The 102295-nt window shown below is 39.0% G+C and overlaps 1 protein-coding gene and 1 long non-coding RNA gene across 2 annotated transcripts; one reads left to right on the forward strand and one right to left on the reverse strand.

The window, feature by feature from the left end:
- Window positions 1–17194: 17194 nt before the first annotated feature.
- Window positions 17195–24133, forward strand: LOC130606009 (uncharacterized). The gene is made up of 4 exons (XR_008973850.1): window positions 17195–17594; window positions 18611–18741; window positions 22485–22646; window positions 23164–24133. It is a non-coding gene; the product is annotated as an uncharacterized LOC130606009 (long non-coding RNA).
- Window positions 24134–29050: 4917 nt separating this feature from the next.
- Window positions 29051–98100, reverse strand: CALCRL (calcitonin receptor like receptor). The gene is made up of 13 exons (XM_057421921.1): window positions 97937–98100; window positions 58255–58354; window positions 56976–57120; window positions 55523–55633; window positions 51814–51937; window positions 50819–50917; window positions 46092–46218; window positions 44520–44673; window positions 43234–43294; window positions 43030–43096; window positions 37157–37375; window positions 36739–36780; window positions 29051–31294 (listed from the first exon to the last, which is right to left on the reverse strand). The coding sequence occupies exons 2-13, from the start codon at window positions 58303–58305 to the stop codon at window positions 31073–31075; spliced, it is 1422 nt and encodes a 473-aa protein (XP_057277904.1). The 5' UTR covers window positions 58306–58354; window positions 97937–98100; the 3' UTR covers window positions 29051–31072.
- Window positions 98101–102295: the final 4195 nt, after the last annotated feature.

The following is a 102295-nucleotide window of genomic DNA, read 5'->3' on the forward strand; positions in this document are numbered from 1 at the left end:
GGACTAATCCCTATAAAGCTGAGTTCATCTGGTCTGTGATGTTGGGCTCCATCTCTGGTAACTGTCTTTCAGAGCAGGAGAGACGGTGTGCAGTGTTTGCAGTGCTGGATTGTTCCCTGCTGATGACACTGCAGAACTTGTCTGGTTGCTGCTGAGCTCTTCTGGTTTCGTCGAAGCTCATTCTTCGTTGGAATGATGGTCGGAGGGAAGTCAGGGCCTGTCACTGGTGACCTGAAGACATCTACTTGGTGGGCTATAAAAGTGCTACATAGCAGGCAACAGCATATACTTGAGTTCATTGGCTGCTTTCCCCTAAAATAAAACCCCCTTGAGGTGCACATCAGACTTCCTCATCTTCCGCATTAACCACCAAGTATATCCAGGTCCCTGAGCAAAAGCAATCTCATGAGTGGGTTTCCCTTTACCTGAAGCAGGAATAACCCAGACTGTCTTCCCCAGCAAATTCCTTATGTACACGACAGGAACTTTATCCCCTTCTACAGTATGTAAAAGTTCTGACTGGGCTGGGCCAGCCCTGTTGGCAGATCCTCTGGTGTTAACCAACCAGGTGGTTTTTGGTAAATATGTATCCCAGTGCCTGAAAGCCCCACCACCCATTGCTCTCAGTGTAGTTTTTAACAGCCCACTGTACCATTTGATTTTCCCAGAGGCTGGTGCATGATAGGGGATATGATATACCCACTCAGTGCCATGCTCTTTGGCCCAAGTGTCTATAAGGTTGTTCCGGAAATGAGTCCCATTGTCTGACTCAGTTCTCTCTGGGGTGCTCCATCATGAGCCCATCTATATGTTGCATCTCTGCCCTGGTGGCCTGAAGGGTCATGGGCCCACCGGACCAAAAGTAATTCACCCTTATGTTGCCAATCTAAGTCCATCTGAGCCACTTCAATCTCAGCAGCTCTATCCATTTTTTGGTTGTTCTGGTGTTCCTCAGTGGCCCAACACTTGGGTACATGAGCATCCACATGCTGTACCTTCACCACCAGGTTCTGCACCTGGGCAGCGGTATCTTGCCACAGTGCAGCAGCCCAGATGGGTTTACCTCTGCATTGCCAGTTGCTCTGTTTCCATTGCTGCAACCAGCCCCACAGGGCATTTACCACCATACCAGTCAGTATAGAACTAAAGTACTGGCCAATTTTCTCATTCAGCAATGTTCAAGGCCAGCTGGATGGCTTTCACCTCGGCAAACTGAATCGTTCTGACTTAGCAAACTGACAAGTTCCGCAACTTCTCATCTGGGACTCCATACAGCTGCCTTCCATCTCTGATGCTTTCCCACAGTACAGCAGGACCCATCAGTAAACAAGGCATATTGCATTTCAGTTTCTGACAGTTTATTATATGGTGGGGCCTCTTCAGCATGCATCACCTCCTCCTCTGGTGACATTCCAAACTCTTTGCCCTCTGGCCAGTCCACGATGGCTTACAGAATGCCTGGACGACTGGGATTTCCTATTCAAGCTCGTTGTGTAATTAGTGCGGCCCACTTACTCCATGTAGCATCGGTTGCATGATGTGTAGAGGAGACCCTGCCTTTGAACATTCAGCCCAGCACAGGCAACCAGGGTGCCAGCAGGAGCTGTGCTTCAGTGCCAATCACTTCTGAAGTAGCTCGAACCCCTCATAGGCTGCCAGTATCACTTTCTCAGTTGGGGTATAGCTGGCCTCAGATCCTTTGTATCCCCGAATCCAAAAGCCGAGGTGTTGACCTTGAGTCTCCCCTGGAGATTTCTGCCAGAGGCTGCAGGTAGGAGCATCCTCCCCAGCTGCGAAGAGCACATTTTTTACATCTGGCCCAGTCTGAACTGATCCAAGGACTACTGCATGAACTATCTCTCATTTAATTTGCTCAAAGGCTTGTTGTCGCTCAGGGCCCCATTTAAAATCATTCTTCTTCTGGGTCACGTGATAGAGAGGGCTTACAATCAAACTGTAATTTGGGATGTGCATTCTCCAGAACCTCACAGCACCCAAGAAAGCTTGTGTTTCTTTCTTATTAGTTAGTGGAGACATTGCTGTTATCTTGTTGATCACATCTGTGAGGATCTGGCAATGTCCATCTTTTATTTCCAAAAATTGAATCTCCTGTGCAGGTCCCTTGACCCTACTCTGTTTTATGGCAAAACATAAAACAGGATTTGGATTATTTTCCTCCTTTTCTCAAAGACTTCTTCCGCTGTATCGCCCCACACGATAATGTCATCAATGCATTGCAGATGTTCTAGAGCTTGCCCCTGTTCCAGTGCAGTCTGGATCAGTCCATGGCAGATGGTAGGACTGTGTTTCCACCCCTGGGGCAGCCGGTTCCAAGTGCACTGGATGCCCCTCCAAGTAAAAGCGAAGTGTGGCCTGCACTCTGCTGCCAAAGGAATTGAGAAAAATGCATTGGCAATATCAGTCGTGGTATCCCACTTGGCTGCCTTTGAGTTCAGTTCATACTGAAGTTCTAGCATGTCAGGTACGGCAGCACTCAATGGTGGTGTGACTTCATTCAGGCCACGATAGTCTACCTTTAGTCTCCACTCTCCGTTAGAGTTTTGCACTGGCCATATGGGGCTATTAAAGGATGAGTGGGTCCTGCTGATCACCCCCTGACTCTCCAGTCTACGGATCAGCTGATGGATGGGAATCAGGGAGTTTTGGTTGGTGCGATATTGCCGGTGCAGGGTTGTGGTCAGGAATGGTACTTGTTCTTTGACCTTCAGCAACTCCACAACAGAAGGATCCTCTGAGAGGCCAGGCAAGGTGGACAGATGCTCAATTTCCTCAGTCTCCAAAGCAGCAATACCAAAAGCCCATTGGTACCCTTTTGGGTCTTTGAAGTGCCCTCTCCTGAGTTAGTCTATGCCAAGGATGCATGGAGCCTCCGGAGCAGTCCCAATGGGGTGTTTTTGCCACTTCCTCCCAGTCAACTGGGACTGTGATTTCAGCCTCCAGTTCAGTTCACTCTTGGGATCCTCCTGTCACTCCAGAAATAGAAATGGCTTCCACCCCTTGACAGCTTGATGGCATCAGGGTACACTGTACACCGGTATCTACTAGAGCCTTATACTTCTGTGGGACCGATGTGCCAGGCCATCTGATCCACACAGTCCAGTAAATCCAATTATCCCCTACCTCCACCTGGCTGGAGGCAGGGCCCATCTAATATTCATCACAACACTGGTCACTTATGTCTTGTATACAGAGATTAGTCTTCTTTATCACAGGAGCTGGAGTAAACTCAGCTCTTCCACTCCATCTGGGAACCTGCTCAACTGAAGCCACAGCTTTCATCCTTGACCTTTGTTCTCCAATTCACACACTCGTTCCTCCAGAGCTCAGGTAGGTTTTCCATCCCACTTTCTCATGTCTTGTCCATGATCCCGCAGGTAAAACCATAGGGTGGCCTGTACCTCCTATATCTTTTCTCTTGAGCAGTAGGATGCCTTTTGTTACTAGCTGATATGTGGGTTGCTACACACGGGGACCTCAATAGGTTGTCTTTCAATTGTTTGAACTCCTGGGACAGTTTTTTCACAGCTGAAATAATGGAGGGGTGGGATTGTCTTTGAACTCTCAGAGCTGGCGAATCATTTAATCCGCTGTTGGTGGTACTATGTCATTCCAGGTTATTGCTGCCAATGAGTGGGCATATGATGATGGTGCATTCCGTGTAAATTTACGCCACATGTGTTGTGTACATTCGACTTCATCTGCATCTACGGATGCATTCCCAGCATCCAGCCTGTGATAGGTCATCTCTACAATGGCTGATTTGCTCAGAGACTGGATGCCTTTCTCTAGCGTGGTCCAGTTGGCCGAACGACTCATAACATTATCCTCGTGTGGAAACCATTTTTTTCACAGCTGCCAATAGCCACCTCCGAAGGCTGAGGGACCATTTTTCTTTTGCAATTGCTTTGTCAATTCCCCCTTCTCTAGCAAGTGATCCCAGCTGCTTAGCTTCCCTACCTTCTAGTTTGTGACCATCGGCTGGCCCCATTGTCCCAGCATCGGAGCAACCAGGTGATGATGTGCTCGCCTGGTTGACAGGTAAAATCTCTTTGCATATTCCATACCTTGCTTGAGGTCTGGGGTCGAGAAGTCACCACTTCTTCTTCTTCCTCTGATTCATGTAATAGTAACACTTGATCAGATGCTGTCCCGTGTAGTAAATGCATTGGTTCCTCATCTTTCTTCACTGTACAGGTTGCTTACTGTGCTGCATTCTTGCTTTTTCCCTTGCATACAGGGGCAACCGATATTGGCACGAATTGGTCCTCTGTTTTAGCTGCAGTGATTATCGCTGTGGTTGGAGTGGCTGCAGTATTTGTTGTCGGGGTTGGTGCAGCTGCTGTGCTTGGGGTTTGAGTGGCACCAGCAGCTACGCTGTCTGTTGCTGTCGGGGTGTGGGTAGCTGCTGTACTTGTTGCTGGGGTTGGTGTGGTTGCTGTGCTTGGAATTGGATTAGCTGCGTTGTCTGTTGTAGTCAGAGTTTGCGTAGCTGCTGTACTTGTCACTGGGGCTGGTGTAGCTGCTGCGCTTGGAGCTGGAATAGCTGCGCTGTCTGTTGCTGTTGGAGTTTGAGTAGCTGCTGTATTTGTCGCTGGGGTTGGCGTAGTTGCTGTACTTGGAGTAGCTGTGTTGTCTGTTGCTTTGCCATCAGATCCAGAGATATTTTTTTTCCCTTTGAAGGTGCTGGACGGTATTGAACAGGGCTCTGTAAGCATAGGCCAAGCCCCAGCGCATTGCCATGATTTGTCCCTCTCTGGTATGACCAGGATGACAACATCATGGTGGAGTTCAGGATCTTGTGTGGTAGGACTAGTAGAACACCAAGTAGAATTGCAACCCTGGACTTTAGCAGGGCAAACTTTGGCCTTTTCAAGCAATTGCTAGGGGAAATCCCATGGGCAAGGCTGCTTGAAGGTAAAGGGGCCCAAGATAGTTGGTTGACATTCAAGGACTGCTTTTTCCGTGCTCAAGATCGGAGCATCCCGACACGTAGGAAGTCAAGGAAGAGGGCCAAGAGACCTGCGTGGCTAAATAGGGAATTGCTGGGTATGCTCAAGTGGAAGAGGAGAGTTTACAGGTCATGGAAGGAGGGGCTGGCCACTTGGGAGGAATATAAGGCTGCTGCTAGAGGATGTAGGAAGACAGTTAGGAGGACTAAGGCATCCTTAGAATTAAACCTGGCGAGAAGGGTCAAGGACAGCAAAAAGAGCTTTTTCAAATACATGGCAGACAAAACTAACACCAGAGGCAATGTAGGCCCACTGATGAACGGGATGGGTGCCCTGGTGACAGAAGATACAGAGATGGCAGAGTTACTGAATGCCTTCTTTGTCTCTGTCTACTCTGCTGCAGGCAGTCCTGAAGAGCCCTGTACCCCTGAGACCTTAGATGAAGTCAGGTCGACGGAGCGGTTTGCCTTAGTCGATGAGGAACGGGTTAGAGACCAGTTGAGCAATCTGGACATCCATAAATCCATGGGTCCAGATGGGATGCACCCGCGGGTGCTGAGGGAACTGGCGGAAGTCATTGCTAGACCGCTCTCCATCATCTTTACCAAGTCTTGGGAAACGGGAGAGGTGCCTGAGGACTGGAGGAAAGCAAATGTCACTCCAGTCTTCAAAAAGGGCAAGAAGGAGGACCCGGGTAACTACAGACCGGTCAGCCTCACCTCCATCCCTGGGAAAGTGATGGAACACCTTATCCTTGGTGCCATCTTAAGGCATATCAAGGATAAGAGGGTTATGAGGGGCAGTCAACATGGCTTCACCAGGGGGAAATCATGTTTGACCAATCTCTTAGCCTTTTATGAGGAAATAACACGGTGGATGGATGATGGCAGAGCGGTGGATGTGGTCTACCTTGACTTCAGCAAAGCATTTGACACAGTCTCCCACAGCATCCTCACAGCTAAATTGAGGAAGTGTGGACTGGATGATCAGGTAGTGAGGTGGACTGCGAACTGGCTGAAGGAGAGAAGCCAGAGAGTTGTAGTCTATGGGGCTGAGTCTAGTTGGAGGCCTGTAACTAGTGGAGTGCCTCAAGGGTCAGTACTGGGACCGGTATTATTTAATCTATTCATCAACGATTTAGATGAGGGAATTGAGTGTACTATCAGCAAGTTTGCTGATGACACTAAGCTGAGAGGAGTGGCTGACACGCCAGAAGGCTGTGCTGCCATCCAGTGAGACCTGGACAGGCTGGAGAGTTGGGCAGGGAATAACTTGATGAAATATAACCAGGGAAAGTGTAGAGTCCTGCATCTGGGCAGGAACAACCCCAGGTTCCAGTATAGGTTGGGAAACGACCTGTTAGAGAGCAGTGTAGGGGAGAGGGACCTGGGGGTCCTAGTGGACGACAGGATGACCATGAGCCAACACTGTGCCCTTGTGGCTAAGAAGGCCAATGGCATCCTGGGGTGTATTAGAAGGGGGTGATTAGTAGGTCGAGAGAGGTCCTCCTTCCCCTCTACTCTGCCCTGGTGAGACTGCATCTGGAATATTGTGTCCAGTTCTGGGCCGCTCAGTTCAAGAAGGACAGGGACCTGCTGGAGAGAGTCCAGCGAAGGGCAACAAAGATGATTAAGGGAGTGGAGCATCTCCCTTATGAGGAAAGACTGAGGGAGCTGGGTCTCTATAGTTTGGAGGTAACTGAGGGGTGACCTTATAAGTGTCTATAAATATATAAAGGGGGAGTGTCACGAGGATGGAGCCAGGCTCTACTCAGTGGCAAACAATGATAGGTCCAGGGGTAATGGGTACAAACTGGAACACAAGAGGTTCCACTTAAACTTGAGAAGAAACTTCTTCTCAGTGAGGGTGACGGAACCCTGGAACAGGCTGCCCAGGGAGGTTGTGGAGTCTCCTTCCCTGGAGACATTCAAAACCCGCCTGGACACATTCCTGTGTAACACTATGTAGGTGTTCCTGCTCCGGCAGGGGGATTGGACTAGATGATCTTTCGAGGTCCCTTCCAATCTCTAGCATACTGTGATACTGTGATACTGTGATACCTCATAAAAGTGTTTTACTTATTTTTCTGGATTTTGCACTTGTTCAGGGGTGAAGTTCCAAAGCACTGGAGGGGCCCACTGGCCTAGATATTTGCCCATACTTGACACACCTTGCCACTCATGACTGTCCAGCCTCGGGGATAATCTCTTGGTCCTCCTGCATCGTTGTCTAATCCCTGACTCTGCTTAACTTTCAAGATCAGACAAAATGGTTGTGGGTAAAACACACTCTATATGTGTGCCAACATGGTGATCCCCATCACAATCAGCAGGCAGGTCTCAAGAGTATCCAAAGGCCATTCAAAACCTTCAGAACTCTCAAATGATGCTGTAAATAGTCTGTTGGGGAGCTGGGAGCATAAGGGAATGTCTCCTTCATAGGCTGACCACCTGAGGAGGGAAAAAAGATGTGTAATTGCTAAACACTTCCATTATATACCTCCCAAAGTAAGAAGGTGATGACCACACTGGGAACGCAAGCCGGATCAGTTTCATTATCAATGAGTCTATTATGTTACAAGCCATTACCATAAAGTACAGCGAAAGAAGAACCTTAGCCCAAGCCTGTCAGCCAATGAACACTAAAACAGCAAGTACCGGCTGTAAATAAGGTATGACATGCCAAAACTCTGAGATCAAGAGCAACAACTTTGAGAGCCAATAAAATCACATTGTGACAAGTGACTTTTAATCTGAAACAATGAATGCCTATCACAAATATGATTAGGCACACCCTGGTCAGACCTGTCGTTATCTCAACCCTTTGTGCCCCAAAGAAGTGTCATGGTTTAAGCCCAGTTGGTAACTCAGAATCATGCATCCACTTGGTCACTCCCCCCAGCCTTCATCCCTCTGCTCCCGGAGGGATGGGGTGGAGAATCGGAAGAATGTAACTCCCACGGGTTGAGATAAGGACAGTTCAGTAACTAAGGTATAACATAAAACCACTACTGCTAGCACCAATAATAGTAATGATAAGGGAAATAACAAGGGAAGAGAATACAACCACTCACCACCCACCAACCCAAGCAGTGATCTAGCTCTTCCGGGTAACTGCAGGATACCCTGCCCGACGAAGCTGTGATCTCCCCCTTCCAGGTAACTGCCCCCAGTTCTACATTCTGGGCATGATGTGCTGTAGTATGGAATACCTCTTTGGCAGATTTGGATCAGGTGTCCTGTCTTTGCTTCCTCCTGACTTCCCCTCCTCCCTTGCAGAGCATGAGACTCAGAAAGTCCTAGAGCAGAGTAAACATTACTTAGCAACAACTAAGAACATTGGTGTTATCACCATTGTTCCCAGTCTGAAAGTCAAAACCACAGCACTGCACCAGCTACTAAGAAGGAGAAAAACGACTGCTATAGCTGAACCCAGGACAATATCTGTAGAAGCACTTCCTGTTATCTTTCACATCCCTTGCCAGATTTAATTCTAACTGGGCCTTAGCTTTCCTGACCTAGTCCCCAGTTTCCCAGACAACGTCTCTGTATTCTTCCCAGGCCACCTCTCCTCAGTTCCACCTTTTATAAGCTGCTTTTTTCCCCTCAGTTTTCTCAGCAGCTCCTTAACCATCCATGGAGGCCTCCTGGCCTTCCTGCTGCATTTCCATCTAGTCAGGATGCAACACTATTAAGCTTGGAGCAGGTGCTCCTTGAATATCAACCAATGGCCTTTGGCCCCCCCTGCCCTCCAAAGCTTTTTATCATGGTTCCTGTTGAGGCCAAAGTCTGCTCTATTGAAGTCCAGGGCAGTGAGCTTGCTGTGTGCCTTTCTCGCTGTCCTGTGGATCTCGAACTCAACCGTCTCATGATTGCTACAGCCAAGGCTGCCCTGGAGCCTCTCATTCCCAACCAGTCCTTCACTGTTGGTGAGCACGAGGTCAAGCAAGGCACCTCTCCTTGTCAGCTCCTCAATTACTTGTAAGAAGAACATTGTCTTCCTCAGAATCGAGGAACCTCCTGGATAATTATAAATAATAAGATGGATGAGCCTTAATTTGATTTAATTTTATCTTATACTGTTTCCTAGTAGTAATTCTAAATTTTTGATCTTCATCATTTTGGACTAAATTTCATAATCTTTTACACACTAGTGAGCAATCACTTTAGCAAATAGTTTTGCTGCTAATCAATAGGATTAAACATTTTAAGGATGTGCTCAATAAAGATTTCCAAAACTGAGCCCTTCTGCTTGCAATTGTGTAACTAGGGAGCTCCCTTAACTTTCTGTTAAAGAACATTGCAAGCTTTTACAAATTTGCTGGGAAACTGCTGTTCAAAAACCTAATGCATATAGTAAATAAACAAGGAAATGTTAAAACTGAAAAATGTTTGTAGAACTGCCGAGTTATTTTAAGCTTTGTAAGTGATCTCATAATATGGAAATATAAAAAGGAATGTAAATGACTTATTCAGTAAAAGGTGAAATATGACAGAAGTTGAACTCCCCATCTTTTTGATGAATGATTCAAAGGAAATTGTTGTGCTTATAATTTAAAACAATAATCAGTGATTAATTCTTTGATTTTTGCAATTTTCTCATTCTGGTGCATCAATATGTCTGAAAATGGGCAACAAAGACAGCAATACAAGAAATAACCCATTGTATATAATTTTGTGTGTATGTTCCAGAGCACAACTCCGGTCCTGATTATCAAAGCATGAAACCATAGAGTGGTTTGGGTTGGAAAGGACCTTAAAGCTCATCTAATTCCAACCTCCTGCCATGGGCAGGGTCATCTTCCACTAGATCAGGTTGCTTCAAGCCCCTTCCAGCCTAGCCTTGAACACTGCCAGGGATGGAGCAAACACAGCTTCTCTGAAAAATCTCTTCTAGTGTTTCACCACCCTCACGGTGAAGCTTTCTTTCTAATACCTGATCTAAATCTCTCCTTTTTCAGTTTAAAGCCATTGCCCCTTGCCCTTTCACTACATGTCCTTGTAAATGTCCCTATACAGACTTCCTGTAGGCCGCCTTTAGGCACTGGAAGCTGCTCTAAGGCCAGTCTCCCTGGAGCCTTCTTTTCTCCAGGATGAACAAACCCAGCTCTCTGATCACCTTTGTGGCCTTCCTCTGGGCTTGATTTAAGAGGTCTTTGTCCTTATTATGTTGGAGTCCCAAGAGCTGGACAGAATACTCCAGGTGGGGTCTCAAAGAGCAGATTAGATGTGGAGAATCACCTCCCTTGAACTGCTGGTCACGCTTCTTTTGATGCAGTCCAACATACAGGTGGCTTTCTGGGCTGCTTTTTCTATTAAAGTATAGCAAATAAAAATTCACTTTGACTTTTGTTCAGTTAGACAAACATCTTTCTTAGAAAAAATTCACCTAAAGGACTTGACTTTTAAAAATCTGGATTTCAGTTGCTAAAAAGTCTATCTAACAAACTCTACTGCTTTTTGTCAAAAAATGGCTGAGGTCTATATGGCACGTAAGGTTCTATTTTCACACTGAATAACTTGGCGAGTTTCCGAAGTCACAAATAGCCTGTGAATGTTCAGTAGTTCTATCCACAACAAGGTTACAACAACTGGCACAGTTTTGAAACTGATGATCAGAATTATGTGTACAGTTCTTTGTAATTCTTTAACAGAAATATCCAGTGCTTATTTTGGACACCTTATGTCGTATTGAGCAATACTTACATTTAGAATCAATTCTGTTGGAATCAACATATGAATGATGGTTAATGTAAAGTCACAAACACTGGCCTTTCACTACGTCAGTTGGTAAGATCAATAAATCTGATCCAAAGTTCTTAAAGACACTTTCCTGAACATTCTGAAGCAATGTATTTTTGCACTGACATTGTATACCAAAGAAGCTATTTTTGTGTGATTCATATCCTGGTGTTTGTAAACACTGTTAATAGTTTCTGCATGAAATGGTGTTTCCATCACATGTAGAAAAAATGAACAGTAAATGGTCTTGTATATCCTCAAGTTGACAAGTTCTATCTTAAAATTCATTAATTGTTTACCATTATAAATGGCTTTAACTAAAGTCAGTCACTGTCATAAAATGCAGTTACTTTGTACCTCTCTGTGGGTTTCACAGGCTTCGGAAGGCACTGGCTACACAAATGTGCAGTCAGATTACTCAGGATGCTCTAGCCACCCTAGTGCAGAATATTGCTATTAAGATAATTTTCTATGCCCATCAGTCAGATGGTATTCTCACTTCTTTCTTTCTAACATTTCAAATGATGCTGGTTTTTGCTTTATTTAGCTAATGATGTATCTACAGGCTTTTCTCCTAAGGCAAGTTATCAACTAAATACTATTAACTTGAATTCAGTGACTAAAATAAGTTACCTTAATATCAGCTAGAATTTTCTGATTCTCTTGTTTAGGGTTTTTTGTTTGTTTGTTTGTTTCCTAGTTTGTTTTCTGTTAAAACTGTAAACTTACCAGTGTAAAGGCAGTATCTCCCTAGATTCCTACAGCATGTAGTCCTGATCTTTATGGAGTTGTGAATATTACAGCATGAAAATAAATCATGTTAATAAATACTATTCTACTCATTTAAGCACTGATTATCAATATTAAGGTGGAGTTAATAACAGTTTTGTGTGAGAGTTCTTTCTGAGTGAGAGTTCTTTCTGAGTAAAAAAAGCTTTAACATCAGCTCTTGCTGCAGCCAAATATTTGTAAAGTGAAGTTGCTGAGAGCCAAAATGGTAACAGTCATCTTGCAAACAGATGAGATAGTCCTCTGTTAGTGAACTTTTGCCCTAGGAAGCAAGAAAGTAAAGGAAAGGAAGGAGGAGAAAATAGAAGAAATGCTCAGTAATTATTGCACAGTATTACCTTGCAATTATTGTTTCATTCAGACACTTGTATAATAAATCTGTTGAAATAGTCTGAGTGATTCAGATATGGGTGGGCAGGTGTTATTTTGAAAATGCCATTGGATGTTCATATAGTCGTTGGGTTGTTTCCTCTTTCCTAGCCAAGTAAACCGTGACAGAGTGGTGTAGTAGACTATTAATGATGTAATCTATTTAATTTAATAGAACCTAATTTGGTTCTATAAACATAATTTATACCCTGTGATTCCTGCTGAACTGGAAACAGAAAATTAAAATTTGAAATCAAGTGTGCACATTTATCTTTTTAAATCTTCTAAGTCTTTGAAGTCTAAATCAATGAAATTCATAGGGTTTGTGAAGGTGGTTTAGTGTCATCTGAAGTTTAAGTGAGAAGGTAATGTGTTTAAGAATGATCACTTCACTGTGCAGTAATGTTAAGTGCTCCTCTACTTTAAAGAGTGAATTTAGTTGCAGAGTATTTTCATTTTTGATGCTTTAGAATTCCCCATACATCTTGGATGCCATTAATGTAGGTCGTTTGTATTCACTGTTAGGTTTTTTACACTGGCAATGGTACACTCTTTCATACACTGTGAAATTATTACCACTTTTGACTCTGGTTAGGTACGAAGTAGTTTCCATTGAGATTTGTACAGTATGAGTAGTTTTGTTTATTACCTTATGCTTTTTAAATATACTTTATTATTTGTAGCATCCTCACATGCTCATCATCTCTCTCTCAGACTCCACTGGCGCTGTTCCTCCAACCATTAAAAACTGTTCACAGGTTATCACCATAACAACACATCCAGTGAAAGTCAGCTGGGAACAGCTGAAATTAGTGCCAACAGTGGAGATACTTCTATACCCAATGCCTCCTGCTTCCAATGCAGAAGTTGTCAGGTTCAGAATATAGCCCATCATGAAGTTGGTAGCACAGCCTTTTGCTGGTTTAAAGTAATCATCAAAAGTAAGTGCTAAAAAAGGTAAGTTCTGGGATAACACTTAATAAATATGACCCTGTCTCTTTCACAGTTCAGTTTCCAGTACTGAACACAGTGTCTGTTTCCATGCCCAGCTTGGTATCAGGTCTACTATAAGAAATAGCAGGTTTAAATAGTTTTCTGCCTAAAACCTTTGATGCTAGTAAAATAGCTCCTTCCTTGAGTATCACTTTTTTACTTCAGGGAAACACTTGTTTACTAGGGAATAATTGTATAAAATTTGTTGGTTTACCATTTGCTTTAGTCATTATCAGTTGGGAGCTTCAGTGACCAATGATCTGTAGTTGTCTTCACTGCAGTCTGATCCCTGTGCTTGATGTTGTGGACAAGGTTCTGTAATGTTTGTATTTTTACTAATAAAGCCCTGCATTTAGATAGTGACAATTTCCAACATTTTAGAATGCAACAATGGAATATGCTGAGCAATAATACAGTGATGTACTATCTTAAACACACATTTGCTTGGAAAGCTATTGGTGTTGTTGCAGTCCCTCTGTGGAGCATTCTGCTCATGTGAATACTCACTTTAAGCACTTCATTATAAAGTCTGGTCACTTGTTCAACAAAGGTAAATTTAAAGTAGCTTAAGCTTTGTAGCCAGGCTCAGACTTCATGCCAAAGTAACTGAGGTATGCCTAGAAAGGCTATTATGCCTTTTTTTTTCAGTAGGAAAGGGCCAAGAGGATGGAGGATTTGGTAAAGAGCATTTGTAAATCTTACTACTTCTACTTGAGGGTCTGTCATCTCCAGCAACTCAGAAGTTTTTAAACTAATTTAAGAGTATTCATGTAAAGGATTGGTAACTTTTAAGCATTAGATTGATTATAAATCCTATTTGTGCAGATAAGCTCTCTGATATGCAGAAACAGAATGCTTTCTAGTCAGCAGAACTTCTGAGATTTTTGAGCTTATTGCTCAAAATTCAATGAGCTTTTGTAAAATGCAACCAAATGTTCTGAATTAAGGACATAACACTGGAAAAGTAGTTACTGTAAAAGTGAGAAAAACCCAAAGCTACTTCCTCTGGCTTGGTTTCTTACAGAAGACAAAGCATGACTACAAAGGTTCATTGACATGATGGCAGAACATGAAAGAAGTTTATTGAGGATGGGACATATTTCCAATAAAATATCAGGAATGGCTTTAATAGAACTTTTAAAAGCTTTTTGAGCTCTTTGGAGTTCGCATGTTCTCTTTCATTTGGGGTATATTAAAAAGCACTACGAACATATTCAGAACTACTTTGCCTTTTTTCTACAGGTATCATCGATTAAACTGCTTTTTAAATTCTTTGAGAATAGTCTTATGCTTACTTCATTGCGAGTTTCAGATGGAAGTTGGGATTTCTTGGTGTTTCTTATATGTACATGTATTTTAAACATACTTTATCAAAATACAATTTATTACCTGCCAATCCTGAAGAGGACTTCACTTGGGGGAGGAAAATAAAAACAAAGGTTAAGGTGGGAGGTAGTGTTAATATCTTTGGCAGTGGTTTGCTGTAAATGGTATTACCTCTTTCAATGTAGAAATCAGAATGCTATGATAAATTCATAATGTTTTTAGTTGGCTTGTACATATTGTTTAGGAGTAAAGTAATAGCACAGATTGTTTTAGCCAGAATAATACTGCACCAGTTGTGACTAGCCAAGATAAGTGGGTTACTCAAGCTCTCTCATTTATTTTAAAAAATTAGTTTGGCGCTTGTCAGGAAGTGACTTCAGTAAGGAAGCACAGTAATTCAGTTATCAAACACTCCTTTTTCTAACTCTTCCAGTGAAATGTATGTGAACTCAATGTATGAAAAACATTTATTTCCAGCTTCTTTTCTTCAGTAACTCACCATGTTACATGCAGCATGATTCACCCTTACAGTTTATCCATCATGGGGGGAGGCAGGGGGAAGAAGGAAAAATTCTAAGAGCACCTTAAATATATCCTTCCTTTGTAGGCAGTGATACTATTTCCAGGCAAAGTAGCTTGGTTATCTGTTTAGAGGAAATTTCTCTAGCTTCTGGGCGGTATACCCTTTGTTCCTGATTGTCTTGAGACAAACAATCAGAAAATCTCTAGCTTGGTGACTCTACCGCCCCCAGGGCTAATATTACTTTTTGCCAAAAACTGTGTTTGGATTGCTGAAATTGCAATGTGTCTTCTGAAAATTGTCGTTAATACTTTTTGAGGAACTGAAATAATGATAAAACTTGGAGAACGTTCAGAACGATTCACAGTCGCTATTCAAAGTTCACATTCTTGCTGTCAGGGGGAAGAAAAACTGACATATAAGTGTAAATTCATAAATATACATGACAGGCAGCAGAAGTGTCTTTCTTAAGAGGAAATATAGCTTTCAAGAAAGCTTCTGATGTCTACGGGTAATTTTTATTTTTTTTTTAATAGTTTTTACCTCCTTTGCTTCATGCGCATTAATTCACAAAAAATAATACTATGGGTTGAAAAAAAAACCCAGTATCACATTTGCCTGTATTTTCATTTTGGTAGACAAGTGATCTTCATTCCACTTTCAGTATTCTGCATGGCTTCACAATAAAACTACCTAGCCTCTATGAACAGTGTGACAGAGCAGCTCATGTCATTGAAGTTGGAAAGAACTCCTATGTTTTATTAATATCAAAGCATAGGGACCATCTCGGGGGTGGGGGGAAGGTGTGACTAAGAGTATGCTTTATATGCATGGTCAGCTATGTACCAGCAAGATTTGTTAAGTAAGAGGAAGAAAGCTGTAAGCAAAGTCTAGCACTGCTGTGTCCGTATATAGTTATCATTCTGGGGAGAAATACAGAGAAACAATAATAAGCACTTTGTTGTAGGAGAAATCAGAGACCTTTCCAAGAATACTGGCACAGTCCTGCTATAAGCAAACCTGGACTTTTGCAGCTTGTGCATCACAGGGTAACAAATCTTAGTGACATTGTGATTAGATAATGAAAAATATTTGTACTCTAATTGGGTTGGGCTGGGAGGAAAAAAAAAAGTCTGGAGTCATGAAAGGGTCACATTGTTTGAAACTGTAAGGAAAAGAATTCTATTCCAAAAATTGTCCTGGAAAATTCTTCTCCTTTCCAAGAGCAGACAGAAGTGTGATTTAGATACAAAAGCATGATTTGCAAATTTAATATGAACCTGAAATAGTTTAAGGATTTGAGCACACTGGCTGAAAGGACAAAGCCCAAAGTGTCTGTTTGCTTTGAGTGATAACAGAAAACATGAAACAAACCCACAGTTGTCTTAATTTGCCCTAAGCTATGAATACTTTATTCAAGATTTTTTGATAAAATCTCAAACTACTGCTCAAGGTGAGAAGCTCAGAAATGTTTTTAAAGATATTAAGATATTTGCTGTTATCTCTTGAAGGGTGTTACATGCATATCATTATATGTATTATATATATTAAATAATATTATAGAATTATATACTATTATATAATGTTACCTGTTACCAGATTAGGAGCACTATATAAACTGGGGACACGTTTGCTTAAAGCCATTGAGGAGATATGTATCTTCCTTAGTACCAGGCATTATATACATTTAAATGACCTGCTTAATTGCAAGTCTGCGTACTGCATAATACTAAAATACATGAGGAAATCTATGAAGCAGGCTAGTTTTCAGCTGAAATGGAACAGGATGCCCACTGGAGAGAGTTAACCAACACAGTGGATCTGCCTTTTTATAGCTGGTGTGTAAATGAAGTAGTATGGAAACACTGATAATATGGTTTTGCCACAGAGGGGCTGGTGTTGTAGGAGGACAGTCAACTTTGTGAAGGCAGCTGGGGCCGGAGATGTGGGCAGTACCATAAGCTACTGGGACATAATTCTTTAGATTTCATTTAGTGCTGCTGTTACAGATGCATCATAAAGCTTAAGTAGTGTACTGGAAGGGAGTTAAGAAAATCAAGTCTATCCAGAACCTGTGAAAGAGGTATCTAGAACGTGAAAAAAAACAGCTGGTAGGAAAGTAGGAGCTTGCATTTACAGCAGATCTGAATGATAGAACTATGTTATTTATAAGATAGATCTACACTGCAATCAGGTATTTAAAACCAGGCATCTGCACCAGCAGTTAAGGCGCTTGTGATGAGAACAGCTTTAAGCTATGGATGTTGAAGTGATATTACACACTGACAAGAAAAAAGAGAAAAATAAACCGAAGGTATGTTGGCTATAATGACAAAAGACCAGAGAGAAGAGAATATGGAAAATTTTCACATTTCAGAATTTAGCTTTTTGTGTTTCATGTGTTTTGGTGTTACCTATTTTGATTTTGTGTTCTGTGTTTTATCATAGCCTCTTAAAAATCTTCTCTGCCAGCAAAGTATTTTTTTAGTGAATAACTTCAACTTGTTCTAAAAGTAATTCTTTACTTCACTATTTTCTTGGTATTTGGAAACTGTCATGCAGTAAATAACTAAAAAAAAATAAATTTCTTTCTTAGAGGGGAGTTTATTTACTGTATTTCTTCTGGAGAGATGGAAATGAAGTTTAGTCTGTTATATTCATTTTATTGCCATTCGCTTTACGTGATCTTTCAAGTACTACAAACCACCTCTGGTAGAGACCCCAGCAGCAGTTCTGCAACTTGTTCCAAATAAAGGCCACTGATTTCCATCAAAGCCTACAGGTCTGGCATATTTCTGTCAGACTTCTTATATGACATATTTCTCTTATTTGATGTAGCCTGGCAAACAGCATATATATATAAGAAAGTATCAGAAACTTGCACGGGTAAGACAGTCTTGAAAATTTCAATTATTTGATTGCTTCAAGCTTTTTGCCGATTTAAAGCTTGTTGATTAATGCATTGCTGTTATAGAAAATCGTGTTGAATGCGTATGACCTAAATGGAGAAAAGAGGTTTGTCTCCAAGTAGGCTGCCTCCTGATATACCGAAGTAGAGTTCAGCAGAGTTTCATGGGAACAAAGCCAAAGTTACTGGGGAATTGGATTGAGTATATAGCCTTAAGACTTTCAAATATTGGTAGCAATTTCTGTGCTTTTGTAAAATACACAAAATATACCTACACACAGATTTTTAGTGATACAGTTCTTGAAGGCTTAAATATAAGCTTCCTGCAACATTTTTTTTCATTGAGTCTTTCAGCAAAGCCAGATATCTTCTCCGGTTTAGTCTAGAAATATGACAAGCTAGTACAATACATTTTTACTGTCACAACTATTTGCTAAATGGTGGGCCAGAGTGGATATGGAGTCATATAGAAAGTCTTACAAGACAAATAGTTTTTAGCACAAAAACATTAAACAAAGAATCTTCAAGGACCTAACATAAGCGATGCTGATTTATAGATTCAAAATATGCCCTGGAGTCTTGGACAGCCTTATGTTTTGCTTCCTCATTAGCTACTGATGGGATGACTGAGCTTGGAAATTTGCCGGAGTAGATATTCCAGAAAAAAATATTTATGGTTAAAATGTTTTATTCCAACATGAATAAAGCAAATTGAGAATAAAACCGCATAACCGTCTTTTATTCTAGAGGAACAGCAGTATCTATAAGAGGAGTTATGGAATAACTAGTCTGGAATAGCTATTGCAACAAACTGACAGTGCATGAAATGCTTGCAGTGGATACTGTAGTGGCTTCTAGAACAGGGCCAAGATAGACTCAAAGGAGGCAAGAAAAATAAACAAACTAAGTCTTAAACAAAAGAGGACCAGAATATGTTTGTCCTTGTTCAAATTCACATGAGAGATGGAAGTCTCAAGGAGCTCTTCTGTTGCAGATGTTCCTATATGGCTTACAGGAAAGATCAAAAGAATAATCCAGCACCAGAGAGCATCAGTTATGAAGGATACCTGAACTATTCTACTGTCAAAATGTCTGGGTGGCCACAGACATTCACTGAACTGACAGGTAAAAATAGATCTTGTTATAAGTTTATTCAGAGAGTTCAGGTCCTGCCTATGGTTTTCTGGAGTGCTGGTAGGACAGATGCACTTCTGTTGCACTCCCATTGCAGACTTCAGTAGATCCGAGGCTCACATCTTCTTGTGGTTGGAAACTTTAGAGGCAGTTAAACTAATATGCAGCTTCATTAACTTTGAATCCCAAAGCAAAACCAAATAATTTTATTGACACATAGTATAGCTATGTGATTGGGAATTACAGTATTATATCTTCTCCAACTAATTACCTACAGATGATGAAGAAAGCTTGAAATTAAAATGACAAGTTCAGAGCAAGTAGGGGGAAGAAAGATCTTTTTTTGCTGAATTGAGGTTTCTGTCATCACTGAAATGAGAACATGCTGCTCACACCATCTATTTGTTGCTGAGGGGATCTCACGTTCTCAAGTTTTAAACAGCTGTCTAAGCTGAAAGGCAGTATTACACATCAGAAAGTCTGTTTGGCCTTTCTCTGTATTAAGAAGAACATAGTGCATCATATTTCATCTAGCTTTAATATATCCCTTGAGCTGCATTGTCTGAAAAATAGAATATGAAGATGATACAGTAATATTTGCCAGGATCATTCTTTAAACTTAAACATTGCTCTTCGGCAATGAAGTGTAATCCAGAACCTGTAGTTCTCAAGCAGCAGCGCATTATCTGGACTGTTCAAAGTCACACTGGGTCCAGAAAAGGAGATTCACTACAGTACCCTGAAGATGACTGCAATGAGGCAGCAGTGATAAAACACGTCTAAATTTATCAACAGTAGGACCCATTTTTACCAGGTACCCCTCCATTTTTTCAGGTTACATCTGATGTGTGTATAGTGATTAGGACACTGCATATCACTGTGGGCTTGGAAACATAATATAAAAGGGCTAGAAAAGGTAACAATTTGGCTATTAAGAGTTTTCTGACAGCCCTGTTAATTTGATCTCTCCTTGTGTATTTTAACGTACTTAAAGGTTATTCTCTCTGTGGTAACTCACATTCTCCAGTAAATGTCAATTATTTGTGACTTGAAGACAACAGATTCTTTTAAGTGTATCTGTCTCGCTAGACACACAGCCTGTCCATCAGTATGCACAAACAACTATTATGCCCTCTATTAGAGGGCATATTGCCAGTTTCATTTATCTCATGCTAAATGTTCAGAGGCTACTTCAAATAAATACTTTGAAAGAAAGAAATGTATAGAACTTCAAACAAAGATAGGAAAGTTATGATGAACGCCAAGGCTTGGAGGGTCAGCTGGTCAAATGCAGTTGAATGCATTAGTTGATACGGTCTCATAATGGTTGTTAAGAAGGTGAATGGAACATACCAAAAATGTGATACATAGGTAGACTCTATGGATGCTGCTTACCTGTGAATGTGAGGGCAATACAACTTCAAGGGTTAGGTGGCAGGAAGCAGGGCAAACTTGATTATTTATTTTTTTTTAAATTTTACTTAATGATGCACATCCACATGTATTTAATACAAACCCCTGTTCATTCTGAACTAAGTTACAGTTCAGAGTGAGCCATTGCTAGACTAGTCATTTTCATTATGGTAATATATTGTTTTCAGCTGCAACCAGAGGAGACATTCTTAAAAAAAGCAGGTAATTTCAACCTTTAAAAAGATTGTGCTCAGTTCCAGACAGTTAGGTTGGTCTAGACATCTTATTTAAACTGCTTTACTGAAGTCTGTGGGACCTTTCTTATCTAGTCGAGAAATAGGAGATAGTATTTGAATGCTACACTAAATACCTTCAACAATAAATACTGCTTTAACAGAAATAGGAATGATTTCTTTATCTTGGCACTGTTGGGAACCCGGCTGGACAGCAAAGGAGTTCAACATGTTGAATCACTGAAGTGAAAGCCAGATAATATTATGTTGTGAGTAAAAGAAGGGGCTAAAGGCGTTAAGGAAGGAAATGGGGATAAAGAAGAACATGTAAAGTTGCTACACTATTGTTTCTCTTAAGCATATGGGTCATGCCCACTGATGGTAAAACTCTCAGGCTCCTTTTTAATTTTTCCTCTCACCAGCATGCATGTGCCTGGAAAGTCAGCAGAGACTGTAAAGAATATGTAATTTTTCTTTATTTTAAAGTACAATTATTTTTCAGGGATAGAACAGAGACTTTTTTGAGTTATTAAATCATTAACAGTTCATATTTGTGTAAATATCTTTTTTGGTTTTAATTTTTAACACCATCACTCTATAGGCTTTCCATGTTAGTATTGTCTTTGTGCATTTGTAGTCTTGCCACTAGCTTGCAGAGTGTTCGTACCATCCATGCTTTGCTTATTGTATGCTTCTGCAGGATTAGAAATATGATCAGTTCTTAGATTTGTTTGGCTTTCAACTTGCAGCTCCTACTGCATGTAGAAACTGATGGGGATTCCTTCTCCCTTCAGTTGTTTCAGCAGTATTGAAAAGACATAAAGAAGGAGTGATTGAGGAGAAGGCCAGAGATTCCATGGCACAGCAAGGACAGTACAGCCAGAAAACCAGCTTAGTGCATTCTTCCTTGCAGGAAGGCGCAGTGCCATTTATTCTCCAGTGCCAGAAGAACTTTACTGAGGAAATGGGTGTGAGTTAAAGACTGAGGCTTCTCTTCCTTCATTCCTGTGCCAAGCGTACATCAGCTGAATCAGAAGGTCATTGAATACTAGTGACCGGCCTACTGCAGACTCTTGGGGTCCTGGTGCAGCTGGCAGGGTTGGGAAAAAAATGCCAGGCTGGAGCAGTATTGCCTCCAGTTCCTGAGACCCTTGGAGATAGCTGGTGCAACTATCTTGCAGAGATGTGGATGTCCACTGGGTGCTAGTCTTTGGTGAATACTAAGAAATGAGGGGATAATTTTATTTGGAAGAATAGAAGCAATCATGTCAATGCTAGGGAAATACTGAGGTCTGAGGTGGTGGGGAAGAGAGTAAGGTATAAAACTTAAAATATTTTTGCTAGAACTCACATAAGAAGGGATTTCTAGCACCTCAAGTGCTCTTATTTATAAAAAACCCAGCACGTTACATGACTCTAAAAACACTTTCTGTTATATAAGGAAATATCATAACTGTATGTACTGCTTCTATTGCCTGCAAAAAAAAACCCATTTACAGATTTCTGGTGCTAACGTATTTTCATTTTTGTTATTGATATGTTTCTTATCTCCCCGAAAGCTTCCTTATTCAACTTTCTTCGTTAAGAATTTTTTAGATATCAATTACAGATCATTCTGATTAGCTTTTTAATTATGGATAGAGAAGACTATTTACAGCACTCCTGACTGGTATAAATCAGTCCCTGTGGGGAAACATAAGTAAAAAAGAGGTGAGCAGCTTTAAATAAAGAAATAACTACTATAATTTTCCATTGTCAAAAAGAAAGGGAAGCGTTTTCTATACCTTGTAGTAAATACAGACCTGAACTGGAAAGCACAGTGTGGGTTAGACTCCAAAACTTGAAATTATCTGAAATTGAGTTAACTTTACCACAGGTATTTGCTATGACGATTTTGAAGGAATTGATAATTTAACTTTGTAAATTCTTGTCGGTAGTCCATTGCATCACTTGGTTAAAGTGTATTACAGTTATGTTCACCTGAGATACTTTTTATATGAGAGCACTGTACTGTATTACAGTACACAGAATAGTAATACAACTTCAGTATGATTTGTCAAGTAATCTTGAATTTTCCTCTTTTTGCAGATTCTCAAGCATCCATGGTGACTATCTGCCTGCAGAATATTGGAAGTGACCCTTGAAGAAGGAAACTCCTACTGTCATCGTCAACCTGAAATGAGATGGAAGTGGGCAGTGCTTGAAGACAGTTTGTGGAATCCATTAGGAAGCACAAGATGGGAGTCCCTTGTGCGTAACAGAAACAAACTGGGCTATGGGCACTGTTCTGTGGAATATATGGCCACAGATCTGTCTGGGAAACTTAGTCAAATCTGCTTTTGAGCCCTCTGTAAATGCAGAAATTTGGATCATATTCAAGGTTAACTAAGTAAAATGTGATTATTTGTGTTCCTGTCTCTTCACTGATGAGCTCTTACGTCCAGTGGAACCTAAGGGACAAAGTCATTATCAAATGTCTAAGTCTACAGGTATGTGGTATGAACAGTAAAAATACTCCGATTGTAAACCTTTCTGTAACACATTTAGAAGAATAGGCACAAAATAGTTCATCTTCTTTCCTTTACTTCAAATTCAATATACCTAGAAATGTTTTTACCATCATGTTTATAATTGTGTTTAGAATAAGAAAACTGATAGGTATTTCTGTTCAGTGCAATATACTTCTTGCAACATACTCTTGTAACAAGAGTGTTGTTCCCTACTAATTCAATATTTTGCTTTCATATATATTTATATGAAATCCTAGTGTATGTACAGTCAACTGTCACAACATGGAGCAAGACTGAGACTACCGTTCTTCAGAAGAAATCGACCTGATTGACATTCATTACACCACCATAACAGCAGTACCTCTCCAAGACACAGGGGACCTTCAGAAGCACTTTCACTGTTACAGGCACACATTTGTCAGATTTCATTTCCAAATCTCAAGATAAGGAACTAGGCAAATACATTCTTGTGTTAAGCTTATTTTCTACTTTCATAATTTGTGCAGTTCTCATGTAAATGTTTGCTGTCTACAGCAAATATTGAGGATTCATTACTAATCTCTGCCCCAGACTTTGGCCATAGGAGCACTGGTGACTCCAAACCATTTCTCTGCGTAAAAGAATATGCTCTTCTGGGTTAGTAAGGAGGGAATATCAATATCTGACACTTACAAGTGGGAGGTTTGAATTCTTGGTCCATTTGAGCTCCTGCAGAATCAAAAACTCAGTTTAGGTTGCCTGCATCCCAGGTGACTGCAGTTAACGTTAAAACTTGCTTTAGCCAGATAGCACCAGGGATGCCAGCACCAGTGTTCACCACTTCTTCCTTTGTGGCCTCTTTTTGGATTGCCACTGATTATGCAGCCTGAATTTCCAGAAAAGCTTGATTGTCTTAGATCAGGAATTAACAATAATGTGTGAGTACTTTTTCAGACAGCATGCATTAGAGGATTTGATTTTTCTGTATTTATATTCTGTTAAATTCACCTAAACCAACGTATTAAGCTTTATGTGAGTTAGCACTTGTCAGAAGATACTTTCCCATTGTTAACAGCTTTCATTTAGAAAGTGGTAAAGTTTGTTGAGGGGAAGAAAACTTTTAAATAGTCATTAGGAGTTGTAGTTGTAAATAGCTTTACAGTTTAGTGTGTGCATTTATTTTAAACTCATAAATCTGAGTTTAATTTAAAAAGCAGTCCTATATGTCATTTGTCTCAAATGAAGCATGAACTCCATATGGATGAATCTACGTTCTTCATTTAGGCAGTTACTAAAAATATACAGCTGTGGCGTGATAGACAATAACCACAGTTATAAACAGAGGGTTGTCAGCTCTGGGCACAGTTTAAAGACAGACTCTGAAAAGACAATGTTCACAGTGTATGAAAATGAAGTGACAAGGAAAAACTTTTGCTTTGTTCATTGATGATTATTTGTAAGAGCAGCATATGTAAACCGAGACCTCGCTCAGGTTTCTTTGTGAGAGGTTATTTTGTGTCCAGCTCTATGTTTGCTTGTGCATTAAATGCATTGTGTTTTATTTCAATATAAATAAGAATTATCACACTGTTCCTAAAGTGTTCCTAAACTTCATACTCAGTGTTTCTGGCAAGTATAGTAGGTAGCCCTTTAGCTCTACATAATCTTCAGAGCAGGCTGCAGCAGCCACATACCTGTAGACCATTTAACGTGTGTGTCAGCACATCCACCTGCTTTCCGCCATCCTCCACTTGCCTATTCTGTTTTCAAATATGGGTTTGACCACAAATTGTTGTGCCAAAAAATATGATATGATGAAGAGTTTGGCATTTAGGTTCAGCTTGTCCTTTCTCAAAAGCAATGAAGACTCAATGCATACAGCCCACGCTGAACCCCAACACTACTATGAAGACAAATTAAATTTTAATTCTGTAACTTTGTTTTTTCTTCAATGTGCAGTAGATCAGTTTGCAGGCTTAGTGTTAACAACAGGAATGACTCACTCGAGCATGTAATTGGTCCACTAGTTCAAAGTGAATTTTGTACTTTGTTTGCTGGTGGTTTTTTTTTTTTTTTTGAGAATCAGATTCAGGTAACTGTAAAAAGTTAAACCTTTGGATTAAAACTTTTACTTCTGTGGTGACTGCCATGATGAGACCATGCATGATATATAAGTAGAGCACTTGAAATATTTTCAAAAGACGTAATCTTTGTACCTTGCAGAGCAGAATGGTATTTGTGGCAGTAGGTGATGTGAAATGGGTTGGGATTTTTTCTTTGTTTGAACTTTGCTTCATTTTCAAGCATATTTTTTGTCATGTCTAAATATTACAAGGCTACTTGTGCTGTAAAAGCACTTCCTTTATTAAAATTATATATAAAATCTAAGAGTCACTGTTTACTCTTACCTATGGAGGTTAGGATGCTGTGGTTTATTTTTCTGTCAGGGTCAAAATACTGTGTACACATGCTTTTAGATGCATATACTTGAATAGCAAATGCTACTTTGGATATAATTTATGTTAATTTTTCTCCTGCTGGGCATAAGGGCAAAAATGTTGGAGGCACTAACATCTGGATTTGGGGAATTGGCTTTACTTTTTCTCTGTATCATTTAACAATTATTTTATACTTTTATGTAAGTAACAATTTGAACTCTGCATATGCAGCTACACAGAATCTGTATCACCAAGAAGCAGTGATTGGTATTAGTATGTACTGGTAGAAAACAGTAAGCCATATTTTTAGCTGAAGTAATAGATATAAATTACTACTAGTAGAATCTGTAACCATTTACACTGACTTTCAGTTCTAGATAGGCACAATAACCTGAAGTTACAGTCTCCTGCTTGAAAGTCAGGAATGGGAGTTGGGAGATTGTGCATTTGTTGACTGGACATTAGCACACTTTTAAATATGGGTATTATATATACAGTAGTTATTAAGACCCAGTATTAGATCCCTGTGTCTTCTAATATTGCTTGGCTTATTTAGGCACTTATTTTCTGCTTTTCTTGAGTGCATTTCTTTAGCTCAGAATTGCTTATATACCTTGGCTGAACTGAGATTTCAGAGTGTAGTTTTAAAGCTCCAAGACAATGTTTTCTTCCTTCTCCACCCTCAACCACTACCACACATCCTTTCCTGACATCCCCAACCTCAAAAAGATTTTGTCTCACTTAAAGCAAACAGAAGTAACTTTTTTAAGAAAAAAAACTATAAAAAATTACTGTTCTTGCCAAGAAATTAAAACAGAGCTAGGCTAAACAACTAAGGGAAGCTGCAGATCCAATGTTGCATGTGGGCAGACCAGCGCATGGGTAGCTCAAGTTAGCTCAGGAGTTGACAGTCATGGTCGAACACTTCCTGATTGCCTAAGCAGCCTTTTTCTCCAACCAGATTTGGATATCCCACATGCCCTTGGTCATCGTGCTTGTGGTAAGCATGGTTAAAGCCCTTCCCAAATCTTCACTCGCGAAAGCCAATCCATCAAGTATGACACAATCTTCTCTAATTCAGTTTCCACATTGAGCTTTTTTTTTTTAAACATGTTTGTTGCCATTATCTGGTTTGTACATACCCTCCCTTCTAAACTGTGAAGTAACTCTTGCTGTGCTGTCTTCTGTTGTGGTTACAGCTCTGAGTGCAAACATAAAAAAAAAAAAGGCCCCCAAAAAACTCACTTATTGAATCCTTGGTGTGAGTACTTGGCTTCTTTCGTTTCTGTGCCCTCCTAAGCACAGCTTTACTCCATCAATTGGATACCGACTACGTCCCAATTTTATCACTGGTTAAACCATTTAATCCATCTTTCTAACTTTTTCACGTGGACAATGAGGTATATAGATTCCTGCTACTACATATAAAGAATTGAAAAGCTTTACACTGCAATATTTATTTTTAAATCTACTTACTAGCACTTATTTGCTGTTTTGGTATGTAATACACACTAAAGTGATTTATGCAATTACATGCTGGTACACATCTAAGATCAGATACTCTTCAGCATTCAAAGAGCAGGCCCAGTTCTACAGATCCAAACCATACCTGTCATTCACAGTTTTTGTGCAGACACCATCACTTCAGGGTGGAGAGGGAGGGGCAAACAGGGACACCTCACTCATTTTTCTATTGCCTTTGCTCTTGTAGGTCTTACAGAACAAACCAGCTTTTGCACAAGCAAGTCTGTTTGGTTGAGACCTGGTTGAATGCCATGTTGAAAGGACCTCCACCTAGACTGATGGAACAAAGAAGAGAGATATGTTTACTTTAGGCTCTACTCTGCTGCCAGCTCATGATGGCACAGAAAATTTCTTACTAATAAATTTTTATTAAAAGGCAGATTCAGGTGACGAGAACTAGAAATATGAAGACTTTGAGTATATCTATGCAAGCATCCTCCAGAAATGCAACATTCTACTATGCATTTAAAATGTAACTATTAAATAAACAAACACTTAAAAATGGAATAATTGTTAATAACTCCATGTAATGACTTTCTGCCTGGGTTAATATTTCATTAATACACAGCTAAGACATCTGTGAAAACCTAATTTAGATCAGCTTTGTTATTTCCATATTAGAACACAAGAGATCTGAGTAACTGTAGTAATATTTTATTGATCACAAACATAATAATACTTCGTTCAGCAATTAAAATGCATGATGATTCATATGAACAAAATGAAAACGAAGCACAACCAAAAAAGAACTTCACATTTTTTCAATGTCATTTTTAGTGTAAGCAATAAATACAATGCTGTAGCTTCTATTAATCTTATTTACATAGCACGATACTTGAATGTTGGTTGGTTTCCAGCCCAAATGTTTTAGGACATGAAAAGGAGTACATGTTGCAGCATTTCAACAGCCAAATACTCTAGTAGATCATCACATAGCATAAATGCTAACATTAAAAATCAAACAGCAGATCCTCAGTGGAGCATTTTATTAATTGAAGACAGTAGCATTAAAAATAGACATTCCCTCTCATAGAAAGCTTACATGTTGGTATTAGAGATAAGAGACCAAAGACAAGTATTTCTGTAGCCCCTGTAGACTGATGCAATAAATCCTCACTAAGCAATAACAAAAGAAAACCCAAACCAAACCAAAACAAAGCAAAACAAAACCCCCCAAAGCAAATAATACATGTTCAAAGAAATCTCACAGGCCCAACAAAAAAGTCTATATCCATCCCAGAGCACACAGATAAGGACTACAACATTTTTTAAAGTAGAAAATAAGGAAAGTGAAATCAGCATAAGGATTTGATTTTAATTTATGATGACAGAGAAATATTTTAAGCAGACCCTTCTCTTGATTGTGTAGGAACTGGAAAAGGTGAGGTAGGAAGGCAAAATAGGGAATTTATGTTTTCCAATGCAAAACAGGAAATAGATTAGCTAACCTCCTGAGAAGGGGGAAAATATAGCTCTTCTATGTCATGTAACCCTCCACAGCTACATTTTCTCGCACATCCAGCTGTATGTGTCCTTAATTTCCAAAGTGCAGGCATGTACAGAAGCATGCTGCAACTGTCCAGCTAGAAGTAGGACGATTTCTGTAGGAGAACAATTTTCCCTCCTAAATTACCATTACAAGTTTCTCTAACAGAGGACAGGGAGCAATTACCAACTAGTACGTTGCATCATATGAAAAAAAATTATAGGCTATTAAATTTGGACTAGCTGAGAAGGAAGCTTAATTCAAAAACTAATATTGTATCACGCTCTATAAAGTGTTGCATACATTATACCAACCCACGAGGTACCATGAAATAATTTCCTGATAAGATGACATAAAATACTTCAAAGCACTTTTAAACGGACAGATGTCTGCCTGGGCTTTGATCCTCAGCTGGTACCCACTGATTTTGAAAATGGAACTCAAGACAGGTCTATACCAGTTGATGATCTAGTCCCCCAGTATAGAGCTGCTCTACCAGAGCAGGGATTTGCAACACCACTAATATTTCCAGAACACTGCACAGATCTTAAGTAACACTACATAGATCAGCAAGCACAGTTGTAAGTAACTTCTTATCACATTGTAGCAGATCCTGTTACTGTATTCTTACAATTTAAGAGATTGTGACATCTGACTGCCATATTTCACACTATTCTTAAGTACAGAATCCTACCGATTTTCAAATGATTCTCATCAATCAACAGCTCTGCAGAAGAACAGAAATCTTGATCCATGCATCCTAGCTGAGATTCTGTATTATGAAACTAAATCATTAATAAAATTTTAGATTCAAGCTCCAGACATAAGAACCACAAAAAACTACAGAAAGGTGCAAGTGGCATGAACTTACTGCTTCGTCCTAATGTCTTCCTTCTCAATACAAAGCATTTGAAGCGATATGAATTTACAAACTAATGAACACTGTGACAGCAAAATAACTAGATGCTAATGAAACTTACAGAACGGCTACTGACAAAAATGATTAAATGTGAAAGTCAAGTTGTTCATATACACAAGTAGGCATTTAAAACTGAAGTGGTGTCAGAAAGAACTGTCTTTTATTCTTTTGACTGGCTTACATGCACCAGATAGATACACATTAATTAGCATAATTGTCTGTCAACTCCAGCACTACTTTTCTTCTACTTCATTTTGTTTTTTCCCCACTTGAAGTAGATTTATCTGCAAAATAAACTAATAAAACCTTTTTCTACCTTATTGATTTTCAGTAAGACTTTTCTAAGCTCACATCATGCCCTCATTCTTGAGCATTTTCGTCATTTCACTTAAAAAAACTACAATTTCTTTAAAACAAAGATTTACAAAAACATAGATCATTATAAAGATACATTTTCTCAAGTCTTTTCTGACAACCTCATTTTCAGTGTGATCTTTATTCCCCATGAGAACCAACAAAAAACTTGTAAGTACTGTTCAAAGCTACTAAGAGAGATTCAGAATCAAGCATTCCAAATAATATTATCAACCCATAATGTTTTGAACCCTTGTAAGACAAACTTTATATTGGGTTTTCCAAATAATGATCATTACTGTCATTAGGTTGCTTGATTAGCCTGAATTTCATACACTGGCTTTAAAGGTCATATGACATTTGCACTGCATTCAGTCTTTCAGGCTTTCTTCCCAGACGAAAAGCCACCACAAAATTGATCAGAACTTTGCCCCAACAATGCAAGAATACATTATCAAGCATATCGCCAGGGAAACACTTAAAAATAAAACAACAACATGACTAGAACAAATTATATACATGAGTGTTTCCCAGTTGAGTAAATTTCTTACACACAGAGTGAAGTTCCATCAGCTTCAGTTATGTGTTAGTGCCTGTAAGGATTTGCACTTATTCAGGTTACTACGTTCCTTTCTGTCAGTAATGCCTCCTTGACCTTGTCTGTCTTAAAGTCAATAAGAAATTTCCATAAACTTGAGAAGGACACACTCCTGCATATGCAAAAGTAGTTTAAATAAAACTGCTCAAAGCATGCTGTGAAATACTACATTAGTAATATTACAGAGGTAAGTAAAATCTCAAATTTACACTGGTGTATCTATGCTTGATTTAAAATAGTGGAAAAAAGAAACTGGCCAAATCAAACCTTCAGTATTGTTGACCAAACCAAATGGTCAATGTCTGAATCTGTTATCTCAGACTATCTCTTGGGCTTTTTGACAGTCAAATGCTGGACACAAAATTAACCTAGACAATCTATTGTTGTTATTGCACCTTCTGTAACCATTTTCTTTTGTTGTGTTTTAGGTTGAATTAAGACAATACAGTATGGTATTTACATTCCAAGATTCTATAGACAAGTGAAGTGGCATCAACACAACAGAGTCTTGTACAAACTTCCAAGATAAAAAAAAAGCCTTCATTGATTCCCGTTGTACAAAAAATTGCCAACTTTGTCTACACAGTAGAAACTGAAGAGGCAAAGTTTGTATCTTCATATAAATGCACATACATATATAGATATATATATATGTACAGATGTCCATACTATAAAGATACACAGAAAACCAAAGATACGTATATATGCATACATATACATTCATATGAAAAACATGTTAGTTTAGTTTGCATCATTCAGGGGAATAACATATCCCAGGTTAGGTAAAATCTTCTGGCCATGAAGTCATTAAATCAAACTTGGGAGTTCAGGAGGGTAAGCACAGTGGCATAGGCCAAGCCTTTGGCAGTCAACCATACATTTTTTCAGTTTTTAAAACAACACTCTCCATGTCATGGTAGCCCTTCCCATTTAAATGTTCACTAGTGCAGTCGTGATTGTAGCTGTAGCCTTGAACATCGCTGACCGATGATACGGTATAGGAAGCTGTGCGCATGGCATCCGAGTGGCTAAAACTGTGCTCAAACTGGATTTTGTACTGATTCCAGTGTCTTCTCAAAACAGCTTGGACCTGTGCCAGAAACCAAAAAGAAAGGCGTATGAAACGCTTGGAAAGATAACACTGGACTTCACTCTTTGATGCATGGGGGCATAATAAATGTGTCTAAGCAAATTAGGTAGTAAAGCTGAGTAATCCTGGAAAACAGGGGTACCTACATGTGATCTGTTGCATGACATATTCTGAAAGATTTACAATTTAAGTAGACATTCTTTAGCAAATTTAGTGTGAAATAATTGCATTTTACAATGGGAGTGTAGTAGTTGCTCAGGAAAAGCACGGATTACAGGATAAGCAGCAGCAACACAGTTACTTTCTCCTCTGTGGACTAAATTCTGGTGTGGACAACTCAGATTTACAGGTGAAAAAGGTTACTTCTAAGCACTTTTAATTCAAAAGACTAAATCCTCAGCATCTGTAAGTATTTATACTCGCAATAAACCATAATTCACATTTGCTCTGGTTCTGGCCTTCCTTTATTTCTGCCCATACCTTAATCAAATTAATAGCAGGACAATTTCCCAGACTCCATTATTTCTACCAGGGTTAAAAATAAAGCTGATAAAATAGCTGAAGGCCTTAGGCTTACATGTCTCTAATGCATAGGGGATTGATCAAGTCTCACATTCACGGAATTCACAGGGAATTGGTCACTCTCTGAAGGTGCCACATGTGGAATGATAATGGCAATAGCTATCATGTTGCTTTTTCCAGAGGGTTTTATTTTAATGTTAAAAAACTGCCCACAGATCATGCAAGTTTAATTTCCTCTCCAGTCAAGTCTGCACACAAAGTATTCCTGCACTGACTGGCAAGGTGCTGACTTTCAGGAACTGCTGGGGGACACTGGCACTCACATTTATCTAGCAGTGCACCCCACACTCACAGGCCTCATTGCCAAGCATGATCTTCATTTCAGTTTGTTACATACAAAAGAACTAAACAGTGAACAGTGATTCCCTCAGTTAAATGTTGATGTCGAGGATAAGTATTTTTAGGATTTTCCCCTGTGCCTTCAGGGTTTCTTTTGTGCTTGCTTTACATTTCCCTAACACAATGGCTTCCTTTGTCTAATTTTACTCTGGCTTTAATTATGAAAAATAAATAGAAGAAATCTGATGTAATTTTTAGACTTCCTGCAGTGTGGTATCAGAATCCTCTGTTTAAAGAAGATCTTCATCTTTCTCAAAAATCCTCACAAAGAAAATATGAAGGCATAAGGGAAGAAATAATATAAGAAATTAGTATTTTAGGGCAAAGGAGATGCTCTTCTACCATTCATAAAACCATTCCAATCCACTCAGAACATCTAAACACAAATCTATGAACACTGAAATCAAGTACCTTAATACTGCTAAGTATTTATTTTTACCTCTCTTCATATCAAAATTCTGTGTTTCTTCCAAGTCTAAATGGACAATTCTTGTTTCATCACAGGACACTTTTGATTAATTAATTTACATTGCATAGAAATACAGACCCTTAAATCTCCACACAGGTTCAATCCATTCCCTCTAATCCCTCATAAAGCCAAGAGAAAAGCCATATTCAAAATTTCCTACTTTCCAAGAAGGAAGCTTGGAACTTGTTTTTATAATTATATTATTATATCATTATTTTTTATTTTTATATCATGCAATCTGTGCATACCACTAAGCTATGTTCCATTTGTTCTCCTTTCCACATTCAATTACCTCAAGAAGATCAAGGTCTTCTTGTAGACAAACATGCAAAAAATTCCATACTGAGCAACTGTCACATTAGACAGGACAGGCTTGAGATGGGATAATATGAGCAACTGCAACTTCATGGTTTAACCAAGGTCACAGAAGTCTACTGGCAGAACGGGGAAATAAACTAGAGTTGCCAAGCTGCAAGCAAGCCTTGCACTAAGGTCCTCTCCCACACTTCCTCCTGGCTGCTTCTGCAACACTTGTTTACCTTTTAAATTGTTACTAATATTTGTAAACCAGTCCTAAAGGGTCCCATAGCTCAACAAAACCATCAGTATCCCTGCCAGACAAGTGCCTTTGGGCTACTTCTAGGGAGAAAACAGTCTGTTTAGCTTGCTCTCCAGACAGTGACAGATTGCCATAAATAGTGTCTCCTGTATGGGCAACCATTTCCTTTGCGCCCGAGTCAGTGCCCATCATGGTGCATTTCTAACTAAGCTATGGATTTCTGGCATTCTTCCCAAATCCTCTCTGTTACTGCTGAATCAGTATTTCACCTCTGTCCTGCTGCATGTCTGTTTCTATAGACTGTTACATCCTTTCATTTACTATTAGTTTTTCAGTCTTCTCTGAATTGTCCAATTAATCATTTCTAGAATATGATGAGAAAACTCCATGGCACAACTGATTTTCACCACTGATTATACTCTTTCTAACAATATGTGTGTCTACCCGTGAAGTGAAAACGTCAACTTTTTTATCACTTTTTCCTCAGCTTTGAGCAGTTGCACAAAGCTGTAAATTCAGCTCAGGAGGGGTAGCACTTAGTTCTGAGATAGAACTAAGACAGTAGCTAAGGAAGGATATTAAGCTATGCATTTGATGAGAGAAAATAATGTAATAAATAGAAGTGTCTTAGTCATTAAGAGAAACACTAGTTCCAGCTGGACAACTGTCACTTTCTCACCTTATTAGCTAGCAAGAGCTCTTTTTGGGGAATTTTCATGAAAGGCTCCTTCCAATCAGCCCTTTAACAAACTAGTTAATTGATGTTTAATACAAGCACAAATTAAAGGGCTAATAAATTAAACAGTAGCTGACAACAAGAGACAAAAACCCATCAGCCTTGCCTATCAATAAATGTATTGTATAATCCTGTGGACCTGAGAGTATCATAGAATGGCTTGGGTTGGAAAGGGCTTTAAGATTAGTTCCAAACCCCCTGCCAGGGGCAGGGATGCCTCACACTAGACCATGTCTCTGAAGGCTCTGTCCAGCCTGGCCTTGAACTCCAGGGATGGAGCATTTAACCACTTCTTTGGGCAACTTGTGCCAGTGCCTCAGCACCCTCACATCTTTACTGCATCATTTCTGTAGACCACTGGAAAGAAAGAAAAAAAACCCAAACGCCAGAGACCTTACATGGATCATGTAGGTCATTATTATCACTGTTATTAACAGCTTAATAGGAATCTTTTTACCGATTTATCAGAGATCTGAGACAAACGTCTCCTGTGACTGCAGCCTGTGTCAACTCAAATGCCACTCTCAGCCAACTCAAACTGGAAAATACGGTAAGGAAGCTAAGAAGCATCTAACTTTGTGGGATGCTGGGACATAAGCAGAATTCGGGTGTCCTCAGGGAAGCCTTGCCATAGAAGGTAAAGATGAAGAGCTTACACATACACCCTTGCCTGTAGGAGGGTTGTGACTAACAGCTGCAGTACATGTCAAAACTGGATTTGACAGATGAGCCCTGGCCATATTGCTCAAGCAGTCTGGAGATGTTCCTTGGCTATGTCAGCAGGACATACCAGCCATTTTTCTTACATTTCTTAGTTTCCTTTCACTAGAGTTCTCTGCTAGTAGACCACTTTTATTAATTTTTTGTCCAGAGGTGGCCTGCAAAGGCACCAGTTGAGGAGGGTATTTGGTATAGAAAAACATTAAAAGGTAGAGTAGCAGCTGGGAAATGCTACGATGCTTTTAACATTTCTAATTACTAACACCCCACTGTCACTCAAAGTACCAATTCTAATGTCAGTATTCACCTTTAAACCGTAGACTTCGAGCAGAAAGGATTAACACCACTGTCTGACACCTCTCATCTTGTACGGTTTCTAGTGAGGTGTTGCTATGACAGGTAAGCAACAGCCACTAAGCTGCAGTTGCAGGCTTTGTTCAGGCATTGGTATGACAGTAAGAGACAATAATGGCAACAGAATACACGTGTGCCTGCAGGCTCACGTACCAAACGCAGAATCCTTTCCTAGACAAAGGAAACACTTCTTTTTTTAGAAGGCATTCTGAAGTATGAAATTTATATATATATATTGATGCTGAATACGGTCAAGTGATCAAATTGGATCCAGAATGCTTAATGATGTGTTCAGCTTTGAATCAAATACATAAGCAGGGACTTGAACCCAGATTTATTTTACGCTAAATCAGGTCAAAACCACTGCCCCATGCCCACTAAAGTGGGAGAAATCCTACCTTCATCTTTTCTGCCCCCTTTGTAAAATCACTGAGCATCGTATATTTTAGGGTGGTGGAAATAAACTGTGCAACCCCATGGTAGTTTCATTGCAATTCAGCCAGCATTGGACTTAAGGAAGGGTGATCTGCATGCATCAATTCTAGTACGAGCCAAATATTTACCTCTAAGTATTACTGTCCAATAACATTATATTAGCACACTGACAGGATTTTATAACATCTGATAGAAGAAAAGGGTTCAGTGACATGAAAACATCTGGTTACTCCCACACATCAGCTTACAGCCTTATATTACAACTGTTCCAACTGTAGAAAAAAATCATGCAAACAGACGGGTAGGAATAAGTGTACGACTGTAACTGTTCCTCTGCCAAAAGTGTTGAAAAAGAACCAGCTAGTTTTTCTGGTGGAGGGTTTCTGTTTACTTGTTTTGGGGTTGTTTGGGGTTTTTTTGCAAGCAAAAGTCATATTAACGATTTTGTATATGTATCTTTTAGCCTTTCTACCATTTCGATCTCTGACACTGTGAAGTCCTGTTCTCTCTACACCTTAGTGACAAGAGTTGCTAGAGGAAAGTCACTGTGTGTACTCCAAGACCTTGACCTATTCAAGATAAAAGCAGTGCTTGTTAGCTTCATCAGGATCAGTACCCATAGGAAACATGGCACGGTCCTTTAACATAAGAATAAAGAAGTTTGTTCTTGGAACTGACTAATGATAGTTACTTAAAAGTGCACTTCTTAATCAACGCACATTTATGACTCAAGCACAATGAGCTTTGATTTTTTTAATTGTATTTTTCATCTGTGAGGGAAAAATTTTCCAAACTTCAGCCTAAAATTCTTCTAAAGAGCTGTCATAACATGAGCACACCAGCATGTTTGCAATATGTTCTAATAGGTCTGCAGAAAGACCTATACACTGATTCTCCAGGCTAATAGCTTCTGACATAGACAAACATACCTTCTGGATAGTGAACTAGATTTCACTTTTATATATTTATTGAGAATTTATATCGAAGTGACAAGTGTCTTCAATTCCTTATATAATCGAGAGGCATATAGATCGCTCAGCAAAAGAGAGTCAGTCCTACAGTATTTAATGATGCCACAAATGATGGCACTGTCTTTCCCATGCTCTGCTCTTGGCAGCCAGATACTTATTTACTTATTTTTTACTTGACAAATTTAGACTTAGAAAATAAAATTACCATCTCCTTAATTGGTGAAACACCAAATATATATAAAAAGTGTTATAAATTTATATCAAAAGTTATTACTCTACCTCTCCATTAAAGAAGCAGAAGATTGTAGCCACCAGCAGACCCTGTAAAACAAAAATAAAGGTTCTGCATTATTTCACATGCATATAGGATTTTTTTACATGCATACAGGGTTAGAGAGAATTATGGGTTTCTGATAAAATTCAGCTACACGTAGCAAAAAACCGTGCAGTATGAATCTAAACTTAGTAAATTATTTCTAGACATTCACTACTAAAAGGTCTTGGGCCAACTATTAACCATGATGTTTCTATCCTTTTAATAAATTAAAATTCAGAAGAATGAGAAAGTTCAAGCTATTCATAATAATATTGCATGAATGTCTTTAAAAATGAAAATAACACAATCATTTCTTTTATTTGCTTCGCATGCCAGCTGCTACCTAGCTCAAGTAAGCAAAACCTGTTTAATGCTTCCTACCTGATAATGCATAAGGATGTGCATCACATAGTCATACACTTCCTCGGCAATACGGCCTTCTGGTCGCCATGGAAACAGGACAAACTCAATACCAAGCAGAGGGACAAGGATCAGGGTAGCTCTCACTGCTTTCATGTACAGGTTGGATTCTGCCTTGTGCGTGTCTTTTAGCTTTGTTATAAGAACACGAACGATATTTAGCAGGAAGAAAAGATTCACCTGTTGGAAAAGGAAGTGAAACTGAAGGTCTGAAAAATCATCCCACACACTGGTTTGTAATTTAAAAAAATTAGACAACTGAAGAAAACTCATACCGCATGGACAGCGCTGTGACTGTGCAATAAACACGAGTTAAAACTCTCTGAGAACACCTTAAAGTGACTTGAGATGTGGTTCTAACATCTGATATCCACATCTATTCCTCTAACTTATTAACCAAGCGTCAATCCAGTTAACCACTGGTCTTCCAGTGTTAACAATCCACGTGCCATTCTCTCCGCTATCACAGTAACAGTACACAGGTCAATGATTAGGTTTTGAAAAATTACTGTCTTTTCAGGTTGGGCAAGAAGAACTCTTCCCTCTATGTATTTAAACATGATTCTTCAAAAACCTACTTTTTTTTTTATATTTTCTGAATACGAATTTAGCAAGTATAGAGAAAAAAAATGCACCCACACGTGGAAAAAAAAAAAATTGCAGGCAGAATGCTAAACTTGCTTACTTCCATTGCCTTAATAGGATTTTCTTGTTGACAGCAGTGTGTTATCTGTTCATTCAGTTTGAGCAAAAATAAATCCTAAACTGCAATCACAACTATGCAGACTGTATCAGACATGCAAGCACTTGCCATAAGCAACAGCAAAACTCATACACACGTGTGTATGTGTATATGTATAAATTTATATATACACACACACACAGCCTAAGGATGTGAGGAACCAGAGCAACAGCAATGTTAGGGATTGTTACACTGTACTTTCATCTGCTGTGCAGCAGTGGCAGTCCGTTATGGAAACTACAGCTAGGAGATCTTTGGAGCTTAGTCTGTCCCCTTGCCTCACTCCAGGGCACAGAGTCAAGACCCTGCTGCTTAGGGTACCCAGCATGGAAGGGAAAGACCTAGAGTCTGCTCCTACCCTTCTTCCAGACAACTGTCCCTGCCAACAGCTATCTAGAGACAAAAGGGAGGACTGGGTGAAGAAGCCAGCAGGCAGACACTGATAACTCCCTCCTAGAAAGACTAGGAATCCCTGGTCTGGGAGGAGGCATCTGTCTTGCAGCAGGCCAAGTGCAAACAGGGAAGCCATTTCAGACCATGCATGTCACCAGGTCTTCCACAGCCTTGGCAGAGTTCTTTCATGTTGGTTGATTTTTTCACAAAAAATCAGCTGTGTATTTGTTACAGCAATGGGGCCCTTGACAGATATGTGATGTTATGTATATTCTAGTTACATGCTATTTAAACCATTTTTACAGGAAATTGTTTTACATAGGAGACCACTGTATGAATTTTTCCCTGAAGTATCCAGCTACCTTTAAGCATTGTTTAAGCATCCAAGGTCTTCTGATTCTTTCTCAAGGGATTTCTTTAGATTATATGCAATCCACGATCCTCATCCAACTTCCTATAGTACACATGGACAATAAGCCCTTCTTCAATTTCTAAATTTAATCCTTCACAGATCTACTTGTTCAACATCAACATGTCTCAAACCTCAACATCAAACCTAGAGTTTCCAGCCCTCTCCTGCTTTGGTAGCAAGGCCAATTCCTCTAACACTATACCTGAATGCTAACTGAAGATGCAAGTAGCAGCAGCCAGGTGTAAAATATCACCCAGCAAACTATTTCTTTTACAACATGCTGAATCGCAGAGAATTGTTCCAACTGTTCCACTTACCCATACACAGCAAAAAGCCAAAAAAAACCAACACGCAGAGTTTGAAAAGAAATATTAGGGAAAAGGGTATAGAGGGATGAGGCAAAGCAGAGGACAGAGTTGAGATGACTATGAGTGTCCGTAAGAGTATGCAGCATCAATTTTTGATGAGTATCTCTTCTGTCACAAAAATATAGTGAGATCAGGATGAACTGAATTTTTAATTAAAGTGAAGAAAACAGGTCTTGATTTTAGCAAGCAGTGAGTAGAGTTTTTACATTTAAGCAAAAGTAGGCCAGTGAAACTACTCACATGTATATTATCATCAAATTGACTGTGATGGCTTGGAAAGCCCCAAAGGAGCCTGTTGTGTTAGCTGCAGTATGAACAGAGAGTAAAATACTGGCAGCTCCACAGTGACCTGAAAATTGAACCAGGCAAATGAACAAAAATGGAAGCAAAGGCACAGAAGGCAGTCCTAGATAAAAAGAAATGCTAGTGCCTGTACTGGGAAGTTAGTAGAGTTTAGGTTCTGCCTTAAGAGTGGCTGTGAACTCCACTGGCCTTGTAAGTCAGCGGTTGCTGCAGTTCTTGCATTAAACTGTCCTCAAGTCCCTGATATTTCTGCTTTCCTCCACACTGAGTTTGTGCTAAGCAGTATGGTAATCCTTATTAGCATGTAGGTTTAAATTCTGTTTAAATTCCTCCTTAGGATGATATAAACAGACCATTCTTTGCTCAAAAAGCTCAGATATTTCTAGATACAAGCTGGTAGTCATTGCTTAGCTTTTAATACAGTTACATAGCTTCAGATCTTAGCCTGCTTAAGCCTCGCTTGCTTGGGCAGAACACCTGTATATGCTCATGAAGATATGTTTTATATCTGGCCTGTGGACATTGCCAAGGCTGGATATATGCATGCTAAGCATTCAACTTCTAAACTGCTATGTCTTGTACCAGAGTCCAGCTTAAAGTCATTAAATTGGTCAGTAACAAAGCTAAAATCTCCTGAACTCCCTTCTAGAACATGTTTGCCGAGTATACTCACCTCTTCTGCTAAGAGTTTGCATCTATGAAAGTCTGTCAATGAAGACACCAATACACTGCATTATTACAGGGCAAAATCAACATCCCTGTAGTTTTATATAAATAATGGCATAACTAGATCAAAATCTACTCTTTCAGTGGCACCAATGCAAACTAAATCACTAGTGCACCAGCACATCTGAAACCTACAGTGAAATCACTGCTGCTTCCACTAAAGTTCAAACCTATTGCCTTTTCACCCCCTCCATTTTGATCAGTATTTGTTCAGCATTAAAACTATCACCCTCTACTGTTTCCCTCTAATACTAGTTAATTGTGGTTGCTTAGGCAAACAGTTGTAGTTAAATGGTCAACTGAAGACTATTCCAATCAAAAATGCAACCTATGTCTGCTCTCATTTCCAGTTTCTTTGGCAGGGATGTGACCACAGTTATGTAATAACAGGGACCATAAAAGCAGCATTATTGTTAACTTTATGCAATTGTAGGATTTTTAGTGATGTACAGGAGTTAAATTCCCATTAGCTTCTGACAATTCTTCCTGGCACCCACTTGACAGTCCTCTTCATATTCTTTGAGATCTTGCTCCTGCAAATAGAAAGTGTCTTCTCCCTAGTTATCCAATTTTCAGTCTACTAAAGCAGGTCATGCTTAGTAAAATGTGGAAATTGTGGAAGCTGCTTAAGCAAATGAGGGTTCTGTTCACAAAGCCTAAATGCATGCATTTCATCTCATGTCTTTATCACTGGCTTGTCCTTTTGGAATGACATATTCAATTTTTTTTGTTTTCTTACCATAAAGGAAAGCAACTCCTTTAAATTACTTTCACATCACAGGCGAGATGTATAGCTGTGTTTAACCCTTGTTATTCCTACATGCTTTTCAAATAAATTTACTGATTATACTGAGGCAAGAAAAATCCAAGAGAAATGCCTTCAAGACAGCTCATGAACAAATATAGGAAAGTCAAAGGTATACATACTTGTAAATTGCAAAGAGAACAGATGCCGATTCCCATACCAACCCCACAGAGGTGATTATTATGCTGCCAGGAAAATCAAAGGACATTCTTACTGCTGCCTTGAATGGAAAGCAGACTTGATGGTTTGGGATTGATCCAGTACATCTGAAACCAGCAGTAGCCTTGCTGCTGTTTTCACTGTGACTTTATGGAAGCCATCACTTGGAAGAAGAAAATGATCTTGCATCCTAAACCAGAGTCACTTCATGGAGGGTGGTATAGTCTCATACTTCTGCACAAATTTTTCTGTTATTAATTTTTCTGTTATTATTTAAGCAAGCTCTGACTAATATGAATTATATTTCAGCTTTAACTTAAATGATGTATCTGTGAAGAGACATCTGGGCAAAGAACATAACCCCCCACAAAACAATGCAGAATAACATATATTTTCTGGGTGATATACAGCACCATGGCAGTAAGAAAAACATCCCTATTCCTTTCTGTGAAAACAGGATTCCACCTTCTGTTAAATTAGAGAGAAGAAAAATTGAAAGGATTTAGAACTGGTTTAAATTTGCAGATTATAGCACTAGTTAAAATGTCTTTATATGAACACACGGCAGACCTGACTAACAGGACAAGATATTATCACATCCCAAGGTCCAGTAATTTCATGGGGGCTGCCCATGAAATCACAGTAATTTCATGGGGACTGCCTTTGGCTTCCTGTGCAGGTGTGTCATAATACCAAAGCAGTCTTCAAAATACACGTTCACTAGCCAATTTAACTGTGAATGAAAATGGGAGTCACAAGACCAACAGGATTTACACACTGGTCTTTCAAGAATATTCTCCGTGCAGACAGATACTCATTAACAATTTAACAGAAGGGAAAGTTCACGTAGGTCAGAAACTGAAATTACTTCTTAATGCTTTATTTCTTAGTAAAGTAAGTTACTTAATGTTTTAATTTTAATGCATTTCCCTGCATGAACTGAAAAGCCATAAGAAAGGTCACCAGACACTATACAATACTTTGGCCAAATAAGCTTGAAGTTTCGTTACAATAAAAGAGATGGCTGTAATATACAGCAGCTAATTCTGGTCTGCCTCTACACTGCAGCATTTTCTATATTTTGCATTCACAGATATTAGTTATGCTGATAGTTGTATAAAAGGGTACATATTAGTATCTTCTATTACGCACCCATTTATTTAGCAATAATCTATTAACTGAATTATATAAGTTAATCTTCATAACTGAAGTACAACACTGATTTTTATACTGTCTTCAATTACCTAGAATTTACTGTTTTCAGCAGCAAACATTCGTGTAAGAGAGTTGGCATTAACTTGGAGCGTAAGATTGAACACTGCGCTCCGGGTTCATGAGGACTAATAAATCAGAGGTGTTGCAATACCCCAATGGCCAAAGCACACACTGCTAGATTAATATCAGAACCGGGGCAATCAGAGATACAAAATTATTTCCACTGGTTCTTTCCCAAGAGCCTGCTCCAATTTAAATCCATCCTGTACTCCCACTCCCAATCAGTCCTGACCTTCAAGAACGCTCTTTCTGAGCCTCAGTGAGATCCAAGTCTGGTAGCATCTAGTCTGGATGCTTGCAATAAGGTCAACCTGGCAAATGGCCTGGGCAATGAGAAAGCATTCTCAGCTAAAGGAAGGATTTAAATGTAGTACTCTAGGTAATATTTAATCTTTCCTTGTCACTAGCATTTAAGTGGAATGATAGCTAATATTGTAAAATCTGAGTTTCCCAAAGGACGAGGGGTACAGCTCCTTAATAAGGTGAAGACTTACAAATCCTGTGTGCCTAAGGCACCTTCTGGCTTAAGTGAGAGGTCCTGCGAATGACAGCGACCTCTAAATTTGAGCTTTAGACTATCACCAACTTTATAAGGCCATGAAGAACACCCAGAAAACAAGTAAGAAAAATTATTATCTGAAAAATGCCTACCAGCAGAGCAGCACAAATAGGGCCATGGATGATGTACAGCAGATGAGTATCAGAGCTGATCCAGCAACTAGACAAAACAAACAAGAAAAAAAAAAACCAAAACAAAAAAACCAACAAACATTTGGCATATTATTATCTCTTGTATTCCTTTTTCTCCCCTTAAAGCAAATAAAGTTTTGCAAAGCAAGCTGAGATGCTACTTACTTGTCATTATAATATAAGCTTCTAGCAACGGCATGTATGCAGGCAGGAATCAGTGGAAAACCTGTGAAGAAAAATCAATGTTTTCTTCATATGCAAAGCTGACTAATAACTACATCTTGCATCTCTTTCTGGTGTCTTTTGCACTTTCACCTCATCCAAACTATATACTTGCAGAGCAACTAATGTAATAAGTCCCAGTACAATATCTATTTTCTCAGATTTCTTCCTGAGGGGTGTATGAAACCTTACTCCCACCGTCTTTCCAAGGAAATCCGTACCAATGAACAGAAAGAAAAAGCAAATCAAATTACGATTTAGAGTGCATTAATCAATCTTCATTAACACAGACATTTTTCAGACTGCAGTATGCAATATGCTAAATGGGCAGTAGTACTAAAAATGACACATGACCACATGACTAAAAGTACACATGACCAGAGCTTTAACGGTATGATAAACAATGTTGATACTTGCTAGGTGTACAGAAAACAAAGTCACCTGCAAAACAAATTTGAAATCAGACTCTGGAAATCAGGTAAAATTAAAAATTTTAAAAGAATACACAAGTTAATTATGTGCGGTCCTTGACACTCTGACGTTTTCAGAAGTTGCTGTGCACCTATCATCTTTTAACTACATCTCAGGTGTGTTTGTAGTGGGACAACTACCTGGGTACCAAGTCATGTTATAGCTGAATGCGCCAATATACTGAGGCTAATGAGAAAGCCCTCACTTGCACTTTGTGAATGTGCTGTTGTGCATTATCTGAAATGACCAGGTTTGGCTTGTTAGTTTTGATACTGATATTTCTTGAGATTTTCAGCTACAGCTATTTTGTATTTGTTTAGTGAACAATACAGGTCAAATGGAACTGCTGGAAAAATAAATCCTTGGCCATCTCTAACTCAGTTATGACCCTCCACCCAAGACATGGCAAGACTTCTCTAAAAACAAACATTCATTCCTGAATAAACATCTTCGACATGAAGAACAATGAATAATTACTTCTTAATGTCTTTTTTATAATAGGAGACTCTTTTCTCTACACAAAGGAGGAGTCACTTCCTGACTCCAGAAACTCATAATCTCTCTTTCAGCAAAGACTGAAGTACATGTAACTTCCTACATTCATAATTCTAAGCCTGTTGAAACACCACAGACAAAGAAGGGGGTCATCATTGTTCAAAGCTACCAGCTCAGAGAAGCAAAGTAAACAGGTTTTAATTCTCATGAAAAGGAGGAAGAGATTGCTCTGGCCTGAAAACATAGAATGCAAAATCGCATACCCCAGCCAAGAAGGTAATACCACATCAAGTGTTGTTTCTCAGCAAAAACAGCCACCACAATGAGAGTGTGCAGGTAAATGCCTTCACACAGCATCCAAAAGTAGTTGCAACCCATCAGGTACAGGTAGATGAACTGTGACACTTTGCAACTAAGCTGCAGAAAAAAAGCAGAGTACAATATTAATGTTCAAGTTGCAAAAATTGCAAGAGCTTTATTTGCAAAATGGTAAAAAATACTGTTCAAGTTAAATTTCAATGTTTATTCTCTTTTTCACTACATTTATTTTTATTTTTGTTTAGTAAAATCTTCATGGTATTACAATTCCATTCTTTATGGTGACAATAAAAGTGGTGAATGAGTCTGTATTTTTATTATTCAAATATGAGGACCTCAAGATCCTCAAGCATGATGGCAGAGAGAGGAATGATATTTTCCCTTATTGCAAAGATTGCCACACTTAGCCATTCCAATCAGCAGGGAATCCTTAAATTATCTGATGGTAAACACACAAAGAAAAATGTATTTTGATAAAGGTAATTCCCTCTAAAATTTCACCAATCACAACATATAGCTACTCCAGAGAATAAATTATGTTTTTAAAATGCTCATGATACTTCCAACTTTAACCTAGTCATAGCAGGAGCAGTATAGTTCTTCTCAACTGAGCACAAGTTGAGAAGAACCTCTCTTGTTGGCATATATTTGTATTTAGCTTCATTCAAAAGATGTTCTTCAATTGAAATGTTAAAAAACAATTTACTGCGAAGTTGTGAAAAAGAAGCAATAGCTAATCTGCAGATTTAGACACAGTGGATTTGTTTTCCAGCACTTGGATGAGGTTTTACAGGAGAAAGAGAATTTATCTTTTTACTCGATTAAGCTTCTGGAGTTTTGCCCTAACTTTCATAGAATTTGAATTTATCTTCCAGGCCTAAATTAAAATAAGGTCATAATTAGGGATTTGTTTACCTATGCATGTAATTTTCAGACTCTGATTCACATTTACCCAGTATAAATTCATCAGGAAATGATGGGAGGGGGGTGCAAAAAAAAAAAATCAGATCCAAATGGATGAGGTTTTTATTTTGCTTTTACTTTTGGAATATAATAACACCTCCTTTCACACAAAAAAAAAACCCAACAAAACTGATTCTTTCAAACTGAAGATGGCAAAGTTAAAGCCATAGGAAAGTAGCATATAGTTTCAAAATACACAGCAATGCTTTTTCTTAACTGCCCTTCCTTGGTGAATTGAACTACTATAACCTCACTGAGATCATCTAGAACAGGCTACTTTCTTACAGTTGTATCAGTCCAAAAGGTACTTGTAGAAACTCAGAAAAGCAGGTCAGCGTGCTCCGTCTCTTAGAGTGTTTCTATACTGTTTCAAAACTACAAATGTGGAATGCCCAAATCATTGTTAGACATCTGTTGCAGTACATAACATGGACACATCTTTACTAAACATTTTAATCTCACTATATACAACATTTTGTCAACTATTCACGTCTCATCTCTTCCATTTTGCTCACAGACAAATCAATAAGGCTGCCAAATATACTTTCACTTACTGGATTAGTTGCAACCAACTCCTGATTGTTGGCAACTGCAGTCAGTGAAATTATTGTTACAACCGAGTTGCAAACAAAAGAGAAAAACAGGTTTTTGTGCAGGGTAATCCTTTGGCAACTCAAGCTCCTAGAAAAGAGAAACAAGAACAAATGAATACCCAGGGGTACAGTGCTGTGTACTTGGGGGCACCCTGAAATTTTGAATACTAGAGCTCTTTATTTTATTATCAACCCTCTCTTAAGCTACAGTCTAAATTTAATAGAATGATGTCAGAGGTAACACTTTCCCTTCAATACCAACAAAAGGCAAAGTGAAGTACATTCAGTTTCAGCGTGTTCACAGGGACAGACCTGTTTTGCAGTGGCAATCTAAAAAACATCTGAATAGCAGTAATGTAACATATTTCAGAAGATTTATATCTTTGAGGAAGCTCTCTTACCCTGCATTTCCATTTACCCAAACCTAACATGTTTTGAGGATATTTTTTCTTATTACTCGTATTCGTGCCATTTTCCTTCCTTGATTTTATAACTGGAAAAATATCCAAATAAGTAATATAACACAAATGTTCTACTGACTTTTGTATACAACCCAGTCAGAAACAGTATATAAGCAATTATAAAATGCACTATCTAACTGAATTTAATTGTGCTAATTTTCAAGGTTTGCCTTTAATCTTGCAATAAAATTTAAGAAACTGGTTTGTTGTTTGTTTTTTGTTTTGTTTTTTTTTTTAAGCAGAGTATCAGTAATATTAAACAATACTGGAAATTGAACACACCAAATTTCTGTTTATCTGCCATACCAGAGAAAACACGTCTGAATTACTGCCATTCCAAGAGGCAGGAGTGCTTCTCATTCGAGTTTTTTAAAAGAAATTCAGCTTTATAGGCAAACACAAAAAAAGACAGAAAGACTGTATGGGTATACGGACAATTCTGATCATTGGGATAGTAAACCTTGATGCTCAAAGCTCCCAAAAGAGCAAGTAAAATCTATTTTGTTATAAAAAGACACTCTCAGAAAACACTCATTTTAAATCTGGAGAAAGATCTACTGAAGCCTCTGCTGCAGGGAGCCTGCTCTTTATAACCACACCTACCTACCTACATTTAGCAGCCAGCACCACAGAGTGCAGGTGATTGACAAAATAACTGGAGGAGTAGTATCTATCACACATGCAACTGCTCTTCACTGTTAGAGCAATTAGAAGTACATTGAGAAGGTCAGCATGGGACAAGTCTAAATTGTCTAGCCTTTTCAAACAGCATGACTGGAAGATCAGATAAACTATGGACACTGATAATTAAATTTTAATTTGAGAAGGCAGGAGGGAGAAGAAATTTGTATTTTAATAGAGAAATGCAGATTAAGAACAGTCATGAAAGCTGGAGGAGTATACTGAAAACTGTTGAGAACATGACAGAAAACAAGAAACAGAACAATCCCACTGAACAAGAGAGATGCTAAAAAAATACTGGCTATAGAGGATGCTGCACTGCTTAGCTGCATTCTTCACAACTATTACACAAAGAATATATGAAGCACCCCACAGACACATGGAGTACACTCAGATATGGACAGTACAATACCATGTATCAGGCAGAGTTTGTGCAAGTCAAGCCTTGGAGCCCTCAGACATTCTAAGCCTCATTCCACTAAACATGGGGGAAGGAAATGACTCTAGAAACCAGTGCTGCCATGCAGCACAAGGCACTACCCTAGTCAAACCTCTGTTTGCCAAGTGTTGCTTGCCTGAAGAAAATGAGAAAGAAAAATTGTTCAAATTACAGAACACACGCTTAGATTTGAATTAAGTGATAAAGTACATTCCATTAGGCTTTTTATTCTTTTAGTTTTAATGCCCCAAACACATATAGCTTTGACTACTAAAATATGCAGATTTTTATGTGTTCTGAAAATGTATTTTCGTAAGGTCTTTTCCTTCCTATATGACTTATATACAAAAGGAGAGGTGACACCAGATTCCAGCTAAGGGCTTTGTGTAAAGTCCTGAAGAACTCTGGAATTCTGTCTCCTTATTGTTAAAAGACTCAGTGCGCAGGCAGGCAAGGAAAAGCACACACAGCTAATGGGGCCATCTCTCAGGGTCATCCAGCAGCTGTTCCTGTTGAGTATTCAAACACGCCCATGCACAACCACCTCCACCCCTGCAGAAAAGGACTGAAAGGATCACAAGACAAGAAACAAGGAAGCAAGACTGATGACATTTAAAAATGAAGACTGCTTTTGGTAACAAAAGTATCTTTTCCTAAACCTCCCCACCCTCCCTCTCGTGTTCCTCTTCCTATATTCCTCTTTCTGACTATTTTCTCATAACGACATAATATCCTTTAACCACTTAATTCTCATAATTATGATCTAAGAGCATTTGAATTATCTACCTCTGGATTAAACCATGTGCAGTAAAAAAAAAACAACCACCAGACTTCCTGCTAATTTACTTATTTCCCTTCCTATTTTGACTCCTATATGTCTTGGACATATTAGGGAAAATATCAGGTCTGCAATACCTCCCCCCCCCCCCCCCCCCCAAAGTAACATTTTCAAAATTTCAGATATGCTCGAGATCTAAATTCTTAAGGTATTCATATACTGCAAAATTCAACCAGTGGCATCCACATATGCACCTAAGGGAATTACCCGTTCAGCCAAAATTAACTTTCAGTGACTTTGGAACCTCCAATCTCTCTATCAATCACTCGGTTGTTTGCCCACTCTTTTAGCATAGCATGGCTATCCTCTGTGAGTGCTCCCATGCGATTTGACACGATGCTTGATCAACAACTCCTACTCCTTTATTTCAGGTGGGCTTTTTTTGTTTGCTTGGTTTGGGATTTGTTCAGGTTGGGGGCCATCCTTCAAATTATAGCTCCCCTTCCTCTGAATTCCCTGGGTTTAGGATTTCTGTTGCCTTGGATTTTTTTTTTTCCTTTTCTTTATATAAACTATAGAACTATTTTAACGTAACATTTTATAATAAGCACATGTATGACCTAGAGGATGTAGCAGAAAAAGAAAGCAGAGACAACTGCAAGAAGTTACTTTTTTTTTTTTTATGTCTCACAGATGACTTTTCAGAGAGGAAGATCAGAATTCCAAGTTTATAGCCCATTTTATGCTATTAAACAAAATTCCAATCCACCTGGGGAACACAAGTGACAAACTGGACAAGTTATTTCCAATGAGGCAGTTTTCTAAAGAAAAGAGAGAATTTCAAATTAAATAAAAAATAATTCACAAAACTGGCTTAATCTTATTAAAAAAAAAGAAAAAAAAGAAAGCATTTGAAAATCTGAAGATATTTGAAAAAACATCTTTGTTTTCTTCTGGGAACAGGTACCACCTTTCCAGTCAAACCTAAAGATATTCTAATGGTGGTCAGCAATCAAGCAAATATCATCTGGAAACTATCAACTGACTAACAGAATAAATTTTTTTGATACATGAGAAGTTCAAAGGCACCCCCACACAACAGCAAAAAAAAAAAAGGCTAAAAAAGCAAAAAAGCGCCCACCTGTTAAAGCTATGAATAATTATACAAGCTTCAGCTGATACATAATACATCCTGGTATTAATCTAGACCCTTAAATATCCTTCTGGTACTAAAAATACTTTATAGGAACTCTACATCCCAAGAGAACAGCTTGTAGAGAACTTCCTTTAGCTTCCTTTAAATTTTGTAATTTCCTTTTATATCCCAACATAACCACAGTCTAGAAAATGTGGTCTGTGGGTCTGGATTAATTCCATGTAGTTCTCTGAGGAGAAATGACCCTTCTACCAGAGGGAGAAAAAAAAAACGTGGTAAGGCTAGACAAACATGACATAGTAATAAGGGTTGCAAAGCAGATCACCTGCTTTTGCAGCAAATGCCAGAAGGCCAAGATGAAAATGGCTTGGTTTTCATGTTATAGTACAGAAATATCATGCTTTATTGTCTGAAATTTTAAAACCTTACATTCCAAATCTTTTTGTTTTCTCCTGAGAAGTCTGTCAAAACATTTTTCCTGTCACATTATATACTTAGTCTGTTAAACTTGTGACATTCATAGCAACAGTATAGACTTTTTAATGCAAAATACAGCTTTTTATAAGAACTAAGAGCCATTTCACTTGTTGATTTCATGGAGGTAAAGCGAATTTGAAAATGGTAATTATTGTTTTTAAAAGTCATATGCATATAAACTGATTAAAAAAACCCAAATGTTTTAGTTTGTTCTCATGAACATGATCCTCATGGAAAGAAGTCAGAAAAAGCTGAAAAGTCATTTTGAATACTACGATTTCATAAAGAGACTTTATAAAGTGGAAGGACTGGTTTGCTGGGGATTAGTGGAAATGTTCCAGAACCTGGGGAAATGATGGATACCTAAATTGGAAACGCTATGTGCAACTAAAAAGGACCTGATAAAATACTTTTTGACAAAAGTATTTTTGACAAAATACCTTTTGTCACTCTTTTGCTACTCTTACCTAATCAAAGTCCAGAGCATGAGAGCTAGCCCCACAGTAGCTAGCATATGTTCTATTCATATATGTCCAATGATAGCCAAGTAATACAAGTTCAGAGCAGTCTGCAACATAAGAACAAAAGCAAGCACCTGTGATGCATACAGAACTATTGCTGATAAACTGTTCAAAGTACTGAAACTAGGATTTTTGCAACCACTGATATTTGGCAAAGAATTTTAAGTATACTTACTTAAAATAAAAGAATATGCCAAGAGAAATCAGAAGTGATGTAATTGAAAGACCATGTCCAATTATTTTATTATTGCATACAGAACACCATATAAAAGAACTATAATAGGATTAATAAAAACATTACAGAGAATGATGAGCAAAGTCTAGAATCCTGGAAATCAGCATCTTGCTAAAATCTCTTTTTTATGGGACACACAACACATTTGCTGAAATAATCACCAGAACTCAGGGTTAAGACGTCAGGTTTCTAACACATACGGCTATATTTTTTTCTAAGTATCTAACATTCCTCATAATTTGCCTCCCTTTGGCCTCCAAAGGTCCTGTGGGGAATCCAGTCAACTACAGTTTGCCAACTCTGTAAAAAAAAATAATATTTTTTACTTTGTAAAAAAAAAAGATATTGGCTCTGCTTTGGTTGGGAAAAAAACAAAAAAAACCTCAAAACCCCCAAAACAAAAAAACACACAAAACACCACAAAAAACCACGCAACATAAAACAGGAAACAAACCCTTGAAGATGTATTAATCTCAAACAAAGCTCTGGTTGTGCACCTACTGAAAATCTGCTACCATAACTTAGTTGGACAAACTCATGCAGTCAGCACATCTTCCACAGATGTGCAAGCCTGCAGTTCTGCTGAACTTGCACCTACTTCAAATTTACAGAGTAAAATGTAAAGGTCTGCTCTTACTGGCACTCACTTTTGCTCTACCAGTAGATGGCTGTGGATGACCTAGACAAATATGAGTATGCACACATTAAAATGACATTAAAAAATTATCGTATTACTCAAGCACCTGAGATCAGCTGTAAAACACAAAGCAGGTGATTTGGAAGGTTTTTTTCTAAGTCTAGCACAATTCACCCTTTTTATTCAACATACTTTTTTCTTTTTGCATTCTGATTTTGCATCAACTCTGTCGCCATTTGAGTTTTGAACTTGTGCAATCTTTCAGATCAGTTTCTTGACACTAGGAACTTGCATTCACTCCTTTCCTACCTTCACTTTTTCATGTGTATAGATATTACACTGGGTATAGTTTGTCCACGTCCTGTTGCTTTCTGGGTGTCTAAACCAATTCCCACTTGGATCACAGATCTTCGTAACCTTTTCTACAAAGAAGATGGAAATAGAAGAAAAACACAAGAGTCAGCACTGAAGTTCTACCTCCCGAGGCCTAGTATCTAATGAAGAAAGACTGGCAAACAAATGACAGCTTTGTTTATATGACGAGACATTGCTTGTTACTATGAATTCTGAGAAACTAGAGACCATTGCTTTTGCTTAGCAAGAGAAACTGATGATGTGTTTTTCTTCAGAAAATAAACAGCTTTCCTGCCTCCAAGCCAGTAAATATCAAAATACACCAAACCAACTGCTCAAGAACTATCAGATGAAGTGAGAAAAATATTTAAACAGCTTATCATCCAAGATCTAAACTGACATCTGGCATCCTACCACTGCAAATTAGAACTGAACAGGCAAGAAAACATCAACAGAGAAACTGCTCAAGAACCAAACTGGAAAACTGTGACTACATAATGATTTCTATCGTCAATAGAAGGAGGAATGAAAAGACCCTGAGAATACGAAATGAAGCAGGAAGATGCAAGAGTGGAAGTCTGTGACATTTTCCACATGCTTACAGGTACAAAGCTTAGCCCTACAGAAACAGAAAAAGATTATTTTGTGGGAGAAGCTCCTGTCAGTTTCTACTGCTAAACTGAGGTAGCAGGAGCAGGAGAGACTGTGTGCAGTGTTCACACTCGTGAATAACCTGGGCAATAGTGTCCATTGTTAAGTCCACCCCTTGATCATGAGTCCATCTCTACGTTGCATTTCTGCTCTGATGGCCTGAAGTGCCATGGGCCCACCAGGCTTAAAATAATTCACTGTCCCCTTCAGCAGTTTCTGCAGCTTGTTGCTGGGGACTCCATACAGCTGCCTTCCATCTCCGATGCTTCCAAAGCACTGGAGGGGCCCAGTGGACTAGATACTTGCCCATACTGTCCCACACACCCTGCCACTCATGACTGTCCAGCCTTGGGGAAAATCTCTTGGTCTCCCTATATTGTTGTCTAACCCCAGACAAGACCCAAACCTGACTCTGCTTAACTTTTGAGATCAGACAAAATGGTTGTGGGTAGAACACAGCCTGTATGTGTGCCAACATGCTGATCCCCGTCACGATCAGCAGGCAGGTCCCAAGGGTACCCAAAGGCCATTCAAAACCTTCAGAACTCTCAAACGATGCTGCTGTACTTGTCACTGGGGCTGGTGTAGCTGCTGTGCTTGTCACTGGGGCTGGTGCAGCTGCTGTGCTTGCCGGCTCTCCCACCACCAGCTTCTCTTTTCCTGAGTCCAGCTCTTCCTCCTCTGCCTTGCTGGGAAATGCTGCGTGGTCTCCTGCATCCTCCTGGGGCTCGGCGGACGGCTTCCGGGGAATGCTCTCGGCCGTCGCGGGGCTCGGCTCGGCCGCGGGGCTCGGCTCCTCCGCGGGGCTGGGCTCGGCCACCGGGCTCGGCTCTTCCGCGGGGCTCGGCTACTCCGCCACCTTCTCCCGCTGCTCGGCAGCCGCCTCCTTCCGCTCCTCGACCGCCCCGACCTCCTCCACCGGCAGCCGTCCCCTCGCGGCCTCCGGCCCCGCTCCCGCCGCCGCTTGGTCCCCGGGGCCGTTCTCCCGGGCCGGTTCGGCTGCCGCCGGCTCCCGGGGCCGCTCCCCCTCAGCTCCCCGCAGCCTCACGAAGATGGAGAGTAGGGTGAGGGCCAGGACGGTGAAGAGCAGCCGGACGGCCAGGTACAAGTCCACGGCCACGTCCGTCCCGCCCTGCTGCTGGAGCCCGCCCGTATTACAAGCCATTGCCATAAAGCACAGTGAGACAAGAACCTTAGCCCAGGCCCCACACTTGATAAACACTAACACAGCAAATACCGGCTCTACGTAAGTTACAACATTCTGAAGCTGTGAGATCAAGAGAAACAACTCTGAGAGCCAATAAATCGTCATTGTGACGAGTGACTATTAATCTGGTCAGATCTGTCGTTATCTCAACCCTTCGAGCCCCACGTTGGGCGCCAAAAAGAACTGTCGTGGTTTAAACCGAGTCAGGTAATTCATTCACTCACTCCCCCCCCCTTCTTTCCCTCCCCCTACTCCCGGAGGGGATGGAGAGGAGAATCGAAAGAATGAAACTCCCACGGGTTGAGATAAGAGCAGTTTAGTAACTAAGGTATAACACAAATCACTACTGCTACCACCAATGATAATAATGATAAAGGAAATAACAAGGGAAGAGAATACAACACCTCAGCACCAGCTGACCGATAACTCGCCCCCCAAGCCTGACCAAGCTCCAACCGATACCTCCTCCAACCCTGCAGACTCCCAGCCCTTCCAGCTAACTCCCAGTTACATCCTGGGCATGACGTGCTGTGGTATGGAATACCTCTTTGGTCAGTTTGGGTCAGGTGTCCTGTCTCTGCTTCCTCCTGTCTTCCCCTCCCCCCTGGCAGAGCATGAGGCTCACAAAGTCCTTGGCCAAACCAAAACATCACTATCAGCTCTGTTCCCAGGCCGAAAGTCAAAACACTGCACTGCATCAGCTACCAAGAAGGGGAAAAATGACTGCTACTGCTGAACCCAGGACAAAGAGTAAGTCATACTTCTGCCTGCCTGTTAAGAGAGCTCTCCAGGAGGACAAAAACTGACCTAATTTCAACTTACATGTCATAGTCTCCAGAATTCTGCAAGGAGATATTTCAGAGAAAATACTAACAAACCAACCAACCAACCAAAAAACAAAACCAAAAACCAAAAAACAACAACAACAAAAAAAACCAACCAACCAAAAAAAAAAAAAACACCAAAACACACAACACTAATTTGTCAGTTGTGATAAAGGGAAAGGACTTGGGGGTGCTGGTCAATGAGAAACTGAACATGAGCCAGCAGTGTGCCTGCAGCCCATAAACCAACTGTGTCCTGTGCCACATCACACGGAGCATGATCAGCGGGTTGAAGGAGGTGATTCTCCCCTTCTACACATAGTACTGTGTGCAGTTCTGGTGTCCCCAACATAAAAAGGACATGGAGCTGTTGGAGCAAGTCCAGAGGAAGCCACGAGGATGATAAGGGGGCTGGGAGCACTTCCCATACAAAGAGAGGCTGAGAAAACTTGGGCTGTTCAGTGTGGAGAAGAGAAGCTGTGTGGAGACCTCATAGCAGCCTTCCAGTATCTGAAGTGGGCCTACAAGGATGCTGGTGAGGAACTCTTCATCAGGGACTGTAGAAATAGGACAAGGGGCAATGGGTTCAAACTTAGGAAGTAGAGATTTAGGTTGGGTATAAAGAAAATATTCTTTACTGTGAGAGTGGAGAGGCACTGGAACAGGCTGCTTAAGGACACTGTGAGTGCCCCATTCCTGGCAGTGTTCAAGGCCAGGTTAAACAGGACCTTGAGCATCCTGGTCTAGTGACAGTTGTCCCTGCCCATGGCAGGCGGACTGGAACTAGATGAAATTAATGTCCTTTTAAACCCTAACTATTCTGTGATTCTATGAAAATGCAAATAATGGTTTTGAAGTTACTGAAATTCTGGAGTATTAGTGACTTTGAGTGGGGCAAACAGGATGCATCAAGCACATAAAATCTCATTTTGTTAAGAAATATGTTGATGCAGAAGTCCATGCACACTTACCTGATGGGTTGAAATCCTGAAAGTAGTCAGGACAACGCTGTACTGACACAGTTCCAGCAGCAACATCACTCCAGCACAACCAGCCATCCCATGTCCTGTTACAGTAAGGACCTGCAAATAAGTAGAGATCCGGTAATAAAACAACAACCCTTCTTTCATAACAGTCCCTCAAAAGTAAGACGCAAGACTGTATAAGGTAAGTTTCTCACTTACAGAAAAGAGAAAAAAAAAAAATAGAAACGTAAGATTTAGCACCAGTTAATTAAAACTCCACTCGGTAGTTCCTTAAATGTATATTTCTTTGAACGCATTTTAAAAATCCATCATCAGGCACCTTGAAACAGTCTACATTACAATTTACAAACCTCAGCTCTAGAGCACAGTAGGCAAATCCCCCTAAATTTATTCATACCAAACAAAGCATATTAACAAAGAGCCTTAAGCTTGCAAATACAACTTTGCTTAATTTATTTACATGTTGGATGTATACCAAGCCTATAGATACATTTTCTAGGTCATTTGAAAACACAGTAGTACCCTACAAGCCATTAGAAAGCCTGTCTGGGAGGCAGCCGTAACTTCTCTGCCTCAGGCAGAGCTGAGCTTGCAGCAACCACCATGGCCAGACACTTCTCCAAGTGTTCCAGGGACACCAAATCGCACAGTGTCCCTCAAAAGCTTGTTTCAATGCATTGTTGCACTCACACAAATTTTAACATCTAAAATAAACCTCCCCTGAGAATGAGCTGGGGTTTTATAACTAAATTCTTTCCCAAAAGTCACACAGAATAACTGACCCTCTCTATGAATTTGTAGATGTTATCAGTATCTTCCTTCAGGACTTAATAATGCCCCCATCTCAAAGCTGCATTTTTCAAATGTTATGCAATTCCTCCTCTTCTCATCTGAAGACTTTCCAATCTGTCCAGATACTTCTGAAGCTGTGATGCCCCAGGCTAAACATAAGCTTACACTTTAATGCTCTTATCTGCTTCTGACCTCGCAACATTCAGTTCTTCCAAAGAATCATTTTGGAAGAGAACTCATTGTAAGCAAGCATAAATAACACTAACAAAAGCCCCGGAGCAGGAAAACAATGCATATCAAGATACTGCCAATTTTTAAAGGCAGGTGTGACCAGAGGTATTACAAAAGCATGGAATAAAGTGGCAGATTAATTTGTCACAATTTTTTAATTTGGATATCTATTTAAATTAACATTTTCTTATCAGAAATAAAAGCTTTGTGTTATATAAGAAGTGGTGCTATAAACAGGTAACATGTTACTTTATCTTCATGAATCCCAAAAGTGACATTTCTAAGAAATTGTACAAATACTATTGCAGCCTGAAAAATCATTGCTACTAAGACAAGAAATGAATAGAGCCTAAATTACTGTAATTATCTGCTGACCATCTGCCTATGCAAACCCTTATAAGAAAATAATCTCTACCTTCTTTCCTGTGAATAGGATCTTGCATAATTTTCTGGTAGCATTCATATTGTGCTGTCATAATCTTATTCCGTGTAACACTTAGCTGAGAAAAGTCCTCTGTCATATTCTGATGCCCTTCAGATGGTATAGCAGTGGCAACAAACTAAAAGGAAAAAGACTTTTTTTAGCAACTCATATACATACTCCACTTAAACTTGAGAAGAAACTTCTTCTCAGTGAGGGTGACGGAACACTGGAACAGGCTGCCCAGGGAGGTTGTGGAGTCTCCTTCCCTGGAGACATTCAAAACCCGCCTGGACGCATTCCTGTGTAACATTATCTAGGTGTTCCTGCTCCGGCAGGGGGATTGGACTAGATGATCTTTCGAGGTCCCTTCCAATCTCTAACATACTGTGATACTGTGATACTCCAATATAAACTTCAATCCTTTAAAATACTTTAAATACTATTTTCCTGAAGGAAAGTGATCATCAAATCTTATTACTGACACTAGGATTTTATGTTTTTAGCAATTCTTCTTATACTGAATCTTGACAAATATCTCATGACTGAGCAAGGGGGAGCAACAGTCTGCAAGAATTGTAAATAGTAATGAAAAAATGACCAAAACAAATAGTATATAAATCCACTAAAATATATCAATGTTACATTAGTCTAAAAAGCATATTATGCAAAAAATTATCCTTTATAAAGAGACTTTCCATATACTGTATGCGCTAAAGCTTTTGGAATCTTTAGAGTTATTTGGTTTCTCCGTCTAGTGAACCATAGAGTCAATCCTCAAGATACAAAAAGGCATTCAAAAGACATGACATCCACTTAAAAACACGGATCTTGACCTAAACCTTTTCAGTGCATTTTTTTAAAGCAGTTAAATATTTTATGGGAAGCTACTAAACTTCACAGAAAAACAAAACTGCAGACTGAAATACTGTACCACTGTCACAAAAGGGTGAAATTAAAAGTTCCGAGGATGTTCTCTGAATCCACGTTATAGTTCTCCTTCACTTTTCTTGGGTCTGCACAGTTCTGCTTGTATGTCCCTTGTTAACTATTACTGTAACGTTTCCTGCTAGCAAAGGATATGCTGCGTACAGCAGAGGTAACTCCTATTTGTAGTTCTTTACCACAGGAATTTAAAGGAGAAGGTAAATAAAGATCCTGCTGTACAGAAACTACATATTAGTTGTTTCTGCATTTCCATGTTAATAATTTCTATGGTATTGTGTACACACTTGTTCAATTTGGAAGTGAGTCAAAAAAAATCATGACTTACCATAGTAACTGATAAGAACAGCAGCAAAAATGTGATCCAGTGTTTTGTCATTTTTATATCCAGTTCAGTGAATTTTACAGTGTAGTTGAACAAACTCAAACTGCAATAGAAGAAAAAAAAAAAAAAAAAAGGGTAGAAAGAACCTTAGCAATTCATGAAAGCCGAAACTGAGAAAAGACTTCGTATTTTCTTTCTGAATTAAAACAACTGAACAGAGTTCTTCTCAGTTTTTATTCACGCACAGTGACACCAAGTGATGTACATGGAAACATACAATACAATGGGAAAATACGCATTCAATTCACCAGCAATGGATTCCAGCAGCAGGGTTTTTCCTGCACTGCTGCGTCCACTGCCTCAACTTACACCAGTTCTCCAGAGGGTTTGTCTCAGTCTGGTAGCTGGTATCAGCTTCAACAGACATATACCTCTGAGCTAATTGTTAATTGAGTTAAGACCTTGACATCTCTGCCTTTAGGCAATCATCGCAAACTGCAGTTCAGTTTCCTCCAAAGGAGGACTAGACTTTCACAAACACATGCACACAATTATTTCCTGTTCTCTTCATACCAGATGAATTTGATCTTGCCACTTCTGGAAGAAATGATCTAGTAAGCAGCCACTTTATCTTGAAGTTACAGCTTTTCAGTGATGACAATGGCAATGCAAGAATGAGTTGTGAGCTGTAAAATAGTTTCTGTATCCACAATAGCTTAAACTAGTTACTGTATCATCAGTTTAAAAAAAAACATAACTATCTAAACTAGCTGTAATCATCTTACAGTGCAGACTTCTCCTGGAATTGATGTTTGAAGTGCAAAATGCACCTAAACCATAAAATATACAAAGTTATTTATTAAGCACTCAATCTATTAGGCATAACCCTGCTGTGTGAATTCACTCAAAAGGAAGGAAATGTGTAAGAGATTTCTCAAGCAGTATTTTACTGTGTCCTGAAGTATCCTGAGAAGATCACAAGCCTGGAACCAAGATAAGAGCTTCTCTTCTGTTTCCATGTTAGCAAAAGACCTTTCCATATTTAGATGAAGTTTTTACATCTAAATCATCATTCAAAAGCTAAGTATCTCACTGTACTAGCATTAACAAAACTATTATCAGCAAAATTAAGGGGGAACACATCTGAGTGAGTTTAGCTTCCTTGCACAGATTAATTCACTAAAGATAATAGACTGCTACTTCAGATATAAAACTCAAGTACTCCAAAGGCCCCTTCTATAGCTAGTGTGGCATTTCACAACAAGGGCTCAAGTTGATGCAGACACTCAAATCCTCGTTTACTACCACAACCCCCACATCCTCTGGCCTTACATGCCCCAACTCATCGCCCCAGGGCTCGTCAAAGCACCAAGGTCTCAGAGCTCATTCCCAAACTGTTCTTCATGCAAATCTTATCACTTTCACTCCCCACATTTCCCCCTTCTTTGTTTTGTATATTCACTATCAACACCGGCTTAACGGCTCAATTAATAAGAAATTGTATAAGCTAATACAAAACAAACATTCTTAATCCAATTTTTTCACTCGTGCTCCTAGCCTAGCAAATAAACAGTTAAAGAACAGTTAACATTCTGCACTAACAATTGGTTTCAAACTATATAGTGAAAATACAGATACATATCGATTTTTACAGATCTTAACAAATCAATTTCTTGTGACTGTGTTGGTATACCCCCCAGCCATCCCACATATCCACAGGATCTGAGGCTGCCATTGTTTCCAACAGCAGTCCAAAAGGACTCGTAGGTGTGGCAACCAACTAGCACAGGGTGTCTACAGATTTTCTCTTTCGGCTGGGTGGGAAACCACAGTAGGGTCAGTCCTCTTGTGATGAAGAGGCAGAAGACAAGGCAGGACGAACCCATGTTGCAGGGACCCAACAAGGTCCTTTATCTGTGGAAACAAAAGCATACCCTTGTCCCCAGGTTATTAAAGGGAAGGGGCCTTCCCATTCATGAGTTTCAAGATTACGTACTTTAACGCGAGCTCTCCCCTGTTCAGAATTCTTAGAACCCCTGAAACGTTACTATATAGGAGGTCCATCCTCCATCCAGCAATTTAAAAAATTCAAAACATAACAAACTTTTGCTGTATGTTCTTGTGGGGTTAACCCTGAACTCCCCCTTTTTTGTTTCTGCAACATAATTTTAAGGGTGCTATGTGTGCATTCAACAATTGCTTGGCCTGTGGGAGGATGTGGAATACCTGTGACATGTTGAATTCCCCACTGTTGAAGAAATGCTTGTGTTTTCTGTGCTGTATAACCTGGGCCATTATCTGTTTTTATGGTTTTTGGAACTTCCAGGGTAGAAAAAGCTGTAATAAAATGTCGACAAACATCTTAGGCCTTTTCACCTGAATGTACTGATGCGTAAGTACAAGATGAAAAAGTGTCAACAGAAACATGGACATATTCGTATTTGCCAAATTCTGGTACATGAGTAACATCTGTTTGCCAAATTAAAACTGACAAAAGACTGCAAGGATTAGTTCTAATCACTGGTGTGGGTAAATTTTGTTGACAATCAGGACATGATTGTATGATTTGCCTCGCCTGGTCCTGAGTCAGCTGAAAAGCATGCTGCAGAGCTTTTGCATTTTGATGATAAAATTCATGGGATAAGAGAGCTTGGGGAAAACAGTCAGGTGAGACTAATACCTGCAAGCCTATCAGCCAGTGCATTTCCCTCGCTTATAGGTCCAGGTAGAGAAGTATGTGAGTGTATATCCTGTATAAAGTATGGGTGTACCCACTGATCCAGGAGCCACTTGAGCTCCCAGAGAAGGGCAAATGATATTCCATTGGAAGTTTCCTTCAGAAAAGTGTGTTCTAGCCTAGAAACAAGGCCTGCCACATAGGCAGGATCTGTGATAATATTTATTGGAGTACTCCATAATTTAAAAACACGGACCACAGCAGAGAGGTCTTCTACCCGAGGTGATCCTGTGACAATGTGCATATCATTTTTCCAGCGTCCTTCAGCATCTTTCCAAACTATTACTTCCCAGCCTGTCTTGCCAGACCCATCAGTGAATACTGTGAGTGCCTCAGTTACTGGTGTAATAGTTAATTGTGAAGCAGGCAAAATGGGAAGAGAATGTAGGGATTGCACAATTTTGTGTCCTGGGAAATGAATACTAATTTGCCCTGTAAAATCTGCTAGAGTGCACTGAAAAGCAAAAGACTGGTAAGTTAAAAAGGTCAGTTGTTTTGTATCAAGAGGCAGATAGATCATACTAGGTTCAACACCATCTAAAGACAATAACCACTCTCTTGCTTTCTGAATGACCATAGCTATCATTTCAATGGCTGTTGTAACTGTTTTTCCAAAATAAGGTGACAAAAGTATCCATTCCAAAATAATCAATGGATCTACGTCTTGCGGAACCCACTGTGCTATGAGCCCATAGGGTTGAAAAGATGAATAAAAAATGAAAAGGCTAATAGGGTGGTCCATTTTTCACCTATGAGCAACTTGACTAGTTAATTTTACAACCACTTTATCAAGGGCAGTTTGTGCAGAGGGGGTGAGTGTTCGAGGAGACATCAAACCTGGATACCACTCCAATAATTTAAAGAGGGGATGGAGCTCTTCCGTAGATACTTCCCAAGAGAGAATGGATCCAATTTATGGTTCCTAAGAGTTTTTGTAAATCATTTAGAGTCTTTATTCCTGTCCTCAGGGTGATATTCTGAGGCTGAATGTTTTATTCGGATATTTTCCATCCTAAGTATTTCCAGGATGGAGCTTCTTGAAGTTTTTCTTCTGCAATTTGGAATCCTGCTGTTGAGGCTGCCTGGATCACTTGCCATTTCACTTCCTGGGCTGTTTGTTCCGATTCTGCAGCAATTAAAATGTCATCCATATAATGACAGATTAAAACATTCTCAAAGCACTCTCGTATAGGGCTCAAAACTGCCACTATGAATTGCTGACATAGTGTAGGACTGTTTTTCATGCTTTGTGGCAACACTTTCCAATCATCTCTTTTATGCAGCTGTGCAGCATTGATCGAAGGCACAGAAAAGGCAAATTGTGGTGCATCTTGTGGAGCAAGAGGTATCATGAAAAAAAGTCTTTTAAATCAATGACTATGAGAGTCATTTGTGGTAACATTGTTGGCAAGGGGAGCCCAGGTTGCAAAGCTCCCATATCCTCAATGACCTCATTTATCTTTCTTAGGTTGTGTAAAAGCCTCCAAGCATCACTTTTCTTCTGAATCACAAAGACAGGTGTGTTCTATAGGCTGGTTGTGGGGACTATGTGACCAGCTTTCAGCTGTTCATCCACCAATTTGTGTAACTGCAGCAGTTTTTCTTTTGGGAGGGGCCACTGATCTACCCACAGTGACTCATCTGATTTCCAGGTTAAAGGTGGGATCTGCTGCAAAATAGTGGCCCCTAGGAAAAATCTGTACTTAAATGTAATCCCCATTGGCTTAAACAGTCTCTGTCCCTTAGGGTAAGAGATCCAGATAACACAAAAGGCCTAAATGGAGGCAGATCTCCCTTCTGGTTCAAAAACAGCAACAAGCTCTCTGCTCTGCTTTGGAGATGTTTGACCACCAATTCCCACTAATAAGGAATGAGCGTCCATTAAAGGCCAATGATGGGGACACTGTGATGCAGAAATGACTGTAACACTTGCTCTACTATTAACAATTCCTTGCAAAGTAATGTTTGTCCCCTGTGATTTTAAAGCGCAGGTCAACTGGGGTCAGTCCATAGTTAATTGTTGAGTCCAATAAATTTCAGGTATCCCTGCAGAGTTAAAATGTCCTGAGCCCTACACAGTGTAGACAGCATCTGGTAACTAGGGTGAAAAATGTATTAACTGTGCATTGGAGTCCATGCCACTATTTTAATTCCTCCTTCAAAGTCAGTATCTATGACTCCTGGCAGCACAAAAAAGACCCCTTAACACTGTAGAGAATCGTCCAATTAACAATGCTGCCCTTCCATGCCCAAATGGGCCATATGTGCCTGTTGGAGTAAGCACAACTAGTGTGTCTTGAATTATTGTCTCTCCCGAGGTGGCCAGGTCCACTCTGGCACTGTCGCTTGTGCTGGTGCACAAACTGCGGCAGCTCTCTGAGGGGACCATTAGGAGGGGTAATCTGTTGCCGTGGCGCGGCCCCTCTCTGTGCTCTGCTTCGGGTTTCCTGCTAAATTTAAAGGCTGGCCATCCCAGTCAAATTTCAATCGGCACTGACTTACATAATGACGCCCTTTACGACAGGGCAAATAAATTCCAGGTGGTTCCCTTTTATTATTTGCTTTTATTTTCAGATAGTCTTTTTTCAAATGGCCATACTGATCACACGAAAAGCACTGCTGTGACTTAGCTGACAATGCCGCAAATGCTTCTGCAGAGACAGATTGTGTTGTCTAAACCCAACATTCATAGAAGCATTTAACATATCATCTATGTGAGCTACATCAGAGTGATTCGTGTCAGCAACTCAGGGGTCCTAGTGATCATTGCACTTTGTGTGGAGGTGGAATCCCTTGTGATCATTGTGCTATGTGCAAAGTGTCCCTGTCAATACCACAGGGAGGAGGAAGACGAAACAAGGGAATAAGTCCGCTGGGTCAACCGCAATATTGTGCAAAGAAATGTTTGTTCATTGTTTAAATTGCATGAATGTTCTTAGAAAAGGGGGGAGTAGGTAACTTAGAGATATGTCCTGTTACAGAACGTTGTGAAATCTGTGCGCTGAACAAATAAACACATAAGGAGTGGAATTTATGGGGGCTAAGATGGGGGTCAGACTTGTGATAGACATAATATTTCTTCACCTGGAGACAAGACCCCAACAACAGGTGGAGAAGCCCAGGAAAACAGACAACAGGCTTGGCTGAAGAACCCCAGGAAAAGAAGACAACAGGATTGGCTGAAACCCAAGAAGCCCGGGAAACCAAAAAGTATAAGAGACTATCCCCAGAAAGGCGGAGCGGAGACTCCTTGGTGCACCCAGCGCTGCTTGCTTATTGTCTCTCAATATTAATTATAATAAAAATCAATTAAAACAGATTGTTATAAAAACCTAGCCAATCTATGCTCGGACCTCATAGTGGCCACAACACTTTCTGACAGTCAGGGTTAGCATTCTCAATAGCAAGTTGTTTGAAAATATATTCGTGTGCTTTCTCATTATCAATCTGTTTCTCCAGAGCCTCATTAAGTCAGTCTGAAAAACTTCATAAATGGTTCATTAGCCTCTTGTTTGATTTGGACAAAAGGTTGTCTCTGTTTGCAAATGTCAGGGACAGTTTTCAAAGCCTGGAGTGCCAACTGTTTAACTTGCTGCAAGCCTACCTGGCAAATCCTAACTTGTGTAGCATTGGTGCCAAAATGAGCTTGACCCAGTAATACATCAGCAGTAATACATCGCTCGCAGTGGTTCACATGCCCTCAACGCTAAGTTTTCAGCAGCCTGGGCACCTGCGAGCTGCCTCATTTTCAGTTCCCACATAGTATGTTTCATGTCCGTCATTATCAAACGAAACAACATTTTGAAATCATTTGGGATAAACACATGAGCATTACAGACAGATAGTATCAAATGAGTCCATGGGGCCGTCACCATTCGCCTGACATCTCTGATAAGAGCACCACCGCGGGTCTTGATCCAGCATATATACCACAGGGAAAGCACACAATACACCTGCATGCCCTGCCCAAATCACCTCCCCTTTTAGAGCTGCCCATTTGTCATGAGGATCTGGGGGGATATAAGTCAGGCTCCTTTTCCGGATCCATAGGCCCCGGGTCAAAAGGACCATCCAGGTCAGCATCAGAAGTATCTGGCGCAGAGCCACAGGAGCAACAACAGCAGACTAATTTTTTTATCTCACAGCAGAGTCAGGCAAAGAGGGCAGTGATAAGGGAGCCGAAGGTGCCGCTTCTGCCCCTGTGCTTGTGAGCCAGCATGAAGTTTTAAAGTTTCAGAAATAACTCACCACGGGCTTAATAAAGTGGCGGCAACTTTATCGTTGTTTGTAGCACAGTCCGGGGTATAAATATTAGTGGAATTAATAGATGGATCAACTTCTCATGCCTAGAGAAGGATATGTTTCAATTCTTCCTTGTCAGCATTTTTCCCATACAGCTTAGGAATCATAGTAAAAACTTATAGAACATTTTCCTGCTCTTTTGTTAAAGCAGACCCCATAATTCTCAGCTGCTTACCCCCATCCTGCAAGAGGCAATCAGTACAGCTTGAATTCGCTTCCTTTCAGTGTACACCTTTGCCTACTTTCAGCAAGCAGTTTGGCTGAGCCACGCCATCGGATCGACAAGTAGTCAGTTTTCCTACCCCACACGGTGGGCGCCATTTGTGGCATTTCACAACAAGGGCTCAAGTTGATGCAGACACTCAAATCCTTGTTTATTACCACCAAGCCCTTTTTATCCCCTTGTTTGGTACTTTCCCAACTTGCACATACATACAACGTTCAATCTCACTGGCCCCTGTAAAACTCTCCAGGTAAATAGTCCAACCAGAATGTTGCAGACCCTCTCACAACCCCCACATCCTCTGGCCTTACATGCCCCAACTCATCGCCCCAGGGCTTGTCAAAGCACCAAGGCCTCAGAGCTCATTCCCAAACTGTTCTTCATGCAAATCTTATCGCCTTCACTCCCCACAAGCTAGCTCTAAGATCCCATCACTACTGAATCAAGAGGGCTGTTGGGAGCCGAGTACCTGTTTCCTGACCCAAGCCACCTTCTCCCTTGGATCACACTTGCTTTTGTCCTTGAAGGTTTTTTATCCAGGAGTCACATCCTATTAGAGACTCGTGGATGACAACTGATTGTACACTGGCAAACACAGTTAATTTTACAAAAAGCCCATCCTTTTAAAAGGACCAACACAGCTTAGTTACGAAAAGCAAATATTCTGTATCTACTTCTGTTCTACTTTTACACTGTGACTGGATCTTCCTAGCACAACTACAATACAATAAATGCATTTTGTAGGATATATTGACTATATGAGACTGCTGCTGTTTATTGTATGGCTTGATGCAAATACAAGAAACATTGTAAAACCAGTTACTGTTGTGCCTGTTTAACCCAGACTAAAAGTGCATCAGTAAACTCTCTATTTTTACCACTGGCATGCAATCCTCTAACACCAATTGCTGGAAATTGCACAGGTAATTCAGTGAAAAACTGAAGTTCAAACATGCTGTTTTGAAGGGTCTTAAAAAACTAACAGGAATACCAATTAACATATATGAAATCTGTTTTTGGTTTAACCTATACTTCTTTAGAAAATCCGCATGTGCAGAGAACTACAATGAATAACCTGTCAAAACCACTACCTGCTAACTAAAGAAAAATCTAAATATCTATGTGCAGTGACTGAAGATTGGCTGAAAACCAAATACAAATGGAGATATCCAAAGAAGCAAATGATTTCAATTCTGCATGATAACTGGGGGCAAGGGAGATTAATTCAAACCTATCACAAGTTTTATCCATTTAGAGTTACGCCTGTTTACCTAGGAAGGGAAAAGAAACACCTTCCTTTTAATGAAGCCTGGAGTTAACTACTTCGGTTGTAAGGCAATTGAGTAATCTTCTCTCTCCAAATTATGCCAAAGCACATATGCACAGCTAAAACCTGTAAGTGATGTGCATAGGACAAGCAATGAGACCAATTATGTAGAACATAGCAATCATAATTTAGTGTATGTTTTTCTATATAAGTATGCAAGAGTTCAAAATAATTTTCTAATAGTTCCAAAAATCTTTACACTAAAACAAATATTGGATGTCAAATTTAATATGCATGTTCAAATATTGTTCTCATTTAGCCTTGCTTATTTTTATTTATCTAAAAGATATAACATCTTATAAACAAAGGCAAAATTTATCTTCTTTGATTCAAAGTCCATGATTACTTCTGTTTCACATTATCAATACTCAACCATTACCTCAGTAATTTTAATGGTCCAAACCTAGAGATTTTGCAGATATTTCTTACCAATCATTCTAGGATCCACTGCTAAGTTATTAGTTCTTCTCAGGAGACAAAAGATTAAGAAAGTCCATAATTTGCTCTGTGATTTCCACTCATTTCTCACAGTTGCTAACTGCAAAATATGTGTATATATAGAGGAAAAAAAATGTTTTTTCTAAACATCAATTACAAAATGCAGAATGAAGGACATTCATACGCATGGACTTCGGGAAAGCATTTCTTGCAACACTACAAGAATTCACTCATTCAACACTTATTCCAGTTAGTTTGGACATGAACTTTCACAGGAAGTTTATAAACATTCTTAAGAATGGACAACAATGTAGTCCACTGAACTTGGTTGTAAGCCAGTACTGCTGGGAAAGTCAGGCTGCTTTTATGAATCACCTTTCTGATGAAATGCAAACCAAATATTCTCAGAGAGTTACCTCCCTCTCAGAGCTGGGAGGTATTAGATGCACAAGGCAAATAAGAGAGCCATTATTGGGTTTCTTTAAATAAAAATGATTCCCAAGTTGTTCTCTGCTGAAGATCTTTGACAATTCTACTGTGGAGACAAGAGGACCGCTGTATTGGATTGAGATTGAGTTTACTGAATTGTTATCTTAAGGGAAAAGATGGTGGAAGCTTAGACAGGATCCCCTGACTTCATGCTAAACAAAAGCCAGTAGGAACATGAGTTACAGGATAGGTATAGAATGAAACTGTAAGTCAGTGGACACAATGCCCCAACTACTAGCAGTCCTCTATTTTCCCAGTAAAAGGGAATGTCAGTGGGAAGAGAATGGGGAATTGCAATAGCAAGCCAGATCTTCAAAATCTCAATTTTAGTGCATGTATTGAAGACTGGGATAACTAAGAAAAGAAAATTAATGAAATGGTTCTGCCTGGTTTTCCTCATTATTACATTCTCTGTTAACTAAATTAATGATACTCCAAAGGCCCATATTGTGTTTGTCATTGACACCAGTAACATCTATTGAAGAAGGAATTCAAGAGGAACTGCAAGCTGCACAAATAGTCACTGGTATAGCTTTAACAGATGTTCACATTTCACTTCCTCCTGCTTTCTCTACAGAGCCATCCTGCATCATCAGCTGTTCCTACTTTTAACCTTTTCCCATCCTCCCAAGAATTAATGTCATCCTTGCTGAGCTCCAGACACTTCCCTTTTCAGTGATACAGCAAAAGGTTTAAAAGTAGTCAGCAAGATTTATTTTTTTAAAACTTTAATCACCTGACCACATTTAGTACAAAAGAAAAAACACAACTTCTATCTTAAGCAGTTGCCCTTAAGTCTAAGTCAGAATGCAACTCTGTAGGAGTGGGACAGGAAGAAGAGTCTACTTTTGTCATTGCATGTACATTCATACACATGCACAAACATTTTTCAGTAATTGGTAAACATTAATTTGACCAGGATGAGAAAAACAAAAACAACCCACCTCCCAAACATTTTCAGTAGAAATTACGTATCTTGCAGCATGCCATAATCTTGCAATGCTGAAGTTCAGCATGTGCAAATATAGATGTATAGCCTTCCTCTGACTGGAAATTCTGACTGGGGTCAGAATGGGTGTTTTCTTGACACACCACACCCCCTGTATGTTTGGTTGTTTCAGCCCAAGATACAAGCAAAAACAAGTTGGAAAATGCCCAATCCTTTTCAAGCATCCCTATTTTGAATTGTACTTCACTGTTAGAAAAAAAAAAAACAACAAAAAAACAACTAATCTCAAATGGAATTACAGATAGAGCCTTCACTTATATCTCCATTCACAAACTTTCTGGGAAATATTCTGCCCACAGAGATCCTCTTCTACCTAAAAAGAGCTTTGCAAGTGGCCAGTACAACCCAAACATTAATACATGCCAGATTCATTTAGTTCTTACAGTGGACTCCAAAACCTCCACACTTACCTTGCAGAGCAATGAAGGGTAATTTGGAAGTCTTCCTAATGGAGTAAAAACCCCTCATTTCTGAGGGTAGCACTTCTGGAGGATTTGGACCAAACTGCTCTGATGGTATCACATTACAGCTCATGGCTGTATGTGTGAGAATTACTCCATCCTCCTAATAATTACAGAGTTAAGAAAGCTTAAAATGTTATGGAACAAATCTAAAGAACTCTGGGCAGCACAGTCTCACAACACTAGAATTTCCTACTAACCACCCACCATCAACTCTGAATCAATACCCAGGCATCTGCAGTAACAGACTCCTAGAACAGGTGAGACAGGAGATCAGAAGAATTTGATCCTCCCCAAGGCAATTTTTACAGTACAAAAGCATAAGCACTTCACAGTTTCCAACAGGCTTCACTGAGCTGTTCTCTTCATTCAGTTAGTGACTGGGCTTATTTTTCTCCTAATGTATTCTCCTTCACTTGAAGGAACTGGTATATTACCTAAATAACTCAGATCAATAATTGTGTGGATTTCACAATAAACAAAATTTAATTTACTATACCAGTTTAAAACACTGGTGCAACTCAATTGTAATGCTTCTAGAACTGCTACAAGAAGGCAGTCCTATCCTCACTGCAGTTGTTCTTTCAAATCCCCAGTATGACCTCCTCTCTTCACATCATACAGTCAGGAAAAACAAAGTTAAAAAAATGCTCCTAATGCTGTTTTAAACTCATGAGGAGTTAAGTTTTTTTTAACTCATGAGTACTATGATAGAACCCTGTGTATATCACCAACTGGCAGCAAGCAGTGTCATAAAGGGAGAACACTGCAAAGAGCTGACAAAGGCAGTGGTTTGCAAAGGGATGAACTGAGATCCCTTCTTGTGCTGCAGAATAAAGAGGCTTACAGGATGCATGAAGATGTCAACAAGTGAATCAGTAATTAGGGAAAGATTTGCAATATTCATATAGCCACCAAGAAAAACACTATAGGAAATAAACCCCAAGCTTATAAGCAAGCTGAGTTTCCTTAGACATCTCATTCTCTGAACCCACAGTATTGGTCACGTGCATGGAGACATCAAGGAAAAAAAAAAAAAAAAATAAAAGAAAGAAGCCACACTGAAATGGTCCTCCTTCCAACTTTCTTCTTTCCAGAAGTGCTTTCTAGGGATCAGTTATAGTTAAACAGCATTTAATCTCTTATTGAGGATACAAATAAATAAAGAAGAAACAGAGCAGCATACCTCAATTTTTCTCTTCTATACTTTATAACAACACCATCATGCACTAGGTGATATTTCAGCTCAATATGAGAAATTATTTGCAGTTTATTTCTTGAGCCACATACTATGCATGTCTCAAGGTCTCAGGCTTACTGCAAGTAGAAAATTAGGTCTTGTTCACAAAAATGTTTCACATCTTTTACTTGCTCTATTAGCATGCAGATTGTTTTGGTTTTGTCTTTGCACCACTCTAGTTGCTTGCCAGAAGCATTGCAGAGATTGCGAACCATCTGCAGGTAAAATTATACAGATTAAATTACTCCTGTATACTTTTTCCCCACTAGTAACATTTCGCTATGGTTCAACAAAGTTTTGGTTCCTGCACCCAACAGAAATTACTAGCAGTAACTGACAACACTTGGCCTGTTCTAATACCTAAAATCATAAGAACCCATCATAGAGTGATCGTGGTGCTAGTTTTTCCTTTATTGCAGAATCAGTTCCCTAGTAACATACTATCAAATTACAAAAAACTCAGGATAATATTTCCACCCTTACATTTTTAAAACTACAGTATGTTTTATACTGTCTTATATGGTGATACTAACACTCAAGATGCTTCCCTCTCAAGGAACTAGCTATTAAATGAAGGCAACATAGATTCTGGCAAGGAAAATCTTTACCAATATACTGACATGGCTTATTCTCAGAGAAGCAATTACTATTTCTAACAGTTTACAGTTACTAATGCCTCATGATTTTTTAGTAAGAGCTATTTGACTATCATTCTTTAAGCACCTGTTATGCTTACTTTACAAGCTTAATCCTTTTCACATCTCACAGTCCTAACCCAAACTGTACCTTGATGTCTAAAGAAACATCAACAGACATTATTAGGTATAACTTTCCAAGTCCAGTTCCATGTTCGGTAAGTAATGAAATTTAAATTCTGTAGCATTCATTCAAGCACAAAGAAACTTTTAAGAAGGCTGCTCTGCTGAGCAAGATTATCTGAAAAAAATGCTAGAGTGACCACTATCAAACACTCTAAAAAAGATTATTAATGGAAATGAAGATGACAGCAGAATAATGAATCATTAAAATCCAAGACAAACCAAGATGTTTCTGTGCTGGTACTTCTATTTTTTCTACTGTATTAATTTCCTGCTACAGTAATTAAAAAATATAGTTAAAAACTTATTCAGTAAAGATACCTGAAATTTCTCGTCCTCCAAAGCAACTGCTATGCTGGGCCAAGGAATTCCAAATAACGTATTATTTCAAACACAAGGGAATTGCTCATGACATTCTCTCTTTTCAGTGTATTTCATGCTATAAAAAAGTTGGGAAAGCTTCCACATTATTATTAGGTATATTTTAATACCTCATTACTCTTTGCCAATCTGCATTCCTCATTCATTCCCCCCCAAAAAAAAAACAAAACAAACCAAAACCAAGACGTAATTGAAACTAGAGCAACATATCCACAGACACAGGCAGCAGAACTATGGGCCAAACCCCCAGATTCATAGGGCTGTGTTACTGATATGACCTGAAACCCAATTAAACAGTATAGAAAAACATCACAAGTATGCCACTGGAGCTACTGAATCTTCCTTCCAGAGCATAAATTCTGTTGCTTCATTTCAGATGCATATCAGAAATAGTGGATGTCTTACAGATTTTAGGAGAGACTTTCAGAAAACACTGAGGGGTGTGGGGCACTGCCCTTAACTGAGAACAGACATTGACTTATTTGCTGTCACTCTAAAGGAGGTAACAGAAGACCCCAATCACATACCCCACTTCGGAGAAAACAAAAATGTTTTCCCGCTTGCTTTCCTCAGTATGCACTCACTGATAATGGTAACAAAAGTGTAACTGGATGATACTCTTAAACATACAGTTCAGTTGTAGGTAGTCCTGCAAGGAGCATGGAGTTTGTCTCTGATGCTTATGGGTCTCTTTCAACTTGATGTATTCTATGTTTCTATGACACATGTGAAAAATACGGTATATTCCTCCATATTCCTCCAAAGAAGATTTCTCCACCTCCAAACAAAATTTTCACTGTTTTGAATTGAAACAATGGCCATATGAATTTATGAGTTCATCAACAGACGTTAACACTTGTATGAAGACCCTTGCTAAGATGCCTGAAGGGCTTTTTTCCCCAGACACTGCTGCTTAAAGCTGCAGAGAGCGACTACTGCTCTGAGCATCCCTTTCCGAGAGTATTTTCATTTGAATGACACTTTTTGACGCTGTTCACCAAGTAATGACCTAAAAGAGATCCAAAAGTTTCTCTGTGAAAATGTTCACTGCATGAAGTAATTTTCTCAGCTGGCCGAGTTTTGAAAGCTTTTTGTTATTTCTTCAGTGACACATGCTAATTTTACAAGAACAGTATTTCCACAGTTCAAAGACTTTTCTCAAGGTCAGAACAACACAATGAGGATGAGAGAATGGGGCTTTTTTTTTCTTCAGAGCTTACCACTCAACGTTTTTCTCATTGGCCCCAACCCAGTTCAGCAGTAAGGTATATTCCGTGCAACTCACAGATTTTACATCAGTTTCTTCCAGATTTGCATTTAGAAATATGAATATTTACACACAAATTACACAAACACGCTCTCATTCAGCTAGAAACTTTTATAAAGTTTTAAAGTATGATTTATTTTACAAAATTATTTTTAGGCGGACCATGCCACACCAGCAACTCTGAGCAGGTTGGGGAGGGAGCAGGTGGCCAGGAAAGGGAACTCCTTCTGCTAGCATAAACACAGTAGTGCTGCTGCTGTAGCTCCTGCATCAGAACTTTGGGTTCACCAATGGTCAATGACTTGAACAGAACTGATGAACCAAATATAGATAAAGTGTCCATGGAAATATCAGAGGCACTATGGTCTTTGATTTTGCATTGGATTTCTTATCTTTAGGTTTTTTGGTTTTGTTGTGTTTTTTTTTGGGGGGGGGGGGAGTGGTGGTGGTGTTTTGTTTTTTTTTAAACATAATACAAAGAACTATCTCCAAAGTTTTCATCAGCAAAAATTTTTACCTGGCTTAAAATGAAATTTCAGATGGGAAGTTCATGTCAAATATCAACATTTTCTCCCATGGAATATTTCCCATACATTACTATTCCAAAGAAGATCAGGTAAATTTAAGGCAGCTTCAGAAAAATTCAGCTTGGTATACTTATTCTAAACAAAATAAATCACCAGTTACTTCAAAGCCTTTACCAGGTCAGCCTAAATCACCACAGTTCAGAACATTTCCCTTAAAATTTAAAATTTCATATGCTGTAAGTGCAGGGTCGGGAATATTTCACCCTCTGAATATTAGACAATTTTATTATATTGTGCTAAATTATCAAAACTACTAATCCATTGTCTAGCCAAAGCCAAGAACAAGCAGCAGCCAAAACCAACATTTTGAATTCTTGTGGTCTGAAGCTTTTTTCCTTTGCTTTTAATTAGCTAAAGATATTTCCCATCTTTCCTATGTTTTTTCATCTTTCGTATTCCTAAAATGGCATTTGGCAGCAAATGTTTCAAATTGGACTCACACAGAGTATGCTTGCCATAAACGAGTTTGTGAAAGTAAGGAAGTTAAAATCAGAAGTAGTTAAAAGTTAATCTCAACAGCATGGAAAGAAATTACCTTCCATATATTTTTTAAAGTCTATAGCTGCATGCTGGTATATGCACATCTTCCTGAGACCCACACAGACAGTCGTCTTGACTTCCAAGGGGCTATACTCAGTACAGTGAAGGGGAGTAAAGGCTTGTGAAGTTCTAATGACACAAAGAAATGGATGCATATACTCAAAGGACAGATGAAGAACACAAAAATGTCAAAGTAATTGTATTTACATTTATAGCTAGATCTTTTCTTCTTCTATGTAACTCTCCTCCTCACCGACTAGCTGCAGAAATCATCTTAAGGTAGCCATACAGTAGGCACAGGTTTCTCTATCCTCTACCTGTATCTCCTTCAAGTGAAGATATGTACAAAGATATTGCTACAGCCAGTATTTTAAATTAACATAATTTTCTGTCAATCTGGGTTAACATTAGTGTTGACAAATTAAGGAAAATATCAGCCATCAATGTTTTAAAGTCTTTTAAATGGGAATTCCCTTCAGCTTCCTCCACACCCACAGGAATATTGAAATATGCACAACTCTGACACAGACTGAAGTGCTCAGGAGTGAAAAAACACTTGTTTTGCTAGAACTGCTGTCAGTTTAAAAATCAATTACAGAATCACAGCCATTAACTAACCAGCTTAACAAAATGAGAAATTAAATCCTTTGAATGGGAAGCAAACTGCTACCAAGCAACTACACTAACCTCTCTTATGGTATTTGCCCTCATTCTGCTTTGAAAGTGTATGTGGAGAACAAAAAGCAACTGGCACCAATATAAATGTGAGATCTCAAACTTTTTTTGTGCTGCATAAAATCCCCCAAAAGGCACTGATGGCTATTTGGACAACTCATGCCATGTTCAGCCAACTAGAACACATTTATGCGATGATCTTTATCAATTACCTTTGAAAATGTGTGCTTACTTTGAAAATAATAATTTCTATTTTACATGAAGACAGTCTTTCAGTCCAAAAGTATCCAAGTAGAAATCTTTAGCACCAACTGAAATAATACGTTTGTATATATTTTCTGAAACGCCACTTACATAAAGTTTCTTCCACCTGAAATTATAAACATAGGTCCCAATTAACCATTTTCTAATTTTCAAATTTGTTCATCAACTGTCTCTTGCAAGTCTTAATTCTTTTCTTGAAATACCAGAGGTTAACAACTGCTGAAAACTGCACTGGTTTTCCAGGTCTAACTCGCCTTATATTTCAGTAGACATCCTATTATATTTTTATGCTGTTAATAGAAATGCGATTCTGTGCCATTGAAAAATTCTACCTGATAAGCTTGTGCTGCTGAGAAAGACATTAAAAGTTTGAAATACCAAAAGCAGTTAGTGGGTCATCTAACAACTTAGCTGGCATGCAATCTTTGACTGTCAAGCATGGCACTATTTCACATCCTCTGAATGAGGACTGCAAAGATGATCATTACTAGGATTTTGATATTATTGCATCATTTCATCATTGCATTGCACATTACACTCTTTTTACAATGCACTCCATCTGTTTCACACAGCTGTATAGTAACACTGCAGCAGAATGAACGTATCAATGCACATTATCAACTAAAATCCTCTACTCTTTGTGAAGCAGAGATTTTACAGACAGCGCCAGCTGCAGTCTGTAGGAAGCAGTGTGAATGTTTCCATGAATTCAGTTGAAGATCATATGCTCAGGGTGTGGCCGTGGGAAAGACTAGTGTATTTTACACACAGTCCCTAAGCTCCAATTAGCGTTCCTTTAATTACAACCAGACTTTTCCATTTCCTTTTGCAGTATTCCACCGTCTTACCTGACTACAAACCAGAAAAAAAAATTATTAACCATGAACATTTAAAATATTACATAAATTGGACACACAACCACTGCCTTGATAAATTTCAGTCTCACATGGACAAGGTACTTTGTGAAAATTAAATATACATACCAAATGTAATAAAATATTACAAGTACTATAGTTACAGCAGAGGAATGAAAATCAAGCACAGCTATTATGGTTATGAATTACACATAGATGATATTTGTATGCCATTTACACATTTAAGCATATTATCTCCCCTTCAAATGTAAAAGTACTAAAATAATAGCAGAAACATGGAGAATCTCAGTTAAAGCTTGTAAAATTGCAAGTAATTGAAAATTTCCACGCAAGCATGGAAAATATTAGGTGGCTTTAATATAGCTATCTATTATCTGCACAATCACATCCTGCATTTATTTTTCTGGAGAAATAAAATCCTCATAGAATTCTCATGCTGATTTCACACTCCATTAAAAAAATCCCTGGCAGAAACAAAATGCATGGAATTTGATGGGAAGCTTTGACAAGGATAACATCTATCAAAATTAAGTTAAAACAGTATTCAGTTGAGTTTGTAATTCTACAAACCAGCTCTTGCCATTGGTCTGCCAGAGTCTCGCATGCAACTGTGGTACTCATATTCACTCGCTTTGCTAACTGCCCTTAATAGCAAGGCTTAGACATCAAACTTTCAGGCATTACTTACCTCAGACTGAGGTACCAGAAGTCACTATGATAAAATAACCTTTGCATACCTTTTTTTTTTTTCTTAATTCCTTCCCGCTCCTTTTAACTTAATAAGATGCCTTAAAAGGCTCAACCATACAATGTGCACACATTTTGTTCGGAAAGGCTGGACTTGCCCCTCTCAACTGTTACCCTCTCCAAGCTGTCTTTGTGTATCCTGTTGCACAGAGCATGCAAAACTTGACATTCATCTTGCTGAGAAATTCTGCTCACAGCTGCTTGCTTGGCAGGGATCTGGCTGGGGGAGAGTGAGGGCAGGGAAGAGAGAATTTTCCAAGCGATGGGGAAAAAACAGTACAAAACTTTCATCATCAATGGCCTTGACATTGCTGGAGCCAACGGAAACAACATCACCCAACTGATTCCATGCAAGGGAACCATTCAGAAACAAACAAACAAAAAGGTCTCCTGCATTTATTTCTATCGAGGTAGCTTATGCCAAGCTTCCTTTGGTGAAATCCAGATTTGTCCTGCACTGGCTTCTTCCCGCTGTTGATGGAGCAGGATATTTGTTGAAACAAGGAAGTACTGAATGTGATATTCTCAATTAATTAGCATATATATATGCCGGAGAGAGAACTCTGTTCTATTCTGAAGCTGTAAGAACACCTATTTTCCCTTTTTTCCAAAGGAACTATCAAGTGCTTTGTTAGTGAGATACATAACTGGGCCAAGAGCAGACATAAAATTTCTTACTAATTATTAAACGGATGCAAGCCTTGCTGGCAAATGAATCCCATAACAGGTACGTATCTTACTAACCTTGCAAATAGTTTTATAGAAATAAAAACACTTGGCTATTGCTACAGGCCTACAACACTCAAAGAACAGGCAGCATGTCATCAGCTAAAATCTCCAGGTTTTCCAAAAGAAAAAAAAATATTACAGGAATAAAACTTAGTTGGTTCCCCTGCCTCCCCAGCAAATACATTTCCCTTTCTCAGGAGGGTATTAGAAAACAACTGCTGCACTAGCATATTTTATAACTGCTCAGTGATGAGGATAGTCACATCTTTATTCTACGCCTTCTTCGCATGTCTCAAATCTTTACTGACTGTGAACTGGTAAGCAGCTGTTGTACATCATTCCAGAACTAGTGGTATTTTAATGATGGCATTAATTACTCTGGATATTGTATACACATTTTATAGACTAAGCAGCAAAGCACTTTTTGATTTGTCTAAGCAAAGCATAAAATAGATTACATAAAGACTCTGGCCAAGGGGGACACTGACAACTTCAGCTGTATTTGGTTTGTCCTATTCTGAAAGATATCATCTCCCAGATTCAAATTCAGTAGGAAGTTGAGATTTCAGTACACATCATTTGCAACCACTAGACTAAGTGAATTTATTCCCATGTCATTGCTATCAGACAACTACTAACTTTGAGGTCATGAACAATCCTCAGGCTGTCTTGTTACACCACTTTACAAGGCTTTGGAGAAGAGAAACGATCATTTGATGAGTGTTTTTAAGGAACAGAGAACTTTAAGACTGAAGTGGCCATCACCCGGAGATCTGAACTCTTGGTTGGTCATCTCTGAGGGTCAGACATTACAAAGAGGATGACTGTTGAAAATCAGACCACCAAATTGATGTGAAATTCAGACTAATCCAAATGTGGGAGCCAAGACAGCTACTGAAACTATATAGTGCTACCAAATGTAGAATGATTACATGTATGCAGTATGAAGAAAAAAAGCTTCAGTTTTATAACTAAGAAACAAATAAAAAAAAAAATAGATAAAACCTTCAATGTAGTTTTTCCTTTAAGGCCACAAAGGAGCACCAAGAAATAACATAAAGGGAAGATGAGTAAGATAATCAAAAATACTATCCAAAACAGACAGAATTTAACTGATTTGCCCATCACCATATTGCACATTGTGTCACATTCAGGGTTTAAATACCCACTCAGCAATTAGCAATGGATTTACCATCTGTTGGGATTGTCATTAAAAGGACTGCAAAAAAAAGAGAGTAAAAATACTTGAGCTAAGAAAAAGAAAATCCAGACAAATGAAAAGTCAGGAAAAGATAAATATTTCTGCTAATAGATTATTAGTCATTTATTTTCTACACCAGTCTTTCACCTGTAATTGTACTTGTCTGTAAGATAGTCTTCGAACAAAAATCTATTCTGAAGCTACAGTTTGGACATTAATGTCCGTGGTATTACTAGAGACACTTTAGATGCCAAGTTTAGAGGAACATCGCCCGCAAGAAATACCCAGTGTTAAGAGTTACTTGAGACAATCTACCTTAGTATTTTTTTTTCACCTAAGAAATACAAAATAGGCTCTTCCCCTACTGTGAAGGTATAATTGTTACCTAAAGTGACCTCCTGCATCCAGCTCTATCCCTCTACTAATCTTGTTACCCATTCTGAGCATTTACCCTACAGATTAAATTGCATATAGTAACATTGTGGATGTCAGTTATATCAGCTACACAACCCACCCAAATAACCAACCAAACATACCTCCACATCATGTACAAGCAATTTTCAACTGGTAACTCAAGACTACCTACTTTGTAGCAAAGTGTAATGAAGTGGTATGTTTCACTACTAACAATCACCTGCAAGATACAGGTGTTAATAAATATGACTTAAACACCCGACCTTAACAAACTAGCAATCTTTCACATTTATTTCCTGACTCCTTCATTTCTCCCATAAAGCCCTAAGAGGCATTTGAAATCTATTGCTAGACACATAATCACAAAGAAATCACAGCTGTTAATCAAGCCATCCTGACCAATGAGAATCCTGAATGCTCCTCTACAGCACCCAGACAAAACAAAAGCACCAGAAATACATTAGGTTTTAAATACTTCTTGACTTTTAAAGTGATCACCTGGTGACAGCCACCAAACTCAGTCTTCTTTTTATTGTTTTTAATTATACAATTGTAGTGCCAGAACTAACTACAGTGAACAAGTAAACTGACCTGTTAAACATGTGCCAAACAAGAATGTTAAGAAAGGACAAGAACTGTAAGAAGATTATTACTTGAAAAAGAATGCCTTCCTAAATTAAAAATGTAAAAAAAAAAAAAAAAAAAATCACACAACATAAAGTAGTATCCAGCTGATATTAAAACAGTGTGCACAATAGGTCAGAGCTGGATATCCATGTGAATCTCCACAGAAGCTTCAAAAACTAGTATCTGATAATGATCATTAATGAGTATCAATTCTAAAAGGCTGCAAACATAATATTCTAGTGTTTATTTAGATTTTGAAGTACTCTTTCAGACTAACAGTGAACAACCCTACAGTGCTTTTAGTTGGTGAAATTCATTCATAATGGTGGCAATATAGCAAAGATTTCTCAAATCTCTGCACTCGAAACCAATAGAACTGAAAGGCTGTTAACTTCAGAAACAAATTACAGCTTTTTAAGTACCAGCACCGTTAACAATTTAACTGTTCAAAAAATATTCTGGGGACATTCACAACATGTGCTGGTGCAGTTGAAACAGACCTGCCTAGCTAATTATCCTTTCATTTTTTTTCCATTGATCTTTTACAAGAGCAAAAGGTGAACAATACACATGAATACTGAAGAAAGTGCAAAAACAGTAGTATGCCTCTCATTTTGATTTTTCTACAAATGCTAGTAGCATAATCAGTCCCCAGTATTAATTCCATTTATATCATGGTTGCAACCTGGAATACATCCTGCATCTTCCCAGCCCTCCTCACATGCATAGATAATGAGAGAAATAAAGATCAGAGGCTAAGTTCCCTTTCCCCCACATAGTCTCCTGTCATCCTTTGAGATACCTGAGGGTATAGAGAAGTTTTCCAAACCTGGCCCAATGTCTCTGGAGCATCCTGTACACAGGCAGCCAGACCTGCTGGGCTTCCCTGGCAGTGGCAGATGCCTGTGCACTGGGTAATCACATCCCACCCCAAACATGTAACATGACAAATTCTTCCCCTATTAACAGCTTCCGTATAAACAGTTTAGCTCAAGGATCAAGAAGAAAGGGGGGGGCACAGACAGACACATGGACCAACAAATTAATCCATACAAAAAAAAAAAAAACAACCACCAACCACCAACCTACAAAAAAACAAAACAAAACAAAAACAAACAAAAAACAATAATAAAAAACAAAACCAAAAAATTAGTGAAAACTCAAAAATGCTCAGCATGTTTGTTTTGGGTTTCCTAGCAGTTTCACAGAAGTCACTAATTCATGACATGCCCAGAGAGGAATCAAAACAAGTCAAAAACAAAGGTCGTTTGAGAAGAGGGTCATACTTAAAGACTGGGCCACCTCCAAAAACTGCAAAGAAAGGGCAGTTGGCAAGTAAAATTTTCAGAGAAACACCTCAAAGAGCCAGAAGAGCACTATGAAAAGCCTGGGTGAGATCCCAAAAGAGCCAAAACATCATCGTGGCATGTATGTCAGAATCCAGAAGACAGCTGGAAGAACTCTGCAAATACAATTTGTGCCATTTTCCAGCAACTGCAATCTATTACAGTCACTATGGCAGATGAGTACTGTAGGCTGTGTCTAATTTGTTCTGATTACACAGGTTTTTGGTTTGGTTCTATTTAACGTATACCCGATACATGGACAAATGAAGAAATACAGTTATTTTTGCAGAAAAAGGCTCCTCCCAAAGTTTAAGTGACCAAAAGATTAAAATGAGCTGGAAGTACAGAGAGGAGGTGGAAGAAAGGGTGACATCCTTTCACAACAAAGGTTAGTTTTACTTAAGTATCATTATCTGTTGAGCTAAGCTGCTTCTGTGATTGCAGCTGACATTGCTGGGCTTTGCCAAACAGCCCTAAAGATGGAAGCTCTGAAGGTATAATTTTACAAAAGCAGTACACCAGTGCCCTGCTCGACTTCCAGAAAGAAAGATATCTTTGTAGACACAGTATTTGTCAAAGAAATATATGTTCAAGAAGTGCCATACTTCGCTAAAATAAGACCAGGTTGTAAATCTAGATAGTACCTTGAACAGTTCACCATGTAAGAGCTGAAAGGACCTAACATACAAAAAAAAAAAACAAAAACAAAACCAGAAAGCAAGCAAATATATCCACATTGCTGTTCTAGGACTAAATTTTGCCCAAGCTCTCTTCCATGGGCCTCAGCTGGAAGTCAAAGGCCCAGGAGATTTTTCTGAAAGCACTAAGGGATATCCTGAGTCCCAGCCAGCAGCCTCACAATACAGCTTCCAACAGCCAAAACTGTGTGAATTGTGTTATGAACACCATTCATTAGCGCACTGTGTGCTTATGGAGCCTTCAAATAACTGTATTTTAATTGTTAAAAATATTTTATTTATGAAAGATGTTATACTTTAAGTAATAGGCTTCCACTCTGTAACAATTAAACAGTGATTTCAAATTACTCTGTATGTCTCAATATATTCAGGTAGACAGCTTTGAAAGCTACACTTTCAAAGATTAGACTGCAAAAAGTCTATTCCACACATCACTTCCATATTTTTTGTACTTCACACCTTACCAGAATAATACGGGATTTCCTTTGTGATATCCTATCCTGTTCTAGGCTTCAGGGGAGGGAAAAAAAAAAAAAAAGAATCCAAAACCAAACCAAAATTAAAACACTCAGCTGGTTTACATTAAGTTCTCTTTGAAAACCTATGTATCTTCTCTTTTCTACCATAAAAGAGCTCAAATGCTGTTCTCTAAGCAACATCCTTTCTCTCCCACACAACTGTGACATAGGTGGAGCTGATCACTGCGGGATTGGATTTGTTTCTTGGCAAAAGTTGTTATGACGTATTTGCTGCTACATCCTAACATTTGTTAGCATTCCTTGTCCTAGCTATACCTACTACATCTGATAGTGATGACTAAGGAATTACTGCAGAAAGCTATTACCTGAGCGGTGGATTTCAGAATTTTGTCCTTCAGCAGCATAAACTGCATTTATGTCCAAAGGATGCAATGTTTCAATAACTTCCAGTGTTATTTCCACATGATTTCTTCTTTGTACTAAAATTGTAAAAGAAGACAGAACTGTTTAAAGGATAAAAATCTATGATTTCTATAAGCAAGTCTTAACACTTTTCACAAAGTTTATCTCTCATGATAAATTGTGCTCTCACAGCACCGCTAAAGATCTACCAGTTGTTTAAAACTGTGAAAAACTGTTTCTTAGACTTTTTCTTTTTTTTTCGTTACATCCAACAGTTAATTTGGATTGGGGTCTTGATTTAACTGCAGAGGCAGACTTGTTGAGACAACTACAAATGCAAGTCTTCACGCACTAATCATTCTCCCTGTACTAGCTTCTGTCCTTGCAGCTTGATCAGACATTGGGAAATTGCCTGCTCAGTGTCATTTTTCCAGTATTAAGTGCTTCTGTGGCTTATCAGCTTTCTTGGCCCAGGAGAAGCCTGTGGGTAATTATAACTCTTCACAGTATCAGAATGGTTTGGGTTGAAGGAACCTTAAACCCTGGCCAGGGGCACCTTCCACACAACCAGGCTGCTCAAAGCCCTGTCCAACCTGGCCTTGAAAAATTTCTTAGTTACAGTAACTGTGATAGTATTCCTTTTACTCTTCTCCATGCTCCACTGGCCCTTATGCCACCATGAGGGAAAACATTCACTGATACTTAACAACCATATTGAGGGCATCACAAATTATTAAAATGCAGAATGCTTCATGCTCACATTATTAATCCAATTCTCTACTTGTGTTGATGTAGGAAAGAGCAAGATTAAGAGTAGCTGGTACACACTGATCCTGTCCTCACTAATGCTAGATACTTAAAAGGTCTTTGTACACAAGCTTTATTACCATTCTTGGAGAATTGCAGTCTTAACAAGCATACTGCCTAACTATCAAACATGAAATCTGTCATTATGATAAATACCATTAAATACCAGTAAACTGTAGAAAAAAAAAAAAATTATGGTGCTAACTCAAGTCTGTAAACAAAATACAAGCATGCCTTCCCTTCTGTGCTAATTGTAGGAGGAGAAGGAAGTCAACAGAATTAATGGCTGATAACTATAAAAATACTGTGTTACTTTATATAGCCCAGCATATAGCTTGCATAAACACTAAAAATATTTCATTCAACCGCTTTCAGTCCCTAGCAAAGTACTGCAGAAATAAATTCAGTTTAAGGTAACATACACTTCTTTTTTTTTTCCCCTTTATTTCAGGTAGCACCATGTACAGGGTACATACAGAAGTCAAAAGAAAGACAGTAAAGCTCACTGGACTAGATCTGATTCAAGATAAGAAATCCTCCATTTTGAGAGTAAAGGTTCTAGTTCAAGTACACGTGTGAAACAGCATTAAGTATTCCAAAATAAATTAAGAGCTTGAGTTGTATTACAAAAATATACTATCTATCTCTGTGATATTTCAATCCCTGAAAACAAAATGTCACCGCTAATAAATCAAAACCATCTGTTTCCACAACAATAATTGGTCTTATCAGCAATCTATTGTGAAGCCAAACTTCAAAAAATTAAGAGGTGGGGAAAATAAAAAAAATTAAAAAAAAAAAAAAAAAAAATCAGGATTGGAGAGACGGTAACGGTGGCAACGAGAGCTCAATCTCGCTATGTCTAAAAAACTTGCACTTCAGTGGAGACTTGGCATGTTCATCGCTTTTACGTTTCTTGAATTATAGCTCTAATGGTGAGGTACAAATCTGTATAAAACATGGCATGAATATCTGATATGATTATATATAGGCTGTCAGCACCTTGAAAGTGCTTGAGCCAGAAAATTTCTGGTCCTTGTGTTATAGAAGTTATCTGATAGCCACTTAAAATTTGTAAAAAGCAGGCTACTTACTCAGTTAGGTGCAGTCACCAGGAGCCAGCTCATACATTACGAGCAAAGAAAACCAGAATTAAGTTTACCAGCAAATGTAAGCACACATCTAAACTGTGTCAAACTTGAGAACAGACTATTAGTAGCAAGTCCTCTCTGATGTGACTTATTTTGTAAGCATGTGGTTTCCACTATGCTGTTTTTATTGCAGCAGATCTGCACATTAAATGGACAGAAAAATCCTTCACAAATTTATACTAGCCTGGGTGGGAGGGTGCCAAGGCTGAAGCCCAAGTACTGGAAATTGATGAACAAATTCAGTTCGCCAAATAAGCAGCAGCATAGCTCAATAAGCCATGTAGCCTTCTATATACTTCATGTTCTTCCAAGCACAAGCAAGTTTCTCCAGAGTAATGTACTTTCTAAGAGAGTACACAGAGGCACGATAATTTATCTAATAAGTTATAAGTTATCTAATTTCAGAAATAAATTCATTAATTTTTCCTGAATTGAAAGCGATACAAACACGACAGCACAGGTCTGCTGAATGCAAAACCCACTAACAGTCCTCCAAGAGCTGGATTTCCCCCTCCTTTTGCAGAGTGAGTATTTTTTCACTGGTCTCTCATCTAATAGAGAAATCTTATCAACACTATTCCTATATGCAAATATTTCCTCAGAGCAGCTGCAACAGTATATAAATGCTAGAGAAATACTTCTTCCTCGGGAAAATACATAAAACTAAATAAATTCTAAAACAGCACACAAATATATTCTGTAGTCACAAATTGTGCTGACCAATGATTTCTTCCTCATATTCAGCACACAGATAAAGTTTTTCCTCCTAAAAGGCAAATTAATTTAAATTTACACGATCATCAAACTGTATTTTAAGAGAATACTGATGCTAATATTATAAATAAAACTTAAACCACACCTATCTTCCTGGTTTACCTATTTTAGAATCTAGGAACCACAAACAAGAGTCACCACAATATGTGGTGGCATAATGTGTATTTGTCCATATGGCCAATCTATGTCAAGTGTGTTTTTCTGTGAATTATTATGCTTACTGATTTGTACCAGTGAAAGATGAGAAATATTTCCAGTGAGCTCTATCCTACTTCCCCAAGATAAAAAAAAAAAAAAAACAACAAACAACAAAAACCCACAAGAAACAGCACCAGCTGCTTGGCAAGACTCTACTAGAATGATAACATGGTCTCTGAGCACTCTTGTTCAAGCAACAGAATTAACTACTGATGAATGCTAACACAGCAATAGCACTGACAACTGTATCATCTATACTGTCTAGCAAACAAGCTGTTTGCTCATGGTGGCCAGTTCTTTAATACAGAGCTTTTCCAGAATTATTTTTGCACAAGTTGTACTTCTAGAGTAGTATTAAGAAGCAGCTGACTGTGTCTAAAACTATGAAACATTTACAACTGGCAAAGATTTGTTAGTAAGGAGAATTTGACACAGCAGTAGCATGCAAACTTATTGTTAGATCTACCTGAAACTAAGCACAGAAAAAAAAATTTCTTAAATAATATCCACCCAATAACAGGTTCATCTCCTGATGAGTGATACAGTCATAATTAGAAAATAAGTATGTACAGGTTCTATAGTTCATTCTGCAAAATTCTCATCATTCTGTACTTAAAGAGACAAAAATGGCAGTTACATCTAAAAGAATGGAGAATGATCAATCTGAATAAAAAAACATCGACAAAGGAAAAGTACAAAGGAAGTTCTTACAAAGCTGAGAAGAGTGAAAAAACAGAAGAGAGATTAAAATTTTGTAAAAATCATTATATAAAAAGTGACAAGAACTGGAAGGAAAAAAAAAAAGAAAAAAAGAAAAAGAAAATCCAAGCCCCAAACAGCAACAAAAAGAAACAAACCAATCAAATCAAAACAAAAACACACCACCAAATAAACTCAACCAAAAGCTCTGCTGTCACTCTGTGATTGTGTAAGTATCTACACTTTTTTTGGATAAGGTTCTACATTAGTTGGTCTGGAAATCCGGACAGGAATCTCACGAGAACATGCTTTCTGATGACATTTTAGATACTCCCAGGTTATAAGCCTGTCAGAAATAATGCAAGAGCAGCCTTTTTTTATAGTATTTTGGCACTTTGATTCTAATTCCAGCACAAGAGTAGGAACTGCAGAAGCATTTGAACTTTACAGAGTGATCAGTAATAACTCTCTCCCCGTTTCTTATCCATGCACAGTACAGTACAGCCTGAATTTTGGGGAATACAAGAGGACTTTAAAAAAGTGTTAGTTGTTGCTATTTAAAACAAACACCTTACAGGAGTCACAGCATTATGCAGTTTGTTACCGAATGGTTTTTCTAATAAAGATCATGTATCTTTCTTGAGCACTGTGTTGTGACTTCACACACAGGATTCCTGCAGCTTACAGATATGGCTGATAAATAAAACAAGATGTTACAAAGGCTACCTTCCTTACACAAACAAGGAAAATGGTGAATTCACTGAAAGACTGTGAAAAGGGACCTTCTATCACTAACGATAACATACCAACTACATTTTGGAAGGAATAAAAGACTGATTTTAGTTTAGCTTTCCCTTAAAACTAGATACAAAAATAGAGGTAGCGACATTCCTGCAAATGATCACATAACTAGAATATTCACATGTAAATCCTGCACTTCTTTGAAAGACATGCAACTTAAAAACAGGTCTTCTGATAAACATACCCTCATGCTATCAGGATAAAGTAAGCTGAAAAGTCTACTGGGAGAAGATGATTTCTGGGCGAGTCACCTTTTTACATTATTCATGTGGTGTTTTGTGAGGAACACATTAACTATTACGCTTAGTCAACGTGACAGAAATATTGCCAATCTGCTTTATTTTTACATTAAGCAGTACACACTCCCCTTCTTATACAAAGCCATATATTGATATTCTTTATTAAATGGATACAAATAACATTAAGCTGGTAAATAATTAGTGAGCACCCTCTTTGTCACACCTTTCAAAAGGAGTAGTAACGTGGACACAGTGGACAAAAGATGTTTTCTCCAACACATACCTTCTTTCCAATATTTTCTTGCTGAACACTAGGGTTTTTTCCCCTGTCCATTTGTAATCCCCTTTAAATCACTGCTGGTTTTGCAAACTCATGGCCTTGTTTTTTGCTCTGATTATCATCCATATAATTTCACTAAGTATGTGGAACTGCATAGAGTATACTACTTGTGACTTCAAGGATTTTGTAGGATTGAAAACTCAAATGCAAAATGGAGTCAGAGCTAAAGAAAAATAGCTGGTACTTAACACTTCCAATAAGCCATTTTTCAAACTGGATAAGAGCAGTACAGTTTTAAAAACTTTTTGACAAGTAGCATTAGCTTAAATTTCATCTGCTTCATGTCAGTTAATACGTTTCTTATTCTGCAAGAACCAGACTCTCACATGTATATTCCTGTTGTGTCCCTGAGACATGCTGTAGGATATTCAGCTGTCAGACTTCTGCCTCACAGTTCTGCTAACATCAAAACTGACCTACAGTACCCTTGGTTTTCCATTTGGTAGATTACACAAGTATATCCCAGTATTGAAAATTATGTTTATTCCAAGAACACACACACACAAAAAAAAAAGACCATTTTTACATCTAAGAAAATGATGTGATTAAAGACTGAGAGATTTTCATACAATGCTGAAAACATACGCAGTTTCCAGCAGCATCCCAACTCCCTGTGGACTGCATTCAAGTCTATTCTACTAACCACTGAATCCCCATCCCAACTTTGACTGATTCCTCTTGCATGAACTCCTTATTTCACACTAGCTGGAAATCTTAAATGTTTTCAGCTGTGCCCATTAGTGGGTGTCCTTCAGCTAGAGAATTGTTAATATAATCAGACATCACAGAAACACTCCAAGTTGCTTCAAAAGCCCACTAGATGCTATTTTTTATCTTCACCATTTACATCAAACTGACCCTTTGGATTCCAAGTGTTGGAAATTATGGGAAAAAAAAAATATAAATTACCCTGTATGTCAAAAAGCAGCACTGTGAATAAGCTGTTTTCTTTTCCAACTTCAAAAGCAAAATGTTTTTCTTTTAAGTGATCTACCTAGACTTTCAGATTCAACAGCCCATCCTAAGCCACTGTGATTTCATTTTGCTAAGTATGCCAGAGCTAATTTGCAGTTTGATAGTGAAAAATTTCCTGGCCCTTTTACTCATTATCAATAATGATAAATAAATACTGAATACATATAAAATACATAAATTTATTCTAAATACTGAATGTATTTCATCAAATTGAGCTTTGTTAGAAAATGGGCAGTTAGTAGCCCTACAACACTTATTAACAATAGGGTGCTAACAAACGAAACAAGGTGGTAAATATGAAGCTTGTTTATAACAAGACTGCACAAGAAAATATACTGTAATGACCCTGTCTTGAACATCCTGTAATAGCCCATTGTTCCTCTCTATTACTCTCATTCAGCATTTTTTTTAATAGCGGATGCATGGCAGCAAAGGAACCAATGTGATGTGGGACCGCACGTGCACAAATCATGCCACATAACAGAAGTGACAGAAAGACCCTGCCACACTGAGAGAAGTTTTGAGCGGTCTGTTAACTGGATGTGAAGCCTTACAAAACAACCTCACATCTTTGCATAACTTGAAGAAGAGAGAAATATTTACCCATAAATGTCTGAAGGATTTGTAAACGCAGAAAAACAGAAGAACCATTTTATCTATGAAGGACAACAAATGACATGAAGAATGGGAATGAAAAGGAAAATCAAAGGCTTCATTTCTGAGAGATCATTGAGTCTTATAATCATACCACAGTAGCAGAAATAGGAAGAACCTTTCCCTTTATAGGTGAAGAGAAGGTGTAGTAATAAGCATCTTCATGTGTGACAACTGAATGTTTCACCTTCACTCATGTGAGAAACAGTAAGCTAACTGACCACCACAGCTACTGGCATTTTAACTAGATTATGTATTGAAACCTGGCATCTGCTTTTGTTGCTAAATTCAAATACTGAATAGACACTATTGTGAATTCATGTCATACACACAACTCCGCGTACAGATTTCTCACCATTTAAAGGAATTTTTCAGATTATCCAAGTGGCTATGTATGTTAAGAAATGGCTTTTGACTGGCCACAGGACACCTGACTCAGCTTTGGCTCTGCAATTAGGAGGTCATGATAAAGGCAACATCATTCTATTTCATGATTTGTTCACAGTTCACTTTCCTATGGAAACTACATTTTGAGGTTCAGATTTATTTTCTTTGTGCATTTCTCATTCCTTCCATCATTATATCTTCCCTGCTACCAGACTTCATAGTTTTATTGTTACTTGGTGCTCAACGAAGAAGGAGTTGGACAGCCATCCTGTGTAAAAGTTGTAAATGTTTAAAAATATAACAGCTTGAAAATGTAAGAAACACAAGGGCTGAAGAAATTTTAAAAATAAAATAAAACAAACCTCTGGCATAAGACATCCCAAATTCCTGTGTGGCATAATGCTTTTTTCAAACACTCTGGCTTGGCAAATGCGCATTCCCTGAAGAAGCTGAGGTATTACAGATAACTGTCTATCATGCCAGTCTGTCTTCACTGGACAAAATGTATTTCAACAGTGTCTTTCCCCCTTTCCTAACCTGACTTTGAAAGCTTACTGCAATTAGACCCTAAAGTCTGCTTTGAATCTGGGTTCTTAGGTGCTGACTTCACCTAACTGTATGCAATTCACCTTAAGGATGGCAGTATACACTGACATACTCTGGTGCTCCAGTGCCCCTGCAAGTATTTTGCCATCCTTTCAACAAACCTTGAATTACTGCCATGTCCTTCACTGGGCTGTAACATGACTCTAGGAAAAGCTTAACTTGTCAGCAGGCTATTTGATCGCTGTAGCTCTAAATAAAAAGTGTCCAGTTAAATTGCATTCACTGAATTCTAGCTTTGGATTGCATGCATAGTTTTTAGAAGAGGGATCTTCACTAGAGAAAAAACTCTACAATCCCTTCTGAGATAACTGGGGAAGAAGAAAACAAGACCTAGGCCCAGAAGCTATCTCAGTGGTTCAGTCTAAAAGGTTAAAAACATCTGAATGATGTTTTTCCACCTAGTTTCCTACGAACTCTGCAAATGCTGAGATAGCGCATACAGCATGTGGGGTGGGGAGACAAAAGGCTCCTGTAAGACCGTGCTGTGACTTCCACAATCAATCTAAGAATAACACTGTCAAGACTTGAAGACTGCTTAAATCATCCCCTTTAGCAAGAAATGAAGCATTTACAGAAAAAAAAAAAAAAACAAACAGAAATTTAAATTAATATCCAATGAGTATACTCAGGACAGAATTGTTTGATGTTCCAATTATAACCATTACTCTTGTTTTACATAAAACCTACACTGTAGTAGCAAATAAATTTGCTATTTCTACTTTGCTCACTGGTGTTAATGTTAATTACACTTATGACATAACAGGCAGACAAGTATAGACGGGATATAATCTTTCTGATCTCCCTTAGTGAAAGCTGATGGAGTACAAGATTCCCCAGCACCGTGAGGCGAGGAGAACACTGGAATAGCAGTGCTTAACTTGGTGGGAGTTTTTAATTCTCATTTCTGTATTGGTTTCCAAAGTTATTCTTCTCTAGGACTATAATTTTCCCTGTTTGTCTTCAGCAGAAAGGTTTTTATTTCATGATGTACATACATGATTAACAGATTAGAAACATTTCCCTCCCACCCCCCCAATCTCTTTTTACTCAATGCTTCTGAAACAGGGAGGGGGGAGGGAAGGAAAAAAGGAAAACCAAAAACCCAAACAGCACCAAAAAAAAAAAAAAACAAAACCAAAACCACCAAAAAAACACCAACAAACCAACCCAAATCCCATACTACACTGGCGTGCACATAACCACAAGAAAGGCTACAATTTCATTCATTGTTCAGGTGCCTACTTAGTGTTAAGCATTTTAGCTTTTTCCAGTTGCTGCTAGTTACATAGGAAAAAAAAGCACAATCCTGGTGGCCTTCAATGTATTATGATATAATAAACAACATATTTAATAAAAAAAATGAAGAATGCAGAATGGTGGCCATGGAAAGAATACTTGAGTGGCACTCAGGAAAGGACCTTTATTTGGCTTTCCTGAACTTGTTTAAACTAACTTTTTCCTGACTAAATGCTAGATCAATTTAAGAAAGTTTACCAGTCATGATACTCTGCTTACAGTACACACATCTGTTGTTCCTCTTCATGGAAGATGACTAGGAGCAATATAAATTATAGTCATTTATGGAAAGGGTTCTCACTCCCACCTCCTCCTTCCAAGAAACTAGACATGTGAAGACGTTTCTCTTTGAGAGGAAGGATAAGGCAGAGGTTAATTTCATCTGCATAAGCCAGTGTAGGATAAGCTTTTGGAAATATTGTCAAGCCACATTCTTAATGCCTGGCAAAGTGACTCATTCAGAGTCATCACAGGAAAGGAAGTTGAACAGAATCAAAAATGGAACAGGATGGGGGCTTAAACAGGAGAAAGAAGTGAGAGAAAGGAAATGTGATTATTCAAAGTGGCTTGAGGTTTCAAGGTCTGTGACTGGATGATTTTTAATATATATGTAAAATATCTAAACACATGTAAAAAATATATGTATACACATTTATGCAGGTATAAAAATGCACGTATACATGCGTGTATTTATAAAAATCAACATGTTTCTATTGGAAAACAGACTTGTATTTGGGGATGGCCTTCCAAATCTGCCTGCTGAGCTATTTTGTTTTAGTACAAGGCGGCATTAACACGGTAGGGGAAACAAACAAGAATCCCCTCTGGAAACCCACAAGTTTTTTACAGTCATGCTCCAATTCCACACAACATAGAATCCACAGAATATGGAGTTATATACTCATGCAAAACTCCACCACAACACAACAAACACATTCCCTAAAGAAACACTCTGCACAGTAAGACTTTTTTCCTTCCACCCGTCCTCCCCAAAAAACCCACAGCATTGACTTTCTTCTCCTAGCAACTCAGTGAAACATGAAAACGTTTCTCTTCTCCAAATATTTTTACTGTGAAACTTTGGATAATTAGTCTTGTATCATGTCAATTTTAGCTAATTCAAACAGAGAACAGTATGTAGACTGTTTGAGTAAATGTGTTCAGTTGCAGAAGCTTAGTGTACATCACCTCCTTGGATTCATCGTAACTGAAAACACATTATCTGTGTAAACAGAATTTCCACTGACAAAAAGAATAATTCTGTTTCCCGAAGAAAGTGATAAAAGTAATTTTTAATATAATACAGGCAATATTCAACTGATTTCCAGCTCTTTATGTTTCAGAATTGACACCCATGAGTAAAATTTAGCACTGTACAGTCCAATAACTTCTGTGTCATTTTTCATGTCCAAAGGGAAATGCAGGTTGATGAACACTACCTGTTAAATCACGTCATCAGAAAAAGAAACTTGAAAAAGGCTTGCATGGTCAAAAAGTCATCCTGGAAAGATGTATTAGAACAAGACTTCTAAATTCTACATCTCGCCTCCCAAACAAATTTATCACCATTTGCAAAATGTTCCTTATTTAATCCACAGAGTGATTTCACTAACAGAAACAAAAGGGCAGATATCCTCATTCTACAGAACATTTCAGGATAATCATTGCAAAAATGCACCCTTTTAGTAATAAAGGGTTGCAGAATATCCTACTTTTTGCTTCATTTAGGGCAGTAAGTAAACACATACATGCAAACACAGAGGAAAGTAGGATGATGACTAAAGGTTTTACTCACTTTCGAAATATGTATTTTAAAGTTTCTATCTAGGAAGGATTGCAGAGCACAACACTGGCAAACAATACCCATTCTGATAATATTACTATAAATACATTTTTACAGCCTAAAAGAATTAGTTTTGATATACTGCGTTCTCAGTACATCTTCTGCTTTAATAAAACTCTACCAGTATTGCCACTACTAAAATAATAAAAAAATTATTAACTTTAATTTCCAAGATTTTACCACTGAAGTGGGTGAGAAAACAAAGGGGAAAATCTCAATGGTAATACAAAGAGTGACACTGTATGCACATACAAGCATCAAGGCTGTGCAGTTTTAAAGCACTGAATTATCAAAGAATACGTGGAAAACATACAGTTTTTACGAACTAAGAAGATATTCTGCCTAAACACAGCTAACTATATGACACTATATGATGTAGCTGCTTTGAATAATTAAATAAGCCCCCACTCATCACTGTGTTTTGCCCCATGCCCTTGGTATTAAATGGGAAGTCAGACTGGGACAGGCTTCATTAAACAAAAGTCTGTCGCTAATTTTGTTTGGGATATTTTTAAATAAGGCCTCCATGATCCAGGCATATATTCAGAAATAAAACAATATTTTATTTTCTAAAATTCAATTAGTATCTTAGTAGTCAGCTACAGCTTAATAGTGGCCAAAACTGTAACAAAAGCCTTTGGTGGTATATATGCCATATTAAGAGGTAACAGCTTCAGAGGCACATGCAAATCTACACCAGCTGAAAATCTGTTTTCTTTTCTTAAAATGAGTACATTGCTTCTCTCATGGAAAGTCTTTTTTTAATGCATTACATTCAGTTAAGCACATTTCAAATTCAGTTTTCTGAAGAAAAGAAACTCTAAATAAATCACTTCTGTTCTTTTGGACAGTGTATACTGCTACAATGACTGAAAGTGCACAGAACTAGGGCAGGAAAAAAATGACTGCTGGGAAAATGTAAACAGTATAAACAAGCTTAGGAGACTACGGCAGATATGCATGAAAGATAACTGGAAAACAAAACTCGGAAAATGCAGTTCAGTTTTGCCCAGACTCTCAAATAGGGCAAAAAGAGTAAGTATTGCTAAAAACATAAGCTATAATGGAAACAAATTCAATAGGATCTGATACTGTACTGCACTGGCTGTGTAACTGTCCATTAAGATAACAAGTAAGTAAAAGGCTAATTTTTGCTGCCCTTTGTGCAAGTGTATTACACTGAAAACATCAGAATTGCCAGCGTGAGTGCAAGAAGAAAAAAAAAATGGTTATGAAAACCCATGGAAATCTTTCTCCTTTTTCTTTTAATATTTAAAAGGAAACTACATTCAAGTGTATTCAATTTAAAATATTAACACTCATGACTCACAGTTCTCTAAACAAAGGATGAGGTTTAGGACTAATTTACTTTGAAAGTCTTTTTAAAAATGTGTATCACTTTAGTTGGTATGTTAGGAATAATAAAAATCAGTACTGTATAGACCTCCATATATTGCACATACGTACACAGAAATAAGATATTACATTATATGTCTAAAACACAAACACAAACTTTCAGATTTCATACATACACAAACACACTTTCAGATTTCTTTTATTGCTTGAAGTTACTTGTCAACCCACATCAGTTTTAGCAATAGAAGTATTCACTCCTTCCTTGACACAGTAGTATCAAGAATATAGTTAATTCCACAGCTCTGACAATTTGCTACACCAAAGACTTACAATATTTCCCAGTAACAAAACAGTTATGTGAGCCACTAAGACTGTTTTCAACAACTGTAAAGCTAAACAAAGGAAACCACCACATACGAAACCCATGACTACATGAGCTTTATAACAGAGATGACCATAACACTGAGTTAATGCCAATATTGTATACACACCCTATAGGAATGATAGCTAATCAGAAACACAGAAGGAATTTTGCTAGCAGATCAAGAACACTATAAACACATTGGGAACAGATGGGATCAACTTCTTAAAAAGAAGTTCTGTTTTGTTTTCCTAACTGTAGTCTTGGATTTCTCATTGGAGAAATTCTTTCAATTACTTCCATAAATAGCTTCTATTCAGTATTCACTATATACACTTTCGTATGTATATAGTGAATATATATGTATTCACATATATATGTGAATATATATATGTATTCACTACATACATACTTTTGAAACATCACTGTGTAGATACCTTTATTAAAAACACATTGATAGCAATAGTATTTTCCAAATGGTTGTGGACTGGTTTGAATTTTTTATACATATGATTTTGTGAACTCTTGGGCCCAATCCTACACAGCAAGCTATGTACATGCAAGAATGCCATCTGAAGCAGCTGATTAACTTGCTTGCACAGAACACAGAATTAAGTTAGAGGTATACTGGTGGTGAAGGAAATGCATGTGTGCTTTCCTCCCTCAGCTTTCTTTGTTCTTAATCTTTCCCTAGTCTAAACCTAGACTGCATTACCCAGACAGCCCACAGAACAACATTGCGTTCCCAGAGTAAGCCCCTTTATTTGGTCAGGTAAGACATTAGTCACCCAGAATGAGACATGCAGATTTGTGGTTTTCAACCTAAGCATTCAAAAATTGCATAAGTTATAAAAAAAACAGCTGTCAATAAACTGCAGGATGCAAGCAACTGGGTAGGTGATGTATGCATAATTCCTTCAACAAAAAAATATATACATTTAGGAATATCTGGCCCTTTTGACAGTGGAAAAAATCCCACTGCTTCTCAGTGGGCCAGGATTTCAACAGTTGTATTGTACCAGAAAGAGCCTATTCAAAGGGACAAATACTACATTTCTTGATGCAGAGCAAAACTCCAGCTGATCAGGAATTCAGAGCACAGTAACATTTGATGTTGACAGGACACACATCATGTAACTCCTGAACTTGCAATGCACACTGTGTATTCAGGTACTCAGTGCTGCCTGCTAAAAAGTTCAATCACACTGTTCTACATCGCTATCCTGCCACTGTTTTTGCTTAATCTGCAAATAATGTAGATTCTGGCATCAAACCTGCAAACACACGTATGGCCTGACACTTTATGTGGGCAGTCCCAAACTAGTTACTTGAGAAGAACGTAAGTATCTAAATCATTTTGCTGCAATACTTCTGAAGACAGTGGCTCCTATTGAACTGATCATTAAAACAACATGAATGCATTCTCTCCCAAGTGTCATCTTTTTGATTTAATATCACCATTTACCTTTTGTGCTGAAGACTTTCAGTCGTATAAAGACTTTGGGATTGCCCTACATGCAGTGAAGTCAATGAGAGTTTAAGTAGACTACAAAGGTTCATACTATGAAAATACAAACTATTTTTAATTGAGAATTTCAGACAGCATCGCAGCATGGGGACTTTTAAAGAAAGACATGGATTCAGATCTGGTCTTACTCATATTTATGCAGATCTAGTGTGTCTCCTTCCAATCCACTGAAAGGACCTCAGATTCAAAGCACAACAATCAGGCTTTTAGCACATCCCTGATCCAAACAGGTTTAAACTGCTAAATGCATTATTACTGCAAATTAATATCAAGATCTCCAATATGACAAGAAAAACCTGCACTGGCACAACTGTAAGAGCAGCAAAATCTGACACTAAGTATCTGGCATAAATTTACTAAGGCAGAGAACAAAAAACTCAGCTATTATTATTCCAATCTCAGACCCTGTAAGTTATATGGATGACTAAACAAATCATTGTAGAGCAGATTCAAGTGTAATTTATAGCCTATATTATTTCTAAACTATCCTTCAGAAAGAAGATTTTTTTTCCCGATTCTACAGATCCATTGCTTACATGCATACAAGCAAATGGCTAGAAGCAGCAATCTCAGTAATGCAACTGTATGTGTAAAACCAGAAGATATCACATTTGTTTTGGAAAGCTGAGGAAGTGGCAAGACTCTCAACTGACACTGGAAGGCACGGAATCACACACCACTGTTCAATAGTTTCTCAGGGAAACAAAATAGTGGGCAATTACATTTCAATATATAACTTCGGTGTTTGTCCCAAAGAACTCTTAACAGTAACACCCCAGCATGTGTACAAGCTTCAAACTCAAAACTTTTTCTCTAGCAAACAAAGTCCAGACATAACAGAAGCTTTATCTTAGTTGTGCAATTACAACACAAAACCCAATTACGAAATAACTCGAGTATGACTTCTTTCAGGTACAACAGTGACAGTAAGATTAAAGGAATATTCAGTAAGAAAATCTATACCACTTAATCACCTAGTTCAGCCTCTCTTGAAAGAGCTCCAGCTGTCCTGAATGAGTCCTACGGACCCTTTTCTAACCACCGATTCTCTAATTCTCTCCAGCTGCAAAGACAGAAATCTGTTTAGTTAATATCAGAATTTTTAGACAAAATCCTATAAGTTTCTTATACCTTAAGATTTAAGTATTTTCATGTCCCTTTCTACCTATCACTTATTACTTCTTAAACGATATAACACTAGTTATAAAATCAGCTCAACTTTTCACTCCCTAAAAAATAAACTAAGCATTTCACCCTTTCTCCCTGCAAATTACACATAACACGCTGAGGTTAATGCAAAAGCATATACACGTGCGTAACTACAAATGCGTTCAGATGGCACAGAAAACACTGTCCTCCGGGACAATAATGAAACGGTTTTGATTAGTACTCACCTCACAAAGTTTGCACAGAGATGGTTTCAGATAAATCAGTTCTGTTTCCCTTTCCAGTGAGGGAGAAAGGAGATGTTTCTTTCCTTCTCTTCCCCTTGGCCAGCTCAGAAGGTTCCGACAGCCTGCTCCTCCCGCTGGGTACGAACCGTTCCAGAGCGCGGTGGCTGCGCAGAGCTACGTCGGGAGCGCGTCGGAGTATGAGCGCAGATCGGCGGCGGCAGCCCCGTAACATCAGCGTTTCCTGTGACATCACCCTGACCCCGCCTGTACACTGCGTTCCCTCACTGCTCCCTCCGTTAACGGCGCATCCCGAGGAAGCCCGGCTCTTCTGGCACCACAGGCGGCACCGGGCCGATAGGCGGCCCGGTCGCCGGAGCCTGTCTTCCTCTGCGGAGTCTGGCGGCAGCTTCTCCACTCCGAGTAAAAGCTGGCGCTATGCAACAGGATCGGGAAAGACTCGCTTGCTCCCTTAGAGAGAAGACCACTGGGCCTGTCTTTGCATGTAGCAGGCAGTAAGAGTCATCCTGCTCTTCGAACAAGACACAGAGAAATGAATACGCTCGGACCTCTATGCAGAACAAATTCCACCTCAGTATGACTGACCTGGCCTACCTCTGCCAGCAAACCACAGGGGCTGCATTACGCTCTGTAATGTAAGTGCTGAAAAACACTACAGAGAGAGGCTTTCATTCCTCTGCACTAAAGGTCAGAATCAGGTTTTCAGATTAAAGCAAGTGCATAATTTAAAGTACCACTTTGTTTTATATCCAAGAAAGCAAACAACACCCAAACCCTGTGTTTAAGTAAGTCTTTGAAATATAAAGGGTAGAAAGAAAACAGCAGGAATATTGCTGCACAGATTTCTAGGTTACATTTCTTTAAATGCCAGTGATTTGAAAGCACAGGTATAAGCTACCCAATTTGAAAACTGGCATAACTGAAGACAAAATGAATTTAATGACAGTTTTTCTACTAGCTTCAAAGGATTTTGCATCAGGACCTGAAAACGTTTCTTTGAGAGCATTTATCACTTGTTGTTTGTACAACTGACACCTGTGCTATAGGCAGAATCTGTGCTCTCCAAGTGAACAAGCAGCTGCTGAGTGCATACCCTGAACTCAAATAGTAACACCTGTGACACAGCACTCCTTATGTGAGGCCATAGGGACCTCCCAAAGGTGTGTTTTCCTAATTGCACATCCAAAATATAGCCGTTTCATTTGCTCATGAAACAGGGTAAAATACTCTGCTTGCTTCTCACTACCTGATGCTCATCTGCTCTTTTTACCAGCAGAAACATTTGTGTAACATGCCGTGAACTGCATGAAGGCCACTGAAAACCACAAGCCAGGGTCAGAAAAAAATTGGAAGAGGGGCAGGAATACTTTAAATCCATATCGCCACTGGACATTACAAATTGTGAAAGCACACTATAGTGTTACTAAAACAGCAAGCATATGACTTTAATAGTAATTCAGCATGTGCAAGTCTTGATGCTTCTAGGATCTTACATCAACAGGAGAATGTTTTAGTTTTATAATCAATGAAGAACTAAGAGCTGGCACTCTAAACTTAGTCTTGGCTATGTAAACAGATATAAACCAGGGATTAGCTTTGATTCTGAACAGTAACGGAAATTCTCTGAAATCAACAGTGTCCCATCAGGTAGTGGTATGTCCTCAGCGGTGAGCCTGGTTGCAGTATGTTAGATAGTTAGGTCTAGGGTATAGACTACCACATGGTATGTTAACATACAGTAACCTAGGAAATAACTCATGTATTCCAGCTAAGCACATGTGTTCAAGAACAAGCATCTGAATCAGTTGTAGATATTTATTGCATGGTCCATGTTTGATTTGCCATGTCAAGTTCAGTAGAGTTGTGTGTATGTGTGGGTTTTTTATTATTATTATTTTAGTTCCAAAGTCTTATATTCTACTTATATAGCTGTTATTGGACCTTTCTTACTCCTACTCTACAGGTGTTTGAGGCATCTCAGTGCAATGTGCATTTCAAGGACACTGAACCTCATTTCCTCCCCCCCCCCGCCCTGTACTTCAGCTCCCCCTCCTCCTGGCTGAAGGAGCCAGGGTTACAACCAGGGTGGCTCTGAGCCCTTCAAAGGGAGCTAAATGAGCTCCACCAACTGTACTTGAAGCAAAGAATCGCAGCATCATAGAATCAACTCGATTGGAAAATACCTCTAAGATCATCAGGTCCAACCATTTCTCCAGGACTGCCAAGACGGCCACTAAACCATGTCATTAAGGGCCTCAGCTATCCAAATTTTTGATCACTTCCAGGGATGGTGATTCCACCACTGCCCTGGGCAGCCTGTTCCAATGCCTGAGCACCCTCTTTGTGAAGAAATTCTTCCTAATATCCAATATAAACCTCCCCTGGCACAGCTTGAGGCCATTTCCTCTTGTCCTATCTCTTGCTACTTGGGAGAAGAAACCGATCCCCACCTCACTACAACCTCCTTTCAGGCAGTTGCAGAGAGCAATAAGGTCCTGCTTTAGCCTTCTCCAGACCAAACCTCCCCATGTTCCTCAGCAGTTCCTCATCACACTTGTGCACCAAGCTCTTCACCTGCTCTGTTGCCCTTTTCTGGACCTGCTTAAAAAAAACAAACCATCCTACCACTTACCACAGTTTCGTTCTCATGTGGAAACTCCGAGGATACACGTGGTTTTGCCGATGACGAGCCCGGCTGTGGAAACCAGTGGTAGGTTCCTCTCCGCTGGGGATGCGGGTTCCACTGAGGAACGGAGGCTCCGGGCTGGCCGGGCCGCCCGGCAGCGGCACCTCCGTTTCCTCACCTCAGGCCCACTGAACACAGAAGCAGGGCGCGCCCCCTGGCGGCAGCGTCCCGCGGAGCGGGTGGAAGTACCGGGAGTAACGAGGACATCTTTAGCTGTACGTGTTGTGTGCCCCCAGCAAAGCCACATAAAAACAGCATTCCACAGGTGACCTGCCTTGTGGCACTGCGACAGGGTCAAAAGAGACGGTGGCACAAACCAGTCCCCTTCCCCCGCCATATATTGCCTACGAGCAAACCAGTGAGAGTTCATGTGTAAAAGCTTCATAAAAGTATGCTCCACTTCGCTTGAACTCAGTTCTTCCTCAAGATAAGCAACTGAAAGCAGACAGTTATGAAACCTAATCCTTACATCCACTTTACCATTTTTGGTTTGAAAGGTAGAATCTATAAAGATTTTCTCTAAATAAATCTGTCAGATCTGAAAGAGTAAAGGCATTGGAGATGCAGGGACAAAAGTTGGCTCAAATGAACTGTAAATAAGAAAGAAGCAGGGGATAGAAAGTAAAAATCAGGAAAAGGAAGGCATACAAGTAAATAATTAATAAAAAGACTCTGAATTATTTCTCAAGGACATTTTGCTTCACCGTTTGTATGGATTAAGAGCACATACCAAGTTACTGCAGGGCAGATGATACGTGGAAACTCATCAAACCTCTGTAAAACTGCTTCAACTTGTTGACTCCCATCACGCAAAGTGGGAGAAACCTCACAGTCCCCTGTGTATTTTCTCCAAAGCAACCAAGGCAGGCTCTGTAATGAGATGACCAGATGAATGGACTCCAGGTAATAGGAGGTGTAAAGTCATTGTAATACCTTAGCATAGCTTTATTTCCTGACCTTCACCATTCTGCCGTCTCCCTATGTTCTCCCTCTACTGTGGCTCAGTTATCCCCCCTTCTACATTCACCCTTTAATTATCTTTGAAAATGCACAGATCTTTTTTTCTTATGCTTGCATTTGGTTTTCCTACAGATATTGAAGATGCAGGAATAAAGTGAATGAAGGAGAAGGGCAGAGAAGAAACTTCTTGTGGAGATGGTGAAAATCATATCAGGTCACACTGTAGTTTGGACTTTTTATGGGAAAAACTACTTCAGTACACTGTAGAACTACATGAAAACACAGTAGGAAGACAGCTGGATAACTGATATGGTGGCCAAACCAAGCACACACACCAAGAAGAGCTTGCACACTCAGATCAAATCTTTGATTATAATCAGTCCAATTTTTATGTAGCCTACAAAATTCCAGTCTCAATTCTCAGTACATTAAGGAGTGAGCCTAAAAGATAAATCATTTTAGGCAGTCGAAATGGAAGTACTGTTCAGATGCCATAACTATGAAATCTTTTGCTGTCTCAACAATGACATAAGGGATCAACTCAGTTAACTTGTCTAGTCACTGTTACTACAACATGAATGCACAAGAAGTTTCTTCAGCATAGTACAAATAGGGGGTGGGAGAGCAGTACCTGTTAGTCCTGCCCTAGCTGCAGCACTTTCGGGGAAAGAGAAGACTTCACAGTCCTGGGGAGC

The sequence above is a fragment of the Pezoporus wallicus genome, unplaced genomic scaffold (genome assembly GCF_028554395.1).
Source record: "Pezoporus wallicus isolate ANWC-B61680 ecotype Strahan unplaced genomic scaffold, APGP_CSIRO_Pwel_v1 contig_6472, whole genome shotgun sequence".
Taxonomy (NCBI): domain Eukaryota; kingdom Metazoa; phylum Chordata; class Aves; order Psittaciformes; family Psittacidae; genus Pezoporus; species Pezoporus wallicus.

Excerpts from the sequence above, each read along its gene's own strand:
- CALCRL (XM_057421921.1), bottom strand. The coding sequence starts at position 58,305 with ATGACAAAACACTGGATCACATTTTTGCTGCTGTTCTTATCAGTTACT. Across the intron at positions 55,634-56,975 it reads TCCTATTCACAGGAAAGAAG|GTCCTTACTGTAACAGGACA; the intron begins GTAGAGATTATT and ends ACTTATTTGCAG. Across the intron at positions 43,295-44,519 it reads GTATTACCTTCTTGGCTGGG|GTTTTCCACTGATTCCTGCC; the intron begins GTATGCGATTTT and ends TTTTCTTCACAG.